The sequence below is a fragment of the Tamandua tetradactyla genome, chromosome 14, assembly GCF_023851605.1.
Source record: "Tamandua tetradactyla isolate mTamTet1 chromosome 14, mTamTet1.pri, whole genome shotgun sequence".
In the NCBI taxonomy this organism is placed as follows: domain Eukaryota; kingdom Metazoa; phylum Chordata; class Mammalia; order Pilosa; family Myrmecophagidae; genus Tamandua; species Tamandua tetradactyla.
Genome location: NC_135340.1, coordinates 32,192,760 through 32,336,938, shown reverse-complemented (window position 1 = coordinate 32,336,938; position 144,179 = coordinate 32,192,760). Strand labels below are relative to the sequence as shown.

The following is a 144,179-nucleotide window of genomic DNA, read 5'->3' as shown; positions in this document are numbered from 1 at the left end:
CACCACTCTCCTTTAAGAACACCCCAGAAAGGGGTTGGAGTGCTGTAGCTGTCCACTTTTGGGTGGTACCTGCATATCATGCTGAACCATCCATAAACCTTCTTCCTCAGTCAATTCACTGTAAGGATCTCCCCAAGAGGCCATAGCTCTGGTCTGGGAAAGAGAAGGTAATGTGGCAGGTGTGGAGACCATGGGTATTTGGGCCACTTCTTCATGTAACTTATTTGTGCCTTCAGGACCTGCTCTGGCCCTATCATATAGACCATTTCCATTTTACAATAGAGTGCAGCTGCCCACGCCCAACTTTATGGCTTGGTGGGTCAGACAACACCCAGCTCATGATAGGCAACTCAGGTCTCATGGTAACTTGGTGGCCCATGGTTAAGCATTCAGTCTCTACTAAGGCCCAGTGGCAGGCCAAAAGCTGTTTCTCAAAGGGAGAGTAGTTATCTGCAGCAGATGGTAAGGCTTTGCTTCAAAATCCTAAGGGTCTGCATTGTCATTCTTCTGTAGGGGCCTGTCAGAGGCTCCAGACACCATCTCTATTTGCCATTGGCACTTCCAGCACCATTGGATTTGCTGGATCATATGGCCCAAGTGGCAGAGCAGCTTGTACAGCAGCCTGGACCTGTCACAGAGCCTCCTTTTGTTCAGGTCCCCACTCAAAATTAGCAGCTTTGCTGGTCACTCAATAAATGGGCCAGAGTAGCACACCCAGATGAGGAATATGTTGTTGCCAAAATCCAAAGAGCCCAATTAGGTATTCTGCCTCTTCTTTGGTCATAGGAGGGGCCAGATGCAGCAACTTATCCATCACCTTAGAAAGGATATCTTGACATGCCCCACTAGACACCTAGAAATTTCACTGAGGTGGAAGCCCGTGTATTTTTGTTGGATTCATCTCCCATCCTCTGACACGCAAATGCCTTACCAATAAGTCTAGAGTAGTTGCTACTTATTGCTCATTAGGTCCAATCACATGATATCATCAACATAATGGACCAGTGTGATGTCTTATGGGAGAGAGAAACGATCAAGTTCCCTGCAAACAAGATTATGATATAGGGCTAGAGCACTGATACACCCCTGAGGTAGGAGTATATTGAAAGTGTATTGTTGATCTTGCCAGTTGAAAGCAAACTTTTTCTGGTGGTCCTTACTAACAGCTATTGAGATAAAAGCACTTGCCAGATCAATTGCTGCATACCAGGTACTAAGGGATGTATTGATTTGCTCAAGCAATGATACCACATGGAACAGCAGCTGCAATTGGAGTTACCACCTGGTTGAACTTACAATAATCCACTGTCATCCTCCAAGAGCCATCTGTTTTCTGCAGAGGCCAAACAGAAGAGTTGAATGGGGATGTGGTGGAAATTACCACCCCTGCATCCTTCAAGTCCTTAAGAGTGGCAGTAATCTCTGCAATCCCTTCAGCAATCCAGTATTGCTTCTGATTTACTATTTTGCTAGATAGGGACAGTTCTAGTGGCTTCCACTTGGTCTTTCCCACTATAATAGCCCTCACTGCATGAGTTAGAAAGCCAATGTGAGGATTCTGCTGGTTCCTCAATATGTCTATTCCAAGTATGCATTCTGAAACTGGGGAAATAACTACAGAATGGGTCCAGGGGCCCACTGGACCCATTGTGAGATGGACCTGAGCTAAAACTCCATTGATCACCTGGCCTCCATAAGCCTCCACTCTGACTGGTGGACCAGAGTAATGTTTTGGGTCCCCTGGAATTAATGTCACTTCTGAACAAGTGTCTAATAATTCCCAAAATATCTGATCATTTCCTTTTCCCCAATGCACAGCTACCCTGGTAAAATGCCATCAGTCTCCTTGGAGAAGGCTTGGAGGAAGATAACAGTATAAATTTGTGGCAGTGTAACAGGGTTCTCCCCCAAAGGGACCTTGCCTCCCCATCATGAAGGTCTCTGGGTCTGTAAACTGTCCCAAGTCTAGAAATTGATTAAGGGGGCATGACTCTGTGCTTTTGTAATTCAGATTAGATTTCTGTTCACTTGACCTAGAACTCTTTTGTTTATACAGCTCAAACAAGAATTTAGTAGACTGCCCATCTATTGTATTTCTAGGTACCCCATGATTTACTAGCCAATGCCACAAGTCTCTGTGAGTCATATAATTTTGACTCCAGCTTTGAGTTTGCTGTCTATTATAACAGCCACGTCTACCCTGTCTTTGGTGATTAACTGCTGCCACCTGGCTTCTATCAACTCAGGATCTGGTCATCCCCATTGTGTTTAAGGATTCCAGCTCAGTGACAGCAGTTCCTACAGTAATATCTGACTTACAGAGAAGTGCAACTACAGAGCTCTTCAGGAATGATGGTGCTAGTCTCACAAATTTATTTTTCACTGTTCTGGTAAAAGGTGTATCCTCCAAACGTCCTGGGATGTAAGAGCAGGCTTTGCATGATAAATCTACTCTAACATTCCAATCTCTCTAAGCCTCTGGATTCCCTCATCTACATTGTACCAGGGCAGTTCTGGCATTTCAACCTCAGGTAATGTTGGCCACCTTTTGATCCATGTTTCATTTTGGAGAAAGCCACCAGAAGTGACAGAGCCAGGAAAACCATGAAAGCCCACGTAGCCAAAGGCCTTTGGAGATGAGAAAGGAAAATGCCCCTGAGAGAGCTTCATGAAACAAGAAGCCTTGAGAGAAAGCTAGCAGATGCCACCAGACATTCAGAGAAACCCTGAACATCATTGGCCTTCTTGAACCAAATTGAATTTCCCTGGATGCTTTAGATTGGACATTTCTACAGCCTTCCTTTAATTTGGACAATTTCACAGTCTTAGAGCTGTAAACTGGCAACTTAATAAATTCCCTTTTTAAAAAGCCGTTCCATTTCTGGCATATCGCATTCTGGCAGCTAGCAAGCTAGAACATAAAATAATCCCTAGAAGATTCAGAATCAGAGTGAGATTTATGTACATAGGAAAAACACTGTAAGAGAGCATTCAGAGACTCAGCATCTAAGGCTCCTTCCAGATGTGGCAGGAAAAAGTAAGAATAATGAAGGAAAGAGATGTAACTCAGTCCTTGGGAATCCTTCTTCCTTGCAGCTTATCTTTGCTATCCTAAGAACCAAAAGAATTCTCCACCATGATAATAAAGTACAAAGCTTACTGTTCCAAATATATTTGATTTGGATTGGTTGGAAGAGTCCATTTGAGATCTGTTCTGGTTTGAAATTATTATGTAATCCAGAAAACTTATTGTTTAGAGTGGAAAACTTTGATTGGATTGTTCCCATGGAGATGTGACACATCCAGCTGTGTGTGTGACCTTTTGATTAGCCCACTTCCATGGAGATGTGACACACACAATTGTGAGGGCACCCTTTTGGTTAGATGGAGATGTGACTCTGCCCACTAGGAGTGGGCCTTGATTAGTTTACTAGAGTACTTTAAAAGGGAAAACATTTTGGAGAAGCCTCAGATGCAGACGGTTAGAGAAGAGATGCTTCAGAACCAACATGAGACCCAGATGTTTGGAGATGCAGAAAGAAAACACACCCCCAGGGAGACTTTGAAACCAGAAGCCAAAGGACTTGTAAACACCAGCCACATGCCTTCTCAGCTGATGGAGATGTTCTGAACCCATCAGCCTTTCCTGAGTAAAGGTATCTTTCTCTGGATGCCTCAGTTTGAACATTTTTATGGCCTTAGAAGTGTAAATTATAACTTAATAAATCCCCTTTATAAAAGGCAACCCATTTCAGGTATATTACATTCCAGCCACATTAACAAACGAAAACAAGGTCCTTCCTTGAAAGACCCCTGACCATGTCCGGCACAGCAGATCTACCTGCTATGAATTGCCCCAGAATATTTTCATTCTGTTTCGTTCCCATATAGGTACTGTGGCTTTTCCTACTAAGATTTGGGGAAATATATTGGTAAAATAGGGGATTTTAAAGATGCAGATTAGTCTATATAAATGCATTCCCTCAAATCACCAAATGTCATCAACAAACTATTGAAAATTAATGAAGGCCATATTTTTTAACATAGCTATGATTCTGTTCTAATCTGGTCTACACCAGCAAGGCAGTAGAGAGTATAGCCTCAACCCAGAAACACAAATACAGCCCAGCAGCACTTAGTCACTTCAAGTTAGTCATATACCCTACAGCCCAGCAATCTTACACCTACATACATATTCCAGAGAAATTCTTACAAGTCCATAAAGCTATTTATATACACGTTTGTTGCAACCTTGTTTGTGGTAGCAGGAAGTTGGTGGCGATCCAGATTACCATCACTGTGGGAATGTGAGTCAATAAAATGTGGTGATGCAACACCAGGGAATGCAATGCAGTAGTTAGAAGCCAAAAACTAGAAGCACACATAGTGATAGATCTTCAGATTACACAGCAGAGTAAAAGGAGTAAGAGAAAAAACAATAGACTTATGTGAAATACAATTGTATACCAAAAAATTATATATTTTTTATATTTTACATGGATACATGCAAATTCAACTGTAGTGACTATCCATTAGGCAGGGGAATGAGAGTTCAGAATGTGGATGAAAGGAATGAATAAGCACATGCAAACAAATATTTAGAGACATGGTGGTGTGCCATGCCATGACTTGAGGGGGGGCCAATCACGTGCCAAAGCCAGCTCCTGTCAGCTTTTGAGAGGCAATTGTGAATCTCTCTTCTCAACTCTGTGTTCAATGATCTCATATTGGTAGGTTAAAATTGGCACTAGGGGGAAAAATTACACTATGGAAATTGGCAAACACTACAAAACAGACCAACTTTTTTTTTCCTAAATGCCACTTGTTAAACATATACCAGCTAACCACTGCCCCAAAGCTGATATTTTTCCTTCCTTACCAGTGATTCTCAATCTCAGGAAGGAGGTGGTGGGATTAAAAGACATGGTTTTAAATTTTTGCCAGGTGATTCTTTTTTAAAAATATTTTTTTATTGAGATATCGTCACACACTATATGCTAGGTGATTCTGATCCAATGATCCCTCCCTAGCCCCAGATGTAAAGCACTATTCTATAGCAAGTGCCTTTCAAATAGTTCACATCAATTTCACAATGTATTGAAAGCCTCAAAAAATTTTAATTCCTCTGAGCTCGTAATTCCAGTTCTAGGAAGTTGTCTGAAAGAAATATTGCAGATATGGAAAATGTTTTCTATGCAAAGATGTTTATCCCAGTCCTATTTTAATAATGGGAACAAAAACAATAATAGGAATAATAAATGCAGCATATAAAATTATGTTTATGTGTAGTCTTTAATAAAATGGAAAACACTTTGTTCATTTAAATGAAGAAAGCAGAATAAAAATGTACGTGTGTGTGTGTATATATATATATTTTTAATGTGATACTGACCACCTGAGCATCTTGATAAAATACAAATTCTGATTCAATAGGACTAAAGTGATCCCAAAGACACTGCATTTCTAACAGAAATGATGTTAATACTGCTGAATCACTCTTTGACCACTCTTTGAGGGCCAAAAAAAGTATATAGAATACACCACATCTTTGTAAGAAATACATAGGAAAAACATCTGGGAAAAAGTATAACAAACTATTAATGGTATTGAGTTGAGACTATGGATGAAGGATTTTTAAAAACATTTTTTCTTGAATTTACAGTTTTTCTATAATATAAGGGTAAAAACATCTGTAATGAGAGAAAATGGTATTAAAATAATTTGCTTTAATTTTCTTATAAAAAATATTAAAAATTTAATAACCGGAATATACTTGAAGAGGCCAATTGCATATCCTTGTTGGAAACCAAGCCTTCTCTTCACCCTCTGCTTGCTTTTCTTGACTATGTCTTGAGCACAGGGCTCTGATTTTTCTTCTCAAATGTTTCTACATTAAAAAAAATTTTGTTAATATAGATATCACTTAAAATTTCCCATTTTAACTTTTATAAATTTATAACTCATTGGTACTATGCTATTACATTTTTGTGTGTATGCTGTATGGCTAGGTCACATTTCATTATTTTTCCACCTAAGTATCCCATTATTACAGCACCATTTGTTGAATTGTTTGTTTGTTTGCTTGTTTGTTTTTTGGGAAGTACATGGACCAGGAATCGAAGCTGGGTCTCCCACGTGGCAGGCAAGAATTCTACCACTGATCTACCCTTGCACCCTATGCCATTACATTTTTAAGCAAACAAACAAAAAATAATTCCAACTTTTTCATTACATTCCATTTGACCTTTCCACCAGCACCCAACTTGTACCATCTCCCAGCACTTGAGGGATAAAGGGTCATAGGATTGGGCAAGGCTCTTTAATACTTGTCATGGTTCCTTCATCCTGTAACAATATAGCTACCTAATATTAGATAGGGATCTCCAATTTCAGATGCATAATTGGATTCATTACTTTAACTAAAAAGGAACTGTTATTCTGGATCTGAACAAATGAGATATTTTTGTTTGCAAAGTTATAGTAACAACTAAGAGGGTTGAGAAGAGGCCAAGCGAGGCTCATTATACCCATTCTCTGGGGATCCCAAGGCCCATCAAACTAGGAAGAGTAGATCCCCTTAGATAAAAAGCTGCAACAAAAAGTTTTCAATGCTGATGTCACCTGCACCAAGAGACATTTATTCTAGGGGTAACTCACTCACTGTCTTCTAAGTCCCATATGTTCAGAGAAGAAACATCACTCCACTGAGCCTGACCATGTGAGGATAAATTAAAAGTCAGAATCACCCTGTTATTTTAGAATAGCATGAAGAGGGATTGTTCCAAATGATCACTGTACTTTTCAAAGGCATACCACCAGGATGAGACTGCTGAAAATGGAAGATGTTAAAGCATTCTAGACTCATCAGAAACTCTAGGCTGAATGATGACAAAGTGGAAGGCATTCTCCTATTCTGAGTGAACCACGTATAGTACCCGCCCATCTGGAAAAAGACAAGTGTTTAGAGAATGTCATCATGCTCATGAGAGCTGAAGATCTCACATCAACAGTATAGGACCTGCATTTCAGGTCCACCAATAATTTGGCAATCTCAAGAAATACCTATGAGAACTAGGAATCTTCTGCAATCCTGTGAGTAGCATATTTGGAATGGCCTGATTGGGGCTTTCCCAGCGGGTTGCTAGATACCTGTCCAAGGACCTGTGGGGTCATCTCCACTTTATACCCTTAGAGGCTGGCAAGGGACTCCCCCACACCTCCTCTTACTGTCACTTGCTCTTTATGTTTCTTTATAAAATTTGACACATCAAGGACAGGCATCAGGTCTCATTTGTAACTTAAGTATCACCATTCATATCTATCCTGGAACACAGCAGGGGCTAAATCAAGGTTCATTCAATCAGACCCTTTAAGTTACTGTTAGCATTGAAGAAATTTGCCTGGTCTGATTTACATGTCCCACCCTGTGCTTTGTGTAACTGTCCCCTCAGAAAACGCAAAGATCTGGACAACGTTGAGTGTGGGTGAAATTCTTAACGCTTTTCCTTAGAGGAGAGATATATCATCCTTCTTCTAAGTGAACTAGAACTGTACAGAAGAGCATGCAGTTCCAAGAGAGGCAGGACAAACCTCAGAGAGTTTCCCCTGGGCAGCATATTAAAACCACAAGTCATCTGAAGTGATGGGATGCAACTCTGTTCAGGTTCTCAGGTTCCAGGCAAGTCTTCCCCTTCACTCATCAAGCACACTGGAAACCAGGGAGAAAGTCTGGATTCAGAAGTGGCTCACCACCTCTTGTACCTGGAGGGGTCCTGAAATGGTAACTCCCCATTTGAAGAAGGAAAAAATAGAAGTGTATCAGCAGCACTAAGAGCTATATCCATGGGCAGCTCACAATATCTCTGCATGATTCACTGGTACACAGCTCATGATCTGGTATGAACCCTATGCCTTTTCCTCCCCACCCACTCACACCTAGCTATTTGTCAGCTCAGCCTCTAATTCCTATCTTTATCCAAATATGTCCCGCCCAGGGTTAAATAATCCTCACCCTTTCAGCCTCTGATGGTGTTTCTGAGTATAACATTCATGTTCGATTGTGCTTCTGTTCAGGAAAGAGCTGGATAATTTTCTCGGCTACCTAGATACTCCCTTGAAACAAACAAGCAACTTATAGATACCACTTTCATATTGTTGATAAATCAGACAGTATTGGGCCTCAAAATAACCCCTGAGGAATAGTGCTAGTTATATCAGAGGCTGAAAACTGTTTTGTGTTCTGTCATAGCTGTCAAAAAATGCTAGATGTAATGGTAGCCTGTGGAAGACATTGAGCAGTGTAGTTTGTGCTCTAAAAAGAAGGCAAATATATAGAAAAGACAAAGATTGTAAAATTGACTATTTCATCCTCCCCACTAATGCCAATTTCATCACACTAATGACCCATCCCCTCTACCCACTTCCTTCCTCCCAAGTATCTAAACTGGGACCCAAGCTTATTCTCCAGAGACTGACCAAAAAAATTCTTTCTTCAGCTCTACCTAATAAAGAATAGTTGAGAATGCTTAAGAAAGGACTTTTCCAGGGATGCTGATTTTGTAAGAGAGAACTATTTAAGTTTATTGTTGTTTTGCAGCCAGGAGCCCTCCAGCAAAGCTAATCAGACCTCTGCCTACTTAGTAGCTCAAATTCTAGATCACCTCAAGATGGAGGGCCTCCCTTCAGGGAATGATGGTGAAGGAAAACCTCCACTTCCTCATGAGGAAAAGGAAACTGTCTCTAGATGGACCAGCTTAAGACTACTTGGAATAGTGATTCTGCAAGTCTCATTTAGAAAATAAAATATAAATGAGATGTCATCTGGCTCTTCCTGTCAAACACTCACCCTTGCATGTCAAAACCCCAGTGCATCTCACAGATATTTGAATGTTTATTCATTTATTCAATGTTTATTAAAGCTAATTATTATCTAGAAACTTGTCACAGTTGCTGTAGAAAATACAAAGATTACTAAAGAAAAGATTGGCTCAATGAAAAACAACTATAAAAATACAATCAAAATAAAATGCAATAGAATTACAGAGGATACAAAGGAAGGAATCATTCCTTCATAAGAAAAGCTATAAGGAGGAGACAACGTTTATTAAGGATATACTTAAAGGGAAAATAGAACTTGAAAGGCCAGTGATTCCAAGCTGAAAGAATATTGTGGGCACACATTGCATGAAAATAGATCATGAATCAAAGAATTCTAAATAGTCTATTTCAGCTAGACTCTGGGTTTGTGGGGGCATATAAACTGAAAAGAACCTGGAAATAGTGTTTGGGATGAGATCATTAAATCCTTGAATAACAGACTCCCCAAAATGAATTTTGATTTATACATCTATTAGATTTTTCTTATCTTCTAATTTATGAGAGCTGTACTCTGCATTTATAATTTTGAGAGTTGTACTCTACCCTTATAGATTTGCTCTTTCCTTTTTTTTATTAATTGAAATACTGGTTTTAAAGGATCCGATTCAGGTAGCCTTGAAACTACATGTTGTCCATCCATTCTAAGTCAGCCTACTTCAAGATATGAAACTGTGACTGGCTATGTTATAAAGGGTAATACCCCTTGAATGTGTATTTTCATGAATGAAGACCTAAAATCGGAATAAAAAGTAAAGGTATTAAAAGCAGGCATTATAATTAAGGCAAAGAAATTATTTGAAGAATCAGAAATAAAAGTTGAGAAAGCTAGTAAGGAAAGTTTTTGGTTTTGAGCCTTAGTACACACACTCTGCACGTTACCCCTTCTTCCCCCAACACACAGACACGACAAAGACCAAACATGAAGTGGATCCCCCTGGGGCAAAACTAATCTGAATAGTTAGTGGTGGGAAGATAAACCCTTCACAGAAATTAAGGACTCCTTCAACTCAAACTGACACTGATCCCCCTTTCCTTTCAGTTCCAGGTTATCTTCAGATCACCAGAATATAATGAATCCTGATGCTGACCACGTCTAATAGGCTTTCCCCAGTAGAGGACTGAGGAGCCATGGGAAACGGCACCAGTGTCACTGAGTTTGTCCTGCTGGGGCTCACAGATGCCAGTGAGCTGCAGATGCTCATCTTCCTCAGGCTCCTCCTGACCTACCTCCTCACTCTCATGGGGAACCTCCTCATCGTGGTCATTACCCTCATGGACAGGTGCCTCCACACCCCCATGTACTACTTCCTCTGCAATTTTGCTGTCCTGGAGATCTGGTTCACCTCGGTCATCTTCCCCAAGATGCTCACCAACATCCTGACAGGAGACCAGATAATCTCCCTAGCAGGTTGTTTTCTCCAGTTTTTCTTCTACTTCTTCCTGGGTACCACAGAGTTTTGCCTCCCGGCAGTGATGTCCTTTGACAGGTATGTAGCCATCTGTCATCCCTTGCACTATGCCACCATCATGAACAAAAGGATTTGTGTCCAACTAGTCCTCTGCTCATGGCTGGCAGGATTCCTTCTCATCGTTGTTCCAAGTATCATCACCATTCAGCAGCCATTCTGTAGCCCCAATATCATTAATCACTTCTTCTGTGACAACTTTCCTCTCCTGGAACTCATATGTACAGACACAGTCTGATAGAACTTCTGGGTTTTGTTGTGGCCAACTTCAGTTTATTGGGCACTCTGTCCGTGACAGCCACCTGCTATGGCCACATCCTCCACACCATCCTGCGCATCCCTTCAGCCAAGGAGAGGCAGAAAGCCTTCTCAACCTGCTCCTCCCACATCATTGTCGTGTCTCTCTTCTATGGCAGCTGCATCTTCATGTATGTCAGGTCTGGCAAGGGTGGCCAAGGGGAGGACAGGAACAAGGTGGTGGCCCTGCTCAACACGGTGGTGATCCCAATGCTCAACCCCTTCATCTACACCCTGAGGAACAAGCAAGTGAAACAGGTGTTTAGGGAGAAGGTAAACAAGCTCATCTCATAAAAGGATGACACTAGGAGTCTAGAACTAATATTCCCAGAAAAGTTCAGAGAATATCCATCTCCTGTGAAGAATTTTGCCTTTCCCTTTCAGAAAAAGTTATGATGATATATTTCTGCTGTGGCAGAAAAGGTGACACCTACTATAAAACTCAGCATAACCTCAGAAGCTCTCTGAAACCTCAAGGAACTTTTTTCAGTTGTCATATTTGAACATTGCATCATTGCATCTCTGTCGCCTGGATTCCCAATAGAATTCAAGCTCTCTGAGGACAGGGATGGCTTTGTAGTTGTAGTTCAGGAAGGAAGCCCCAACCATCAATCCATTAACATAGACCACATGGATTGCTCAATAAAATGTGCAGATTGATGACTTCGCATCTGTTTCTCTAGTTCTCTAAGAGGAGAGAACGTTCATCTGTTATCTCCCATCCTCATTTCATGCTAATGGTCCTGTCACAGAAATGTATCAGCAACAACTCAAAAGCCACTAAGGTCAATTGCTTCTTAGTTTTCATATAAGTTACATATATTATTTAGCATTAAAATTCATAGAAAGTTCTCATTCTTGTTGACAAAGTCTCCTCCACACACTAGTTATATTGGATAAGCATCTGAGGCTCTCCCAGCACCAGATTTCATATCTGTATTATGGAAATGAGAATGCCCATCCTAAAGGATCATTCTGAAAGTAGAATTAGATATTCTATGCATTTGCCTTTAAAAGAGACTGACACATAATAGGTCTCAATAAATGTTAGTTCTTTGCTCAAACTGTCCTCCTATTTTCCCTCTCTTCTACCTGGATCTCACACCAGGTATCAACAAAAGCATTTTGAAGAGTTTATATGCAAAATACTTTTTATAAATTTTATATCAAGTAAAATACAGTATTTAACCTATTGCAACTTATTACAAAGATGGTGTCTAATGATGAAGACTAAGGTTAACAAAGGCATGTTAATAAATGAACAAATTTACTTATTTAAATAAGTATCTAACATACTAATTCATTTCAAAATCACTATTGTAAAAACATCATATTTAAGGAAATATACTAGATGGTATGTGGAATAATACATAATTATCCATGCTTAGTAGAAACTGGAATCTAATAAAGAAGATAGAAAATACACAAAGAACTACAATTCTGGATAGAAAATAATATTTTTAATAAAATATCATATATAACCTTTCAAGAACAAAATTTGAAGACTAGGAGGAAATGGATGATATCTCAGAAAAAGATTTCCAAAAGTTTAACTAACAAGAAATGCAAAAATTGATTAGACAAATTATCATAGAAGGATCTTAAAATGTGATTAGATACTACAAACCAAAAAAACTGTCATCTTTGATTTCCCTCTTTCTCAAAACACTACAACAAATACATCTGCCAATTTTGTGGATACTATCTTTGAAATATATGTAGACCTTAACCTTTCCCCACCTGCCACCTACATCACCCCCACAGCCCAGGAGGAGTTAGAAGCGGGGGGGGGGAGGAACAGTGCAAATTTAGGAAAGCTGAAGCTAAGAACACATGCTCTTTCTTTCCAAAAATTTTCTACCTGAAACAAACCTGAAGTGGATAAAGGGTATGTTTTAAATTTAAATAATGTTCAGAACTTTTAAAATCACATAGCTTGGACAATAAAATAACCCTATTTCGGGCTGACAGTAATGGGGAACATCATTTTTAATTCTATAAAAGTGACCAGAAAAGTCATGAACCTGTCTGAGAATCTAGCCAAGGGCAAAAGAAAAAATAACTTCACCAAAGATATTGAGTGGTGTATCCATCAGGATTTCCAAATACACAGAGCCAAAATAATATATGTATGACTTTATGTGTGTATATATAAAGATGTATATATTTAGGAATTACCTCATGCAATTGTGGAACTAGCAAGTCTAAAATCTTAGGGCAGACTAGCAAATTGGAAAATATCAAGAGTTGATATTGAAATCTTGAGACAGAATTCTTATCTCTCCAGGAAATCTCAGTGGTTTTTTTTTTTAACTTTTTTATTGTATGACATAGGTACAAAGCAAAGAAAGGAAAAAGCAATAGTTTTCAAAGCACTCTTCAACAAGTAGTTACAAGACAGATCCCAGAGTCTGTCATGGGCTACCGTATGATCCTCTCAGATTTTTCCTTCTAGCTGCTCCAGAATATAGGAAGCTAAAAGGAATAAATATTTTTTATCATTACAATCAACTTTGTGTGTGTGTGTGAAAAATGACATATATACAAAAAAGCAATAAATTTAAAAACATCACAACAATTAGTTGTAGAACATATTTCAGAGTTTAGCATGGGTTACAATTCCACAATTTTAGGTTTTTACTTCTAGCTGTTTCTAAGATATTGGAGACTAAAAGAGGTATCAATTTAATGATTGGCAATCATATTCATTTGTTAAATCCATCAACTTTGATCTTTCTATCCCTCTCTTTAGGGGTGCTTGGGCTATGGCCATTCTAAATTTTTTCATGTTGGAAGGTGTGTCACTAATATGGGGTAGGGAGATGGAACTATCTGACGTCCTGGAGAGGCTAAGCCCTCTAGATTTCAGGACTTATCTGGTCCAGGGACCCATCTGGAGGTTGCACGTTTCTGGAAAGTTGCTCTGGTGCCTGGAACCCTTGTGGAATCTTATATATTGCCCTAGGTGTTCTTTAGGATTGGCTGGAATGGTCTTGGTTGGGGGTTGGCAAGTTATGATAGGTAGCAATGTCTCACTGAAGCTTGTGTAAGAGCAACCTCCAGAGTAGCCTCTTGACTCTATCTGAACTCTCTCTGCCACTATGCTTTGTTAATTACACTTCTTTTCCCCCTTCTGGTCAGGATGGAATTGTTGATCCCATGGTGCCAGGGCCAGACTCATCCCTGGCAGGAAACCTCAGTGTTTTGCTCTTAAGATTCTCAACTCATTGGATAAGTTCTGCTCACATTATCAAGTATAATCTCCTTCACTTAAAGCCGAACTGATTATACATGTTAATCACACGTACAAAATTCCTTCACAGCAACACCTACATGAATGTTTTACCAAACAACTAGACTGATAGCCTAGACAACATAACACAAAAAATTTGCCATTCAGTCCACCTCTGCTCAACTTCACAGCCATAAACATCTCCTTACACAATACTTAATCTTCAAATAAAGCAATAACAATTGGGAACTTGTCATTTGGTGCATCTTACATCCAGTTTGACTACAAAGAACTTCATCTTTCAAGATAACCATGGAATTGAAGCACTTCGTGGTACATTACATGTGATTGAAACAAGGGAAAATGTGGCTTACATTGTGGAATGACTGTGGGATGATATTGATATTCTAACTGGGTCCTGCTCAATGTTACCACAGCACCAGAATTTCATCATTGAGAAGTATCTGTCCTTTAGAATCAGCTACAGATCAACAAAGCTGTGGCTTTTCAGAATTCACAGGTCCAAGTTTTTGGAAATTTACATGCTGCAGTTTATTAGAACACCTTGGCTAATTCCTTGTATTATCCTGATTATAGGATTAGAAAAATGACATCAGAGAAGTTACATTATTATGTTCAGAACCATTTTACAAGTGCAAAAATGACTTTGATTGAACTTGCTGTGAGTCATCCTATTCTAGAACAAGTTACTGAACATTTTCTCAACATGATGGATGGGATTCGGTTAGCTGGTGCAAAGGCCAAGTACCATGGACATGAAACTCAAGAACAGGATGAACACAGTCTCATCCACACTGCTCCTATAGCACAAAATGCTGCCACAGGAAATGCAAAAGCCAGTGCATTCCGTGTTCTCCAGCATGTCCTCAGGGCCAGACCACACATTGAGAGATACCAGCTCCACCACCTTTCTATGCCAGGCTCTTGCCAAGAGAATTCACCAATCGTTTCACAGGTTGAAGCGGCAGGAGAAGTTATCAAGACTTCCCATACCCTGGTAAAAACGAATACTTAGGGGAGACTTTCCAATATAGATTTCCAAGTTGACAAGGATCAGCTGAAAGTCAGATAGTTAATGGTGGAGTTCTGCAGGTTTCCTGGATGAATTTGGGTCCCAGGTTCTAGTTGTTGGTTTGTATGTGTCAGCAGTCCTGTAGCACATTGACTCGGTGCCTGTCGCTGATGTCATAAATGCAGGAAAGAAATTTGTTTCTGGTGAGAAGTCAGTGGCAAAAAGTGGAAATTTAGGGCATGAAACTTTTGTTGTTGAGTTGTAATACTGATGTACATATTACAGAAGAACTGAATATTTTCTCAATACAGAGCAGCAGACACTTCAAAGTCAAAAGTTTCTAATAAAACATCAATCTTTTTTTTCAAAAAGTGAACTATCTTACTGTACAAATGCAAGTAATTACACCCACCTGACCTAAAGTAAAAAAAAAACAACTAGGTTTAAAGGTTTAAGCTGGAAATTTCAAATCCTGAGCTCATCCTCTTCTTTCTCCACTTCTTCCAAAACAGTAAGAAGCAGCCAATCAGTCTCACTATACATTAATTTGACAAAAATGTTCTCAGAAATCATATGCATGGTCTTCCAGAACTTTGCATCTTATAAATATACAAATAGCAGTATCCATTGGTGACATTTTCACATCATGCCATGGGCTATCAGTGCCCTCTCCGCCACAGGAAATAGAGTCATTAGTGCCCTTAAATCTAAATGGATTAGGGAACAATACCAGCAACCCCAAAACCAATTCAGGAAATTCATCCTTAACATTCTATTGCTCAAGAACCACTCTGAAATTGTAAACCATACCAAGCTCTGAAATCTGTTCTACAACTAATTGTTGTGATGTCCTTTGAAATGTATTGCTTTTTTAATATATCTTATTTTTCACAAAAAAAAAAATAGAAAGAAGGGTGTAACAGAGAAGATAGAATTTAACAAATGAGTATGACTGCTGAATCATTATACTGATATTTCCTTTGGTCTCCAGTGTCTTGGAGAAGCTAGAAGAAAAAGTGAAAAATCATGGAACTGTTACCCCTACCAAACTTTAAAATATATTCTATAACTACTTGTTAAAATGTACTTGGGAATTTATTGCTTTTTTGTATATATGCTATATTTCACAACTAAAAGAACTTTGAAGTGCTTGCCCATGTAAAAAAAAAAAAAGAACATTGCAAAAAAAGGAACCACTGAAAAGTGGACTGTCATAAAGCTTACAAGAAAACTGTGATGCTATTATTTGTAAGCTTCTCTCTAACCATATGAACAACGAAGTTTCTATATACCAAATCCAGGTTATAGCAAATACAATTCTCTGTAGGTTTATATGAGAAAAATTAATGAAATAAATGAAGCTCAAGCTTCAGAGGATTAGAGAGTTCAAAGAAGCCTCCATCAGCAGAGAGAGCAAGATGAAAAGTTATAGGTTGTATGACACCTGAAGGCGGTCTCCTTTACTTAATGTTCACTGACTGTAGATGTTAACCACTACCACAAATTATCTTCAAAGCATCACCTAGACTAGTCTTTGACCCAAATCCCAGGACAACAGCCTATAACCAAATAGACACATAAAATTGACTATCACAAATGGACATGCAGGAAAGGGGTAGAGTGGAGAACACATATAACAAACAAAGGGTTACAATCTGTGAACTACATAAACAACCCAACAGATAAATGAGCTAAAGATACACATAGACTTTTAACTGAAGAGCAAGTCCAAAGGGCCAATGAACAAAAGATATTCAACCACATTAAAAGCCAGACCAATTCAAATTAAAATAACAAACAACCCTTTTAACAACCGATGAAGTATTTTTAATTTTTTAAATAATAATGAAATTATACTAACATTTAAAAAGTACTATTGCTCTGATCCTCCCTGAAACAAATATGGATGAAATATTATGATTTCTTGGATGACTCAAAATAATATGGGAGGAGACGGAGAAGTATGGTCAAGGTGAAACAAGAATGGGTTTGAATTGGTTACTGCCGAAAATAGGTGATAACTACATATAGGTTCATTACAAAATGTGTCTAGTTTTCCAGATATCTGAAATTTCTATTGTAAAATATTAAAATGAAATGCTTCAGACAAGAAGTAATGTGGATATGATCTTCAGTGATACCCATGACAACAGAACAAGAAAAAAAGATGTAAGGGGTGGTGCACAGGTAGAACCTGATAGAGTTTGGAAACTGAAGAGATAAAGTGATTGGAGGGGAAAAAAAAGTGAAAATGAAGAACACCCCCATGTATTAATATTGCCAGATATTAAATCTGGGTAAATAGAAAGACATTGATAACACAGAAATAGAGGAGTCAGTAGGAGAAGCTGGCTTGGGAGTTAATAGGATGATACTAGTTTAGAAATCTAAATGGGGGGCCCACCAAGCATGGGACATGCATATTGTCTGTAAAAGGAGCTCTTCACAACAGCTGACAATTGCATGTCATTCTCTATCTCCCCTTGCATTGTTTAAGTTGTGCCACTGAAGATTCTCTAAAAGTGTACTCTTATAATGATTAGAAGAAAATTGTGATCTTAATATTTGTAAGGTTCTATCTAACTACATAAACAATGAAGTCTCTATATTGCAAATCCAGGAAGTATCAACACTATTCTCCAAAATTTTATATAAGAAACATTAATGAAATAGATGGAGCTCAAACTACAGAGTATAAGAGAGTTCAATGAAGCCTTCATTAGCAGAGAGCTCACAATCAAAAGTCATAGGAGAGGGATTTGGGGAAGATGGTGGAGGAGGTAGCTCCAGGACTCAGTCCTTCTACCAGAACCATTTTAAGCAGGCAGGAACTGTCTGGAGCAACTATTTTGAACCTGGAGCCCAGAAGAACACTATGGAGCATCCAGGGAGGAGCAGCAGAGAAAGGCTGATACGTTATGGTAAGGATCAGAACATAATTCTCTGCATGAGACAGCTACTCACACTTACCCATCACTCTTTGTTTTGGTTTGCTAAAACTGCTGAAATGCAAAATACCAGAAATAGGTTAACTTTTACAATGGGGATTTATTAACTTACAACTTACAGTTCTGAGGCCATGAAAATGTCTCAACTCAAGGCATCAACAGGATGATACCTTGACTCTGAAAACAGACTTCTGCATTCAGGACACCTCTGTCACATGGGAAGGCACATGGCCAGCATCTGGTGGTCATTCTTTTCCAGGTTTCATCACTTTCAGCTTCTGTCTGCTCCATCTCTCAGCTTCTCTGGATGTGTCTCTGAATTTTCTGTCCTAGCTTCTGTGTCTCTTAATTTCCCTCTTATATCCTCTGATGAAGGACACCAGTAAGAGGATTAAAACCCACCTTGAGCCAACTCACCTGGGACAGAACAGTCTCTTCAATAAATGGTGCCTAGAGAACTGGATATCCACATGCAAAAGAATGAAAAAAGACCCATATCTCACACCCTACACAAAAGTTAACTCAAAATGGATCAAAGATCTAAACATTAGGTCTAAGACCATAAAACAGTTAGAGGAAAATGTTGGGAGATATCTTATGAAACTTACAATTGGAGGTGGTTTTATGGACCTTAAACCTAAAGCAAGAGCACTGAAGAAGGAAATAAATAAATGGGAGCTCCTCAAAATTAAATACTTTTGTGCATCAAAGAACTTCATCAAGAAAGTAGAAAGACAGCCTACACAATGGGAGACAATATTTGGAAATGACATATCAGATAAAGGTCTAGTATCCAGAATTTATAAAGGGATTGTTCAACTCAACAACAACAAAAAGACAGCCAACCCAATTACAAAATGGGAAAAAGACTTGAACAGACACTTATCAGAAGAGGAAATACAAATGGCCAAAAGGCACATGAAGAGATGCTCAATGTCCCTGGCCATTAGAGAAATGCAAATCAAAACCACAATGAGATATCATCTCACACCCACCAGAACGGCCATTATCAACAAAACAGAAAATGACAAGTGCTGGAGAGGATGCGGAGAAAGAGGCACACTTATCCACTGTTGGTGGGAATGTCAAAGGGTGCAACCACTGTGGAAGGCAGTTTGGCGGTTCCTCAAAAAGCTGAATATAGAATTGCCATATGACCCAGCAATACCATTGCTAGGTATCTACTCAAAGGACTTAAGGGCAAAGACACAAACGGACATTTACACACCAATGTTTATAGCAGCATTATTTACAATTGCAAAGAGATGGAAACAGCCAAAATCTCCATCAACAGAAGAGTGGCTAAACAAACTGTGGTATATACATACGATGGAATATTATGCAGCTTTAAGACAAGATAAACTTATGAACCATGTAATAACATGGATGGACCTAGAGAATATTATGCTGAGTGAATCCAGCCAAAAACTAAAGGACAAATACTGTATGGTCCCACTGATGTGAACGGACATTCGAGAATAAACTTGAAATATGTCATTGGTAACAGAGTTCAGCAGGAGTTAGAAACAGGGTAAGACAATGGGTAATTGAAGCTGAAGGGATACAGACTGTGCAACAGGACTAGATACAAAAACTCAAAAATGGACAGCACAATAATACCTAATTGTAAAGTAATCATGTTAAAACACTGAATGAAGCTGCATCTGAGCTATAGGTTTTTGTTTTGTTTTGTTTTGTTTTGTTTTGTTTTGATTCTACTATTATTACTTTTATTTTTTTCTCTATATTAACATTCTATATCTTTTTCGGTTGTGTTGCTAGTTCTTCTAAACCAATGCAAATGTACTAAGAAATGATGATCATGCATCTATGTGATGATGTTAAGAATTAATGATTGCATGTGTAGAATGGTATGATCTCTAAATATTGGGTTAATTTCTTTTTTTCCGTTAATTAAAAAAAAAAAAAAAGAGAAGGGATAATTGGAGATGAAGGGATACAGACTGTACAATGGGACTGGATATAAAAACTCAAAAATGGACAGCACAATACTACCCAATTGTAATGCAATTATGTTAAAACACTGAATGAAGCTGCATGTGAGGTATAGGCTTTTTGTTTTTGTTTTTTTTGTTTTTTTTTCTTTCTATTATTGTTTTAATTCTTATTCTGTTGTCTTTTTATTTCTTTTTCTAAATCGATGCAAATGTACTAAGAAATGATGAATATGCAACTATGTGATGTTATTAAGAATTACTGATTGTACATGTAGATTGGAATGATTTCTAATTGTTTTGTTAATTCTTTTTTTAATTAATAAAAAAAAAAAAAAGCTGAATATAGAATTGCCCTATGACCCAGCAATACCATTGCTGGGTATCTACTCAAAGGACTTAAGGGTAAAGTCACAAACGGACATTTGCACACCAATATTTATAGCAGCATTATTTACAATTGCAAAGAGATGGAAGCAGCCAAAATGTCCATCAACAGACGAGTGACTAAACAAACTGTGGTATATACATACGATGGAATATTATGCAGCTTTAAGACAGGATAAACTTATGAAGCATGTAATAACATGGATGGACCTAGAGAACATTATGCTGAGTGAGTCTAGCCAAAATCTAAAGGACAAATACTGTATGGTCCCACTGATGTGAACCAACATTCGAGAATAAACTTGGAATATGTCATTGGTAACAGAGTCCAGCAGGAGTTAGAAACAGGGTAAGATAATGGGTAATTGGAGCTGAAGGGATACAGACTGTGCAGCAGGACTAGATACAAAAACTCAAAAATGGACAGCACAATAATACCTAATTGTAAAGTAATCATGTTAAAACACTGAATGAAGCTGCATCTGAGCTATAGTTTTTTTTTACTATTATTATTACTTTTATTTTTTTTCTCTCTATATTAACATTCTATATCTTTTTCTGTTGTGTTGCTAGTTCTTCTAAACCAATGCAAATGTACTAAGAAATGATGATCATGCATCTATGTGATGATGTTAAGAATTAATGATTGCATGTGTAGAATGTTATGATCTCTAAATGTTGGGTTAATTTCTTTTTTTCCGTTAATTAAAAAAAAAAGAGAAGGGATAATTGGAGATGAAGGGATACAGACTGTACAACGGGACTGGATATAAAAACTCAGAAATGGACAGCACGATACTACCCAATTGTAATGCAATTATGTTAAAACACTGAATGAAGCTGCATGTGAGGTATAGGTTTTTTGTTTTTGTTTTTTTTGTTTTTTTTCTTTCTATTATTGTTTTAATTCTTATTCTGTTGTCTTTTTATTTCTTTTTCTAAATCGATGCAAATGTACTAAGAAATGATGAATATGCAACTATGTGATGTTATTAAGAATTACTGATTGTACATGTAGATTGGAATGATTTCTAATTGTTTTGTTAATTCTTTTTTTAATTAATAAAAAAAAAAAGAATTACTGATTGCATATGTAGAATGGTATGATTTCTAAATGTTGGGTTAATTTCTTTTTTTCCATTAATTAATAAAAAAAATTTCTTGTTTTTCAATGAATTTATTTGAAGGTATAAAATTTCCTCTGAGACCTTCTTTTCTGCATCATATCTTACTGATATGTGGCTTTTCTTTTTAGATTTTCTAAAATATTTTCTCATAGTTCTTTGTTCTCTTCTTTAATTGATTGTAAAGGGTCTTTGTTTAATTTCCACATATTTGTGAATTTTTCAGTTCTTATTTTCTTATTGGTTTCTAATTTCATTCCATTGGGTGGAAATATGTTTTGTATGATATCAGTTTGTTTAAATGCATTGTGCTTTGTTTTGTGGCCTAATGTATGGTCTATTTTGGGGATCATCCCACATGTAATTGAGCACAGGCCTTATTCTTCTCCTCTGGTGCAGAGTGCTCTTCATAGTTTGTGAGGACTATGTAGTTTATAACTTTGTTCAAGTACTCTCTTTTCTCATTAATCACTTTCTACTTGTTCTATATATAATGGAAATGGAATACCAGTGCCTTCATGTATAATCATAGAACTGTCTATTCCTACCTTTAATGTTACCAGTTTTTGATTTATGTATCCTGGTGCTCTGTTGTCATGTTCACCTAATTTTATAATTGTTACATCTTCTTGATGAATTCATGTTTTATTGTAATGTTGTCTTACTTATGCCATAACTTTTTTGTCTTAAATTCTAATTTGTAAGATATTGTAGACAATCCATGTCTTTTTCTGTTACCATTTGGATGTTATGATTTCTAAATCATGTAAGAATAAAAAAGAGTTACAACTACAAAGTAAAAAAAAAAAAACCCACCTTGAATGGGGAGGGTCACATCTCAATTGAAATAACTTAATCAAAAGGACCCAATAAGGACCCAATAATAGGTCTGCACCCACAGGAATGGATTAAAAGAATATGGCCTACGTGACCCAGTAATACCACTGCTAGGTATCTATTCAAAGGGCATGATGGCAAAGACACAAATGGACATTTGCACACCAATGTTTATAGCAGCATTATTAACACAATTGCCAAGAGTTGGAAGCAGCCCAAATGTCCATCAACAGATGAGTGACTAAACAAGCTGTGGTATATACATACAATGGAATATAATGCAGCTGTAAGACAGAATAAAGTTATGAAGTATGGAACAACATGGATTGACCTTAAGGACGTAATGCTGAGTGGGGTTAGCCAGAAACAAAATGACACATACTGTATGGTCTCACTGATATGAACTAATATTAATGATTGAACTTAGATAATTTCAGTTAAGAACAGAGGGCATCAGGAGATAAACATAGTATAGATATTGGGTAATTGGAACTGAAAGGATGCAGACTGTGTGACAGGAATGATTGTAAAAATTCAGAAATGGATAGCACAATACTACCTGACTGTAATACAATAATGTTAGAATGCTGACTGTGAGAATGATGGAGGGAGGAGGCCTGGGGGCACAAATTAAATCAGAAGGTAAGATATATGATAAAGACTGAGATGGTATAATCTAGGAATGCCTAGAGTGTATAATGATAGTGACTAAATGTACAAATTTAAAAATGTTTTGCATGAGGAAGAACAAAGGAATGTCAATAAAGCAGGGTGTTGAAAATAGATGGTAATCAATATTTTAAAACTTTAACTCATGTGTGAGACTAAAGCAAAAAATGTTTATTTGGTACAAAATTCATATTTTGACTAGTGAATTTCCTAAAAGAACTTATGTGCACAGCTTAATTGAACACCATAAGTACATGGAACCTTAAGTAGGGCATGAGATTTTGTAGGTTTCTCCGGAGTGATGCCTCAATAAATCCCAGAAGGATTTGAACAGGGAATAATAAAGTATTTGCAAAGTCCCCTTGGGGGAATGATAAGAAGGGGGGGAAATTCAACTTCCCCAAGTGGAGAATTCTTGATATTCTCACAAACAGTGGGGACAACCAAAGCAATAGGCTGAGCCCTCAATCTTGGGGTGTGTTCATATGAAACATAACCCTACAAAGGATAGGCTAAGCCTACTTAAAATTAGGCCTAAGGGTCACCCGCAAGAGAACCTCTTTTGTTGTTCAGATGTGGCCTTTCTCTCTCAGCAAACATGACAAGAAAACTCGCTGCCCTCCCCCTCTCTACATGGGACATGACTCCCAGAGGTGTGGACCTTCCTGGCAATGTGGGACAAAAATCCTAGAATGAGTTGGGACTCAGCACCAAGGGATGGAGAAAACCTTCTTGACTGAAAGGGGGAAGAGAAAAATGATTGAGAGATTCCAAACAGAGTCGAGAGGTTATCCTGGAGGTTATTCTTATCATTAAATAGATATCACCTTGTTAGTCAAGATGTAATGGAAAGTCTGGAGGGAACTGCCTGAAAATGTAGAGTTGTGTTCCAGTCGCCATGTTTCTTGAAGATGATTGTATAATGATATAGGTTTCACAATGTGACTGTGTGATTGTGAAAACCTTGTGTCTGATGCTTCTTTTATCTACCTTATGGACAGATGAGTAAAACATATGGATTAAAAATAAAAAAACAATAGGAGGAACAAATGCTAAAATAAATTTAGTAGATTGAAATGCTACTGATCAGTGAAAGGGAGGGGTAAGGGGTATGATATGTATGAATCTTTTTTGTTTCCTTTTTATTTCTTTTTTTGAATTGATGCAAATGTTCTAAGAAATGATCATGATGATGAATATACAACTATATGAGGAAAAAAGAATGTTCATATTGTATGTTGATTGGTTTTATTAATAAAAATTTTCAAAAAAAAAAAAGAAAGAATATGGCCTGGTCTTCCAGGAAGAGAGCAGAATAGGATAGGCGGAGTTCACCCCTACCCCAAGGAATAACTAGAGAAGTGACAGAAGAACTACTGGGATAGCAGTTGGTGTGTGAGTGACCTAAGATGGTCTTCTACACTATATGGGGAGGTTCTGGATGAAAAAGCTGAGGAACTGGGATACATAGAATGGGGTGAGTGGGCTGAGTCATGACTCCACTGGAGACAAGGGGCCATGCCCAGGAAAATGCCAGCCACTGCAACTAACTTGGGAGATCAGCCCCCTCAACTCTGCAGACTGGAGCTCCTTTAGGGAACCCAGAAGCCAGAAAACTTGCTTTTCCTGATCATAGAGATCTTCCAGCTAGTGCACAGAGCCTACTGCTTCCTTTTCCATATGGAGGCCCAGAGCCCTCAGGAGTGCATGGATGGGGAGGCAGGGATGAGGAACCAAGCCACGCCATGCCCCATATCCCCACGCTGCACCAAGCCATGCTACATCCCCATGCCCCACAACCTGCCCTGCACCCCGCTATAAGAGAAATGCAGATCATGACTACAATGAGACATCACCTCATACGTATAAGAATGGCTGCTATAAGCAAACAGGAAACTGAAAATGTTGACAAGGATGTGGAGAAATTGAAAGACTTATTCACTTTTGGTTGGAATGTATAATGGTACAGCCCCTATGGAAGACATTTTGGCAGTTCCTTAGAAAAATAAATATTGAGTTGCCCTATGACCTGGCAATACCACTACTCGGTATATACTCAGAAGAGCTGAAAGCAGTGACACAAACAGGCATGTTCATGCAACATTATTCACAATTGCCAAAAGATGAAGCAATCCAAGTGCCCATCAACAGATGAGTGGAGAAACAAAATGAGGTATATTCATATGATGGAATATTATGCATCCGAAAGATGAACTAGGGTCCTGGAGCATATGACAACATGGTTGTACCTCAGACACAATGCTGAATGAAATAAGCCAGACACAAAAGAATAGATTTTGTAGGATTTTGCTATTATGACCTTGGTAAAGGTAAACTCAGAAGCTTATAATTTAGAATATAGGGGACCTACAGATAGACAGAAGCTAGAGGTGGGTGAATGGTTAGCTAATGAGGTTGAACTAAATGTAAGGGAATGGATAGAAGTGAAGGCAGTTCATTAGTAGGTTTATAAGTAATATTGCCATATTGAAAGTGAACATGATTCAAAGAGTTGTGTCCAGCCATGTATCCTACCAATTAACACTACAAAAATGAAATAAGATTTTGCATGAGCTACTGCAAAGGTATGAAACTTGTACAAAGAGTAACTAATAGAGGTGTGTTTTAGTTTGTAAAAGCTGCTAGAATGAAATATATCAGAACTGGAAAAGGGGAAATTAATAAGCTACAAGTTTACAGTTCTAAGCCTATAAAAATGTCCAAACTAAGGTATCCATGAGAAGATACCTTAATTCAAGAAAGGCTGATGTATCTAGAACACCTCTGTCAGCTGGGAAGGCATGCTGGTCCCTTGCTGCTGGGTGCCATTGCTTTCAGTCTCTGTTCTGTGGGGGTCCTCATTTTGCTTCTCCAGGGCTGGCCTCCATCTCTTGGCTTCCCTTGGCTCTCTCCAGGTTCTGGCTTACTTAACATCTCATGTCAATGTCTGCTGGCCTCCAAACATCTCCAAACGTCTATGTTTCTGTTCTCCAAGTGTCAGCATCTGTGTCAGCTCTGCTCTGAAGTTTCTGTTGGCACCCTCTTTGGTGGCTCTGTGCCTTCTGCCATTTCTGGCTCTCTCCAAAATGTTTCCTCTTTTAAAGACTTTCAATAAACTAATAAAGATTCACCTGGAATGGGTAGAGTCATATCTCCATCTAATCAAGGGATCAAACCCACAATTGGACACGTCACATCTCTGTGGAGATAATCTAATCACACGTTTCTGCCCTACAGTGCTGAATTAGGTTTAAAAGAATCAGGTTGTTTCCACAAGATTGAATCAGGATTAAAACATGGCTTACAGGGGTACATAATATTTTCAAACTGGCACAAGTGGTATGGGGGAAAACTACTATTGCATGCTATAGTCTATATTTAACAGGAACACGTTAACAATACCACAGCAATACCAGGGGTAAATAATTGAGGGAGAAGGACAAGCATGAAGGGTATTTTTGGATTTTCTATTTCATGAGGGTGTGTTTATCAGTTATTCTTCTCTTTTGAGCAATGAAAATTGTATAGAATTGAGAATTTTGATGACTGTACACCTAAGTGAGGATAATGTGAGACATGGATTGTGTCATGGTCAGGTTCATGTGTCAACTTGGCCAGGTGGTGGTACCCATTAGTCTGGTTGGGCAAATGCTGGCCTGTCTGTTGCTATGAGGACATTTCATAGAATTAAATCATGATCATATCAGCAGCATCCATAACTGAATCCATTTGTAATCAGCCAGGGGAGTGTCTTCTGCAATGAGTGACATTTAATCTATCAATGGAAGGCTTTTAAGGAGGATTCAGAACAGATAGTCTCTCTTCCTGCTTTGGCCAGCAAGCCTCTCTTGTGGAGTTTATCCAGATCCTCAGTCGGAGTCATCAGCTTCACAGCCTCCCCTACAAATTTTGGACTCTAAGTTCCCATGGTTATGTGAGACACTTTTATAAATTTATATTTACAGATATTTCCTGTTGATTCTGTTTCTCTAGACAACCCTAACTGATACAGCTTGGTACCAGGAGTGGGTTTCTTAAGAAAGAAAATCTTAAAAATGGGTTTTTATGATTAGTTTTCTACTCTGACTGGACTCAAAGGCACTAAGGACTCTGATTCCCATAATACGGCCAATCCATGGGATGAGTTGGCAAAAGAGATATTCAAAATATCACCATTCAATTTTTCTAATGTTTCACTTGTACAAAGTCAGGCTCTGGGGGATAATGTTTTTGACACCTTTATGGAGTTTTTTGGAAATAGTAGGTATAGAGATGTTGGCTTGTTGTAGTTAGATACACTGTATATATTAATGAGTGCAAAGGATGGGCTTAAGGTTTCAAATGAGAAGCTTGAATGTCATCTGACAGATGTAAATGCTTCTATGAGTGTCTTGAAGGAAAATCTTATTTCCCATAGCTGTAGACTTGAGATCTCTGAAAATCAGACTCAGAATCTTATTGTTAGAGTAGCAACTTTACAGCATAAACTGAAATCTCAATCTTGCATGGTATCTGCCATTAAAGTGAGGGCATTGATTGGAAAGTAATGGGACCCTGAAAACTGGGATGGTGATGTCAATAGAGAGGTTGAGTCTTCTCTAGATAGCCCTGTAATAGTCTGCCCTGAGGACATAGCTGCCCCACCTCCAGCCTTCCCTGAGGAGTTGGCCACCAACCTCTACCTGAAGGGATTAGCCCTAGAGTAATTGATCTTGTTTCACCAGATGAAACTGCAAATAAATGCCCTTACACAAATGGCTTGGAAGATACTTCTAATTCTTTTCATGACCCAGCCCTACCATTCCTCATTTCTTCCAGACCTATAACTAGACTAAAGTCCCAACAGGCCCCTAAAGGTGAGGTACAAAGTATCACACATGAGGAAGTACATTACACTCAAAAAGAACTGTGTGAGTTTTCCAATTTATATAGACAGTAATCAGGGGAATATGTGTGGCAATGGATTTTAACTGTGTGGGATAATGGTGGGAGGAATGTAAGGCTGGATCAGGCTGAATTCATTGATATGAGACCACTAAGCAGAGATTCTGCGTTCAATGTTATAGCTTGAGGGATTAGAAAAGGCATTAACAGTTCATTTGGATGGCTGGCTTAAACATGGATCAAAAGGTGGCCAATATTACCTGAGGTTGAAATGCCAGAACTGCCCTGGTACAATGTAGATGAGCAGATCCAGAGGCTTAGAGAGATTGAAATGTTAGAGTAGATTTATCATGCAAAGTCTGCTCTTACACCCCATGAATGTTCAGAGGATGCACGTTTCACCAGAACTGTGAGAAATAAATTTATGAGACTTGCACCATCATCCCTGAAGAGATCTGTACTTGCACTTCTCTACAGAGGAGTCAGATATTACTATAGGAACTGCTGTCACTGAACTGGAATCCTTAAACAAAATGGGGATGACCAGATCCTGAGTCAGCAGAAGCCAGGTGGCAGCATTTAATCGCCAAAGACAAGGTTGACATGGCTATCATAATAGACAGCAGACTCAAAGCAGGAGTCAAAATAACCTGACTCACAGAGACATGTGGCATTGGCTAGTAAATCATGGGGTACCTAGAAGTACAATAGAGGGGTAGTCTACTAAATTCTTGTTTGAGCTGTATAAATGAAGAGTTCTAGGTCAAATGAACAGAAGATAACTTGAGGATGACAAAACACGGAGTCATGACCCCTTAATCAATTTCCAGACTTCAGACAGTTTACAGATCCAGAGCCCCTTGAATGAGGAGGAGGTGAGGTCCCTTTGGGGGAGGGCACACTGCCAAAAATTTATACTGTTAATTATCCTCCAAGCTTTCCCCAAGGAGACCAGTGGTCTTTTACCAGGGTAACTGTGCACTGGAGAAAAGGAAATGATCAGATATTTGGGAGATTATTAGACACTGATTCAGAAGTGATATTAATTCCAGGGGACCCAAAACGCCACTCTGGTCCACAGTCAGAGTAGGGGCTTATGGGGGTCACGTGATCAATGGAGTTTTAGCTCAGGTCCATCTCATAGTGGATCCAGCGGGCCCCCAGACCCATTCTATAGTTATTTCCCCATTTCCAGAATGCATAATTGGAATAGACATATTGAGCAACTGGCAGAATCCCCACACTGGCTCTCTAATTCATGGAGTGAGGACTATTATGGTGGGAAAAGCCAAGTGGAAGACACTAAAACTGCCCCTACCTAGCAAAATAGTAAATCAGAAGCAACACTGGATTCTTGGAGGGATTTCAGAGATTAACTTGAAGGATGCAGGAGTGGTGAGTCCACCACATCCCCATTCAACTCTCCTATTTGGCCTCTGCAGAAAACAGATTGGTCTTGGAGGATGACAATGGATTATTGTAAAATCAACCAGGAGATAACTCAAATTGCAGCTGCTGTTCCAGATGTGCTATCATTGCTTGAGCAAATCAATACATCTCCTCGTACCTGGTATGCAGTTATTGATCTGGCAAATGTTTTTTTTTTCTCAATAGCTGTGAGTAAGGACCACCAGAAACAGTTTGTTTCAACTGGTAAGGTCCACAATATACTTTCACTGTCCTACCTAATGGGAATATCAACTTTCCAGCCCTACATCATCATCTTGTCCACAGGGACCTTCATCATTTCTCCCTCCCACAAGACATCACACTGATCCATTATATTGATGATAGCGTGCTGATTGGACCTAGTGAGCAATAAGTAACAACTACTCTAGACTCACTGGTAAGGCATTTGCATGTTAGAGGATGGGAGATGAATCCAACAAAATACAGGGACCTTACACCTCAGTGAAATTTCTAGGTGTCCAGTGGTATGGGGCATGTCGAGATATCCCTTCTAAGATGAAGGATAAGTTCCTTCATCTGGCCCCTCCTACAACCAAAAGAGAGTCATAACACCTAGTTGGTCTCTTTGGATTTTGGCAACAATGTACTCCTCATTTGGGTGTGCTACTCTGGCCCATTTATCAAGTGACCAGAAAAGCTGCTAATTTTGAGTGGGGACCTGAACAAGAGAAGGTTCTGCAACAGGTCCAGGCAGCTGTACAAGCTGCTCTGCCACTTGGACCATATCATCCAGCAGATCTAATGGTGCTGGAAGTGTCAGTGGCAAATAGAGATGCTGTCTGGAGCCTTTGGCAGGCCCCTATAGGAGAATCACAATGTACACCCTGGGAATGTTGGAGCAAAGCCTTACATCTGCTGCAGATATCTACTCTCCTTTTGAGAAATAGCTTTTGGCCTGCTACTGGGCCTTAGTAGAGACTGAATGCTTAACAATGGGCCACCAAGTTACCATGAGACCTGAGTTGCCTATCATGAGCTGGGTGTTGTCTGACCCACCAAGCCATAAAGTTGGGCATGTGCAGCATCACTCCTTCATAAAATGGAAATGGTATATACGAGATAGGGTCAGAGCAGATCATGAAGACAGAAGTAAGTTACATGAAGAAGTTGCCCAAATGCTCATGGTCTCCACTCCTGCCATTACCTTGTCTTTCCCAGACCAGAGCTATGGCCTACTTGGGGAGTTCCTTACAGTGAATTGACTGAGGAAGAGAAAAGTTGGGCATGGTTTACAGACGGTTCAGCATGATATGCAGGTACCATCTGAAAATGAACAGCTGCAGCACTCCAACCCCTTTCTGGGGTGTCCTTGAAGGACAGCAGTGAGGGAAAATCCTCCCAGTGGGTAGAACTTTGAGCAGTACACCTGGTTGTTCATTTTTCTTGGAAGGAGAACTGGCCAGAGGTGTGTTTGTATACTGATTCATGGGCTGTTGCTAATGGTTTGGCTGGGATGGTCAGGGACTTGGAAAGACCATAATTGGAAAATTGGTGACAAAGAGGTCTGGAGAAGAGGTATATGGATAGAACTTTCTGAGGGTGCTAAAAATATGAACATATTTGTGTCCCATGTGAATGCACATCAGAGGGTGACTTCAACAGAGGAAGGACTTAATAATCAAGTGGATAAGATGACCTGTTCTGTGGATACCAGTCAGCCTCTTTCCCCAGCAACTCTTGTCATTGCCCAATGGGCTCATGAACAAAGTGGTCATGGTGGTAGGGATGGAGGTTATGCATTGGCTCAGCAACATGGACTTCCACTCACCAAGGCTGACCTGGTTACAGCCACTACTGAGTGCCCAAACTGTCAGCAGCAGAGACCCACACTCAGCCCCTCATATGGCACCATTCCTCAAGGTGAGCAGCCAGCTACATGGTGGCAGGTTGATTACATTGGACCACTTCCTTCATGGAAGGGGCAGCAATTTGTTCTAACTGGAACAGACACATACTCTGGATATGGGTTTGCTCTCCCTGCACACAATGCTTCTGCCAAAACTACCATCCTTGAATTTACAGAATACCTTATGCATCGTCATGGTATTCCACACAGAATTGCTTCTAATTAAGGAATTCTCTGGTCTTAGGCAGCTGGATTGATAGAATGGTGGAATGGGCTTTCTGAAAACTCAATTATCATGCCAACTAGGTGGAAATACCTTGAAGGGCTGGGGTAATGTTCTCCAGGAAGCTGTGTATGCTCTAAATCAGCATCCGCTATATGATGCTGTTTCTCCCATAGCCAGGATCCATGGGTCCAGGAACCAAAGGGTAGAAATGAGAGCGGCACCACACACTATTACCCCTAGTGATCCATTAGGAAAATTTTTGCTTCCTGTCCCTGCAACCTTGAGCTCTGCTGGTCTACAGGTTTTAGTTCCAAAAAGAGGACTGCTTCCACCAGGAGAAACAACAATGATTCCATTGAACTGGAATCTAAGACTGCCATCTGGTCACTGTGGGTTATTCATGCCCCTGGATCAACAAGCAAGAAGGGGATTTCATTACTGGCTGGGGTGATTGTATCAGGGGAAACAGGACTGCAACTACACAATGGAGATAAAGAAGAGTTTTCTTAGAATACAGGAGATCTCCTGGGAAGTCCTTTAGTACTACCATGCCCTGTGATTAAAATCAATGGAAAACTGCAACAACCCAATCCAGGCAGGACTCCAATGGCTCTGAAACTTCAGGAATGAAGTTTGGGTCACCACACTAGGCAAAGAACCATGCCAGCTGAAGTACTTGCTGAGGGTAAAGGGAACATGGAATGTGTAGTGGAAGAAGGTAATGATAAATATGAACTATGACTATGTGATCAGTTACAGAAATGAGGACTGTAATGCTGTTTTGTTCATGTTATACTATTTAAGTTGTAAGATATCAAGTTTAAGAATGAATATTGCCCAAGGACTCGCACCCTATTCTGGGGAGATTTCATGTGTTTCCGGTTGCATGCAGGACAGTTAAGTATTGTTAAAAGACAATGTGTCTTTTTTGTTTCTATTTAAAAATTAAGTATGATTATTAAGGTGATGTATATAGCTGCCAAGTTGACAAGGGGTGGACTGTCATGGTCAGGTTCATGTGTCGACTTGGCCAGGTGGTGGTACCTGTTTGTCTGGTTGAGCAAGTGCTGGCCTGTCTGTTGCTATGAGGACATCTCATAGGATTAAATCATGATCATGATTCCATTTGTAATCAGCCAAGGGGAGTGTCTTCTGCAATAAGTGATGTTTAATCTAATCAATGGAAGGCTTTTAAGGAGGATTCAGAAGAGATAGCCTTTCTTCCTGCTTCAGCCAGCAAGCCTCTCCTGTGGCATGCGTCCAGGTCCTCCATCAGGGCCGTCGGTTTCATAGCCTACCCTGTGGATTTTGGACTCTACATTCCCATGATTACATGAGACACGTTTATAAATGTTATATTTATGGATGTTTCCAGTTGATTCTGTTTCTCTAGAGAAACAGATACAGATTGTTTGGTATGGGTTACTAATACAGGTTGCTAATACAGAAACTAATACAGATTGCTTGCTTTGGATATTATTCATAATGTCCAATGGATAAAGATGGCTAAAGGATATAATGACTGAGAAGTAGAATGGTGAACCCTGGTGTATGTATATGGTGGAATATCGTATGGCTACAGAAAGGAATGAAGTTGTGAGGCATGCAACAAAGTGAGTGAAACTTGGGGACATTATGTGGTACAAGATAGGCTAGAAACAAAAGAACAAATATTGTATGGTCTCTTTTAGAAAATACTTATAAGTAAGCTCCCACAGCAGTTGTTTCAGAGCTGTAAATATTATTTCTAGATTTTGAGATGCTGTGCTATATATGTATAACCTGGTGTCTCGCTTGAACTTTGGCTGCCTGTGTGACACCTAAGACTCAAGAGTTAGAGTTCTGCGGCTCTGAAAGTCAGAAATGCTACATGCAACAACTGTTAAAGAAACTGAAAAAGAGATCAGACCTCAACTAGAGATAAGAAGAAAGCTGATCTGGTCAGGACTAAGGTAAATTAGAATAAAAGAGTAGCAATAACATTTTTAAATGTATTTTAAAACTTCACCTACTCTATAAGAGCAAATGAAGAGAGGTTTATTTTTGTCCAAAACCTAAATTTTTTGTAGCACATAATCTAACTCAACCTGTCTGGATAGCTCATTTAAACAACCCAAATACATGGGAACGAGTGCTTGTAATTCTGTATAGCTTAATGTAATACCCAGACACATCCCAGAGTATGTCGAATAAGTAATTAAAGAGTATTGACAAAGTCCCTTGAGGGCCTGGAGAAAAAAATATGGAACTATTAAACTTTATCACCAGGGAAACCCTGCATACTCTCTTAAACATGGGGGTTCCCAAGTCAATAAGCCAAGCCCTTGATCTTGAGGTTTGCTCTTATTAAGTTTATTTCTGTAGTGGAGAAGCTAAGCTTATCTATAATTATGCCTAAGGGTTAATTCCAGAAAAACCTCTTTTTGTTGCTCAGATGTGACCTCTCTATATATAAGCCCATCTCTGTAAGGAAAATCATTATTATACCCCCTGCATGGAACATGAAAGTCTCCCTGGCAACGTGGGATATGACTCCCAGGGATGAGCCCAGCCTTGGTACTATGGGATCAACAATGCTACCCTGACCAAAAGGGGGGAAAATGTAACAAAATAAGATATCAGTGGCTGAGAGAGTTCAAATAGAGTTGAGAGGCTGTTCTGGAGGTTACTCTTAAGCAAGCTTCAGTGAGATATTGCTAATTACCATGGTTTACCAAACCCCAACCAAAACCATTCCTGTAAACTCTAAAGAATACCCAAGGCTCTATCTGAGAGTCTACAAAGGTTTCACACTGGTAAGATTATTTTCCAGAAACCTACAACCTCCAGATGGTTCCTAGACCTGATAAGTCCTGAAATGCAGAGGAGCCAGCCTCTCCAAGAACATCAACTAGCTCCAGTCCTCTATCCCGTATTATCGACAGGCATTTCCAACATAAAAAAGTTAGATTGGGCATAGCCCAAATACCCCTAAAGATCTGGAGAAGGATCAAAGTAGAAGGAAGAGTTATAACAGAGAAGATAGAATTTAGCAAATGAGTATGACTGCTGAATCATTGTATTGATATTTCTTTTAGTATCCAGTGTCTTGGATACTTGGATACAGCTAGAAGGAAAAACCTAAAATTAAGGAGGTGTAACCCATACCAAACTTTGAAATCTTTTCCATAACCATATGTTACACTGTACTTCAAAATTCATTGCTTTTTTGCATGTATATTTTGCAATAAAAAATGTTTAAAAAAAAAAGAACATGGCCTTTTCTGGGGTATGTAAAACTTCAAGCTGCCACATTTCACCCTCTGGACCCCAAAAAGACACGTTCTTTCCTTTGCAAAATACGTTCATTCCATCACAATATCACAAAAGCCTTAAATCATTTCAGTAACCATATTAAGTACAAAGTCTCATCAAAGTCAGTTATAGGTATGGCCTGTCCTGGGGCAAAATACCCTTCTGGCTGTGGACCTGTGAAACTTAGAACAAGTTATCTGTCCAGCATACAAAGGCATGACAGTCACAGAGCGAATGTTCACATTTCCATAGAAAGGGAAACAGGGGTCACTAGCCCAAACAGCTTCAAAATCCTGCAGGGCATACTTAATTAAATTTCCAGGTCTGAAAGTTATCTACAGAATGACATTTTATCTTCGAGGTTTGACAGAGCAGTAGTTCCATGCTTTCCATGGGCTTACGCAGACACTATTCTTTCCTCAAACACTGGGGTGAGGACTTCAACATCACCAAGCATTGGGGAGGTGGCCATACTCTCAACTCTACCCTTTTCAAGAATTGGGGTAGCAGCTGAACTCTAGGCCCCACCTTCCTCAAGCAAGGGGTGGTGGTCAGGCTCTCTACCATCTCTGAACCTCCTCAGAACAGCGGAGTGGCAGCCAGATTTTCCCCAATCCCTGAGAAATGTGCTCCACCCTCTCTGAAGCCTAGGGCAACAGCCCTCTTCCTGAACAATGGGGTAAGCAAGTTCTCCTCAATTCCCCAGGCATCGGAAAGCCCTGGGGTGGTAAAACTCTTCCTGAATGACAGAGTGGAAGTTCCACCCTTTGCAAACTCCAGAACAAGTTTACACTTTCCCATGTGCATGGGTGGGTCTGCTCTACTGGCTGAGATGTCTTGGCTCCAGACCTTGGCTTCCATGGTTCTACTTTTGAAGTCATTTTTCCTTCAATATGTCCTTTTCTGTCCCTTTTAGTCCAGGCTGGCAGTGTTTCCATTCATTTAGATCTTGCAAAAAAAAAATTGTCAGTTTCCCATGCAGTTTGCAGGGGCCCCAACAATAAGATAATAGAACTTTCCACAAATCCTTTCTGGATAACTCCATCTCCAATCCTGATTTACACTGAAATAAATTACTGGTTCCATGTTAAGTTAAATCTACACATGGGGCACTATCCTCTGGGGACTCACCTTCCAGAAACTCAGAATTTTTCAAGCCATCAATTTCTGGTTTTTTGTACCCAAGAGTTTAGTTCTCAGCTTATTCCCTTCCTGTCATGTTTTACTATAAACTACAAGAAGAAGCCAGGCTGCATTCTTACCTTTTAGTTTGGAAATTTCCTCAGCTAAATATCCAAGCTCATCACTTTCAAATTCTTCCATAAAACACCAGGACTCAATTTTGCTAAATTCTCTGCCACTTTAAAACCTTTCCTACAGTTTTCAATGACACATTCCTCATTTCTGACTAAAGCCTCACTGAAAGTGACTTTAGCATCCATATTTCTACCAACCGTCTCTTTGAAGCAATCTAGGCCTTTTCTATCAAGTTCTTCAAAATTCTTCCAGAATCCCTCCTTTCTTCTATTCATAAAGCCATTCTAGAATTTTTGTTATTTGCAAATCACAGCACCCCACTTCTCAGTACCAAAATCTGTTCTGGTTTGCTAAAGCTACCAAAATGCAATCCACCAAAATGTCTTGGCTTTTACGATGAGGATTTATTAACCTACAATTTACTGTTCTTAGGCCATGAAAATGTCCCAACTCAAGGCATCAACAGGATGATACCTTGACTCTGAAGACAGCTGCCAGTATTTGGGGCATCTCTGTCACATAGGAAGGCACATGGCCAGCACCTGCTGGCCCTTCCTGATGGGTTTCGTTGCTTTCAACTTCTGGCTGCTCTATCTCTCAGCTTCTTTAGATGCTTCACTGAATTTTCTCTCTTAGCTTCTGTCGTGTATCCTCTTATGAAGGATTCCAGTAAGGGAATTAAAACTCACCTTGAATTGAGAGGGTCAGATCTTAATTGAAATACCTAATCAAAAGGATACAATAGGTCTGCATCCACTGGAATGGATTAAAAGAACATGGACAGGCTTCTAGGAAGATGGCAGAGCAGGGTGGATTGACTTCACTCCTATTCCATGGAACTAGGAGAGAATGACTGGAACTGCAATCCCAGGATGTGAGTAAACAAAAGGGTCTCCAGGGGTTTTGTGGGGAGAAGAGAGGCAGGAGGTCAGGAACAGAGAGCAGGATAAGATTGACCATGAGCCCCACCAGGAGTGGACTGCAACATAAAGGGAAATGTGGATTAGAGGGAACTGACCATCCCTCCACTCCAGACTGCCCCAGCTACTAGCTGGGGAAACCTCCCCACGTGGCCCTACAGCTGGAAGCACCCACAGGGAGCCAAGAGGTGGACCTGGCCATTCGCTATGAAAGCCGTGCCCCCGAGTGCTGGGAGCAGTCACATGGTCAGGTGCCAGGAATAGTCATCCCAGTGGGTGCAGTGTGTTGCAGATCCACCAGGCACTTTGGGCACTGCAGGCTAGCTGATCCCCTAGGAGCTGATTGGCTCCTTCATCTTGCATACAAGAACCAACTGTCCCACCACCATGGGCTGGGATCAGCCCCACTGCCATGCAAGCCACCTTCTGACCACTGAAGTCCAGGAGGGGCAGGGCCAGGAGAGAAAAGGTGCCTCAGGGGTGAGAAGGGGTAAATGCATGCAGGCTAACTCCTTATTTGCCTAGGTTTTTTTTTTCTCTATTATTACTCTTTTTTCTTTTTCTCTTTTTTAAATGTATTTGCTATATATACTTTATTAGTAGTATTATTATTTCTATTCATATATATTATATAATTTTATTGATTATTTTTTATATTTCATTTTATTTATTTTAAAATTTTCTCTCCCTTTTGTGGGCAAAGTCTAAGTTCATTCCCAATATATCTTAAGGTATTTCCTTCTAACTCTGGGGTCTACTACTGTTGAGGTGTGCTTTTTGTTGTCTCATATTTGTTGTTGTTGTCCTATATTTTTATTCTACTGTTGTTTTATTTTATTTATTTTTTCTTTTTTTAGGGAGTACATGGGCCAGGAAACAAGTGTAGGTCTCCTGCGTGGCGGGCAGACATTATACCACTGAAGTACCTGTGTACCCCAGCCTAGCTTTTAATAGAGCCTCAAATTGAACTATACCCCTTACATGAAATCCAAGCCTAGGTTTGACAGGGAGTAACTGACAAACCAAGTGTAAAAGGAAATCTTCACCACAAAACCAAGTAAATACAAAACTTTAGATGAGAGAAGGAAAACAACTTACAAAATAATCTTATTAAGATAATCAAATGCCCTGAATAAAACATGAAATCACAAAGCATGTGAAGAAACTAAACAACCAAATCAAAACCCTGGGAGGCACACAGAATATGGAACAACTACTCAAGGATATTTATAAATAAATAAAGGCTATCAGGAAGATATTAGAAGAGTATGAACAATAATTCAAAGGATTAAATAGAAAAATGGCATATCTCACAGAGATGAAAGATACAGTAGACAAAATTAGAAATATACTAGAAAATACAACAGCAGATTCAAAGAAGCAGAAGGAAGATTAGCAGATTCAAAGAAGCAGAAGGAAGAATAAGTGAGCCAGAAGAAAGGACAATTGAACTAGAGTGCACAAAAGAACAAGTGGCAAGAAAGATGGAAAAAATGGAACTGGATCTTAGAGAAATGATAGACAACCAAAGGTGTACAAATATAAGAATCACTGGTATCCAAGAAGGACAAGAGAAAAGAAAGTTCATTGAAGATATAATCAGGGAAAATATCCCAACCTTTATAAATGACATACACAAATCAAAGGGCCCAATGAACTCCAAATAGAATAAATCCCAGTAGGCCTACTCCAAGACACATTCTAATCAAACTGCCAAATGTTAAAGAGAAACAGAAAGCACAGGAAAAGTGATCTACTACATACAAGGGAAAATACATAAGACTGAATTCAGACTACTCAACAGGCACCATGGGAAAAGAAGGCAGTGGTATGATATATTTAAGATCCTTAATGAGAAAGGCTTCCAGCCAAGAATTCTTTATCCAGGCAAGTTGTCCTTCAAAATTGAGGGGAGCTATAAATCTTCAAAGATAAATAAAGACTGAGAGAGCTAGTCAACAAGAAACCTACAAGAAATACTAAAGGGAGTCCTGTCAGCTGAAAGAAAAAAAAAAAAAGACAAGAGAGGGAAGTCTGGAGGAGGGCACAGAATTGAAGAGTACCAGTAATGGTAATTTAAAGGATAAAAAGAGAGAGACAGAAAAGAATATAGAGAGTTGGCAAATAAAAACTAATGGATAAGATGGTAGATTCAAGAACTGCTTTTACAGTAACTACTTTGAATGTTAATGGACTAAACTCACCAATTAAATGATACAGATTGGCAGAATGGATTAAAAAATATAATCTGTCTATATGCTGTTTACTGGAAACATCTTAGACCCAAGGTCACAATTAGATTGAAAGTGAAAGGATGGAAAAAGATCTATGCAAGCTGTAACCCAAAGAAATCCAGAGAAACTATATTAATATCAGATAAAATAGACATTAAATATAAAGATGTTATAAGAGACAAAGAAGGACACTATGTATTTTAAAAAGGGATAATTCACCGAGAGGAAATAACAGTTATAAACGTTTACACACTCAACCAAGGAGCTCCAAAGTATGTGAAGCAAACATTGGCAAAGCTGAAGGGAGCTACAGACACTTCAGCAATAATAGTGGAAGACTTCAATACACCATTCTGTACTATATAGATAGAACAACTATCTATAGTACAGAATGTACTTTGTTGATCTCAGGATCAACAAAGAAATAGAGAACTTAAACAATGGGATAAACTAATTAGACCTAATACACATGTATAGATCATTACACCCCAAACACCAGGATATGCATTCTTCTGTAGCGTATATGGAATGTTCTCCAGGATAGAGCATATGCTGGGCTACAAACTAAGTCTTAATAAATTTAATGAGATTGAAGTTATCCAAAGCAATTTCTCTGACCACAACAGAACGAAGCTAGAAATTAATTATCACCAAGGAACCAGAGCTTTCACAAATACATGGAGATTAAACAATACACTCTTAAATAATCAGTGAGTCAAAGAAATTGCTAGAAAAATCGGTATTTGGAGATGAATGATAATGAGAATACAACATCAAAACTTTATGGAGGCAGTGCGATGGTGGCTCAGTGGCAGAATTGTCAGTCGCCATGCTGGAGATCCAGGTTTGATTTCCGGTGCCTGCTGATGCAAAAAAAACACAACTTTATGGGGTGTGGCAAATGCAGTATTGAGAGGGAAATTTTTTGCACTAAATGCTTATATTAAAAAAACAAGAATGAGAAAAACTTGAGGACTTAACTGCTCACCTGGAGAATTTAGAGAAAGAACAGCAAACTAACCTCAAAGCAAATAAAAGTAGAGAAAAACAGAAATTAAAGCAAAATGAAGATCAGTAAAACAATAAAAAGAATCAACAAAACCAAAAGTTGGTACTTTGAGAAAATCAATAAAGTTGATAGACCCCTAGCTAGACTAACAAAGGAAAAAAGAGAGAGGATGCAAATAAACAAAATCAGAAATGAGAAGAGGATCCTTTACCACGGATCATGAAGAAATTTTAAAAATATAAGAGAATACTATGAACAACTATATTCCAACAAACAAGACAACTTAGATGAAACAGTCAAATTCCTAGAAACTCAAAAACTGCCTATACTAACTTGAGAAGAAATAGAAGATCTCAACAAACCAATTATGAGTAAAGAGATTCAATCAGTCATCAAAAATCTCCCTATAAAGTAAAGCCCAGGACCAGATGGCTTCACAGAGTAATTTTATCAAACATTCCAAAAATAATTAACACCAATCCTGCTAAAACTTTTCCAAAAATTTGAGGAAAAGGAATGCTACCTAACTCATTTTATGAAGCTAACATCACTCTAATACGAAAACCAGGTAAAGAGGCTATGAGAAAGGAAAACTACGGACCAATCTCCCTAATAACCAAATGCAAAAATTCTTAACAAAATACTAGCAAATCAAATCCAATGACACATTAAAAGAATTATACATCATGACCAAGTGGGGTTTATACCAGGAATGCAAGGGTGGTTCATCACAAGAAAATCAACCAGTATAATACAGCACATTAGCAAACTGAATGGGAAAAATCACATGATCATAATGATTGATGCTGGAAAAGTATTCGACAAAATTCAGTATCCTTTTCTTATAAAAACACTTCAAAAGATAAGAATTGAAGGAAACTTTCTCAATATCATAAACGGCATATATGAAAAACCCATAGCCAGCATCATACTTAATGGTGAGAGACTGAAAGGGCCCTAAGATTGAGAAAAAGACAAGGATGCCCATTGTCACCACTATTTTTCAACATTGTACTGGAAGTCCTAGCTGGAGTGATTACACAGGAGAAAGAAATAAAAGGTATCCAAATAGGAAAGGAAGAAGCAAAACTTTCATTATTTGCAGATGATATGATCCTATAATTAAGGAACCCTGAGAAATCTGTGACAAAGCTACTTAAGCTAATGAACAAATTCTTCTCCTAGAGGAAATTATAGGGAAACATCTTCAAGATCTAGTAATAGGAGGTAGCTTCTTAAACTTTACATCTAAAGCATAAGCAGTGAAAGAAAAAATAGACAAATGAGAACTTCTTAAGATCAAGAGCTTCTGTGCCTCAAAGAACTTTGTCAAAAAGGTGAAGAGGCAGCCAACTCAATGGGAGTAAATATTTGGAAACCACATATAGAACAAAGGCTTGATATCCTGTGTACATAAAGAAATCAAACAGCTCAAATACTGCTGCAAAGGTTTGCCAAATTCAAGCACCTGGGCAAAGGAGTCTATTTTCAGAGAAACAGAAGAGACAACACATTCCTGTAAACAGGGAAACTCCAAAACAACTAACAAGCGAAAGCTCAAGACCCAGACACAGGCCTAAAAAGACAAGAAAACCCTGTAGAGTGCATTTGCTTTGTGCAGACCTTCTGAAAGGAGGGCTGAAGCTCAAGAAGATCTCTGCATTATCACCAACCTGTTAAAAAATAAAAGTAAGAAATAGACATCTCAGGGAATAAATCCCAGAGTTAAAATTTTTAACTATTAAAATGTACAGTGGGCAAGAAAAGAGTACAAGATAAACCAAGAGACAGGAGCTGTTGGTTCATCCAATGGAAGAGGATAAAAATCCAGAAATCACCAATAAAGAAGACCAGAATGCGGACATACCAAACAAAGTGTTTCAAAAAATTATCCTAAAAATGCTCAAGATGAAGGAAAATACAATGAAATAACTAAAGGATATTAGGAAAACAATGAATGAATGATATGAGTGTCTTAATAAAGAGACAGAACATTTTAAAAGGAATCTAACAGGACTACTGAAGTAGAAGACCACAATAAGTGAAATTTTAAAAATCCAGTAGGGTTTCAATGCAGCTAGCAGGAGAAAGAAATCAATGAATTCAAAGATTAGACACTTCAAATGAGTCAAGCTGAGGAGCAGAAAGAAAAAAGAATAATAAAAAGTGAAAATAGCCTAAGAAAGTCCTGAGAAACACTAACAGTACCATATACATATTGTGGCAGTCTAAGAAGGAGAATGAGAGAACAAGGCAGAAAGACTATTCAAAGAAACAATGACAGAGAATTTCCCTAACATAGCAGAAGATGTGAATATTTACATCCAAGAAGCCCAGAGAACACCAAACAGAATAAACATGGAAAACAATGCATCCCATCATATACTGATCACACTATTGAATGTGAAGGACAGGGAAAGAATTCTGAAAGTTGAAAGAGAAAAGCAATGTATGATATACAAGGAATTCCCAATTAGAATGTATTCTGTTTTTGCATCAGAAACTACAGGGAAAAGAAGGCAGTAGGTAGAAATACATAAGGTGCTGAAAGAAAATAACTGCCAACTAAGAATTTTATATCCAAAGAGATTTTCTTTCAAAAAATGAGGGATAAAAAAAAAGAGGGAAAGACTAAGAAATTCCCAGTTAAACAAAAGCTGAGGGGGTTTGTCAACACAAGACCTGCCCTACAAGCAAAGCTAAAGAGAGTTCTTCAGACTGAAAAGGAAGGGCAGTAGACAGTAGTTCAAAGTGGCATAAAGAAATAAAGCCTTGTGATAAAGGTACCCATTTGGATACTATTAAATGCCAGAATTGCCACAGTATACTATTTGGTATGTAACTCCACTTCTTATCTGTGTCAGGTGCTAAAATGCAAAGCAAGAAAAGTAATGATAAATCTATGATTTTGGACACACAAAGTACGAAGATATAATGGGTAACAAGTACAAAAAAAAAGGGTAGAGTAACAGAGGGCTATAGGAAAAGTATATGTGTGTGCTATTGAAGTTAAGTTGCTATCAAACCAAATCTGGTTGTTATATATTTAGGATGCTACATTTTAACCCCATGTATTTTAGCTTGTAAGCTGCTAGAATGCAATATACCAGAAACAGAATGGTTTCTAAAAAGGGAATTTAAGTTGCAAGTTTACAATTCTACAGCCATAAAAATGTCCAAATTAAGGCATCCAGAAAAAGATACCTTAACTCCAAAGATAGGGTCAATGAAGTTCAGGGATTTTCTCTCAACTGGGAGAGAACATGGTGACGCTTTCTCTCCTTATTTCATAAGGCTTCCCCAGGGGGTGTTTTTCTTCCACAACTCCAAAGGTCTCTAGCTGTGTGAGCTCTGTTGGTTCTGAAGCTTTTTCCAAAATGGTTTCCTCTTAAAAGGCTCCAGTAAATAACCCCACCTTGGAAGAGTGGAGACACATCACATGGAAACCATCTAATCAAAAATTATACACCACAATTGGGTGTGTTGCATCTCCATATAATCAGTAAAAAAGGTCCCACCCAGCAATATTGAATGAGGATTAAATAACTTGGCTTTTCTGGGGTACACAAGAGATTCAAACAGGTACACCAACCATGGTGTACAAATAAAACAGATGAAAAATACATCCAGGTAGAAAAGAGAAGGCACTCAATATGGTTCAACATAAAAATACCAAATAAATATAAAGGTAAGCATTAACAGAAGAATTAAGGGACATAAAAGGTATAAGACATAGAAAGACTAAATAGCAAAATGGTAGAAGAAAGTCCTGCATTATCAGTAGTGACTTTAAATTAAATAGATTAAACTCTCAAGTCAAAAGGCAGAGATTGGCAAAACGGATTTTAAAAAGCATGACCCAACTATATGCTGTCTTCAAGAGATACACCTTAAATTTGAAACAAATAGGGTGAAAGTGAAACGATAGAAAAATATATACCATGTGTTTTCATTTCCTAAGATGCTTAAAGGACAAAGCATGAAATGGGTTCACTTTTAAAAATGGGAATGTATTACTTACAAGCTTACAGTTTGTTCTAGTTTGCTAGCTGCCGGAATGCAATATACCAGAAACAGAATGGCTTTTAAAAGGGAGAATTTAATAAGTTGCTAGTTTACAGTTCTAAGACCGAGAAAATGTCCCAATTACAAGTCTATAGAAATGTCCAATCAAAGGTACCCAGGGAAAGATACCTTGGTTCAAGAAGGCCAACGACGTTCAATGTTTCTCTCTCAGCTGGAAAGGCACATGGCGAGCAAGGCATCATCTGCTAGCTCTCTCTCCTGGCTTCCTGTTTCATCAAGCTCCCCAGGAGACATTTACCTTCTTCATTTCCAAAGGTCACTGGCTTGTGGGCTCTCGTGGCTATGTCATTCTTCTCTGGCTCCCTCTGAATCTCTTATTCTCCAAAACATTTCCTCTTTTATAGGACTCCAATAAACCAATCAAGACCCACCCAAATGGGTGGAGACATGTTATCACCTAATCCAGTTTAACAACCGCTCTTGACTAAATCACATCATTCAGGGAGATGATCTGATTACAGTTTCAAACATACAGTATTGAATAGGGATTATTCTACCTCTATGAAATGGGATTTTGATTAAAACATGGCTTTTCTAGGGGGCATACTTTCTTTCAAACCAGCACACAGTTTTAAACCATAAAAATGTCCAAATCACATCATCATTAAAATGATGCTTTCTTCCTGAAGACTGGATGCCAATGATCCTGGAATCCTCGATCACATGGCAACACATGGCAGCATCTGCTAGTCTTTTCCTTCTCTTCCGGGTTTCATTGATTTTAGCATCTTACAACCCTTCCCTTTTTTTCCCTTCTTTCTGCATTTATCTCTTTTATAAAGGTCTCCAGTATCCTGAATAAGGTAGGTCACACCTTAGGTAAATTAGCCTCATCAAAAGATTCAACTTACAATGGATCTACACCCCAAGAATGGATAAACCTTAAGAGCATGGTTTTCTGGGGATACATACAGTTTCAAACCATGCGAGTAGCAAACAAACAGAGAAGGGGTCGCTATACTAAAGGCAGATAAAATAAACTTCAAAATAAAAACAGTTCTGAAGGACAAAATCAGTCATCACATACTGATGAAGAGGACAATTCCACAAGATGTAACAATTATAAATATATATATATGTATACACCTTACAGCAGAGTCTCAAAATATATGAATCAAATATTGATATATTTGAAGGGAGAAATTTATGGTTCTACATTAGTAGTAGGACACTTTAGTATACTACTTTCAATAATGGATAGACAACTAGTCAGATCAAAAAAGAAGACTTGAATGATACTCTAAACCAAATAAACTTAACAAACATGTATGGAATGTGTCACACAACAAAAACAAAATACACAGTCTTCTCAATTTAACATGGATCATTCTCCAGGGTAGACCATATGTTGGTTGACAAAACAAGTCTTGAAATCATACAATGCATATTCTTTGATCAAAATGGAATGAAGCTGGATATCAAAAACACAGAGAGAAATGGAAAATCCACAAATATGTGGAATTTAGAAAACATATTCCTAAATGAAAATGGTCTAACAGTGTGTATGATGATGATTGCACAAGTAAGAGATGATACTATGAGAAATTAATTGTGTTATTTGGATGGAATATATGATAAATGAATATACCTCAATAAAATTTTTTAAAAACATACTCTTAGAGTAGATACCTAGCAATGGTATTGCTGGGTCATATGGCAATTCTATATTCAGCTTTTTGAGGAACCGCCAAACTGCCTTCCACAGTGGTTGCACCATTTGACATTCCCACCAACAGTGGATAAGTGTGCCTCTTTCTCCGCATCCTCTCCAGCACTTGTCATTTTCTGTTTTGTTGATAATGGCCATTCTGGTGGGTGTGAGATGATATCTCATTGTGGTTTTGATTTGCATTTCTCTAATGGCCAGGGACATTGAGCATCTCTTCATGTGCCTCTTGGCCATCTGTATTTCCTCTTCTGTTAGGTGTCTGTTCAAGTCTTTTTCCCATTTTGTAATTGGGTTGGCTGTCTTTTTGTTGTTGAGTTGAACAATCTCTTTATAAATTCTGGATACTAGACCTTTATCTGATATGTCATTTCCAAATATTATCTCCCATTGTGTAGGCTGTCTTTCTACTTTCTTGATGAAGTTCTTTGATGCACAAAAGTGTTTAATTTTGAGGAGCTCCCATTTATGAAGCATGTAATAACATGGATGGACCTAGAGAATATTATGCTGAGTGAGTCCAGCCAAAAACTAAAGGAAAAATACTGTATGGTCCCACTGATGTGAACGGACATTCGAGAACAAACTTGAAATATGTCATTGGTAACAGAGTCCAGCAGGAGTTAGAAACAGGGTAAGACAATGGGTAATTGAAGCTGAAGGGATACAGACTGTGCAACAGGACTAGATACAAAAACTCAAAAATGGACAGCACAATAATACCTAATTGTAAAGTAATCATGTTAAAACACTGAATGAAGCTGCATCTGAGCTATAGGGTTTTTTTTGTTTTTTGTTTGTTTGTTTTTTTGTTTTACTATTATTACTACTTTTATTTCTTTTCTCTATATTAACATTTTATATCTTTTTCTGTTGTGTTGCTAGTTCCTCTAAACCGATGCAAATGTACTAAGAAACGATGATCATGCATCTATGTGATGATGTTAAGAATTACTGAGTGCATATGTAGAATGGTATGATTTCTAAATGTTGTGTTAATTTCTTTTTTTTCTTTCCGTTAATAAAAAAAACATACTCTTAAACAACCAGTGCGTTAAAAAGGATATCAGAAGTGAAATAAGGAAATTTCTTGAGGTGTATGAAAATGAAAATACAACATATGAAAACTTATAAAATGCAGTGAAGGCAGTGCTGAGAGGAAATATTCATAGCTCTAAGAGTCTGCACAAAAAAAAAAAAAGAAGAAGAAAGACTTCAAATCAGAGACCTAACCTCAAAACTGGAAGGACTTAGAAAAAGAGAAAACTAAACCTAAAATGAAGAGAAGGAAGGAAATGACAAAGATTAGGGTGGAGATAAATGAAATAGAGGAAAAGAAAGAAAGAAAATGAACAAAACCAAAAGTTGGTTATTGTAAATGATCAATAAAATTGACAAATTTTAGATAATCTGACAAAGGAAAAGAGAGGGTACAAATAACTAAACTCAGAAATGAATAGGGGCGTGTTATTACCAACCCCATTCAAATAGAAAGGTCTAAAAGAGGATACTATGAACAACTGTATGCTAATAAATTAGATGACCTAGATGAAACCGACAAATTCTTATAAACACACAAACTGCCTATGTTGACTCAGGAAGAAACAGATCTGAACAAACCAATTAGTAATAAAGAGTAATCAAAAACCTCCCACCAATTTATAATTTAGGCCCCAATTTTCTCATAAGTATTCTCTAAAAGAGACCATGCAGTGTTTGTTCTTTGTTTCTGGCCTATTTTGCATAACATGGTATCCTTGGGGTTCATGCCTCTCATTTCCTACCTTGCAACTTTGTTCTTTCTGTAGCTGCACAGTATTCCATCATGTGTGTATGCCACAATTTGCCTCTCTGCGTCTCGGTCATTGTACCCTACAGCCACCTCCATCTATGGGCATCATGGATAACATCCAAAATAAGTAATCCATGTCTCACAATATCTTCCCTTATTTGTACAATCCTCATCACTCTCAATTTTAGACACTTTTCATTGCTCCAAAGAGAAAATAACATGCAACTTGCTTTTTGCATTCAGCATTATGGGTAGATACTGGCTACCATAATGGGAAGAGAAACTCTAGATTAATACCCAGGAATAGAGGTGCTGGATTATAGGGTATGTATATCTTCAACTTTACAAGATATCAACAGATATTTTCCAAAGTGGTACCCCAATTTGTTCTCCCACAAGCAGTACATAAGCATTGCCAGTAGTACTTTTTTTTTTTGTTTGGCATGGGCAGGCACCGGGAATCAAACCCGGGTCTCTGGCATGGCAGGTGAGAACTCTGCCACTGAGCCATCATGGCCTATGCCAGAAGTGCTTTTTTTTTAATCCACTTTTATTGAGATATATCACCCCACATAGAACTCATCCAAAGGATACAGTCACTGGGTCACGATACCACATAGTTGGTCATACAACCCCAGCCAATAGTACTTTTTAATGTTTAAAAATTTTTGCCTGAGTATAAAATATCTTATTGTAATTTGAATTTCCATCATTACTGTTTATTTCCCATTTGTGCTTCCTTTTTTGGTGAAATGTCTGTTCCTATTGGGCTGTTTGTCCTTTTTCTATTGATACTTAGGCATTCTTTAGATGTTCTGGATATTATTTTTTCTAATTAAATGTGTGGCAAATATCTTCAGAGCTATCCTTAAAAAATAAAAAAAATAAAACTCCCAACAAAGAAAAGCTGCCTTCACAGAAGAATATCTAACATTCCAAGAGAACTTAACTCCAATTCTGCTCAAACTCTTCCAAAAAATTGAAATGGAGGGAACCCTCTTTAATTCATTCTACAAAGCGAACAGCACACTCAAACCAAAGCCAGATCAAGATACCAAAAGAATAGAAAACTACAGACCAATATCTCCTATGATTATAGATGCAAAAAATCCTCAACCACATACTAGCAAGTCAAATACAACAGCATAATGAAAGAATTATATTCGATGACCAAGTGGGACTTACCCTTGTGAGGCAAGATTGGTTCAATGTAAGAAAATCAATTAATGTAATATATCAATGATCATCATAACTGACGCAGAAAAGGCATTTGACAATATACAGTACGCTTCTTGTTAAAAACACTTAGAACATTAGAAATAGAAGGAAACATCCTCAACATGATAAAGGAGATACATGAAAAGCTCACAACTAACATCCCACTTAATGATGAAAGACTGAAACTTTCCCTGGAAGATCAAGAATAAGACAGGGATGTCCACCATCACCACTGTGATTCAACATTGCACTGGAGGTTCTGGCCAGAACAATGAGGCAAGAAAAAAATTGTAAATGAAGAAGTAAAACTTCCCCTATTTGTAGATGACATGACTCTATATACAAAAAAAAATCCTGAAAAAGCAACCACACAGCTCCTACAGCTAATAAATGAATTCATCAAAGTAATAGGTACAAGATCAACCTCCAAAAATCTGTGCTGTTCACATACACAAACAATGAACAATTGGAAGAACAAATCAAGAAAAAATTTCATTCATAAAAGCAATTAAAAGAATCAAATATCGAGAAATCAATCTAACCAAGAATGTAAAAGACTTTTACACAAAAAAAGTACAAAACATTGGTAAAGGAAATCAAAGAAGACCTAAATAAATGGAAGGATATTCTGTGTTCAGAAACTGGAAAATCAAATATCATTAACATGTTAAAACAATTTATAGATTCAATACAATCTCAATAAAATTCCAAACATCTTCTTTTCAGAAATAGGAAAGCCAATCAGGAAATTTGTATGAAAGCATAAGGGGTCCCAAATAACTAAAGTCATCTTGAAAAAGAAGAAAGAAATTGGAAGACTCACATTTCCTGATCTTAAAATTTATTACAAAGCCACAAGAATCAAAACAGCATGGTAATGGCACAAAGACAGATATATGGACCAATGGAATTGAACTGAGAGCTCAGAAATCAATCCTCACATTTATGGCAAACTGATTTTGACAGGGGACAAAGGACACTCAGTTGAGAAAAATGGTCTTTTAACAAAAAAAAACTGGATATCCGTTTGCAAAAAAAAAAAAAAAAGGAGGAGGGCCTTAACTCACACCTGTTATAAAGACAAACTCAAAATGTATCAAAAACCAAATATAAGAGCAAGAACTATTCAACTCCTAAAAGAAAATATAAGGAAACATCTTCAGGACCATGTGTTAGGCGATGATTTCTTACTTTACCACCAAAGTACAAGCAACAAAAGAAAAAACAGATAAATTTGACCTCATCAAAATTAAAAAAAAAAAATGTGCCTCAAAGCACTTTACCATGAAAATAAAATGACAATGACTCAGTAGGGAAGAAAAGAAAAAAACCTTTATTCACATAGGGAAGTTGAAATTTCCATTATCACATTCCTGGGAGGTTCCCAATGATGGGCTGGGTGATGACTGCCTAAGAGCCACAGGGCTCTGTCCTCTCTGGTCTGGCCAGGTGAGAAATAAAATTTCTGCAAGGCAATCCCAGCTGGTACTGCAGGCATGCATGCTCTTTTTCTCAGCTATCCAGCCATCAGAGCCTCCTTCTTGTAAATCACTGGTCTAGTCACGCCTCAATAGGTGTGGTTATTTAGAGTATGTACCCCAGAGAAACAAATATTTAAACATAATCTATTCCTGTGAATATGAATCGACTGTAAGTAGGATATGTTTATGAGGATACATCAGTTAAGGTATGGCCCAACTCAGTATGGATGGGTCATAAGCCTTTTGCTGGAGTCTTTTACAAGCAGAATGAAATTCAGACAGATAGCGAGAAAGCTAAGGAAAACAAGAATTCAAAAAACAGTGGAATCCAGAAGAGAAAGGAGAGGCCAGTTGAGGCTACAAAATACCTTGCCATGTGACAGAGGAGCAAAGGCTCAAGGATCACTGGTAGGCTGCCCCAGAATGCCAGTCTTCAAGAAGAAAAGCATCATCTTATGACACCTTGATTTTGGAATTCTCCTAGATTCAAAACCATGAGCCAATAAATTCTCATTGATTAAACCAACCCCCAGCATAGTATTTCCTCTAGCAACAAAGAAACTAAAACAACAGGTGTGGCAAAAGAGTAGTTCCAGAGGTGAGAGATGGGCTGCCAACCTTAGTCATTCTGCCACATGAAGAGCAACCAGAGATCACAGGGTGTGGGGTGAGAGGTACTTGGTCAAATTAACTCACTAATCCTTATAAAACAAAGAGCTCAAAGCCAGTCACTCCTTTGTCTTTTCAAATAGAGCACATACATTGTCGCCTAATATACTGCTAAATGCATACACAGATCAGCCCCTTTTAATCTAAAGTCTGCAGATTGGATGCAGTCTGGGAAAAGGTTTGGTGACCAAAAAAAGGAAGTAGGATTACAAAGTAGTTTTAATTTATGGACCAAGAGTCAAAATGGGTACTTTCCCAAGGTCCCGTACAAAGATTCCCTTAATGAAAATTAAGTGCACTGAGGACAGGGGACCAGGTCTGCATCATGCACTCGTAATCATAGAATTAGTGCCTATCACAGTGTTCAATAAACATAGGTGCTTGATAAACATATTTTCAGTGATTATTTTTTTATTTATTTGAATGGTTTTTCACCCCCACACTCCATCTCCGACCCTTCAGGTATCTTCTTTATATAGCTTCATCAGGATTGTCTTACCTCATACTTCTGCCTGGCTCAGAATATTCTTCTATGTTTGTTCTGTCATTCTTCTACTCACACTGTTGAGGAAGGAGGGATCCCATGCACTACACAATACAAGGTGGCTGAACAGATGATACTGACACTGGATGATGAGATTGACAGCAATTTATTATTCACATATAGTCACCGCTTAGAGAAGACTTTCATCACTGGATATCATGTCCCACATAGTGAGGAGTGCGATGATTTCACTTGCAGAGTTGGGCTTAGAAAGAGAGAGGCCACATCTGAGCAATAAAAGAGATCTTCTGGAAGTAACTCTTAGGCATCACTATAGACAGGTTTAGTGTCACCGCTACATAAATAAGCTTCACACAAGCAAGCCTTCACACAAGAGCCAGGGTTTGGCCTATTGATTTGGGAATCCCTAATGTTTGAGACCATATCAAGGGTTTCCCCAGTGGTTAAGTTTAATAGTTCCATGTTTTTTCTCCCATCCCTCAAGGGATTTTGCCAATACTTTTTTTATTACCTTCTCACCATACTCTGGGGTGTATCTGGACATTACATTAAGCTGTACAGAATTACAAGCCCTCATTCCCATTCCGGGCTCCCTGTGTTTGGGTGGGCCCATGATTGTATAAGCTTTTGTGGTTTAGGGAGGTTTCCATGGTTTAGGGGAAATTTTTGTCCCACGAGGTTTGTAGCTAAAGTTTGCAATTTGCATTAATCTTTTTGGAGTTAGATAACAGACTACAGACTTGCAATTGTTTATTAATTGTTTCAGAGCTGGAAAGGAAACCAGGAACCTGCAGTTATCCTAATCTATCCTGTTTTACTGTGAAGTTCCAAAAAGTCAAAGGAGTCTATGGAAATGCAGCCTCCAAATGCAGAGATCTCCTTCAGAACACTGCTCACACTGGTAATTATTTGTCTGATGTTTGTTTAATGTTGGACTTTCCCACAAGACTCTGTCTCTGTATCTCTGCCATCTACATCAGTACAGTCAACAATAAGCACTCAACAAATATTTTGCTGATGCTTCAATAATTGGGCTTCTTTGCTACAAATAAAATTCATTAGAAGTTCTGTGTTTTTTGGTCAGAACAAAGTAAACTTTCAGTCAAAAAGTTAAAGAAAGTATGAAGGAAAGGACTAGAAGAGTCTGGGCACCTATTACCACTGATGGTAATAGATCTCAGGGAAGGCACAGCTACATCAATCCAACAAGAAAGGAGTGAAAATCCCTGCATAGGTTCACAGTCTGTGCATCTCTGAGTCTCCATGGAGACCAAATAGAAATCCTAACAGTCCAGGCCTCATGCCAACTCTACAGTGACAAGGAGTCTGAAAGGAATAATTTGCCCAGAATCCTCTGTGGGCATCATACCCCTGGATGGGTATGTACCATCAGCCAAGAATTCTCTTGAGTGCAACAGAAGATGAACCATCTGAGTCTGCCTCAACTGATGTCTGTTTGTCCAGGAGGAATGGAGGAATAATTAATTAGATTTGCACATCCATTTCCCCAGGAAAGTGGTCGATAGTAATACTGAGATGGGGCAGAAACAATAGCAGCTTCCTGAGAAACTGGTTACTAAAAACTATCCAGGATAGTTTTCTAGGGATGTGTTGATGACAGCCATGTCAATGAACAATGAAAAGGGATTGGTTCTTAGAAAACATGGATGTTTGGTGACCAGGGCAGTACAAAGAGGATAGGACCCGGCTGTGTACAGGACCTGAAGACCATGTCTAGCTCTGGAGCGTCCTTCACTTTGAAACTCTGGTGAGTACCCAAGAAGTGGGATCCTTAGGCAACATTGCAGCTACAGAAGCTTCCCATGAAAGACAGGAGTCTCTCACCAGAAACGTGTCTGAAGGCAGTCAAGGACCTGGCCTAGTAGCTAGGAAAGGTAAATTATATTGCAACAATTTGTTAGAATAGGAGTAGAGGAATCTGATCCCTCTGGATGCTCTGTGTAGAAGCCTACGATTTGCTTTCAAGTGTCCACTGACAAAGTATGACACCACTGACTTCCTTGACTTATTTCATCACTTTCAGTATTTTGGCCCATTTCAGCTGTTAAGTCAGGAGACATCCTAAGGATTTTTCCAACCCTTTTCATGGAAAGCCATTTATCTCCCCTTTGTCTCTCCTAAAATGTTGCACCCAAATTTAACCCTAAGGAGCTTACAGTATTGGTTATGACTTTGAATTTAATTTATTATAGAAACAATAATAAAAATAATAAATAATGGAATGAAAATTCACCTACAAATCTCCCATCCTTAAGGATTCATTTTTCCATGTTTGTATCTGGTTCTTCATCATATAAATACAAATTTCACACAGTTATAATGCAATGTGTTAATTCTTCTTTGATTTAGCCTTATCACATTAGTTCCTGCACCTGTCCTCGATAGAGTGTGTTCTTCCCTCCAGAAATCTGGCCTTTACCTGTCATTTCTGTAAAGAGCTATAACAAGATTGCCTAGATGTTTATACAGATCTCTGAGGACAATATTAATCAATAATAAGGTCTATGAATAATAATCATTTAAAGCAAAAATATATTCCTGCAATAGAAATTGAACCTTCATAAAACTCTCAATATCAGCAATTTCATTATTTCTTATTACCGAGATAATCCAAAATTATTAAATGTAATACCTAATCTACAAATGCATGCTCTCCTCCCTCTACATATTCATTTCATAGCACATGTATCTCTCAAAATATATCAGAAATACAGTATATTAAAAAAACATATAATAACATAAGAAAAATTTATCATAGTAATTTGCCATTAAGGAGTGCAGAACTCATCTATGAGATAGCTACAGCTATGTAAACTAATAAATAAAAAGCAAACAAGAATAGGAAAAATACAATAGAAATAAATCAAAATATTCATAACAGTTATCTCTGTAGGACAAAGGGTGATTCCTTCTATTCTATTCTATTCCTCTGTATTGCCTACATTTTCCATAATGAGCTGATAATTTTATTTACATACTGTCTCAGTGACCCATCTGCTAAAACAAACACCATAGGATGGAAGGGCTTAAACAAAGGGAATTTATTGTCTCACAGTGTTGAAACTAGGAGAAGTCCAAAATCCAACAGAAGGCTATGCTTTCTCCCTAAAAACTATGGAATTCTGGGGCTGGCTGCCACCCAATGATACTTGGGCCTTGGCTTTTCTACCACTTGGCAAAACACAAGGAAATGTCCACTCCTTTTTCTTTGGATGCCTTTGACTTCCAACTTCTGGCTTCCTTTCTTCCAGGAGGCTTTTACTTTATAAAGCACCAGTAGTAGGATCAAAGCCCAACGTCCTTCAGTTCGACCACACCTTAACTAAAAACAAGTTTTCAACAGGTGTTATTGAAGATGGACTCACAGTTTCACAGAAATGGATTAAGTTTTAAAACATGTTTTTTCTGGGGTACACCTAATATAAATCTATTGCCCAAAACCTATATTCTTTTCTCCAGTTTTACTCTTATTCTGATTGCCCCACTAGAGTTAAAATCACACAGAAAGAAATTAAAAATAGCTAATATTAAGTGACTGCTCACGTTGTGACCTGCCCTGGGCTAGCTCGCACATGCATTATTCATTTAAGTCCATTTACTTAGAGACCATTATTATTCCCACCAAGGAAATGGAGGCTCCCTAAGTTAGCTAACCAAGCCCAGACAAGAGAATATGATGGTGCATGGGTGCAATCACATTCTCCCTGGTTAACATGCCTTTAGTGGGCAGGCCATGGTGGCTCAGCAGGCAAGGATGCTTGCCTGCCATGCCAGAGGACCTGGGTTCGATTCCCAGTGCCTGCCCATGTTAAAAAAAAAAATGCCTTTAGTAATAAGCTCCAAAGTAAGTTTCTTTCAATGCTTTCAGTAAAAGTTAGGGACCCATTGGATGGGGGATTTGGGGAGGAAAATATTTTAACAGACTTGGGAGCCTCCATCCATCATTTGGAGGAATATGGGAAAAGATACAATCTGACCTAAAAGGGAAGTGGATTTAATACAGAGTTTCCTCAGAAACAAAAGATACTGGAAGAGAATTGGTGAATGAAAAATTTCTTTACAAAGCCCCAAGCATCTCTGACTCTTGGAATGCGGACACTGTGAGCAGTGTGGACAACCAGCCCATGAAGGAAGGAGTGAGAGAGAGGAACTCGAAGTTCAAACACATAAATCATTCTTACAAGTTAAACTGGCACTCATCCCTCTTTCCTTTCTGTTCCAGGTTGTCCTTGGATCCCCAGAATGTAATGAATCCTTATGCTGATACCTCTGATTGTCCTTGCCCAGCAGAGGACTGAGAAGCCATAGGAAACAACACCAGTGTCACTGAGTTTGTACTGTTGGGGCTCACAGATGTCTGTGAGCTGCTGATGCTCCTCTTTCTGTGGTTCCTCCTGACCCACCACCTCATTCTCATGGGGAATCTCCTCATCGTGGTCATCACCCCATGGACAGGCACCTCCACAATTTCATTGTCCTAATATCTGGTTCACTTTGATCATCTTCCCCAAGATGCTCACCAACACCCTGACAGGAGACAAAACAATATCCCTAGCAGGTTGTTTTCTCCAGTTTTTCCTCTATTTCTTCCTGGACATCAGAGTTCCTCTTCTTCGCAATCACGTCCCTTGAAATATATGTGGCCATCTGTCATCCCTTACGCTATACCACCGTCATGAGCAAAAGGATCTGTGTTCAGCAAGCCCTTAGTTCATGCATGGTAGGATTATTTCTCATCACTGTTCCAGGTTTATTCATATTTCAGCAGCCATTCTACGGTCCCAATATCATTAATCATTTCTTCTGTGACAACTTTCCTCTCCTGGAACTCATATGCACAGACACAAGTCTGATAGAACTTCTCACTTTGAGGTGGCCAACTTCAGCTGATTGAGCACTCTGTCCATGACAGCCACCTACTATGGGCACATCCTATATCCATCCCCCCAGCTAAGGACAGGCAGACTTTCTCAACCTGCTCCTCCCACATCAAAGTTAATTCTCTCTCTTCTATGGCAGCTGCATCATCATGGACATTCGTTAGGACAGGGTGGCCAGGGGAGGACAGGAATAAGGTGGTGTTCCTGCTTAACACTATAGTGACCCCCATGCTCAACCTGCTCATCTACACCCTGCGGAATAAGCTGGTGAAGTGAGTACTTAGGAAGCAAGTGAGCAAACACCTCTCATACAGCTGTGGAATTAAGGGGCAAGAGCTAATATTACCTTTCAGGGGCAGAGAATTTTGAGCCCCAACAAGAAATTGAGACTTTTCCTTTAAGAAGAAACTCTGATGATATTTTTCAGCTGTGCTAACAAAGGTAACAGCCGCTATGCAAGTCTGCATAAATGCAGAAGTTCTCTAACCACTCAAGGCGTTTTTATTATTTATCATATTTGAACTTTTCAGTTCATTGCACTTCTGTTGCCTGGCTTTGCAACAGAATTCAAGGTTTTAAAGCATAGGGACAGGCGGGCCATGGTGGCTCAGCAGGTAAGAATGCTTGCCTGCCAAGCCCAAGGACCTGGGTTCAATTCCCGGTGCCTGCCCATATAAAAAAATAAAATAAAGCATAGGGACTAGCTTTGTAATTTATCAAAACCCACAACAATCAATCCATTGATGCTCAATGAATACTTGCAGATTGAGGGCTTTGCAAATAGCTTCTCCAACATCTAATTGCAGAAGAGAACAGTCTGTTGCCACCATTCTCATTTCACACCTCTAGTCCTGACACAGAAATGTATTATCAACAAAAACTCAAAAATATCTAAGGCTAATTGCTTCCTATTCTGCATGTAAGCTACATGAACTTTTTTTAGTTTCAAAATTTGTTCAAACAAACTTTATATTTTGACGAGTGCATTTCCTAATATAACTTATGTGAACAGCTTAATTGAACCCCATAGTACATGGAACCTTGAGTAGGGCATAAGATTTTGTAGGTTGTCCAGAGTGATGTCCTGATAAATCCCAGAGTGATTTGAACAGTGAATTAAAAAGTAGTCCCCTTGGGGGAATGGTGAGAAAGGGAGAAAATTCAACTTACCCAAGTGGAGAATTCTTGATATTCTCACAAACAGTGGGGACAACCAAAGCAATAGGCTGAGCCCCCAATGTTGGGGTTTGTTCATATGAAACTTAACCCCACAAAGGATAGGCTAAGCCTACTTAAAATTAGGCCTAAGAGTCTTCCCCAAGAGAACCTCTTTCGTTGCTCAGATGTGGCCTCCCTCTCTCAGTCAACACGACAAGCAAACTCATTGCCCTCCCCCTCTCTACATGAGAGATGACTCCCAGGGGTGTAAACCCTCCTGGCAATGTGGGACAGAAATTCTAGAATGAGCTGGGACTCAGCATCAAGGGATTGAGAAAAACTTCTCAACCAAAAGGGGGAAAAGTGAAATGAGACAAAATTGTCAATGGCTCAGAGATTCCAAACAGAGTTGAGAGGTTATCCTGGAGGTTATTCTTATGCATTAAATAGATATCACCTTTTTAATTAAGGTGCAATGGAGAGGTTGGAGGGAACTGCCTGAAAATGTAGAGCTGTGTTCCAATAGCCATGTTTCTTGAAGAGGATTGTATAATGATATAGCTTTCGCAATGTGACTGTGTGATTGTGAAAACCTTGTGTCTGATGCTCCTTTTATCTATGGTATGGACAGATGAGTAAAACATATGGATTAGAAAAAATAAATAATAGGGGGAATAAATGTTAAAATAAATTTAGTAGATTGAAATGCTAGTGATCAGTGAAAGGGAGGAGTAAGGGGCATAGTATGTATGAATTTTTTTCGGTTTTCTTTTTATTTCTTTTTTTGAAATGATGCAAATGTTCTAGGAAATTATCATGATGATGAATATACAACTATATAATGAAAAAAAAGAGCAAAAAAAAATTTGTACAAATTCCCCAATCCTGTTAACAAAGTCTCTTTCACATACTAATTACATTAGATAAGGCACAGAATCTCTCCCAGCACCAGACTTCTTATCTTTAAAATTGGGGTAGCAATGTCCATCCATCCCAAAGGATTATTATGAAAGTCAAATAGGATATTCTATGCTGGTGCCTTAGAAAAGAGGCTGGCACATAATAGTTTCTTAAAAATGTTAGCTCCTTTCCTTAAACCCTCCTCCTATTTTGCCTCTTTTCCACCTGAATCTTGCAGCAGTTATCAACTAAAGCAATTTTGAAGTTTATATTTGAAATATTAATTTTACATAAAGTTAAATACAGTATTTAACCTATTGCCATTTATTATGAAGATGTTCTCTAATGATGAATATGAAGATAAAGGCATATCAATAAATGAACAAATGTTACCTAAGTTTCTAAATTAATTAACATATTAAATATTCCAAAATCATTATATAAAATGTCATATTCAAGGAAATGTACTAGGTGGTATGGGGAATAATACAAAATTATCCATGCCTGTGAAGAAATTACATACTTTGGGCAGGAGTACAATCCTAAATTGAACTAACAGTGAATGGGGACTTTTTAAATTATGAGTGGACAAAATAACATGGACCTGTCCATGATTCTGCTCAAGAGTCTAAAAATGAATAACTCCACAAACAGGATTGAGTCATGTGGCAGGCAGTGTACTCTAAAGAAACAACCACTTAATGCACGTGTGTGTGTGCATGTGCATATACACACATAAAAAGATTTTAAGCAATTAGCTCACATGATTGTGGAGACTGGCAAGTCTGAAATTCATGGGGCAGCTCTAACAAGAGTGGAGGCTGCAGTGTTGAGTCTAAATTGTGCAAGGCAGGATGCAGGCTGGAATCTCAGAAGTTCATGTTATAATCTTAAGGCAGAATTTCTTCAACTCTGGGAAACCTGTTGTGTGTTCTTAAGGCCTTCAAATGATTGGAGCATGTGAAGTTACTTTAACAAGGGTAATCTCATTTACTTAAAGTCAACAGATTATAAATGGTAATCACATCTACAAAATACCTTCACAGCAACACCTAGCCAAGTGTGTGACCAAACAACTGAGCAGATAGACTAACCACATTGACACAAAAAATTAACCATAAATCCACCCCTTGTCAGCTTGGAACTCATAAACCTCTCCTCAAACCATACTGAATCTCTAAATAATTATACTAAGAAAGTCACACCCTGACTTCCTTCTGCATATACCCACAAGCACACTAACCATTCCCAGAAGAGAATGCAAAGTCCTTGAGTGATGTTCACATTTCTCCCTGATATCATATAACTTAAATACTATGATGAAAAATTAATAAATCTTATATTAAATGACAAGAGGTAAGAGATGGAAGAAAACAAAGATATTTGCTTGATATAGATACAGATATTGTGATATAGACACACAAATATATTCACAACAAAATAAAGAAGAAATAAAAATAATTACAGTCTTGTTTCACCAACTGGTATGTAGATGTAGCTTGTATTTATAATGACATTGCTACACTATTCATTCCATATTTTCTTTGTCCAGAGTGATTACCTCAACTGGCTGTGGTTCTTTGCCTGGTAGGGTGATCCAAAACTTCATTCCTGAAAGGTCTGGGTCATTAATAGTTCTGCCTGGATTGGGTTGTTGTAGTTTTCCAATGATTTAATCACAGTGCATAATAGTATTAAGAGATGCCCTATGGGAATGGAAGAAATTAAGCTGTCATTTCACAGACGACATGATTCTGTAAGTATAAAATTCTAAGGGATTAAAATATAAAACCCTACTAGAACTAATAAACAAACATAGCACAATTGTCAGATACAAAAAATATAAATCAGTGCAAAAAATCAATTGTATTTAAACACAGTAGTAACAATGTGAAAATAAAATGAAGAAAATAATGCTATTCACAAGAGCATCAAAAAGAATAAAACATTTTGTAATAAATTTAACTTAATAAGGACAAGTCTTATACAATGAAAACTAAAAGGCATTGTCAAGACAAATTAAAGAAAATCTAAATAAATGGAGACATATATTGGAAAATTAATATTTTTATACAGCAACTTTCCCCAAACTCATTTATACATTCACAACATTCTTAACCAAAGTACCAGCAGGTTTTTATGGAAAAATTCATGAGATGATTCTAAAATTAATATGGAGATGCAAAGACCCAAAAGATTTTGAAAAAGAAGAATATAAAGAATTATAAGATTTAAAACTATACTATAATGCAATAGTAATCATGACAATATAATACTGATATAAGAAGAGACTTATAGTTCAATGGAACAAAATTGGTGGTCCAGAAAAAACCTTTACATTTATGGTCAATTGATTTTCAACAAAACTGCCAAGACAAGTCATAGGAGAACAGATAGGCTTTCCAATAAATGCCACTGAGGCAAGTGGACATCCATATGTTTTTTAAAATGTACTTAACAAATTTCTTAACTATAAAAGATAAAAAAAAAAAAAACTGATAAATTAGATTCAGATACCCAGATGATTTCTTCCCAGCAGGCACCTCTCCCTTAGACAAAACCCAACTTGGGAAAAAGTGTGCCAAAGATTTGTTATCTACAATAAATGACGCTTCACACTGTATACAAAAATTAACTCAAAAGGGAACAGGTTAAATGTAAGCTCTAAAATGATAGAATTACTAAAGAAAATATCAGAGAAAATCAAAGACTTCTTAGGTATGGCACGAAAATCATGAATAATTAAAGGAAAATTGATTAGTTTAAAACAAAATTTAAAACTTTTCCACCTCAAAAAATACCATTTCAAAAATAACAAGATAAGCCACAGACTAGGAGAAAGTATTTTCAAATCATATATCTGAAAAAGTATTGGTATCCAGATAATAAATATATTTTAAAAACACATGCAACACAATAATTAAACAAACTATCTATTTAAAAATAGGCAAAAGATTTTAATAGGTACTCCACCAAATGAGCCATATGAAGGGCTAAAAAGCACATTAAAAGATGCTAAATGTCACTAGTCATTAGGAAAGTACAAATTAAAACACAAATGAGATACATTATATATCTACTAAGATGACTAGTGTCAAAAAGACTGACAATAATAAGTATTGGCCAGAGTACTTTAAGAGTATAAAAAAAAACATTTTAAAAACTATTAAAGAGAGGAAAAAAGGGATAGAAACCATACAGAAACCTGGCAGTAAAAGGAAGAATAGACAGCTTTGGAAAACAGTCAAAGCGTACATATTACAATAATAATATAGTAAATAAAATTAAATTCAACAAATGAAATAGAATAGACATAGCTGAAGAGAGAATTAGAGAGCAGGACTATAAAACAGAGGAATTTACCCAGACTGTGACTGTCATGGTTAGGGACAGGTGTCAACTTGGCCAAGTTGTGGTACCTGTTCATCTGATTGGGCAAGCGCTGGCCTGTCTGTTGCAATGAGGACATTTCATAGGATTAGGTCATGATCACGTCAGCTACATCCACAGCTGATTCCATTTGTAATCAGCCAAAGGGGAGTGTCTTCTGCAATTAGTGATGCTAAATCCAATCATGGGAAGCCTTTTAAGGAGGACTCAGAGGAGACAGGTTGCATTCCTGCTTTGGCTGGTGAGCCTCTCCTGTGGAGTTCGTCCAGGCCATCCATTGGAGTCATCGGCTTCGCAGTCTGCCCTGTGGATTTTGGACTCTGCGTTCCTACGGTCACGTGAGACACTTTCATAAATTTTATATTTGCAAGTGTTCCCTGTTGGTTCTGTTTCTCTAGAGAACCCTAACTAATAAATCTTGGTACCGGGAGTGGTTCTTAAGGAACAGAATCTTAAAAATGGGTTTTTATGAATGGTTTTCTACTCTGACTGGGCTCAGAGACACTAAGGACTCTGATTCCCGTAATCAGAATGACACTCCCAATCCATGGACTGAGTTGGCAAAGGAGATAGTCAAAATATCATCATTCGATTCTCCTAATGCTTCGCTTGTACGAAGCCAGACTCTGGGGGATAATGTTTTTGACACCTTTACAGAGTTTTGTAGAAATAAGAGTTATAGAGATGTTGGGTGGTTGTTGTTAGATACACTGTCTACATTAAAGGGTGAAAGGGATGGGCTTAAGGCTTCAAACAAGCAGCTTAAGTGCCGTCTGAAAGATGTAGAGGTTTCTATGAGTATCCTGAAGGAAAATTTTATTTCCTGTAGCCATAGACTTGAGATCTCTGAAAATCAGACTCAGAATCTTATTGTTAGAGTAGCAACTTTACAACATAAACTGAAATCTCAGTCTTGCATGGTGTCTGCTGTTAAAGTGAGGGCATTGATTGGAAAGGAGTGGGACCCTGAAAAATGGGATGGTGACATATGGATTGATAATGATGTTGGGGGTGAGGTTGAAACCCTAGACCATGCTGAGCCTTCTTTAGATAACCCTGTAATAGTCTGCCCTGAGGACATAGCCGCCCCACCTCCAGCCTGCCTCGAGGAATTGGCCACCCAACCTCCTCCTGAAGGGATTAGCCCTAGAGTTATTAATCCTGTTTCACCAGATGAAACTGCAAATGAAAGCCCTGAAGCAAATGGCTTGGAAGATATTTCTAATTCTTTTCATGACCCACCCCCACCACCCCTCATTTCTTCTAGACCTATAACTAGACTAAAGTCCCAACAGGCCCCTAAAGGTGAGGTACAAAGTATCACACATGAGGAGGTACGTTATACTCCAAAAGAACTGTGTGAGTTTTCCAATTTATATAGACAGAAATCAGGGGAATATGTGTGGCAATGGATTTTAAGAGTGTGGGATAATGGTGGGAGGAATATAAGCCTGGATCAGGCTGAATTTATTGATATGGGCCCACTAAGCAGAGATTCTGCATTCAATGTTATAGCTCGAGCAGTTAGAAAAGGTGTTAACAGCTTGTTTGGGTGGTTGGTTGAAACATGGATCAAAAGGTGGCCAACATTACCTGAGGTTGAAATGCCAGAACTGCCCTGGTACAATGTAGATGAGGGGATCCAGAGGCTTAGAGAGATTGGGATGTTAGAGTGGATTTATCATGCAAAGCCTGCTCTTACACCCCAGGAATGTCCAGAGGATGCACCTTTTACCAGAACAGTGAGAAATAAATTTGTGAGACTAGCACCATCATCCCTCAAGAGCTCTGTGGTTGTACTTCTCTGTAGGTCAGATATTACTGTAGGAACTGCTGTCACTGAGCTGGAATCCTTAAACACAATGGGGATGACAGGATCCCGAGTTGGCAGAAGCCAGGTGGCAGCACTTAATCACCAAAGACAGGGTAGACGTGGGTATTATAATAGACAACAAACTCAAAGGAGGCATCAAAATTATATGACACGCAGAGATTTGTGGCATTGGCTAGTAAATCATGGGGTGCCTAGAAATACAATAGAAGGGCAGCCTACTAAATTCTTGTTGGAGCTGTATAAACAAAAGAGTTCTAGGTCAAGGGAACAGAAGTCTAACCTGAATTACAAAAACACAGAGTCACGGCCCCTTAACCAATTTCCAGACTTGAAACAGTTTACAGACCCTGAGCCCCTTGAATGAAGGGGAGGCCAGGTCCCTATGGGGAAGAAACCTGTTACACTGCCACAAATTTATACTGTTAACCTTCCTCTAAGTCTTCCCCAAGGAGACCGACGGCCTTTTACCAGGGTAACTGTGCACTGGGGAAAAGGAAATGATCAGATATTTCGGGGATTATTAGACACTGGTTCAGAAGTGACATTAATTCCAGGGGACCCAAAACGTCACTCTGGACCACCAGTCAGAGTGGGGGCTTATGGAGGCCAGGTGATCAATGGAGTTTTAGCTCAGGTCCGTCTCACAGTGGGTCCAGTGGGCCCCCGGACCCATCCTGTAGTTATTTCCCCAGTTCCAGAATGTATAATTGGCATAGACATACTGAGCAATTGGCAGAATCCCCACGTTGGTTCTCTAACTCGTGCAGTGAGGGCTATTATGGTGGTAAAGGCCAAGTGGAAGCCACTAGAACTGCCCCTACCAAGCAAAATAGTAAATCAAAAGCAATACTGTATTCCTGGAGGGATTGCAGAGATTACTGCCACTCTTAAGGACTTGAAAGATGCAGGGGTGGTGATTCCCACCACATCCCCATTCAACTCTCCTATTTGGCCTGTGCAGAAAACAGATGGGTCTTGGAGAATGACAGTGGATTATCGTAAACTCAACCAGGTGGTAACTCCAATTGCAGCTGCTGTTCCAGATGTAGTATCATTGCTTGAGCAAATCAATACACCCCCTGGTACCTGGTATGCAGCTATTGATCTGGCAAATGCTTTTTTCTCAATAGCTATTAGTAAGGACCACCAGAAACAGTTTGCTTTCAGCTGGCAAGGTCAGCAATATACTTTCACTGTCCTACCTCAGGGGTATATCAACTCTCCAGCCCTATGTCATAATCTTGTTTGCAGAGACCTTGATCATTTCTCCCTCCCACAAGACATCACACTGGTCCATTATATTGATGATATCATGTTGATTGGACCTAGTGAGCAAGAAGTAGCAAGTACTCTAGATTTACTGGTAAGGCATTTGCGTGTCAGAGGATGGGAGATAAATCCAACAAAAATACAGGGGCCTTCCACCTCAGTAAAATTTCTAGGTGTCCAGTGGTGTGGGGCATGTCGAGATATCCCTTCTAAGGTGAAGGATAAATTGCTGCATCTGGCCCCTCCCACAACCAAAAAAGAGGCACAACGCCTAGTGGGTCTTTTTGGATTTTGGCGACAACATATTCCTCATTGGGTGTGCTACTCCAGCCCATTTATCGAGTGACCAGAAAAGCTGCTAATTTTGAGTGGGGACCTGAACAAGAGGAGGCTCTGCGACAGGTCCAGGCTGCTGTGCAAGCTGCTCTGCCACTTGGGCCATATGATCCAGCAGATCCAATGGTGCTGGAAGTGTCAGTGGCAAATAGAGATGCTGTCTGGAGCCTTTGGCAGGCCCCTATAGGAGAATCACAACGCAGACCCTTAGGATTTTGGAGCAAAGCCTTACCATCTGCTGCAGATAACTACTCTCCTTTTGAGAAACAGCTTTTGGCCTGCTACTGGGCCTTAGTAGAGACTGAACGCTTAACCATGGGCCACCAAGTTACCATGAGACCTGAGTTGCCTATCATGAGTTGGGTGTTGTCTGACCCACCAAGCCATAAAGTTGGGCGTGCACAGCAGCACTCTATTGTAAAGTGGAAATGGTATATACGAGATAGAGCCAGAGCAGGTCCTGAAGGCACAAGTAAGTTACATGAAGAAGTGGCACAAATGCCCATGGTTTCCACTCCTGCTGCCACATTACCTTCTCTTTCCCAGACCAGAGCTATGGCCTCTTGGGGAGTTCCTTACAGTGAATTGACTGAGGAAGAGAAAACTCGGGCCTGGTTTACAGATGGTTCAGCACGATATGCAGGTACCACCCGAAAGTGGACAGCTGCAGCATTACAACCCCTTTCTGGGGTGTCCTTGAAGGACAGTGGTGAGGGGAAATCCTCTCAGTGGGCAGAACTTCAAGCAGTGCACCTGGTTGTTCATTTTGCTTGGAAGGAAAACTGGCCAGAGGTGCATTTGTATACTGACTCATGGGCTGTTGCTAATGGTTTGGCTGAATGGTCAGGGACTTGGAAAGACCATAATTGGAAAATTGGTGACAAAGAGGTCTGGGGAAGAAGTATGTGGATAGACCTTTCTGAGTGGGCTAAAAACATGAAGATATTTGTGTCCCATGTGAATGCACACCAGAGGGTGACTTCAGCAGAGGAAAATTTTAATAATCAAGTGGATAAGATGACCCGTTCTATGGATACCAGTCAGTCTCTTTCCCCAGCAACTCCTGTTATTGCCCAATGGGCTCATGAACAAAGTGGTCATGGTGGTAGGGATGGAGGTTATGCATGGGCTCAGCAACATGGACTTCCACTCACCAAGGCTGACCTGGCTACAGCCACTGCTGAGTGCCCAATCTGCCAGCAGCAGAGACCCACACTCAGCCCCCGATATGGCACCATTCCCCGAGGTGACCAGCCAGCTACATGGTGGCAGGTTGATTACATTGGACCACTCCCTTCATGGAAGGGGCAGCGATTTGTTCTAACTGGAATAGACACATACTCTGGATATGGGTTTGCTTTCCCTGCACGCAATGCTTCTGCCAAAACTACTATCCGTGGGCTTACAGAATGCCTTATCCATCGTCATGGTATTCCACATAGCATTGCTTCGGATCAAGGAACACACTTCACAGCAAATGAAGTGCGAGAATGGGCACATGCTCATGGAATTCTCTGGTCTTACCATGTTCCCCATCATCCAGAAGCTGCTGAATTGATAGAACGGTGGAATGGCCTTTTGAAAACTCAATTACGGTGCCAACCTGGTGGCAAAAACTTGCAAGGCTGGGGTAATGTTCTCCAGGAAGCTGTGTATGCTCTGAATCAGCGTCCACTGTATGGTGCTGTTTCTCCCATAGCCAGGATCCATGGGTCCAGGAACCAAGGGGTGGAAATGGGTGTGGTGCCACTCACTATTACTCCTAGTGATCCACTAGGAAAATTTTTGCTTCCTGTCCCTGCTACCCTGAGTTCTGCTGGTCTACAGGTTTTAGTTCCAAAACGGGGTGTGCTTTCTCCAGGAGAAACAACAGTGATACCACTGAACTGGAAGTTAAGATTGCCACCTGGCCACTTTGGGCTACTTATGCCTCTGGATCAACACACCAAGAAGGGGATTACATTATTGTCTGGGGTAATTGACCCTGACTATCAGAAGGAAGTAGGACTGCAACTACATAATGGAGGTAAAGAAGAGTTTTCTTGGAATATAGGAGATCCCCTGGGGCGTCTATTAGTACTACCATGCCCTGTGATTAAAATCAATGGAAAACTGCAACAACACAATCCAGGCAGGACCACTAATGGCTCTGAGACTTCAGGAATGAAGGTTTGGGTCACCCCACCAGGCAAAGAACCACAGCCAACTGAAGTGCTTGCTGAGGGGAAAGGGAACATGGAATGGGTACTGGAAGAAGGTAGTGATAAATATGAACTTCGACCACGTGATCAGTTACAGAAACGAGGACTGTAATGCTGTTTTGTTTGTGTTATACTATTTAAGTTGTAAGATATCAAGTTTAAGAATGAATGTTGCCCAAGGATTTGCACGCTATTCTGGAGAGATTTAATGTGTTTCCAGTTATATGCAGGACAGTTGAGTATTGTCAGGAAAAAAAAAAATGTGCGCTTATTTGTTTTCATTTGGAAATTAAGTATGGTCTAAGGTGATATATATATATATATATATATATATATATATATATATGTGCCAAGTTGACAAGGGGTGGACTGTCATGGTTAGGGACAGGTGTCAACTTGGCCAAGTTGTGGTACCTGTTCATCTGATTGGGCAAGCGCTGGCCTGTCTGTTGCAATGAGGACATTTCATAGGATTAGGTCATGATCACGTCAGCTACATCCACAGCTGATTCCATTTGTAATCAGCCAAAGGGGAGTGTCTTCTGCAATTAGTGATGCTAAATCCAATCATGGGAAGCCTTTTAAGGAGGACTCAGAGGAGACAGGTTGCATTCCTGCTTTGGCTGGTGAGCCTCTCCTGTGGAGTTCGTCCAGGCCATCCATTGGAGTCATCGGCTTCGCAGCCTGCCCTGTGGATTTTGGACTCTGCATTCCTACGGTCACGTGAGATACTTTCATAAATTTTATATTTGCAAGTGTTCCCTGTTGGTTCTGTTTCTCTAGAGAACCCTAACTAATACTGTGACTTAAAGACATAAAGAGATGGAAAATTAGATATATAAGGTTAAATTAAAGGACATAAGGATGAGAATGACAAAGTCTAAGTAATACCTAATACAATTTCAGAAGGAGAAAATAGAACATAGTTTAAAGATCAATATATAAGAAATAATTGATGAGTTTGAAATTGAGCGTATATCAAATATATGCATTTACTTTTACTTCCCTTGAACACAGCTCAGAAATGACAATAAGGGGATTTTTTAAAATAAAGCTTATTTCAAACGATATGGAAAATGAAAGGACATAACAAAAAGAAAATTTAGTAAGGCAGAAAACATATGACTGGACAGTAAATAACTTAGCAAACCCCAGAAAAAAAATTTTAAGTACTGGAAAAAAAACAAACAACAGTGTGATTTATACTACAGATTCCCTCAAAGGCTCAGGAATTGTTAGCATTGCACAATTGGAACTAGGTTAAAGGGGGTGCTGAAATTGCTGAAGAAGTTTGGTTGAAAGCATGAGAAATTAGATTCAGATCCCCAGATGATTTTTACACAACTGGTAAAAGTCCCTTAGACAAAATCCACCTTGAACAAAAATGTGGGAGAGACATATTCTCTAGAAAGAAGAAAACATAGAGTCTATCAAAGGGTCTACTAGCCACAGGTAGCTGATGGTGTGAGTCCCATAGTGGACATAAGGAGATTAAGTGCATGTGGGCATCATGGATCATGAGACATCCCAAGCACCCAGGACTCCAGGTACAAAAGCATTAGACTAGTCTCTGAGGAATATTATCTATTTAAGAGAAAAGAAAAGCAAATATTCCTCAAACAAAGTACAGCTAGACTACCTACAGAAAAGCTCAGAGTTGACAGGCCAACATATGTTCAGAATGTCCCAATGGTTTAGTTCCATAACAGAGCCTCACCTCCTGGTGTTCATGCCCATGTGTCATCCTCCCTCCCACTGAACAGGGTTGACCTGTATAACCAATAGGATATTGAAGAAATTATGTGTATCTTTCAAGCATAGGTCATAAAAGACATTGCAGGAGAGACTTCCAGGAAGAAGGCAAAATAAGGTCAGGTAAACTCACTCCTTCACACACACACAAAAAAGAAAGGAACTAGAAAACAGGCCAAAACCATCCAAAGCAGTGGTTCCAGGGCTTGGGTACCCAGAGTAGTTCCACTGCAACATATAAGGAAGAGCTGGATGAAAAGGCAGAGAAACTATGACTGAGAAATAGGGGTGAGTTAACTTAAATGCAACCACCTCTGAGGTTGGTGGCTGTGCGTTGGACTGGGTCTTCCTGGATGGTGAAAAGCAGGGCACTCCTACTTTGGCTTCTGGTCAGTAAATTTAACCCTCTCAGACCCACAGCCTAGAATCTTTCCATATGGGAGCCCAGGAGCCATCAGATTCATTAAATCCACATACGGAGACCCTGCTGTGATTCTTGGTGGCCATCCCCCACCCCCTAGGCTGGCCATCTCATGTGCCCAGTTATCGGGGAGATGTGAGGCCCTACCAGCAAGAAGAGAAGGGAATGCAGAGAAGTGCTGACCTGATGGTTAGCCAGTAAGAGAGACTTTCTAGGTCCTGCAGTCTTGATCCTTTCTACACAGGGGACGAGGGCACTCACAGATCAGCTGCTTTCACAACTGGAGATGGGGGGGGTGATGGGGGGCTCCCTTGTGACACCAGACCCTTCCCCTACCCCTGAGGGTAGCCACTGTGCATAGTCCTGGGTCTTGACAGCCAGCAAAATGCAGCACACTCTAGGGCCAGCTGCTAGCCAGTGAAGTTGACCCTCTCATTGCTGCAGCCTGGTGTCTTTCCACACAGGAGTCTGAGAACTACCAGCTCCATTGTACCCACAAGTGAAGCCTTTGTTGCGATGGACAGCACCCACCTCCCTCCCTTAGGGATGGCAGCTTCCAGTGGGTTCAGAACAGAGAGAGACAGGGAGGTCCTTCCCTCAGGAAAAGAGGGAAGAGAACAACCAACCCTCTGGCCCAGCAGTTTTGAGCTGAACCTTGACCCAATCTGGTCCTGCTGTAGTCTGGGAGAGGCAGGTCTGTGGGTAATAGGTGGCCCAAGAATGCCATCTGTTAGGAAGACTGGAAAGTGTAGTCTGGCAAGCTGCTTTTCTGTTCATCTTCCAAAAGCCTTCTGAAAGGGGTTGCCCCCACTGTGTGAGACTCTGGCCCTGGTTTTGCTGGGAAATACTGACAAATCAAGTACCAAAGGAGACCTTCAATGCAAACCCAAGCAACAAAAAAATCTTAGACAAGACAGGGAAACTAACTTTCAAAATAATCTTATTAAGATAATAAAATGCCCAGAAATCAACAAAAAACATCACAAAGTACATGAAGAAAGAAGAAGATATGGCCAAGCCAAACAAATTAAAAAGTCAGAGGAATCACAAAATTTGGAACAACTAATCAAAAATCCTCAAACAAATCTCCTAAAAAACTTCAACAAGATGGCTAAAGAGATAAAGGATATCAAGAAGACACTGGAAAAGCTTAAAAAAGAATTTGAAAGAATAAGCGAACAGAACATCTTATGGAAATGAAAGATACTGTGATTGAAATTAAGAATATGCTAGAAACACACAACAGTAGATTTGAAGAAGCAGAAGAAAGAATAAGTGAACTAGAGGGCAGAGCAATCAAATTTGAAAGCACAAAACTGGAGAATAAATGGAAAATTTGAACTGGATCGCAGGTAAATGATTGACAACATGAAGCACATAAATATTACAATGATAGGTGTCTCAGAAGGAGAAGAGAAAAGTAAATGGTCAGGAAAAATATTAGAGGAGATAACTGTACAAAATTTCTTTTATGCCTTATAAAAGATATAAATATGCAAGTAAAAGAAATACAACCTACTCCAAAAAGACACATGCTAGTCAGACTGTCAAATGCTGAAGAGAAGGAGAGAATCTTGAAAGCATCAAGAGAAAAGCAATTCACCACATACAAGAGAAACCACAAAAGACTAAATGCTGACTCCTCATCAGGTGCCATGGAGGTGAGAAGGCAGTGGTACAATATATTTAAGATTCTGAAAGAGAAAAATTGCCAGCCAACAACCTACTTTGCAGAATTGGAAAAGCAATCATCAAATTTATTTGGAAGGAAAATGGGGCCTTGAATGGGCAAAAGCATCTTCTAAAAGATGAATGAAGTGGGAGGACTCATATACTCTTGACCTTAAAGCTTAATATAAAGCCACAGTGATCAAAACAGCATCGTACTGGCATAAAGGTAGACATACTGATCAGTGGACTCAAACTGAGAGTTAAGAAATAGACCCTGAGATCTATGATCAATTAACTTTTGACAAGACCCCCAAATCCACTAACCTGGGGGAGAATAATCGCTTCAATAAATGGTGTTGGAAGAACTGGATATCCATATGCAAAGGAATGAAAGAAGATTCCTACCTCACTCCCTAAACAAAAATTAACTCAAAGTTGATCAAAGAAATAAATATAACAGTCAGTACAATAAAACTCCTATAAGAAAATATAGGGAAACATCTTCAAAACCTAGTGATAGGAGGTAGCTTCTTAGACCTTACACCCAAACCACAAGCAATAAAAGAAAAAATAGATAAAGGGACCTCTGCAAGATCGAATACTTCTGTGTTTCAAAAGGACTTCGTCAAAAGGGTGAAAAGCCAATTCAGCGGGGAGGAAAGATTTGGTAAGCACATACCTGATAAGGGTTTGACATCCAGAATATATAAAGGAATCCTACAGCTCAACAATAAAAAGTCAACCCACTTATAAAATGGGCAAAAGACATTAATAGACATTTCTCCAAAGAGGAATACAGATAGCTAAAAGGTACATGAAAAGATGCTCATCTTCACTAACTGTTAGGGAAATGCAAATCAAAACTATAACGAGCAGGGATAAGGAAGATATTGTCTGTATTTTAGAATTTCACCTACTCCATGAGACCAAAGAAAGAGAGGTTTATTTCATCCAGAACCTAAATTTTTGGTAGTACATAATCTAACTCAACCTGTCTGGATAGATCATTTAAACAATCCAAACACGTGGAGCCCAGAATGGGAGTAAGGGATTGTAATTCTGTATAGCTTAATGCCCAGATACATCCCAAAGTATGTTGAGCAGATAATTAAAAAGCATTGGCAAATCCCCTTAAGGGATGGGAGAAAAAATATGGAACTAACAAACTACCAACAAGGAAACCCCTGATACTGTCTCAAACTTAGGGACTCCCAAATCAATGGGCCAAGCCCTTGCTCTTGAGCATTGCTCTTGTGAGCTTATATAATGGAGAAGTTTAGCCTACCTATAGTTAAGCCTAAGAGTTACTTCCAGAAAACCTCTGTTGTTGCTCAGATGTGGCCTCTCTCTCTTTCTAAGCACAACTCTGCAAGTGAAATCATTGCACTCCCCCCTACATGGACATGACATGCAGTGATGAAAGTCTCCCTGGTAATATGGGCTATGACTCCCAGGGATGAGCCTGACCCTGGCACCATGGGATCAATAATACCTCCCTGATCAAAAGGGGGGAAAGAGTTGCAGCAAAATGAGGTATCAGTGGCTGAGAGAGTTCAAATAGAGCCGAGATGTTACTGAATGCTACTTTTATGCAAGCTTCAGCTAGATATTCCTACTTATCATGGTTTACCAAACCCCAACCAAAACTATTCCTGCCAATCCTAAAGAACACCTAGGGCTTCATCTCAGATTCTACAAAGGTTCAATGGACTATGAATACTTTCCAGAAACTACAACCTCCAGATGGGTACCTAGGCCAGATAAGTCCTGAAATCCAGAGAGGCCAGCCTCTCCAAGAACATCAACTAGTTCCATCCCCCTATCCCATATTATCAACAGCTCTTTCCAATATAAAAAAGTTAGAAAGGGCATAGCCCAAATATCCCTAAAGATTGACAGAAAGATCAAAGGAGAAGGTGGAGATATAACAGAGAAGATAGTATTTAACAAATGAGTATGACTGTTGAATCATTATACTGATATTTCTTTTAGTCTCCAGGATCTTGGAGCAGCTAGAAGGAAAAAGCTAAAATTATGGAATTGTAACCCATACCAAACTCTGAAACCTGTTCTACAACTAATTGTTGCAATTGGCTTTGAAATTTATTGCTTTTTGGAATATATGTTATTTTTCACAATTAAAAATAAATGCAATGAGATATCACTTCACACCTATTAGAAAGGCCATTATTAAACAAACAGTGTTGGAGAAGATGTGGAGAAATAGGAATCCTTATTTACTGTTGATGGGAATGTAAAATGGTATCACTGCTATGAAAGATGGCATTGTGGTTCCTCAGAAAACTAAATATTGAGTAGCCCTATGACCTGGCAATTCTGCTACTGAGTATATACTCAGAAGATCAGAAAACAGGGATGTGAATGGACACTTGCACACCAAGTTCCTAGAGACATTAATCACAATTGACAAAAGATGGAAACAATCCAATTGTCCATCAACCAATGAATGGATGAACAAAATTTATTATATGCACTATATATATATACCTTATGATGGAATATTACTCAGCAGTAAGAACGAATGAAGTCCTGAGGCACACAACATGGATGAATCTTGAGGACATAATGCTAAGTGAAATAAGTCACACAAAAGGACAAATATTGTGTGATTTCACTAATATTAACAACATTAGTTAATCGTCATAGTCATAAAACTTAGACTAAAGGTTACTGAGAGATAGAACGAGGCTAGAGAATGGGAAGCAGTTGCTTAATACATTAAAAATTTTTACTGAGGTTGAACTTAAATATTTGGAAATAGATAGAGGTGACAATAACTTGAAATTGGGATTATAAGCAACAGTGCTGAATTGTAGGTGAATATGGTTGAAAGGGATTGTTTAGAGTCGTATATGTCACCAGAAGGAAAGCTAGAGGTTAAAATATGAGGTTGTTTAACGTAGTGAACCTTGTCATAGACAATGTTGATGATTAAAATTACAAATGCAAATAACTTCTTTCATGAACTAGTACAAATGTATGACATTTGTACAAAGAGCTGAAAATAGAGTGGTATATGGAGAAAAATTCCAATTGCAAACTATGGACTATACATAACAGTAATATCTTAATATTCTTTCTTCAACAGTAACAAATGTACCAGACAAATATTAAGGGTCAATAATAGGGGGAAGATAAGGGATATGAGGTATTTGGGGTTTTCTTTTTATGTCTATTTGTTATGTTTCTTTTCAGAGTAATGAAAATATTCTAAAACTGACTGTGATGATTGCACAACTAGGTGATGATATTGTGAAAGTGTTTGTATATTTTGGATAAATTACGTGCTGTGTGACTACATCTCAATAGAATTTGCAGTTTTAAAAAAAGATACTACAGCCTCCAACCTGCTCTGAAGGATGCCAGCTGTCATGACATGAGGACATTCAAGCAGCCCTATAAAAAGGCCCAGCATGAATTCAGGTGGCTGAAGGATGCACTGACAGAGAAGTAGATTGGTGAATGATGGTGTACACTTATGAATGAAGGTTGTGCTGCTACAAAAAGGAACAAAGTTATGAGGGATGCAACTATGTGAATGAACATGTGGGACATTTGGTGAGACAAAATAAGCCAGAAACAAAAAGCAACAATGGTATATTCACCTTTAGAAAATGCTTATAAGAAAACAGGGGCCTAGATTGTAAGCTTTTAGAGCAGACACATTAAGTTCAGAGTGGTGATAATTATTTCTGGATTTTGAGAGGCTATTTTACATATATAACCTGATATTTAGAGATAAGAATGAAGCTGAACAGGTTGGGGTTAAAGTAATTCAGAACATAGGGTAAGGAACACAGTGTCTATATTTTAGAACCACACATACTCTTTAAGACCAATGGAAGAACATAGGGTAAGGAACACAGTGTCTATATTTTAGAACCACACATACTCTTTAAGACCAATGGAAGAAAGGTTTATTTGATCTGGAACTGAAATTTTCTTTAGTGCATAATCTAATTTAATCTATGTGTATAGCTCATTTGAACAACTGAAACACAGGAAACACAGAATAAGAAAGAGGTCCTTTAGTCCTGTATAGATTATTGTAATGCCTGGAAACATCCTAGAGTATATTAAGCAGATAATCAAAAAGTATTGGCAAAATCCCCTGAGGGAGGTGAAAAAGAATATGAAACTATTAAAACTTACCATCAGAAAATCCCCTGATACTGTGTCAAACTTTAGGGACACCCAAATCAATAGGCCATGCCCTTGACCATGAGGCTTACTCTTGTGAGGCTTATGTAGGTAGCGGAGAAGCTTAGACTACCTATACGCATGCCTAAGAGTTACTTCTGGAGAACCTCTTCTGTTGCTCAGATGCGGCCTCACTCTCTCTAAGCCCAACTTTGCAAGTGAAATTATTGCCCTCCCCACTATGTGGGACATGGCACCCAGGGGTGAAATTCTCCCTGGCAACACAGGAGATGACTCCCAGGGATGAATCCAAACCTGGCACCATGGGATCAACAATTATGTCCTGATGAAAAGGGGGAAAATAAGTGTAATTAATAAAGTATCAGTGGCAGAGAAAGTTCAAATAGAGTCAAGAGGCTACTCTGGAGGTTGCTCTTACACAAGTTTCAGTTAGACATTACTACCTATCATAACTCGCCAAACCCCAACCAGGACCATTCCAGCCAATCCTAAAGAACACCTAGGACAATATATGATTCCAAAGGATTCCAGGCACTAGAGAAACTTTCCAGAAACCTACAACCTCCAGATGGGTCCTGGGTCCAGATACATCCTGAAACCTAGCCCAGCTTCTCCAGAATATCAAATAGCTCCATCTAGCCTACCCCATATTAGTGACAGACCCTTCCAATATCAAAAATTTAGAATTGCCATAGCCCAAACAACCACAAAGAGAGGTATGGAAAGATCAAAGATGATGGTGGAATTATACATAGAAGATAAGACTTAACAAATGAATATGAATGCTGAATCATTAAGCTGATATCTCATTATCTTATATAATATATATTATCTTATATATATCTTATCTTATATATCTTATATAAGATATCTTATTATCTTATATATATCTTATCTTATATATTTTAGTCTCCAGTATTTTAGAGCAGTTAGAAGTTAAAACCTAAAATTGTGAATTGTAACCCATGTCAAAGTCTGAAATATGTTCTACAACTAATTGTGGTGCTGTGCTTTGAAATTTATAGCTTTTTTGTATATATGTTATTGCTCATAAAAAAAGCAGGAAAAATCTATTGTGATGATTTAAAAAGTCTATTATGATGATTTAAGCCCTCTAGCCTCCTATATTCTGGAGGAGCTAGAAGGAAAAATATGAGATGATCACATGGTAGCCCATGACAAACTCTGGGATCTGCCCTGTTACCACTTTTTGAAGAGTGCTTTGAAAACAATTGTTTTTTATTTCTTTGCTTTGCATATATGTTATACTATAAAATAAAAAAAGTTTTAAAAAATTTAAATTTTGTGCAACAGGACTGGATACAAAAACTCAGAAATGGACAGCACAATACTTACCTAATTGTAATGTAATTATGTTAAAACATTGAATGAAGCTGCATGTGAGGTATAGTGTTTTTTGTTTGTTTTTTTCTCTCTATTATCATTTTTTTCTTTTTCTGTTGTCTTTTTATTTCTTTTTATAAATCGATGCAAATGTACTAAGAAATGATGAATACGCAACTATGTGATGATGTTAAGAATTACTGATTGTGTATGTAGAATGGAATGATTTCTAAATGTTTTGTTAGTTAATCTTTTTTAATTAATAAAAAAAATTTAAATTTAAATTTAAAACAAAAAAGGCCCAACAGCCAATATGAATTTGAGAGTTGAGAAGGAAGGGGTGAAAGAGCCACTGTCCACAACTAGTCTCTGTTAGTTTTTCACAGCTCCTCACAAACCCTGGGCTTCTGCACAGCCCTGAATTTACTCCTGAGGCCAACTGGGCAAGAGCACAGAGTTCAAACAAGTGTTTGTCCCAGAGTAATTGTGCAAGAGAAGAAAGAGCACAATTCAAGTATTTCTATTCCCATTTTATCCTCCCACAACAGCCAAACCTGGCTGCTTCCTGCTCCAACCAACAATATTTAGGTTCTGCTTAAGCTCTGAGGAGGATGGATGAGGCAGAGAGGCATCCAGTCCTTTGTCCGTCTAATCCCTGGCATTCTCCCATCTGACCCAGGTCATCAGCCCATACAAATAGCTGGTGCATAATTCTTCACTCTCACTGATATTGCCAAAAGATGGAAGCAAGACAAGGGTCTATCGATGGATGAATAGATACACAAAATAGAGTATATACATACAATATAATATTAGTCAGCTGTAAAAAGGAACGAAGTCCTCATGCACGTGACAACATGAATAAATCTTGAAGACATTATGCTGAGTGAAATAAGCCAGGCACAAAAGGACAAATGTTCTATGATCTCACTGATAGGAAATAATTATAATAGCTAAACACATAGAGTTAGAATTTTGAAAAAGGTTATAAGGGGATAGGTTGGGGGTGCAGAATGAGGAGCTGATGATAAATTTTACAGAATTTCTATTTAAGTAGATTGTAAAGGTTTGGAAAAGAATCATGGTAACATTAGTATGGGTAGTTAACAGTGCTGAATTATGTATGTGAATATGGTTTAAAGTGTAAATTTGGGATTATGTATGTTACTAGAAGGAAAGTTAGAGGACAAAACTTGGGAATGTACAACACAGTGAACTCTGGTGTAGACAATGGACTTGAGATAATAGTAAAAATATAAGAATGTTCTTTCATGTATTATAACAAATGTACAATATTAATACAAGGTGTTAATAATAAGATGGTATATGGGGAAAATATCCATAATGTAAATTATGGGCTATGTTCATTGCATTACTTTAATATTCTTTCATCAATTTTAACAAAGAGACAACACTAAAGCAAAGTGTCAACACTAGGGAAGTATATAGTATCACTGTAGTCTTAACATAACTTTTCTGTCAACCTACAACTTCTTTAACTAAAAAATAATATTTTAAAAAACATTATATTTTCTAAGAAATGATCATGATGATGAATATACAACTATGTGATTATATTGTGAGTTATTGATTATATATCAAGAATGGAATGATCATATGGTAAAAATGTTCATTTTTGCATGTTGTTTTGTTGAATTAAAAAAAAGCAAAAAAATTCATTTAAAAAACATGCTAAGTGAAAGAAAGAAAGGTACTACATATTGTATGATTCCATTTATATAAAATGTAAATAAAAATAAATCTATAGAAACAGCAATAGATTAGTGATTATGTAGGGATGGGAAAGATAGAGGAATTGACTGGCGACTGTTGAAGGGTATGAGGGTTTTCTACTTAGAATAATGAAAATGTTCTACAATAAATTGTGGTCATGAATGCACAACCCTGAGACTATATTTAAAACTATTGACCGTACACTTTGGAACATAAATAAATAAGGCCTTCTCAGGTGGGCAGCTATCCCTGTTATTTCACTATCCCCATTTGGCGTTCCAGATTCAAAACTCTGTTTCTACACCTCCCTGGAATTTGGGACAGATAGTGTGGTGCTCCTGAAAATCCCATCATTGAAACACTGTGCAACCACTTTTCTTCTATGATGTAAACACTACTCCAAGGCCCTTCCTAGAAAGTAAATCACAAGCATCCTGTTCTTAGATCCATGATCCACTAAAGGGCTCTGTCATGTCCCCTCCCAGATTCATTCCAGGACTGAGAAATGGCAGAGTGCAAGGTCCTTTCCCAAGGACAGACCAGCTCTGAGCTCTCCATTATTCCCCAACAAGTTATCCCCTTACCTAATCATACATAATCTCAGGAACTAGAAAGACTTGCACTGACTCATCATTTTTCTCCATATCCTAAATCCTAAACCTCAAAAGGCTTTTCTCTGCCCTCAAAAATAATATTTATTTTCCAGTCTACTTATGCAAATAGGAAGAATGGAAATTAATGGTTAACATTCAAAGATAAGATAACTCCACAGTGACACTATGCCAGATTGTGCCAGTTTGAAAGGATTTATGTACCCTAGAAAAGATATGTTTTAATCCTGATTCCATCTCATGGAGGCAGCCATTTCTTTTAATCCCTATTCAGCACTGTATGTTGGGAACTTGATTAGATTATCTCCACAGGGATTTGACTCCCCCAATTGTAAGTATTAACTTTTGATTAGAGAAAGATGTGGCTCCACACATTCCAGGTGGGTCTTAATCAGTTTACTGGACTCCTTTAAAAGTCATTTTTGGAAAGAGAGAGAGAGAGAGCAATGAGAGCCATGACAGAGCCACAAGAACCACGAGAGCCCACACAATCAGAGACCTTTGGAGATGAAGAAGGAAAAAGTCCCAAAGGACTTTCTTTATCATTAAACAAGAACCTGGAGAGGAAGCTAGCAGACATCACCATGTTTGCCATGTGCCCTTTCAGCTGAGAGAGAAACCCTGAACTTCATCAGCCTTTCTTTTTTTTTTTTGATCTACTCAATTTATTTTGACATTTGTTCCTCCTATTATTTATTTATTTTTAATCCATATGTTTTACTCATCCATCCATAAGGTAGATGAAAGAAGCGTCAGACACAAGGTTTTCACAATCGCGCAGTCACGTTGTGAAAGCTGTATCATTATACAGTCATGTTCAAGCAACATGGCTACTGGAACACAGCTCTACATTTTTAGGCAGTTCCCTCCAACCTCTCTGTTCAAAGTGATAGCTGTTTAATGGGTAAGAATAACCTCCAGGATAACCTTTCGAGTCTGTTTGGAATCTCTCAGCCGTTGATACTTTGTCTCATTTCTCTCTTCCCCCTCTTGGTTGAGAAGTTTTTCAATCCCTTGGTGCCAAGTCCCAGCTCATTCTAGGATTTCTGTCCCACATTGCCAGAAAGGTTCATACCCCTGGGAGTCATGTCCCACGTAGAGAGGGGGAGGGCAGTGAGTTTGCTTGTCGTGTTGATTGAGGGAGAGATGGCCCGACGCATCTTGCCTACGGATCCTCAGCCTCCATGGCTTTGTCTCTGAAGTTATTTTTCCTCCAGTGTGTCCCTTCTCTTAGTTTGTGTCCAAACTGGCAGGGGCTCTGTCTATACAGGTCCCACAGCACTGTCGTTGGCTTTCGATGCAGTAGCCTTGGATCATGCCCATCAGACATAAGGAATTTCCACAAATCCTTCCTGGATAACTCCGTGTCCGGTCTTGGCTTTCTCTGAGATGATGGCTGACTGGTTCCATGTTTGGTTAAAACCTCATGTGGGGCACTATTCTCTGGGTTCTCCCCTCCTGGAAGCCCAGAATTTTCCAGAGCCTCAGTTTCTGGTTTCTTTGTACCCAAGAGTTCAGTTCTCATCTGATCTCTTTCCTGTCACATTCCGTGTAAGCTGCGAGGAGAAACCAGACTGCACTTTCCACATTGAATTTGCAGACCTCTTCTGCTAAATTTCCAAGTTCATGCCTTTGAAAATCTGCCTTTCAGCCAAAGCCACTGGTCAATTTTACCAGATTATCTGCTGTTTTAAAACAAGGATTGCCTTCTTTGCAGTTTGCGGTAACACACATGCCTCCTTTCTGTCTAAGGCCTCATCAACGGTTTCTTCGGAGTCCACATTTCTACCAACAGTCTCTTCAAACATTCTAGGCCTTCTCTGTCAAGCACTTCTGTTCTAGTTTGCTAGCTGCTGGAATGCAATATACCAGAAACAGAATGGCTTTTCAAAGGGGAATTGAATAAGTTGCTCGTTCACAGTTTTAAGGCCAAGAAAATGTTCCATTTAAAACCAGTCAGTACACATGTCCAATCTAAGGCATCCAGGGAAAGATACCTTGGTTCAAGGAGGCTGATATAGTTCAGGATTTCTCTGTCAAGTAGGAAGGCACGCGGTGAACAGAGACAAGGTTTCTCTCTCATCTGGAGAGGCACGTGGCAAACACAGCGTTAACTGTGAGCTTTGTCTCCTGGCCTCCTATTTGATGAAGCTCCCTGGGAGGCGTTTTCCTTCTTCATCTCCAAAGGTCGCTGGCTGGTGGACTCTCTGATTCTCCTAGCTATGTCATTCTCTGCTCTCTCAGAATCGCATGGCTTTCTCTCTTGTCATCACCAGCCTTTCTTGAGTGAAGGTAACCTCTTGTTGGTGACTTAATTTAGACATTATTATAGATTTGCTTTAATTGGAATATTATCATGGCCTTAGAACTGCAAACTTGCAACTTAATAAATTTCCCTTTTTAAAAGTTATTCATTTCTGGCATATCATATTCCCACAGTTGCAAACTAGAACATAGAGGCTGAAAATACAAAGAAAAATGTGATTCAGTTCCTCATTTCATGATTTGTAGGGGGTCATTCAACTGGTAAGGGGAACCAGAGAAAACTCCATTGGTGATAACAGAAAATTTAGTGCAATAGCAGAACTATTTGTAAATGAGAAGAATGTGTCTGAAAGGGGGAGGATTGCTCCCTTTTCACATGCAAGTGACAAAATAACAAATTTTTTAAATACAAGTAGCAGAAGCCAAGTTCCCAAGGTTGGAAAAGCATTTCAAGCAAGTAGAAAAGCATTTGCATAGGCGTGGAGGTTTAGGAGAACATGACACTTTCAAGAAAAGCAGATGTTTGGTTTGGACTAGGGTGTATTAAGAAGAATAATGGGAGAGAAACTGGAAAGTTGATGATGCTTACCTTTCACTCTGAAGATTATTTGGAGGCATGAAATAATTTTATGATAGAAAAGATTATAATCTGTTATGCATTTTTCAAAGATCACTCTACCAGAATGTAGAGAACTAAAGTTAGAATGATATTAAAATCCAGGCAAGACACTAAAAAAAAAAACTAAGACAACGGCAGTGGGGATGGAAAAAAGGAAGAAATTGATTCACAAGATGTTTTTGAGACAAAATTACAGGATTTGGAGTAAGAGAGTGAAGGAGAGAAAGAAGTCTAGGACAATTCCCAAACTTCTGGCATGGCTGATTAAGGAAATGTTGATGAGATTCACATAGACAAAAATTCATGAAGAAGGGCAAGTTTGGCCAAAAGTGATCCATTTTGTGGCAGATGTTGAGGGGATGGGTCAGAGAGGAATGATACATTCACATTTTTCATTCATCAATCATTTTATCTAAAATTTATTCAAATACCAACAAACACCACTTTATTGGTCTGGTGTACTCTACACTCACTTTAAACATAATAGCTTTAAAGTATCCAGATAAAGATCTTCAGGAAATGATTGCTGTACTCATTTGAAGCTGATATGTACCCAAACAAAGGCTATGTACTTTTAATCCATACCGGTAGGGGAAGACCTACTGTGGGTGGGCTTTTGATTGGATTATTTCAGTTGAGATGCGACCCAGGTCATTTTGTTCTTAATTCTCTACTGGAGTCCTTTAAAAGGATAAAAGGCAGAGAAATTTGGAGAGAGCTTTAAGAGATGTCTCTGGAGACCCAAAAGAAACTGAAAGAAGCACTGAAGTTAGAACCAAAAAGCAATGAAACCTTGGAAAGAAGGGTCAACAAATGCCAGCCATGTTCCTTCCTATGTGACAGAGGAACCCTAGATGCCAACAGCCATATTTCAGAGACGGTATCATCCTGATGACTTAATTGGGACATTTGCATGGCCTTAGAACTATAAATTTGTAAACCAATAAACCCCCATTGTTAAAAGCTGGTTCATTTCCAGTATATTGCATTTTGGCAGCTTTAGCAAACTGAAACAGTTGGATAAATGGTTTTGGGGCTCAAGAGGGATACATGGCAACATCACCCTCATACCAAAGTCAGACAAAGATACTACAAGAAAAGAAAACTACGGACCAATCTCTCTAATGAATATAGATGCAAAAATCCTCAACAAAATTCTTGCAAATTGAATCCAGCAGCACATTAAAAGAATTATGCACCATGACCAAGTGGGATTTATTCCAGGGATGCAAGGATGGTTCAACATAAGAAAATCAATTAATGTAATACACAATATCAACACATCAAAGCAGAAAAACCACATGATCATCTCGATTAATGCAGAAAAGGCATTTGGCAAAATTCAGTATCCTTTCTTCATGAAAACACTTCAAAAGATAGGAATAGAAAGGAACTTCCCCAACATGATAAAAGGAATATATGAAAAACCCATAGCTAGTATCATCCTCAATGGGGAAAGACTGAAATCTTTCCCCATAAGATCAGAACAAGACAAGGATGTCCACTGTCATCACTGTTATTCGACATTATATTGGAAGTTCTAACCAGAGCAACTGACAAAAAAAAGAACTACAAGCCATCAAAATTGGAAAGGAAGAAGTAAAACTCTCACTGTTGGCAGATAATATGATGTTGAAAATCCCAAAAAAAATCCACCACAAAGCTACTAGAGCTAACAAATGAGTACAGCAAAGTGGCAGGGTACAAGAGCAATACTAAAAAATCAGTAGTGTTTCTATACACTAGTCATGAGCAATGTGAGGAGGAGCTCAAGAAAAAAATCCCATTTATAATTGCAACTAAAAGAATAAAATATTCAGAAATCAGTTTAACTAAGAATACAAAAAAACTTTACACAGAAAACTATAAGAAACTGCTAAAAGAAATCACAGAAGACCTAAATAAATGGAAGGGCATGCCATGTTCATGGATTGAAGACTAAATACAGTTAAGATGTCAATTCTACCTAAACTGATTTATAAATTCAATGCAATACCAAATAAAATCCCAAAAACTTACTTTGCAGAAATAGAAAAACTAATAACAAAATTTATTTCGAAAGGCAGGGTGCCCTGAACAGCTAAAAATATCTTGAGAAAGAAAAATGAAGTGGGAGGTCTCACATTACCTGACTTTAAGGCATATTATAAAGCACAGTGGTCAAAACAGCATTGTACTGGCATAAAGATAGATATACTGACCAATGGAATCCATGGAGTGTTCAGATATTGACCCTCTCATCTATGGACAATTGACCTTTGATAAGGCAGTCAAGTCAACTCACTGTAGGACAGAGCAGCCTCTTCAATAAATGGTGGTTAGAGAACTGGATATTCAAATGCAAAAGAATGAAAAAGGTTCATATCTCACACCTTATATAAAGATTAACTCAAATGGATCAAAGACCTAAACATTAGAGCTTAGACCATAAAACTTTCAGAAGAAAATGTAGGGAAATATCTTATAAAACTTGTAATAGGAGGTGGTTTCCTAGATTTTGCACCCAAAGCACAAGCACTGAACAAAAAAAATAGATAAATGGGAACTTCTCAAAACTAAACACTTTTGTGCATCAAAGAACTTTGTCAAGAAAGTAAAAAGGTAACCTTTGCAATGGGAGACAATATCTGGAAACCACATATAAGATAAGGTTTTAGTATCCAGAAAATATAAAGAAATTCTTCAACTCAACAACAAAAAGACAAACAACCCAATTTAAAAATGTGCAAAAGACATGAACAGACACTTCTCAGAAAAGGAAATACAAATGGCTAAAAGGCACATGAAAAGATGCTCGATTCCACTGGCTATTAGGGAAATGCAAATCAAAATCACAATGAGATATTCATCTCACACCCACCAGAATGGCCATTATCAAAAAAACAGAAAATTCTGTGCTGGAGAGGATGTGGAGAAAGAGGTGCACTTATCCACTGTTGGTGGGAATATAAAATGGTACAACCACTATGGAAAGCAGTTTGGTGGTTCCTCAGGAAGCTAAGTATAGAATTGCCATATGATCCAGCAATCCAATTGCCTGGTATCTATTCAGAGGATATGAGGGCAAGGGCACAAGGGGGCCTTTCAACACCCATGTTTATAATGCATTATTTACAATTGCCAAGAGATGGAAGCAGTACAAATGTCCATCAAAGAATAAATGACTGAACAAGTTGTGGTATATACATTCGATGGAATATTACACAGCTGCAAGACATAATAAAGTTATGAAGCATGTAACAACATGGATGGATCTTGAAGACATTATGCTGAGTGAAATTAGCCTGAAACAAAACAACAAATATTGTATGGTGTCACTGATATGAACTAACATTAATGAGTGAACTTGGAGAATTCCAGTTAAGAACACAGGTTATCAAAGCAATAGGCTGAGCCCCCAATCTTGGGGTTTGTTCATATGAAACTTAACCCAGCAAAGGATAGGCTAAGCCTACTTAAAATTAGGCCTAAGAGTCACCCGCAAGAGAACCTCTTTTATTGCTCAGATGTGGCCTCTCTCTCTCAGCCAACAAGCAAACTCACAGCCCTCTCCCTCTCTATGTGGGACATGACTCCCAGGGGTGCGGGCCTCCCTGGCAATGTGGGACAGAAATCCTAGAATGAGTTGGGACTCAGCACGAAGGGATTGAGAAAGCCTTCTCAACTGAAAGGGGGAAGAGAAAAATGAAATGAAATAAAGTGTCAATGGCTGAGAGATTCCAGAGTCGAGAGGTTATCCTGGAGATTATTCTTACACATTAAATAGATGTCAGCTTTTTAGTTAAGGTGTAATGGAAAGGCTGGAGGGAACTGCCTGAAAATGTAGAGCTGTGTTCCAGTAGCCATGTTTCTTGAAGATGATTGTATAATGATATAGCTTTCACAATGTGACTGTGTTGTTGTGAAAACCTTGTGTCTCATGCTCCTTTTATCTACGGTTTGGATGGATGAGTAAAACATATGGATTAAAAATAAATAAACAGGGACTTCCTGGAAGATGGCGGCTTAGTAAGACGCGCGGATCTTAGTTTCTTCTCCAGGACACCTACTAGGGGAGTAGAAACGATACAGAAAGCGCCCAAAGCCACAACAGAGATAAAAAAGACAGCATACCCCATCCTGGAACGGCTGGCTGGCTGAGAGAAGCAGCTCGGGTGAGATCGCCGAGGCGCGCGGGCCTTACCGGGCGGGGTGGCAAGCGGCCGGAGTTACTCCCTTCCCCCTTCCCGGGGCCGGCTGGGAGAATTGGAGAGGCGGTCCCCTGAAACCAAGGCGGCTGGCGCCCACACCACGCGCAGCCCCCGGACCAACTGAGAGAATTGGATCGGAAACCCCCAGGCCGCGGAGAACGGTGACGGGTGGGGGAGGCCCCTTCCAAACCCGTGACTCCCGGGGAACGTGCACTCTCTCGGGCGGGCCGCTGCCGCTGGCGCCCTCCCGCCACGCTTGTTGCCCAGGGCCGACTAGGAAATTCGGACGGGCTCTTTCCCTGGCTGCGGCGACCAGCAACCCTCCCTGCGTTCGGACCGCGGGCCGGCTCAAGCCGCTTCGGCTAGCGAACCCCCAGGACGGCGAGAGTTTTCCAAAGTTTAAGGTCCCACAGCACCTTTTACTGGTGGGACCCGCAGACAAACGTGTGCCACGAGCGCCACCTACTGGGCAGGATAAGAAAAAACAGAACCCAGAGATTTCACAGAAAAATCTTCCAAACTTTTGGATCCAATACCCAGGGAAATCTGTCTAAATGCGCAGACGCCAACAGAAGATAACGGATCACACTCAAATAATTGAAAATATGGCCCAGTCAAAGGAACAAACCAATAGTTCAAATGAGATACAGGAGCTGAGACAACTAATGCTAAATATACGAACAGAAATGGAAAACCTCTTCAAAAACGAAATCGATAAATTGAGGGAGGACATGAAGAAGACATGGGCTGAACATAAAGAAGAAATAGAAAAACTGAAAAAGCAAATCACAGAACTTATGGAAGTGAAGGACAAAGTAGAAAAGATAGAAAAAACAATGGATACCTACAATGATAGATTCAAAGAGACAGAAGATAGAATTAGTGATTTGGAGGATGGAACATCTGAATTCCAAAAAGAAACAGAAACTATCAGGAAAAGAATGGAAAAATTTGAACAGGGTATCAGGGAACTCAAGGACAATATGAAGTGCACAAATATACGTGTTGTGGGTGTCCCAGAAGGAGAAGAGAAGGGAAAAGGAGGAGAAAAACTAATGGAAGAAATTTTCACTGAAAATTTCCCAACTCTTATGAAAGACCTAAAATTACAGATCCAAGAAGTGCAGCGCACCCCAAAGAGATTAGACCCAAATAGGCGTTCTCCAAGACACTTACTAGTTAGAATGTCAGAGGTCAAAGAGAAAGAGAGGATCTTGAAAGCAGCAAGAGAAAAACAATCCATCACATACAAGGGAAACCCAATAAGACTATGTGTAGATTTCTCAGCAGAAACCATGGAGGTTAGAAGACAGTGGGATGATATATTTAAATTACTAAAAGAGAAAAACTGCCAACCAAGACTCCTATATCCAGCAAAATTGTCCTTCAAAAATGAGGGAGAAATTAAAACATTCTCAGACAAAAAGTCACTGAGAGAATTTGTGACCAAGAGACCAGCTCTGCAAGAAATACTAAAGGGAGCACTAGAGTCAGAACCAAAAAGACAGAAGAGAGAGGTATGGAGAAGAGTGTAGAAAGAAGGAAAGTCAGATATGATATATATATAATACAAAAGGCAAAATGGCAGAGGAAAATATTATCCAAACAGTAATAACACTAAATGTTAATGGACTGAATTCCCCAATCAAAAGACATAGATTAGCAGAATGGATTAAAAAACAGGATCCTTCTATATGCTGTCTACAGGAAACACATCTTAGACCCAAAGATAAACATAGGTTGAAAGTGAAAGGTTGGGAAAAGATATTTCATGCAAATAACAACCAGAAAATAGCAGGAGTGGCTATACTAATATCCAACAAGTTAGACTTCAAAGGTAAAACAGTTAAAAGAGATAAAGAAGGACACTATATACTAATAAAAGGAACAATTAAACAAGAAGACATAACAATCATAAATATTTATGCACAGAACCAGAATGCCCCAAAATACGTGAGGAATACACTGCAAACACTGAAAAGGGAAATAGACACAAATACCATAATAGTTGGAGACTTCAATTCCCCACTCTCATCAATGGACAGAACATCTAGACAGAGGATCAATAAAGAAATAGAGAATCTGAATATTACTATAAATGAGCTAGACTTAACAGACATTTATAGGACATTACATCCCACAACAGCAGGATACACCTTTTTCTCAAGTGCTCATGGATCATTCTCAAAGATAGACCATATGCTGGGTCACAAAGCAAGTCTTAACAAATTTAAAAAGATTGAAATCATACACAACACTTTCTCGGATCATAAAGGAATGAAGTTGGAAATCAATAATAGGCAGAATGCCAGAAAATTCACAAATACCTGGAGGCTCAACAACACACTCTTAAACAACGAGTGGGTCAAGGAAGAAATTGCAAGAGAAATTAGTAAATACCTCGAGGCAAATGAAAATGAAAACACAACATATCAAAACTTATGGGATGCAGCAAAGGCAGTGCTAAGAGGGAAATTTATTGCCCTAAATGCCTTTATCAGAAAAGAAGAAAAGGCAAAAATGCAGGAATTAACTGTTCAATTGGAAGAACTGGAGAAAGAACAGCAAACTAATCCCAAAGCAAGCAAAAGGAAAGAAATAACAAAGATCAGAGCAGAAATAAATGAAATTGAAAATATGAAAACAGTAGAGAAAATCAATAAGACCAGAAGTTGGTTCTATGAGAAAATCAATAAGATTGATGGGCCCTTAGCAAGATTGACAAAAAGAAGAAGAGAGAGGATGCAAATAAATAAGATCAGAAATGGAAGAGGAGACATAACTACTGACCTCACAGAAATAAAGGAGGTAATAACAGGATACTATGAACAACTTTACGCTAATAAATACAACAATTTAGAGGAAATGGACGGGTTCCTGGAAAGACATGAACAACCAACTTTGACTCAAGAAGACATAGATGACCTCAACAAACCAATCACAAGTAAAGAAATTGAATTAGTCATTCAAAAGCTTCCTAAAAAGAAAAGTCCAGGACCAGATGGCTTCACATGTGAATTCTACCAAACGTTCCAGAAAGAATTAGTACCAATTCTCTTCAAACTCTTCAAAAAAATCGAAGTGGAGGGAAAACTACCTAATTCATTCTATGAAGCCAACATCACCCTCATACCAAAACCAGGCAAAGATATTACAAAAAAAGAAAACTACAGACCAATCTCCCTAATGAATACAGATGCAAAAATCCTCAATAAAATTCTAGCAAATCGTATCCAACAACACATTAAAAGAATTATACATCATGACCAAGTAGGATTCATCCCAGGTATGCAAGGATGGTTCAACATAAGAAAATCAATTAATGTAATACACCATATCAACAAATCAAAGCAGAAGAATCACATGATCATCTCAATTGATGCAGAGAAGGCATTCAACAAGATTCAACATCCTTTCCTGTTGAAAACACTTCAAAAGATAGGAATACAAGGGAACTTCCTTAAAATGATAGAGGGAATATATGAAAAACCCACAGCTAATATCATCCTCAATGGGGAAAAATTGAAAACTTTCCCCCTAAGATCAGGAACAAGACAAGGATGTCCACTATCACCACTATTATTCAACATTGTGTTGGAGGTTCTAGCCAGAGCAATTAGACAAGAAAAAGAAATACAAGGCATCAAAATTGGAAAGGAAGAAGTAAAACTATCACTGTTTGCAGACGATATGATACTATACGTCGAAAACCTGGAAAAATCCACAACAAAACTACTAGAGCTAATAAATGAGTACAGCAAAGTAGCAGGTTACAAGATCAACATTCAAAAATCTGTAGCATTTCTATACACTAGTAATGAACAAGCTGAGGGGGAAATCAAGAAACAAATCCCATTTACAATTGCAACTAAAAGAATAAAATACCTAGGAATAAATTTAACTAAAGAGACAAAAAACCTATATAAAGAAAACTACAAAAAACTGCTAAAAGAAATCACAGAAGACCTAAATAGATGGAAGGGCATACCGTGTTCATGGATCGGAAGACTAAATATAGTTAAGATGTCAATCCTACCTAAATTGATTTACAGATTCAATGCAATACCAATCAAAATCCCAACAACTTATTTTTCAGAAATAGAAAAACCAATAAGCAAATTTATCTGGAAGGGCAGGGTGCCCCGAATTGCTAAAAACATCTTGAGGAAAAAAAACGAAGCTGGAGGTCTCGCGCTGCCTGACTTTAAGGCATATTATGAAGCCACAGTGGTCAAAACAGCATGGTATTGGCATAAAGATAGATATATCGACCAATGGAATCGAATAGAGTGCTCAGATATAGACCCTCTCATCTATGGACATTTGATCTTTGATAAGGCAGTCAAGCCAACTCACCTGGGACAGAGCAGTCTCTTCAATAAATGGTGCCTAGAGAACTGGATATCCATATGCAAAAGAATGAAAGAAGACCCATCTCTCACACCCTATACAAAAGTTAACTCAAAATGGATCAAAGATCTAAACATTAGGTCTAAGACCATAAAACAGTTAGAGGAAAATGTTGGGAGATATCTTATGGATCTTACAACTGGAGGCGGTTTTATGGACCTTAAACCTAAAGCAAGAGCACTGAAGAAGGAAATAAATAAATGGGAACTCCTCAAAATTAAACACTTTTGTGCATCAAAGAACTTCATCAAGAAAGTAGAAAGACAGCCTTCACAATGGGAGACAATATTTGGAAATGATATATCAGATAAAGGTCTAGTATCCAGAATTTATAAAGAGATTGTTCATCTCAACAACAAAAAGACAGCCAACCCAATTACAAAATGGGAAAAAGACTTGAACAGACACCTCTCAGAAGAGGAAATACGGATGGCCAAGAGGCACATGAAGAGATGCTCAATGTCCCTGGCCATTAGAGAAATGCAAATCAAAACCACAATGAGATATCATCTCACACCCACCAGAATGGCCATTATCAACAAAACAGATAATGACAAGTGCTGGAGAGGATGCGGAGAAAGAGGCACACTTATCCACTGTTGGTGGGAATGTCAAATGGTGCAACCACTGTGGAAGGCAGTTTGGCGGTTCCTCAAAAAGCTGAATATAGAATTGCCATACGACCCAGCAATACCATTGCTAGGTATCTACTCAAAGGACTTAAGGGCAAAGACACAAACGGACATTTGCACACCAATGTTTATAGCAGCATTATTTACAATTGCAAAGAGATGGAAACAGCCAAAATCTCCATCAACAGAAGAGTAGCTAAACAAACTGTGGTATATTCATACGATGGAATATTATGCAGCTTTAAGACAAGATAAACTTATGAAGCATGTAATAACATGGATGGACCTAGAGAATATTATGCTGAGTGAATCCAGCCAAAAACTAAAGGACAAATACTGTATGGTCCCACTGATGTGAACGGACATTCGAGAATAAACTTGGAATATGTCATTGGTAACAGAGTTCAGCAGGAGTTAGAAACAGGGTAAGACAATGGGTAATTGAAGCTGAAGGGATACAGACTGTGCAACAGGACTAGATACAAAAATTCAAAAATGGACAGCACAATAATACCTAATTGTAAAGTAATCATGTTAAAACACTGAATGAAGCTGCATCTGAGCTATAGGTTTTTGTTTTGTTTTGTTTTGTTTTGATTTTACTATTATTGCTTTTATTTTTTTCTCTATATTAACATTCTATATCTTTTTCGATTATGTTGCTAGTTCTTCTAAACCAATGCAAATGTACTAAGAAATGATGATCATGCATCTATGTGATGATGTTAAGAATTAATGATTGCATATGTAGAATGGTATGATCTCTAAATGTTGGGTTAATTTCTTTTTTTCCGTTAATTAAAAAAAAAAAAAAAGAGAGAAGGGATAATTGGAGCTGAAGGGATACAGACTGTACAACGGGACTGGATATAAAAACTCAGAAATGGACAGCACAATACTACCCATTTGTAATGCAATTATGTTAAAACACTGAATGAAGCTGCATGTGAGGTATAGGTTTTTTGTTTTTGTTTTTTTTGTTTTTTTTTCTTTCTATTATTGTTTTAATTCTTATTCTGTTGTCTTTTTATTTCTTTTTCTAAATCGATGCAAATGTACTAAGAAATGATGAATATGCAACTATGTGATGTTATTAAGAATTACTGATTGTACATGTAGATTGGAATGATTTCTAATTGTTTTGTTAATTCTTTTTTTAATTAATAAAAAAAAGAAAAAATAAATAAATAAATAAATAAATAAACAATAGGGGGAACAAATGTTAAAATAAATTTAGGAGATTGAAATGCTAGTGATCAATAAATTGGAGGGGTAAGGGGTATGGTATGTATGAAATTTTTTCTGTTTTATTTTTATTTCTTTTTTTTGAATTGATGTAAATGTTCTAAGAAATGATCATGACGATGAATATACAACTATGTGATGATATTGTGAGTTATTGATTATAAACCAAGAATAGAATGATCATATGGTAAGAATATTTGTGCTTTTATGGGGTTATGTTTAATAAATAAATAAATGAATACACAAACACAGGTTATCAGGTGATAGAAATAGGGTAGAGATTAGGTAATTGGTACTGGAGGGATACAGATTGTGCAACAGGACTGCTTGTAAAAATTCAGAAATGGATAACACAATACTACCTGATTACAGCATCATAATGTAAGCACACTGAATGAAGCTGAATGTAAGAATGATAGAGGGAGAAGGATTGGGGGCACGTATGAAACCGGAAGGAAATATAGATGATAAAGACTGAGATGGTATAATTTAGGAATGCTTAGCATATACAATGATAGTGATTAAATGTACAAATTTAAAAAATGTTTTTGCATGAGGAAATACAAAGGAATGTCAGTATTGCAGGGTGCTGAAAATAGATGGTCATTCACATTTTAAAACTTCAACTTCTGTTTGAGACTAAAGTGAGAAATGTTTATTTGGTGCAATATTTACACCTGGACTAGTGCATTTCTTCATTTAACTTGTATGTTCATTTTAATTGAACACCACAGCACATGGAACCTTGAATAGGGCATGAGATTTTGTTGGTTTGTTATTAGTGTGATGCCCCGATAAATCCTTGAGTGATTTGAACAGTGAATAAAGAAGTATTTGCAAAGTCCCCTTGGGGGAATGGGGAGAAAGGGCAAAAATTTCAACTTCCCCATTTGGAGAATTTCTGATATTGTCGCAAGCAGGCAGGACAACCAAATCATTACGCCAAGCCCTTGATCTTGGTGTTGACCCTTATGAAATTTATCCCTGCAAAGGATCAGCTAAGCCTACTTGAAATTAGGCTTAAGAGTCACCCCCAGAAAACCTCTTTTGTTGTTCAGATGTGGCCTCTCTCTCTCTAAGCTGACACAGCAAGCGAACTCACTGCCCTCCTCCCCCTCTACATGGGACATGACTCCCAGGGATGTAAACCTCCCCGGCAACATAGGACAGAAATCCTTGGATGAGGTGAGATTCAACATTAAGGGATTGAGAAAACCTTCTTGACCAAAAAGCAGAAGAGAGAAATGAGACAAAATAAAGTGTCGGTCTGAGAGATTTCAAACAGAGTCAAGAGGTTATCCTGGAGGTTATTCTTATGCATTATATAGATATCCCTTTTTAAGTTTATGGTGCATTTGGTGGCTAGAGGGAAGTACCTGAAACTGTGGAGCTCTGTTCCAGTAGCCATGTTTCTTGAAGATAATTGCATAATGATACAGCTTTTACAATGTGACTGTGTGATTGTGAAAATCTGTGTCTGGTGCTTCTTTTATCCATGGTATGGACAGATAAGTAAAAAATATGGATAAAATATGGATAAATAATAGGGGGAACAAAGGTTAAATTAAATTGAGTAGATTGGAATACTAGTGGTCAATGAAAGGGAGGGTAAGGGGTACGGTATGTATGAGTTTTTTCTTTTTTCATTTTTATTTCTTTAGCTGGGGAGATGCAAATGTTCAAAAACTGATCATAGTGATGAATACACAACAATGTGATGATATTGTGAGCCATTGATTGTACACCATGTATAGAATGTATGTATGTCAAGAACATTTGTATGTTTGTTTGTTAAGGTTTATGACAAAAATACATATTTAAAGAAAAGAGGATGCATGGGCTCATAATATACATTGAACGATCAAGACAGTGGTAAGAGTTCATGGTGTAAGCATGGACAAGGACCCAAGGGGGAATGAAAAAAGAAAGAACAAAACTCTGTGGAGGACCAGGAATCAGGAGTGAATAAAAGGTGAAGAAGTGAGGACAGTGAGTTTAAAAGACTTTTTCGTGAGTGGCCGAGCCGCCGTCGCCGCTGCCGCCCCTCGACAACAGTCGCAGTTTGCTCTCCGGCTCGCAGTGGAGCAGGACGCTGCGGTCGCCGTCCCGGCGGTCGTGTTTGCTAAACAGAAGCCTCAGGGAGACCCGAGCGTGCAGCCTCTGGCACGGCCCGGCGAGCCTGAACCGAGCTGAGGGAGGATGGCAGCCTCCGGGGTGGAGAAAAGCAGCAAGAAAAAGACTGAGAAGAAACTTGCTGCTCGAGAAGAAGCTCAATTGTTGGCGGGCTTCATGGGAGTGATGAATAGCATGAGGAAACAGAAAACTTGGTGTGATGTGATCCTCATGGTCCAGGACAGAAAGATACCTGCTCATCGTGTTGTCCTTGCTGCAGCCAGTCATTCTTTTAACTTAATGTTCACAGCTAACATGGTTGAATCAAAGTCCTTTGAAGTAGAACTCAAAGATGCTGAACCTGACATTATTGAACAACTTGTGGAGTTTGCTTATACTGCAAGAATTTCTGTGAATAGCAACAATGTACAGTCTTTGTTAGATGCAGCAAACCAGTACCAGATTGAACCTGTGAAGAAAATGTGTGTTGATTTTTTTGAAAGAACAAGTTGATGCCTCAAATTGTCTTGGTATAAGTGTTCTAGCAGAGTGTCTGGACTGTCCTGAATCGAAAGCAACTGCAGATGACTTTATTCATCAGCATTTTACTGAAGTTTACAAAACTGATGAGCTTCTCCAACTTGATGTTAAGCGGGTAACACATCTCCTCAACCAGGACACTCTGACTGTAAGAGCAGAAGATCAGGTTTGTGATGCTGCAGTCAGGTGGTTGAAATGCGATGAACCTAATCGCCAGCCATTTATGGTTGATATCCTTGCTAAAGTCAGGTTTCCTCATATATCAAAGAATTTCTTAAGTTAAACGGTACAAGCTGAACCACTTATTCAAGACAATCCTGAATGCCTTAAGATGGTGGTAAGTGGAATGAGGCATCATCTACTGTCTCCAGAGGACAGAGAAGAATTGGTAGAAGGCACAAGACCTAGAAGAAAGAAACGTGACTACCCTATGGCCCTTTTTGGAGGCTCTCAACCACAGTCCTGTAGATATTTTAACCCAAAGGTAAGGAAGTCAAGTTCCTGAGAATCTAATGACTTAAGATCCACAACTCCTCCATACAGAATCTAGCTTGGTGCCCAAGTTTTCCTGGCTCCTTTGGGCGAGCATTCTTTGTGATCTTCCGAAATGAATGAAGCCTAAAATATTTCTATGTGTTTATCATGAAAGTACTTCTAGAAATGTTCTGGCATCTGCATAAACCTGCTTTCTATGAGGATCATCACCATAGTTCTGTGATTTAAAAAAAAAAAAAGTCCTTAGAAACAAATGTAAATCAGATAATGGCTACGACAAAGGACTTTTAATTTGATCATCTTAAGTTCAGATTCGATTGCCTCCCCATGGTTCTGCAAGAAGTCTTAAAATTTTTCATTTTGTTAATTTTACTTTCCTTTTTTTCTAAGATGCTGTCTTCCCTAATTTGGCTTGGTTTTTTATAATTCAAAATAAAGTTCTCAAGTCTTAAAAATAAAATAAATAAATAAATAAATAAAAAGACTTTTTCATAAATTAAGACACTATGATGAAAGACTGATGGTTCACTGTATTTCACCACCATTAGTTTCAGTGTCTACCACAGTGTCCGAAACATAGTAAGTACAAAACAACTAACTGCTGGTCAAAGAACTCTTAAGAGAGACTAAATAACCTTTAGAAGATACAGGATCAGAGTAAGACATAGGTGCATATGAAAAACATTAAAAACAGAAAGCATTTGAAGACTCAGCATCTAAGGCTCCTCCCAGACTTGGGAGGAAAAAAAAAAGAATGAGAGGAAGTAAAGGAACTCAGTCCTTGGGAAACCTCCTTCCTTGCAGCTTCTCTTGGCTACCCTTTTTCTTTCTTTATAAGCAGCTGAACTGCTTTTGCATGGTTTAGATATTTTTTTTTTTTGAATGCTGTATGGCGGGGCCACATTTCATTCTTTTTCCATGTTAGTATTCCATTAATGCAGCACCATTTGTTGAATTTTTGTTTGTTTGTTTTTGTTGGTTTCTTTCTTCGTTTTGGGAAGTGCATGGGCCAGGAATCAAACCTGGGTCTCCCTCATGGCAGGCGAGAATTCTACCAATAAACTACCCTTACACCCCCTTTTGCTAGCCTTTGAGCCAAAAGAATTTCATAATAAGGCAGCCCAATGTCACAAAACTCATTGCTCCAAATATACCCAATTTTGACTGAGTGGAAGAGTCCATTTAATGTCCTACCTTGGAAAACCCCTGACACCATCAGACATGGCAGCAGTACCTGCTAGGAATTGCTCAAGAATATTTTCATTCTGTTTCTTTCCCATATAGATACTGCTAGCATTTCTGCTAAAATTTGGGGAAATATCCTGGAAAAATGCAAGACATAGGTTTTAAAAGCTGCATATTTTGTATTGGCAAAGTCCTTGAGGGATAGGAGAAAAAATACGGAACTATTAAACTTTACCATTAGGGAATCCCCTGATACTGTATCAAACATTAGGGGCACCCAAATCAATGGGCCAAGCCCTTGATCTTGAGGCTTACACTTGTGAAGTTTATGTATGTAACAGAGAAGCTTAGCTACCTATAGGTATGCTAAGAGTTACTTCCAGATGACCTCTTTTGTTACTCAGATGTGGCCTCTCTCTCTAAGCCTAATTCTGCAAGTGAAATTATTACCCTCCCCACTACATTGACATGACATTCAGGGGTGAAAGTTTCCCTGGCAGTGTGGGAGATGACTCTCAGGGATGAGCCTGGCCCTGGCACAGTGGGTTCAACAATGCCATCCTGACCAAAAGGGGGGAAAGAAGTATTATAAATAAGATATCAGTGGCTGACAGAGCTCAAATACAGTCAAGAGGCTACTCTGGAGGTCACATTTACGCAAGCTTCAGTTAGACATTGCTGCCTACCAGAACTTGCCAAACTCCAACCAAAACCATTCCAGCCAATCCTAAAGGACACCTAGGGGATATATAAAATTCTACAAAGATCCCATGCACTAGAATAACTTTCTAGAAACCTACACCTCCAGACGGGTCCCTAGACCAGATAAGTCCTGAAACCTAGAGGGGCCAGCCTCTCCAGAACATCAACTAGTCCATTCCTCATCCTAGATTATCGACAGCCCCTTTCTACATGAAAAACTTAGAATGGCCATAGCCCAAATACCCCTAAAAGTGGGGAAAAGATCAAAGGACATGGTGGAGTTATACAGAGAAGGTACAGTTTAACAAATGAGTATGATTACTGAAACATTATATTGATATTTCTTTTAGTCTCCAGTATCTTAGAGCAGCTAGAAATAAAAACCTAAAATTGTGGATTTATAACCCATATCAAACTCTGAAATCTGCTCTACAACTAATTGCTGAATGTGCTTTGAAATTTATTGGTTTTTTCTATATATGTTATATTTAACAAAAAGGGGGGGAAAAGTCGACTGTGATGATAAGAAAGCTGCATATGCATTTATATAAATTCATTATCTCATACCACCAATGTCATCAACAGCCTAATGAAAATTAATGAAGATAATAAGTTTGAATACAGCTATGATTCTGTTCTAATCTAGTCTACACCAGCAAGGCAATAAAGAGAATAGCCTCACCCTAGAGACAGAAATATAGCCTCGTAGTACTTAGACACTTTAGGTATATGTATACCCTTCAGCCCAGCAATCCTACACCTATGTACATATTCCAGGGAAATTTTCACACATCCATAAAGCTCCTTATATAAACATGTTTGTGACAACATTGTGGCAGCAGGAAGTTGTGGTACAGGAAGTTATTGATGGCAATACAGTTGACCATCATTGGGGGAAATGGATCAATAAAATGTGGTGATGCACATCTTAGAATACTATGCAGCAGTTAGAAGCAAAAAACTAGAAGTACACATAGAGATAGATCTTTAGAGTATACTGCAGGGTAAAAAGAGTAAGAGAAAGAACTATAACACTTACATAAAATATAATTATATACCCAAAACTATATATAGTTTATATTTTACATGGACACATGTAACTTCAATTGGAGTGACTTCCCATGGGGCAGAGGAAGGAGAGTTCAGAATGGGGATGAAAGGAATAAATAAATACTTGCAAACAAATACATAAGAGACGTGGTGGTGTGCCATGCCATGCCTTGAAGATGGGCCAGTCATGGGCAAAAGCCAGCTCCTGCCAGATTTCATGAGTCAGTGTGCATATCTCTTCCCAACTCTGTGTTCAATGATATCATACCAGTTCCTTAAAATTGGCCTTAGTGGGAGTATTTACACAATGGAAATTGGCAAACAGTACAAAACAGGCTGCCTTTTTTCCCCCTAAATGCCTGTTGTAAAACATTTACCAGCATACCACTGCTCCAAAGCCCATATTTTTCTTCCTTACCACTGATTCTCCACCTCAAGAAATAGGTGGTCAGGAGTTACATGGTGGCTTGAAAATTTTTACCACACAATTCCATCCAATGATCTCTACCTAGCCCCAGATGTAAAGCACTATTCTATAACAAGTGCCTTTCGAACAGTTTATGTCAATTTCAAATGTATCAAACACCTTAACAACTTTAAATCCCTCTGAGCTAGTAATCTCAGTTCTAGGAATACGTCCCAAAGAAAATATCTCAAACATGGAAAATGCTGTTTATACAAAGGTGTTTATCCCAGTCCTATTTTTTTTTATATTTTATTGACAAATCTTCACACACATAGAGTCCATACATGGTGTACAATCCATGGCTCATGATATCATGCAAAATTGTATATTCATCACAATGATCATTTTTAGAACATCTGCATCACTCCAGAAAAAGAAATAAAAGGAAAAAATAAACAACTCATACATCCCTTACTCCTTACTCTCCCCTTTCACTGACCACTAGTATTTCAACCTACGCAATTTATTTTACCCCATCCCCCGTATTATTTATTTTTTTATCCATATATATTTTTTACTCATCTGTCCATACTGTGGATAAAAGGAGCAACAGACACATGGTTTTTTACAATCACACAGTCATATTGTAAAAGCTATATCATTATATAATTGTCTTCAAGAATCAAGGCTCGATAGTTTCAGGTATTTCACTCCAGCCACTCTAATATACCATAAACTAAAAAGGGGTATCTATATAATGTATAAGAATAACCTCCAGGATAATCTCTCAGCTCTGTTTGGATCTCTCAGCCACTGAAACTTTATTTTGTCTCATTTCTCTCCTCCCCCTTTTGGTCAAGAAGGCTTTCTCAATCCCATTATGCCAGGTCCCAGTGAATCCTGGGAGTTCTGTCAAGTGTTGCCAGGGAGATTTACACCCCAGGGGAGTCATGTCCCATGCAGAGGGAAGGGCAGTGAGTTCAGCTGCCAAGTTGGCTTAAAGAGAAAGGGCACATCTGAGCAACAAAAGAGGTTCTCTGGGGGTGACACTTACAAATAATTTTTAGTAGGCTTAGCCTATCCTTGCAGGAATGTTTCATATTCATTTGACTACATTTCAAACCCCAAGATCGAGGGCTCACCCTATTGATTTGGTTGTGCCCACTGCTTATGAGAATATCACAAATTCTCCAAATGGGGAAATTGAATATTTCCTCCTTTCTCCTCATTCCCCCAAGGGGACTTTGCAAATGCTTCTTTATTCACAGTCCAAATTACTCTGGGCTATATCAGACATCACACTAACCTGGACAAACCAACAAGATTTCACACCCTATATCCCAGTCCTATCTTAACAATGAAAAAAAAACCAAATAATAGGAAATTATACATACAGCATTTAATATTATGTTTATGTGGAGTTTTTAGTAAAATGGAAAACACTTCTGTTGTTACTTTAAATGAAAAAGCAGAATAAAAATGTGTGAATATATGTAATTTTAATGTGACACTAACCACCTGAGCATCTTCATAAAATACAGATTCTAACTCAATAGGACTAAAGTGATGGAAAAGACATAGCATTTCTAGCAAAAGTTATGCTGGTCCTGCTGATCTACAGACCATGCCTTGAGAAGCAAAGGTGTATAGGATATATCACCGTTTGTAAGAAATACATAGGAAAAAAGAATTACAAACTATTAAGGAAATTGAGTTGGGACCATGGATGAGGGATTTTTAAGACTATTTTTGTAGAGTTTACAGATTTTCTATATTATAAGAGTATATACTTCTATAATAGGGGAAATGGCATTAAAATAATATGCTTTGATTTTCTTATGAACAAGGTTAAAAGCTGAAATACCAAAAACTATTTGGTGAGACTAATTGCATATCCTTGTTTAGAACTATGCCTATTCTTCGGTCTTTGTTCTGCCTCTCTTGACCATACCTTGAGGGATCTGATCTTTTTCCAAATGTTTTTACATTTTTTTTAAATTTTACGTTAACATAGCTATCACTCAAAATTTACCACTTTAACCCGTTTTCAGTGTAAGATTTGTTGGTGTTATACTATTACGTTTTTAAGCAAAGAAAAAACTTTTAATCCCAACTTTTACATTACATTACATTTGACCTTTCCACCAGTACACAACTCATACCATATCCCAGCCTCTGTGAGTTAGGGGTTGAGATAGGATTGGCCAAGGCTCTTTAATACTTGTGATGTTCCCTTGTATCCTATAACAATACAACAGTCTAACAGCCTAACCTAATAAAAACATTAGATATAACTCCCAAATTTCAGAGGAATAATTGGATTCATTACTTTACCTGAAAGGGAACTATTATTTTGGATCTGAACAAACAGGAGAAACTTTTGTTTTCAAAGTTGTAGTAAATAACAATCAAGAGAGTTGGGAAGAGGCCAAGTGAGGCTCATTATACTCATTCTCTGGGGATCCCAAACCCCATCAAACTAGGAAGAAGAGTAGATCCCTTTAGAAAACAAACCTGCAACCCAAAGCTTTCAACCCTGATATCACCCGCACAAAGAGACATGTCCATTCCAGGATAACACACCCACTGTCACCTAGATCCCATATGCCCACAGAAGAAACATTACCCCACTAAGCCTGGCCATGTGATGATAAAATAAAAGTCAGAATCGTCCTGTTATTTCAGAAGGAAGATGAAGAAGTATTGCTCCAAATGATAACTGTACTTTTTAAAGGCATTCACCAAAATGAGCTGGCTGAAAAGGGGAGCTGTCAAAACATCTCTAGACTTATCAGAAACTCTAAGTTCAACACAGACACCATGCAAGGAAACCATTCGCCTACTCTGAATCAATCAGGTACACTGGCTGCGCATTCAGAAAAAGAAAATGTTTAGAGGATGCCATCAAACTCATGGGAGCTGAAAAACTCACATCAATAGCATTGCATTTCAGGCTGATAGATAATATTGCAACCCCAAGAAAGACCTGTGAGAACCAAGTATCTTCTGCAATCCTGTGAGTAGCATATTTGGTCTTTTTAAAATTATTTATTTTTATTGATATATTTTATATATTTGCATAATATGTAATCATCCAAATGGTTTAAAATATAATACAGCTGTGCATTTATCACAATTGAGGTTTTTTGCATGTGAAAAATAACATATATTCGGGGTTTGAGGGTGGTTTTGTGGTAGAATTCTCCCCTGCAATGTGGGAGACTCGGGTTCAATTCTTGGCCCATGCCCTTCTCCAAAAAGCAAACAAATAAACAAAAATGCAACAAATGGTTCTGCAACAATAGGATACTCACATGGAAAAAGAATGAAATGTGACCCCCACCATACAACATACGAAAAATAATAACATATATACAAAAAAGCAATAAATTTCAAAGCATATTGCAAAAAATTGTTGTAGAACAGAGTTCAGAGTTTGGTATGAGTTACAGTTCCACAATTTTAAGTTTTTACTTCTAGCTGCTCTAAGATACTGGAGAGCAAAAAATATCAATATAATGATTCACAATCTTACTATAAGTAGCATATTTGGAATGGCCTGAATGGGACTTCCCCAGAGGATTGCTAAACACCTGTCCCAGGTTCTGTGAGGTCATCTCCACTTTACACCTTCAGAGGCTGGCAAGGGGCTCCCTCTAAATCTTCTTACAAGCACTTGTTCTTTAAGTTTCTTTATAAGATCTGGCACATCAAGGACAAATATCAGGTCTCATTTGTAGCTTAAGAACCATCATCCATATCTATCCTGAAACACAGCAGGGGCTAAGTCAATGTTCATTCCATCAGAGCCTATAAGTTACTATTAGCATAGAGGAAATTTGCCTGGTTTGATTTACAACATGTCCCACCCTGTGCTTTGTGTAACTGTCCCCTTGGAAAATTGAAGGTATAAAATTTTTAACACTTTTCCTTAGAAGGGAGAGATCTCATTCTCCTTCTAAGTGAACGAAAACTGTCTAAAAGAGCATACACTTCCAGCAGTGGCTGGACAGACCTCCAGGGCATTGTCAGAGAGTTTCCCAGTGGGCAGAACATTAAAACTGTGAATCATCTGAAGTGGATGGATGCAACCATGTCCAGGTATTCAGATTGTTGGCAAGTCTTCCCCTTCCCCTTCATCAAGTATGCTAGATACAAAGGAGAAAGCCTGGGATACATGAAATGACCCACTACCCTATATATCTGGAAGGGCCCTGAGCTGGTGACTTCCCAATTGAAATTGAAAAAAATAGGAATGTATCAGCAGCACAGTCTAAGTACTGTATCCTTGGACTGCTCACAGTGTCTCTTCATGGTTCACTGGTACCCAGCTCATAATCTGGTGTGAACCCTAAGCCTTTTTCACCCCTTCCACTCATGTCTAGCTATTTCCCATCTCAGTCTCTATTCCTATCTTTATCCAAATTTATCCCATCCAAGGTAAAATAATTGACTGTTTTATTTTTTGCAGATGTTTCTGGATATCACATTCATGTTGGATTCTGCTTCTGTTCTAGAAAGAGCTGGATAATTTTTCTTGGGCCATCTAGCATCCCCCTGAAACAAAACAGTTAGACTGCAGATATCACTTTTTCATAACTGCACATGAATCAGAAAGTGCTCAGGCTCAAAATGACCCCTGAGGATACCCTATGGTTCTATCAGAGGCTGGCCTACTGTTTGTGTGTTCTTTCATACCTATCAACAAATGCTGTATGTAATGGTAGTCTGTGGAATAGTTTTGAGTAATATAGCAAAACTATAAAAAAGGGAAAGTCTGTAAAATTTACCATTTCATCCTCCCCTTTAATGCCATTTTCATCACCCTGGTGCCCCCATCTTCGCAAGGCATCTCCTTCCTCTTAGGTACCTATTTTGGGACCTAAATTTATTCCCGAGTATGACAAAAAATTATTTCTTGAGCTCTGTCTAATAAACAAAGAGTAGCTGATAATGCTTAAGAAAAGACTTTTCCAAGGATGCTGACTCTGAAGAGAGAACTATTTAAGTTTACTATTGTTGTTATTTTGCAGCCAGGAGCCCTCCAGCAAACCCAACCAGACCGCTGTCTGCTAAGTGATCAAATTCTAGAGGACCTAAAGTTGGAGAGCCTCCCTTCAGGGAATGATGGTGAGGTGACACCTCTGTCTCCTCATGAAGAAAAGCAAACTTGGACCAACTACAGACTACTTAGCATCCTGACACTCCATGGCTTCTATGCCCTTGGAAATAATACATAAATGACATGTACTTAGACACTTGCGTGTCAAACACCCAGCAATTCCATCTAAAAGATATTTGAGGGGTTGTTCATTCATTCAATGAACGATAATTAAAGCTACTTATTATCTAGAAACTTGCCCTTGATGCTGTAGAAAATACAAACATTACTAAAGAAGCGTGTGACTCAATGAGCAACATATGAAAACAACTATAAAAACACAATCACAGCGTGCAGATATAGTTCAGTAGTAGCATGCTCGCCTTCCATGCAGGAGACCCAGGTTTGATTCATGGACAGTACACCCCCCCCAAAAAAAATCACAATAATATGAGATATAACAGAATTATGGAGGATACAAAGGAAAGAATAATTGAGTCAAAGGAGAAGCCTTCATGAAGGAGACAGCATTTGTTAACAAAAGTCTCAAAGGATAAATAAAATTTGAAAGGCTAATGCTTCCAGGCTGAAGAAATAACACCTGCAAAACACAGTACATGAAAACAGATCAAGAATCAAAGAATTGCAAAGAGTATATTTTACCTAGAACTCTGGGTTTGTGGGAACATAAAAAGAGGGAGGAATTTGGAAATAGTATTTAGGAAGAGATCATTAAAAAGTTGAATACTAAACTTCTAAAAAGGAACTCTGATTACGCATATATTCGATTTTTCTTTTTTTCTAATTTCTGAGAGGTGTGCTTTTCCATTATAGACGTCCTCCTTCCTTTTTATTAATCCAAATACTAGTTTAAACGATCTTGATTCAAGTAATCTTAAAACTGCAATAACGTGTCCATCCATTCCAAGTCAATCTACCTTACGATAGGAAGCTGTGAAAGGCTATGTTCAGTATAAAGGGTACTATGCTCAAATGTGAATTATTTCTGAATGAAGACTCAATATGGAAATAAAGAATAAATGGTATTGAAAGAAGATTTTATGACTAAGGAAAAGAAATTAAGTGAGGAATGAGAAACAAAAGTTGAGAAAAACAAGCAAGGATAATTCTTGGTGTTGAGCCTATCTTCGCCCACATCACACATTATCACTTCTTTCTCCAACAGGCAGATCCAAAAGCCAAAATTGAAATGAGTCCCCAGGAACTCTGCAAAACCAGCCTGTGTAGTTAGCAGTGGGAAGGAATGTGCTTCACAGAAATAGAGGACTCCTTAAGTTCAAACTGACACTCATCCCTCTTTCTTTTCAATTCTAGGTTGTCCTCAGTTCCCCAGAACATCACAACTCCTGATGCTGACCACCTCTGACTGACCTTCCACAGAGGACTGAGGAGCCATGGGAAATGGCACCAGTGTCACTGAGTTTGTCCTGCTGGGGCTCACAGATGCCTGTGAGTTGCAGATGCTCATCTTCCTGGGGTTTCTCCTGACCTACCTCCTCACACTGATGGGGAACTTCCTCATCGTGGTCATCACTCTCATGGACAGGCGCCTCCACACTCCTATGTACTACTTCCTCCGCAATTTCGCTGTCCTGGAGATCTGGTTCACCTCGGTCATCTTCCCCAAGATGCTCACCAACACCCTGACTGGAAAGAAGACCATCTCCCTTCCAGGCTGCTTCCTACAGAGTTTCCTCTATTTCTCCCTGGGTACAACAGAGTTTTATCTCCTGGCAGTGATGTCCTTTGACAGGTATGTGGCCATATGTAATCCCTTGCGCTATGCCACCATCATGAGCAAAAGGGTCTGTGCCCAACTAGTCCTTTGTTCATGGATGGCAGGATTCTTTCTCATCATTGTTCCAGGTTTTCTCACATTTCAACAGCCATTCTGTGGCCCCAATATTATTAATCACTTCTTCTGTGACAACTTTCCTCTCCTGGAACTCATATGCACAGACACAAGTCTGATAGAACTTCTGGGTTTTGTTGTGGCCAACTTCAGTTTACTGGGCACTCTGTCCGTGACAGCCACCTGCTATGGCCACATCCTTCACACCATCCTGCGAATTCCCTCAGCCAAGGAGAGGCAGAAAGCCTTCTCAAACTGCTCCTCCCACATCATTGTCGTGTCTCTCTTCTATGGCAGCTGCATCTTCATGTATGTCAGGTCTGGCAAGGGTGGCCAAGGGGAGGACAGGAACAAGGTGGTGGCCCTGCTCAACACGGTGGTGACCCCAATGCTCAACCCCTTCATCTACACCCTGAGGAACAAGCAAGTGAAACAGGTGTTTAAGGAGCAGGTGAGCAAGCTCCTCTCATGAAGCTGTGGAAATAAGGGGCTAGAGCTTATATTCCTAGCCAGGGTCAGGGAATATCCTGACCTTGTGTCCCCTGTGTAGAATTTTGCCCTTCCCTTTCAGAAAAAGCTGTGATGATCTGTCTTCACTGCAGCAGAAAAGATGACAGCCGGCATGCAATCAGCATAAACTTAGAAGCTCTCTTATCCCTCAAGGCATTTCTTATTTATCCTATTTGAATTTTTCTGTTCTTTGCACCTATGTTGCCTGGCTTCTCAACAAAATTCAAGCTCTGAGTACAGAGACTAGCTTTGTAATTTATCAGTAGCTCCAACCATCAATCCATTGCCAGAGATCACCTGTATGCTCCATATTTACAGATTGAGGGCTATGCACCCTAAGAGGAAAGAACAGTCCTCTTTACCAGGACCCTCTTCTCATACCCATAGTCCTGTCAGAAATATATCAGCAAGAATACAAAAGCCACTAAGGCTAATTGCTTCTTATTTTGCATATAAGCTACTTATATTTTTTAACATTAAAATTTACAGAAATTCCCCATTCCTGTGGACAAAGGCTCTTACACCAACTAGTCGTATTGGATAAGTCGCTGAATCTCTCCCAGCAGAGAGATTTTCTTATCTATAAAATGGAGATTTCATCCATTTCCCCCTGGTTTTCAAATTTGTCATTGAAGGGTTGTGTGTGATATTTTCTTACAAATTATAGTCCTTTGTATATTTTCTATTTCCTTTATTAGATTTCAACTTCTCCAATGGCATACATGATTATATATTATCCCCCATACCATCTAGTACATTCCTAGGATATGGCATTTTTATAATAATAACAACTTTGGAATGAATTAATATGTCAGTTAAGTTGGTTACTTATTTAACATTTATTCAGTTACTAAAATACCATTGTTTATGTTAGTCTGCATCAGTAATGACCATTTTAGTAATAAATCACATTTGGTTAAATATTGTAATTAGTGCTATATGAAAGCAGTAACAGCATTTTGAATATAAACTCTTCAAGAATGCTTTTGTTGATAACTGATGTGAGATACAGATTGAGGAGGAGGAAAGGAACTAACATTTATTGAGGACCTATTGTGTATGAGTCTCTTTTTAAGGCACCTGCATAAAATATCTGATTTGACTTTCATAATAATCCTCTGGGATGGAAAATGTCATCATTTTACAGATTATTCTGGTGCTAGGAGACGTTCAGTCACTTATCCAACCCAACTGTAGGTGAAAGACCCTTTGTCAACAGGAATGAGAAATTTCTATGAATTTTAACATTAAAATAGTATGTATCTTATACATCACCCCCAAATCCCAGGAGAACTTAGAAGCCACGGTAAGGTGAGCAGGACATTGCAAATTCAGGAAAAGTGAAGCTAACAACATATACTCTTTCTTTCTGAATATTTCCCACCTGAAACAGACCCGAGATGGATAAATTGTGTAGTAGTTAGGTTCAGGTGTCAACTTGACTAGATGATGGTGCCCAGCTCTTCTGTTGCCATGGGCTTAAATCATCAGTGTGTGAAATTTATCTGTGGCTGATAACATCTGTGATCAGCTAAGGGGAGTGCCTTCCACAATGAGTGAATTTAATTTAATTAGCTGGAGGCTTAAAAGAGAGAGATCAGACCATGGTCCAGCAGAGCTCAGCAGCCCAGCACACCTCAGAAACGACACAGAGTCAGACATCTGGACATGGAGAGAGGAAACACCCCAGGGAAAGCCGTTTGAACCCAGAAGCTGGGAGAGGGCCACCAGGCATAGCCATGCCTTCCTGTGTGACAGAGAAATCCAGATGAAAGCAAGCTGTCTTTCCTTTGAGGAACTACAAATTTGTAGCTAAATAAATAACTTTTTAAAAAGCCAATCCATCTCAAGTGTATTGCATCCCAGCAGCATTAGCAAACTCAAATATGGGGTAAGTTTTAATTTTAAGTTATGTTCAGGATTTTTTTTAATTATATAATTTAAACAACAAAATAAACTTATTTTGGCACTGACAGTGAATGGGGAACATCATTTTTAACTAGATGAGTCACCATATGGATAGAATATATGATAAATGAATATATCTCATTATCTGCCAAAAAAAAGTCATCAGAAAAGTCATGAACCTGCCTGAGATTCCATCCAAGGGTAAGGGAAGAAATAACTTCACAAAGGGAGTTGAGTGGTGTATCCATCAAGGTTTCCTAGAGATACAAAGCCAGTACAACATATATGTATGTGTGTGTGTATAAAGATATAATATATAAGGAATTGCCTCAGGCAATTGTGGGACTAGCAAATCAGAAATATTAGTTCAGGCCAGTAGGTGTGAAACTCAGACAAGAATTGATGTTGTAGTCTTCGGCAGAATTCCTTGCTCTCTGGGAAACCCCAGTTTTTTGCTCTTAAGGTTTTCAACCCATTGGATGAGGTCCACTCACTTTATCAAGAGTAATGTCCTTTACTTAAAATCAATTGACTATACATGTTAATCACATCTACAAAATGCCTTCACAGCAACACCTAGACCAATGTTTGACCAAACTATTAAGCTGTAGCTTAGACAAGGTAACATAAAATTCACTATTTCAGTCCACCCCTGGTCAACTGAATACCCATAAACATCTCCTTGAACTGTATTTACTTTCCAAACAAGACCATAACAATTGGAATCTTGTCATTTCATGCATCTTGCATGCAGTTTGACAACAAATGGGGGTTCATCTTTCAAGATAACCCATGAAATTGAAGCAGTTGGTGGTAAATTAAGTATTTAAGTATGCAATAAGGGGGAAAAATAGTTTATACTGTGGAATGCCTGCAGGGTGATGTTGCCATTCTAATGACATCCTGCTCAATACTACTAAAGTACCAGAATATCATCTTGGAAAATATCTGTTCTTCAGTCACAGCTAAAGATGGACAAAGTTGTAGCTTTTCAGAATCCACAGGTTCAAGACATTGATAATTGACATGCTGCAGCTTATTGTAATGTCTTGGCTAATTCTCTGTATTGTCCTGATTTTAGCATTGGAACAGGGACATCAGAGGAGTAATTCACTATGTTCAGAACCATTTTACAAGTGCAAGAATGACTTTGATTGACATGCTGTGAATCATGTCAATCATGACTGTCCTACTTGCTGAACAGTTTCTCAACATGGTAAGTGGAACTGGGTTAGATAGTGCAAAGGCCAAGTACCATGGGGGCGAAATTCGAGAAGAGGATGAAGACAGTCTCATCCATGCTGCTCTTGTGGCTGAATGTGCATTCCATGCTCTCCAGCATGTCCTCAGGGCCGGACCACACATCCAAAAGGGCACCAGCTCCACCAGCTCCCTATGCCAGGCTGTGGACAAGGGAATTCACCAGCAATTTCACATTTCCATTTTCAATGCCAGTTATTCCATCCCGGACTCTCAAGATTTTTATACGATCTATCAGGCTGCAAAATGTTATCAAGGGTTCCTATAACCTAGCAAAAGCAATCACTCAGGGAAACATTTCCAATCCAGATGTCCCAGTTGACGAGAATGCACTGAAAACTGGATATGTCAGTGGACTGTTGAGGGTTTCCTGGATATAGTCGGGCCCCAGGCAGCATTTGCTGGTTCACAAATGCCAGTAGTCCTTCAGCAGATTGACTCAATAGCTGTTGCTGATGTAGTAAATGCAGGAAAATAAGTGTTTGTGGCAAAAAGTGGAAATTTGGGAAGAGAAGAAGAAGAGAGATGAATATTTTCTCAATTCAGAGCAGCAGACACTGGAAAGTCAAATCTCTAATAAAACATTGATCGTTTTATCAATAAGGTGAAATATCTTATTGTATGAATGCAGGTTGTTACTCCCAGCTGACTTAAAGACACTAAAATATCCTGTTTAAAGACTTGACCTGGGGGTGGTGCAAGGGTAGTTCAGCGGTAGAATTTTCACCTGCCCTGTGGGAGAAATTCTTGGCCCATACACTCCCCAAACAGGCAAACTAGCAAACAGATGAAAAACCAAACAAACAAAAATTCAACAAATTGTGCTGCAGTAAGGGGATACTCACATGGAAAAAAGAATGAAATGTGACCCCCGCCACACAGCATACAAAAATAAATAAATAAATAAAAAATAATGACTTGAGCTGGGAATTTCAAATCCTGAGCTCATCCTCTTCTTTCTCCCCTTCTTCCACAGAAGTCAGCAAAGCGGTCAGCCAATTTCACTGCACTCATTAGTCTGACACTAAAGTATCACATACATGGTCCTCCAGAATCTTGCCTCTTATAAAAACATAAATAACGTATCCAATGGTCATATTTTGCATTTTTCTATTTTCACCTCATGCCGTGGACTATCAGTGCCCTTTTCACCACTGAAAATAGAGTCATTTATGCCCTTAAATCTAAACAGATTAGAGAAAAGTTCCAGAAACCCCAGAACCAATTCAAGAATTTCATCCTGAAAATTCTGCTCCTCAAAAATCATTCTTGTTACTCTGGGATCTGTCCTATAACTACTTGTTGAAAAGTGTTTTGAAAACTATAGCTTTTTTCTTTCTTTGCTTGGTAATATGTTATATTATACAATTAAAAAACAAAAAAAAATCACTGTTGTCATCAAGCTAAGAAGAAAACTGTGATGTTATTATTTACAAGCTTCTCTCTAATAACATCGATAATGAAGACTTGATATTCCAAATCCAGGAAGTAGTAAATTCTATTTTCTGTAGGATTATATGAGAAACATTAATGAAATAAATGGAGGTCAGGTTCAGAGTATAAGAGAGTTCAAAGAAGCCTTCATCAGCAGACAGCTCTAGATCAAAAGTTATAGGTTGTCAATTTAGAAGTTTGATTAATTATATTATCTATATAAAGATTCAAATAAAAGAGGTAGTGAGTGGGCCATGGTGGCTCAGCAGGCAGAGTTCTCGCCTGCCATGCCAAAGACTTGGGTTTGATTCCCAGTGCCTGCCCATGCAAACAAACAAACAAAAAATAGTGGTATAGGAGTCTGTTATTTTTAAAAAAGGTATTAAATCTCAAAAAATCTGTTTTGTCTGCTTTTAGCTTCATTTTCCCACATTTTGAAGGGTGTATAACTTCAGCTCTGCAGGATAAAATTTATTGCCCACACATGTGAATCATTGCTACGTTGTAGGTTGTGATCATTTTGCCCCACTGAAGCCCGTGTATCTGACTTTACCTGTCTTTTGAATTGGGGGAATCAGGCTAATTCATTAATGATGATAATGATAAAGTATCTGTACAGCAGTTTTTACATTTGCAAAGTGCTTTCCAATCCATGTTAGTTACTAGTTATTACAGCTGTAAGGATAAAACACATCGTGCAGATTCACTTTTAATTCGTGCTATTGGTATTTCCTGTTATTGCTAATAAATGGAAAATGGTGGTATAAAAAAAGTTATAGGTTGTATGATATCCAAGGGCGGTCTCCTTTACTGAATGTCCACTGACTGCTGATGTTAACCAGCTCTACAAAATCTTCACAGCAGCATCTAGACTGGTCTTCGACTAAACTCCTAGGCAATAGCCTATAGCCAAATGGACACATAAAACTGACCATCACAAATGGGCATGCAGAAAAGGGGTGGAGTGGAGAACACATATAACAAGTAAAAGGTTATAATCCATGAACTACATAAACCAACCAACAGATAAATGAGCTAAGATATGCATAGACTCTTCACTGAAAACCGAATCCAAAGGGTCAATAAATAAAAGATATTTAACCATATTAAAAAGATGAAATATTTGACGTCTGGGATTGATTCAAAGTGATATGGGAGAGGAGATAAAAGTGTGGTGTAGGTGAAACAAGAATGATTTAGTTGGTTATTGTTGAAAATAGGTGATAAGTACATGTAGATTCATTATGGAATGGGTCTAGTTTCCTAGATGTTTGAAATTTCTATAATAAAATATTAAAGTGAAATGATAATGAAAATACTTCAGACAAGAGGTAATGTAAATACAATCTTCAGTGGTACCCATGGCAATGGAACAAGAAAAAAATATATAAGGTGCTGCACAGGTAAAACCTGACAGAATTTGGATACTGAAGAGATTAAAGTGATTGGAAGAAAAAAATTGAAAAAGAACACCCCCAGGTTTTAATGCTGCCAGGTATTATGTCTGGGTAAGTAGAAAGATGTTGATAACACAGAAATAGAGGAGTCAGGAGGAAAAGCTGGCTTGGGAGGTAACAGGATGGCGCTCATTTAGAACTCTATGTGGTGGGCACACCAAGCATGGGACATGCATATTGTCTGGAAAGGAACTCTTCACAACTATCTGCAATGGCAAGTCCTTCTCCATCTCCCCTCCTAGGTTATGCCAAAGCAGATTCTCTAAAAAGTGGACTGTCAAAAGGATCAGAAGAACATTGTGATGCTGATGTTTGTAGGCCTCTCTCTAACCTCAGGAACAATGAAGTCTCTATATTGCAAATCCAGGAAGTAGCAAATACTATTCTCTGTAGGTTTACATGAGAAACATTAATGAAATAAATGGAACTGAAAGTACAGAGTATAAGAGAGCTCAATAAGCCTTCATCAGCAGAAACAGCAATATCAAAAATTAGATGAGGATGTAGGATATCTGCAACCAGTCCAACGTGCATTGCCCTACAGTGACCCTCAAGAGTAAAGGCTACAATCATGAAGAGAACTAGATAAGTTATGTAGTGTTGTGCAACACATTACCCCTAAACTTAGCATGTTAAAACAGTGAGTATGACCTCATGGTTTCTTTAAGAACTTGGACTTGGCTTGCCTGAATGCGTCTGGCCCAGGATCATTCACAAGATTTCAGCAAAGGTGTGGGCTGGAGCAACAGATATCTCAAGGCTCACCTGGGGGAGGATCTGATCCAAGCTCATGCATGTGCCTGTAGATAGGCTTGAGGGACTCACTGGCGGTTGCCCAGAAACATCAGTTCCTTGCCAAGGGCAGCACACAACATGCCAGTTGGCTTCATTTAGGCGAGCAAGACAGCAAAAGCAAGATAGAAGCCACAGTTTCTTTATAGCATTCTCAAATGCGACATCCCATCACTTTTACGGTATTCTTTTCATTAGAAGCTAGTCACTAGGTCCAACCACATGCATGGAAAAGGGATTACACAAAGGAGTGAATAATAACAGGCAGCGATCACTGGGGCCATCCCCGAGGTTGACTATCACAAAAACTATGCCAGGTCAATCTCTAACACCAAGTACATATGTTGTTTGTTGTCCCATGGATTGTTACAAAAGTTCTCTAATAGCATAGATATTGCACTACAGCTATCCTCAATTCTGACACAAGAAGCAAACATACCCTCCCAAAGGTTCCACAGACTATAGTACGGTCCGGTTATGGGATAGTTACTAGAGAAAATATTACATTTTGAACTCTGCAGGGGCAAGGCCCATTACTTCCTCATTGCTGGCTTCCTGGAGGCACTTAAGCAAGTTGAGCATTTAATGGATACTGATTTAACTAAGAAAATTAAATTTAAGTAGCATAGTAACAGCTAAGAGAAGACAGGGCAGGCAAAGAGTGGAAAAAAAAGAGTTGCAGAATGACAGCTGTGCATGGACTCAGAGACAGTTCCCTCATGGAAATAGCTGTCCTTTCCTCATTTGACCCTGCCCACCAAGTTGATACTGTCCTGACTTCAAGCAAGGAGATTTTCAAAGTTCCAGCACAGCCGTGAGAGATTCAGCCTTAGTCCCACCTGCTAGCAGTCCACATTCAAGCTTGTACTCCACGTACAGTGACTAAACTTTCACCCCGTTTCTGCTAAAAAAATCTCTCATGTCAGCTGGGAACCGGATATTATATTCAAAACCTCATACCCGATCCTGAGACCTGCCTATTCTTCTATCCATTAAGGTTATGTTTCTATACAGATTTGCCAGGCTGTCTCCCAACCTCCCCAGAGACTCCAGTCATATCCTGAACTCCAAACTAGCTACGTACTTTGCCCACTCTAGACAGACATCCCAGATATCAACTGCCTGCAGCATACCAGTCAACAGATATTTCCTCCTTAACGATGCCCTTTCTGTGCTTTGCCTGCCTGACCTGGCCTTGCAACTCTCACAGCCTTATCCTCCGTGAGAGTTACCTTGGTCATGCCCGCAACCTGTCTTAGGTTAACACGTCATCAACAGTAATGACAGTTTTTTCTCTCTGGCACCATCATCTCCTCACCAGTCCCTGCAATGACCCCCTGATCTCTTTTCCTAATCTTTTTACCCGCTTAACTTTCTTCTCCATATGTCCCCAGAAAAACCTCTTTTAAAAACATAAACAAAATCATGACATTTCTCTACTGAAAACATTCCAACAGCCTCCAATTTCAGTTGGAATAATATCCATCCTTCTTGCCGAGAATGGTCTCCAAGTCCCTGCAAGTTTAAACCCATCTATCCTCTCCAGCCACATTTCAAAACACCACCATTCTCTTCCTAACTCCCTGACCTTCTTGCTGTTACTCAAAAAAATAAATAAATAACAGCTCTTTACCCATGTCTTGGCCTTTACAACCCTCCTTGCTTTGCCTGGAACTCCGTGGGGATAACTCTGCCTTCAAACCTCAGCTGAAAGCTAATTCCCACAGGGAAACCCTTCCTGACTTTTGTCTAAGGCAGATCTTGCCTAGTATTCTTTCCTCAATCATCCAGTTCTTTTTCTTCATAACCCTCATTGTGTCTTGCTATTACATATTTATTCACGTTTCTCTTCAATTTTCGTATGACAAAGACTAATTTTTCAACTATGGGGGTGGGGGGGTAAACCAGGTCCTTTTCTGTTTAGATGATGGGTTCTTTACCTACAACCAAAAACCAAATAGTAAAGACGAAACCATAAACGAGCTTTAATACTCTCCAGGCCCTCTCAATACCCAGTGGGGAAGAAAAGAAAGACCCAGTACTCACATAAGGGAGTTGAAGTTTCCATTATCGCCATTCCTGACAGGTTCCCACTGATGGGGTGGGGGATCACTGCCAGATGGCTGCAGGGCTCTGGCTTTCTGAACCAGGTCCTCTCTGCTCTGACAGAAGAACAACAAAACTGCTACAAGGTAAGCCCAGCAAATATAACAGGCATATGTCATGTATGCTCTTTATCCTCAGCTATGCAACCATCTTATAAGTCACTGGTATAGTCATGACCCTTACCAGATGTGGTGGTTTGGAGAGATGTACCCCAAAAATCCAGGCCTTAAACATAATCCGTTCCTGTGAATGTGAATATATTGTTAAGTAGAACATGTCTATGAGGATGTATCAGCTAAGGTATGGCCCATCTCAATCAGGATGGGTCTTAATCCCATTGCTGGAGTCCTTTACAAGCACAGAGAGAAGGTCACAGAAAGCAAAAAGTCAAAGACAACGGAACCCGGAAGAGAAAGGAGAAGCCTGTAGAGGCCACAATGTACATTGCCATGTGACAGAAGAGACAAAGGGTCAAGGATCACTGGCAGCCAGCCCCAAAGTGTCAATCTTCAGAAACAAAAGCATTGTCTTGATGACACCTTGATTTTTTACTTCTCCTAGCCTCAAAAACATGAGTCAATAAATTCCCAAATTGGCTAAACCTACTTACTGCATAGTATTTGCTTTAGCAACAAAGAAATTAAAACAGCAGGTATGACCACATAAGAAGTTCACAGGAGGTGACCAGCTATATAGGGGGTGAGCTGCCAGCCTAATCATCCTGCCACATGATGGACAGCCAGTTCTGGAGTTTCCTCCACTTTGGAACTCTGTGAGTCCAAAAGAAAGTGTAATCCTTAGGCACCTCTGCAGCTACAGGAGCTCCCCATGAAAACCGGAGTCTCTTTCACTAGAAACACCTCTGAAGGGAACCGAGGACTTTGCCTAGTAGCTAGAGAGGTAAATTCTATTGGTGCAGGTTTTAGAATAGGGAAAGACCCCTCTGGATGCTCTGCCAAGAAGCTTGCTATCTGCTTTCAAGTGTCCACTGATAGGGTATGACAAAGCCGTGTTCCATGACTTTTCCATCTCTTTCAATACTCTGACACCTGTTCAGCTGTTGAGTCAGCAGACTCCCTAAGGCTCTTTCCAACCCTCATCATGTAGAGCCATTTATTTCCCCTGGCTCCTGAAATGGTCCATCTAACTTTTAATTCAAATGAGTTTACTGTACTGGTTTATTTTATGACTGAATTTAATTTCTTATACAAACAATAATAAAAATAATAAAAAGGAGAATGAAAACTCCCCCACAATTCTCCTATTCTTAGATGTTCATTTTTTTCATGTTCATATCCAGTCCTTCCTCAAATAAATAGATGCTTCACATAGCTACAATGTTATGATTCAACCTTATCACATTAGCTCTTGCACCTGACCTGGATAAAGTCAGTTCTTCCCTCCTGAAACCTAGCTTTAATCTATCACTTCCATTATGAACTATGACAAGGTTGCCTAGTTCTTTGTAAGATCTGAAGACATCTCAGCACTCACAGCTCAACCCAGGCCTTAGGAGATGCAGAAAGGAATCACCACAGGGAAAGTGGTTAGAACCCACTTATCAAGATAAGGCCTAGAAATAATAATCATTTAAAACAAAAATATATCTCCGTAAATGAAACTGAATCAATTCAATAATAATAACATTTTATTATTATTTATTATATGAATTATCCAAAAAAATTAAGCTTGATAACTAATCTACAAATACATGCTCTCCCCTCCCTCTTTATATTCATATCATAGCACATGTATCTCTCAAAACAAATCAGAAAAATAATAAATTAGCAAAAAGTTTCTAATAACATGAGAAAAACCATTATAGTAATATGTGGGGGAAAAGAAGTGTAGAACCTAATCTCTGAACATAGCAATAACTATGTAATTGAATAAACAGAAAATAAGAATAGAAAAAACATAATAATTATAAATCAAATGTTAATAGCAGTTGTCACTGTGAAACAAAGGGTGATTTTATTCTATTCCTCTGTATTTCTCAAATTTTCTACAATGAGCTGATAATATTTTAATAATTTAAAACTTTTTATTTAAATACATATTGCCCACAAATCCCACTATCTTCCCCAGTTTCACTGTTATTTATTCTCATTATGCTACTAGGATTCAGTCAAATGGGGGAAAATTAAAATACTTAATATTATGTGACTGTTTGCTCTGTAACAAGTCCTGAGCTAAAGATGCTGGCATGCATCATTCATTTCATACTAGGAGAACCCATTGATCAGGGGCTATTACTAATTTCAGCAATGAACTAGAGGCTCCATGAAGTTAGGTCAGCAACCCCAGATAAGATAGTGTGATGGTTCTCAGATACATTCACAATCTCTCTGTTCAAAATGCTTTCAGTAACTAGTTTTAGAGGTAAGTCCCATCAATGCTTTCAATAAAGGTTGTGAAGCATTGGATGTGGGAATTGGAAAAGGCAATATTTTAATGGACTTGGGAGACTCCTGCATTTGGAAGAATTTTGGAAAAGACACACTATGATCTAAAAGAAAAGAAGGAAAGGGATTTAAAACAGAGTTTCTTAACAGAACAAGGGCTGTGGAAAAAGAATTGGTGAATGTAAAACTTTTACAACAAAATCCCCAAAATCTCTTGAATCCTAAGTTGGGCAAAAGCATAAGATTTGATGCTCCTCACCCAGCCTGAGGAGAGAGACAAAGAGAGGAGATTGCAGCTCAAAGGGAAAAGGGGCTCTTTCAGCTCAGAATGACACTCATCCCTCCTTCCTTTCAGTACCAGATTGTCCTCAGATTCTCAGGGCATCATGACTCCTGATGCTGATGACCTCTAATAGGCCTTCCCCAACAGAGGACTAAGGAGCCATGGGAAACAACCCTGATGTCTCTGAGTTTGTCCTGCTGGGGCTCACAGATGCCTATGAGCTGCAGATGCCCATCTTCCTCGGGTTCGTCCTGACCTGCCTCCTCACTCTCATGAAGAACCTTCTCATCATGGTCATCACCTTCACGGGCAGGTGCTTCCACACTCCCATGTACTACGGGACAATTTTGCTGTCTTGGAGATCTGGTTTACCTCTGTTATCTTCCCCAAGATACTGACCAACATCCTGACAGGAGTTAATGCAATATCCCTAGCCAGCTGTTTTCTCCATTTTTTCCTCTGTTTCTTCCTGGGCACCAGAGTTCCTCTTATTGGAAGTGATGTCCTTTGACAGGTACGTGGCCATCTGTCAACTTAAGCCACCATCATGAGCAAGAGAATCTGTGTCCAACTAGTCCTTTGTTCGTGGATGGCAGGATTCTTTCTCATCATCATTCCAGGTTTGCTCATATTTCAACAGCCACAATGTGACCCCAATATCATTAATCACTTCTTCTGTGACAACTTTCCTCTCCTGGAACTCATATGCACAGCACAAATATGATAGAACATCTGGGTTTTATTGGGGCCAACATTAGCTTATTGGGCACCGTCCATGATAGCCACCTTAGTTATGATCACAGCCTCTACACCATCCTGCACATCCATCCCTTCAGCCAAGGACACACAGAAAACTCTCAATCTTCACCTCCCCTATCGTTGTTGTAGCTCTCTTCTATGGCACTGCATCTTCATGTATATCCAGAAGGGCAAGGATGGCCAGGGAGAGGACAGGAACAAGGTGGTGGCCCTCCTCAACCCCATGGTGACCCCAATGCTCAATCCTTTCATTTACACCCCGAGAAACATGTGAAGTCAGTGTTTAAGGAGTAGGTAAGCAAGCTGCTCTCATAAGGATATAATGAACCTGAGAAAGGATAAAGTTGCTTCTTGTCTGAACCTCTTGCAAATGAAGATCCTAAACTGATTTTTATTAACTATCCCATCCATTTGTGGTAGTTAGGTTCAGGTGTCAACCTAGCCAGGTGAAGAGGCCTCGTTCTGTTGCTGTGGACATGAGCCAATGGTACATGAAGCTCATCTGTTGTTGATTACATCTGCAGCTGGCTAGGAGGCGTGCCTGCTGCAATGAGTGATGTTTGATTTAATTGGCTGGATGCTTAAATGAGAGAGCTCAATGTAGCACAGCCTAAGCAGCTCAGCATACCTCATCTCAGCACCCGCAGCTCAGCCCACAGCCCAGAGCCCGCAGCTCTGCATTCTGGAGATGCAGAAAGGAATCATCCTGGGGAAAGTGGTTAGAACCCAGAAGCCTGGAAAAAAAGGCCAGCAGAGATCACCCTGTGCCTTCCTGCATGAGAAAAAACCTCAGTTGAAAGTGAGCTGCCTTTCCTCTGAAGAACTACATGTTTTTAATGAACTAAAACCCCTTTTATTAAAAGCCAATCCATCTGTGGTGTGTTTCATTCTGGCAGCTAGCAAACTAAAGCACCATCATTGTCAGGGTTTTTTTGGAATTTTTTCTAATGCACAGTGGTTCTTACATATCTCATTATTGGCATACTCAATCTTATTCAGCAAGTACAGAAAATTAAGCATACCATTACCATGTCTGGTATGTCTAAATGTTTCTGACCCCTAGCCTGCAACTTAGTTTCTAATCTTGTCCCATTTCCACATTATAATAATAAGCTTACATTCCTCCATTACTTTACCCTTTCAAAATTTATTTTAAAATATCCTCAAGAGCAATATGTTTATGGTAGATATCAGTAACATTATCTAGGTGTGGAAAAAATGAATGAACAAAAAAGTATCATATATTAAACCCTAGGTCTAGAATAATAATGGAAGAGTGAACATAATCAGTCTGAAAATGTTTTAAGCATGTAGCAGGTAAAAGTAGACTTTCTGAATATGCAACAATATGATGATATTGTGAATTCCTGAGTGTATGTGTAGAGCGGAATGAGCATGTGTTGGGAATGTTCGTGTTTCTTTCTTGTAATTTTTTTTAATTAATAAAAAAATTTTTTTAAAAATTTTAAAAAGTAGACTTTCTAATTAGTAAAGAAAGGAAGGTCAATTCAAAAAATGAAGATAAGACTATTGGGTAACCACAATAGAAGCCTTCTTCCCAAAGACTCTGGGATTGGTACTTCATTGGTTATTTAAGGGAGGAGGTAAATGGATAAAGTTGAAGAATAATTTTTAAAAAGATGCATGCCTTAAACATTCATCTTAACCAAAATATATAGATAAACATGTATTCATTCAGTAATCTATAAATATCCTTTTCTGCGAGTGAATCTAATAATTTCTGTAGTCCTTATTTAAACCACACTCATAATGTAGCCTCCATAATTTTCAGGATTTGTGTCAGTAGTGCAAAAGATGCTTGAGAAACTATCTGTGATCAGAATTCTAGAATTTTTACTTTTGTGTGTTTGCCAGTCTTTACAGTTTTCACTCACACCTAACTCAACCACAATTTTTTTTCACTACTTGTCTTTATGGCATCTATTGAAAGGAATCAATTTAGCTTTGGTAGAAATGACTTTATTTTTACACTTTTATTTATATGCTTTTCTTTACTTAGTTAAAATATGTAAATATATTAACAAAATAGTATTTTCAATAAATGGGTGTGGGAGAACTGGATATCAATATCGGAAGAATGAAAAAGGACCCTGACCTTTCACCCTTTACAAAAATTAACTCAAATTAGATCAAATACCTAAACATAAAAACAGTACCATAACGCACCTAGAAGGAAATGTAGGGAAACATCTTCAAGACCTAGTAATAGGAGGTAGCTTCCTAAACTTTACACCCAAAACACAAGTAACAAAAGAAAAAATAAATAAATGGGAACTCCTCAAAATCAAATGCTTTTGTGCCTCAAAAGACTTTGTCAAAAAGGTGAAGAGGCAGACAACTCAATGGGAGAAAATATGTGGAAATCACACACTGGACAAAGGTTTGATATCCTGTATACATAAAGATATCATACAACTCAACAACAAAAGAACAAGCAGCCCAATTTTAAAGTGGGCTAAAGATATGTATAGACATTTTTCTGAAGAGCAAATACAGATGGCTAAAAAGCACATGAAGAAAAAGTCACCCCCAGAGAACCTCTTTTGTTGCTCAGATGTGGCCTATCTCTCTCTCAGCCAATACGGCAAGCAAACTCACTGCCCTCCCCCTCTCTACATAGGACATTTCTCCCAGGTGTGTAAACTCCCTGGCAACATGAGAGAGATGAGTAAAATATATGGATTTAAAATAAATAAAAAATAATAGGGAGAACAAATGTTAAAATTAAAAATATATATATATTGGGTAGATGGAAATACTAGTATCAATGAGAGGGAGGGGTAAGGGGTATGGTATGTGGGAGATTTTTTCTTTTTATTTCTTTTTCTGGAGTGATGCAAATGTTCCAAAAAATGATCATGGTGATGAATATACAGCTATGTGATGATACTGTGAGTCATTGATTGTATTCCATGTATGGAATGTTTGTATGTTAAGAATGTATGTGCGGCCGCCATCTAGCCCTCCTCTTCCTCTTTTTCCGCCGGTGGCGCGCCTGGAGCCATCTTATCCTTCCCTTTCTCCTCCTGCTCCAGCGGCTCTCCAACCACCACCATGTCCTCTTCCACCTTCACCGGCTCCTCCGCCACCGTCCTCGACAGCCTTGCCATCCTCACCTTTCCTCCTCCAGAACAGCTACTAGGGGAGTAGAAACAATACAGAACAGCTCCCAGAGCCACGACAGAGATCAAAAAGACAGCGTACCCCATCCTGGAACGGCTGACTGGCTGGGAGAACCCGCTCCGGTGAGATCGCCGAGGGGCGCAGGCTTCCCGGGGCGGGGCGGCAAGCGGCCGGAGTCCCTCCCCTCCGCCTTCCCGGGCCAGCTGGCAGAATTGGGCAGGCGGTCCCCTCAAGCCGTGGCGGCTGGCGCACCCACCACGCGCGGCCCCCCAGACTAACTGAGAGAATTGGATTGGAAATCCCCAGGCCGCGGAGAACGGTGACCGGGGGGGTACCTTCCAAACACGTGACTCCCCGGTCCGGTTGGGAACAGTGAACTCTCCCGGGTGGCAGCGGCTGGCGCCCTCCCGCCATGCTTGGCTCCCCGGGCCGACTAGGAAATTCGGACGGACGCTCTCCCGGGTTGCGGCGGCTGGCAACCCTCCCCACGTTCGGACCCCTGGGCTGGCTGGCACTCTTCCAAGCCACTTCGGCTGGCGTACCTCCCGCACGGGGAAAGTTTTCCAAAGTTAAAGGACGCACAGCAACTTTTACTGGTGGGACCCGCAGACAAACGTGTGCCACGAGCGCCACCTACTGGGCAGGATAAGAAAAACAGAACCCAGACATTTCACAGAAAAATCTTTCAACCTGTTGGGTCCAATACCCAGGGAAATCTGACTAAATGCCCAGACGCCAGCAGAAGATAATGGATAATGCTCAGAAAATTGAAAATATGGCCCAGTCAAAGGAACAAACCAATAATTCAAATGAGATACAGGAGCGGAGACAACTATTGCTGAATATACAAACAGAAATGGAAAACCTCTTCAAAAACGAAATTGATAAATTGAGGGAGGACATGAAGAAGACATGGGCTGAACAAAAAGAAGAAATAGAAAAACTGAAAAAACAAATCACAGAACTTACAGAAGTGAAGGATAAAGTAGCAAACATAGAAAAAATAATGGATAGCTACAATGATAGATTTAAAGAGACAGAAGATAGAACTAGTGATTTGGAGGATGGAACATCTGAATTCCAAAAACAAACAGAAACTATCCAGAAAAGAATGGAAAAATTTGAACAGGGTATCAGGGAACTCAAGGACAATATGAACCGCACAAATATACGTGTTGTGGGTGTCCCAGAAGGAGAAGAGAAGGGAAAAGGAGGAGAAAAACTAATGGAAGAAATTATCACTGAAAATTTCCCAACTCTTATGAAAGACCTAAAATTACAGATCCAAGAAGTGCAGCGCACCCCAAAGAGATTAGACCCAAATAGGCGTTCTCCAAGACACTTACTAGTTAGAATGTCAGAGGTCAAAGAGAAAGAGAGGATCTTGAAAGCAGCAAGAGAAAAACAATCCATCACATACAAGGGAAACCCAATAAGACTATGTGTAGATTTCTCAGCAGAAACCATGGAAGCTAGAAGACAGTGGGATGATATATTTAAATTACTAAAAGAGAAAAACTGCCAACTAAGACTCCTATATCCAGCAAAATTGTCCTTCAAAAATAAGGGAGAAATTAAAACATTCTCAGACAAAAAGTCACTGAGAGAATTTGTGACCAAGAGACCAGCTCTGCAAGAAATACTAAAGGGAGCACTAGAGTCAGATACGAAAAGACAGAAGAGAGAGGTATGGAGAGGAGTATAGAAAGAAGGAAAGTCAGATATGATATATATAATACAAAAGGCAAAATGATAGAGGAAAATATTATCCAAACAGTAATAACACTAAATGTTAATGGACTGAATTCCCCAATCAAAAGGCATAGACTGGCAGAATGGATTAAATAACAGGATCCTTCTATATGCTGTCTACAGGAAACACATCTTAGACCCAAAGATAAACATAGGTTGAAAGTGAAAGGTTGGGAAAAGATATTTCATGCAAATAACAACCAGAAAAGAGCAGGAGTGGCTATACTAATATCCAACAAATTAGACTTCAAATGTAAAACAGTTAAAAGAGACAAAGAAGGACACTATATACTAATAAAAGGAACAATTAAACAAGAAGACATAACAATCATAAATATTTACGCACCAAACCAGAATGCCCCAAAATACGTGAGGAATACACTGCAAACACTGAAAAGGGAAATAGACACAGATACCATAATAGTTGGAGACTTCAATTCACCACTATCATCAATGGACAGAATATCTAGACAGAGGATCAATAAAGAAATACAGAATCTGAATATTACTATAAATGAGCTAGACTTAACAGACATTTATAGGACATTACATCCCACAACAGCAGGATACACCTTTTTCTCAAGTGCTCATGGATCATTCTCAAAGATAGACCATATACTGGGTCACAAAGCAAGTCTTAACAAATTTAAAAAGATTGAAATCATACACAACACTTTCTTGGATCATAAAGGAATGAACTTGGAAATCAATAATAGGCGGAGTGCCAGAAAATTCACAAATACGTGGAGGCTCAACAATACACTCCTAAACAACGAGTGGGTCAAAGAAGAAATTGCAAGAGAAATTAGCAAATACCTCGAGGCAAATGAAAATGAAAACACAACATATCAAAACTTATGGGACGCAGCAAAGGCAGTGCAGAGGGAAATTTATTGCCCTAAATGCCTATATCAGAAAAGAAGAAAAGGCAAAAATGCAGGAATTAGCTGTCCACTTGGAAAAACTGGAGAAAGAACAGCAAACTAATCCCAAAGGAAGAAAAAGGAAAGAAATAACAAAGATTAGAGCACAAATAAATGAAATTGAAAACAATAGAGAAAATCAATAAGACCAGAAGTTGGTTCTATGAGAAAATCAATAAGATTGATGGGGCCTTAGCAAGATTGACAAAAAGAAGAAGAGAGAGGATGCAAATAAATAAGATCAGAAATGGAAGAGGAGACATAACTACTGACCTCACAGAAATAAAGGAGGTAATAACAGGATACTATGAACAACTTTATGCTAATAAATACAACAATTTAGATGAAATGGATGGGTTCCTGGAAAGACATGAACAACCAACTTTGACTCAAGAAGAAATAGATGACCTCAACAAACCAATCACAAGTAAAGAAATTGAATTAGTCATTCAAAAGCTTCCTAAAAAGAAAATTCCAGGACCAGACGGCTTCACATGTGAATTCTATCAAACATTCCAGAAATAATTAGTACCAACTCTCCTCAAACTCTTCAAAAAAATCGAAGTGTAGGGAAAACTACCTAATTCATTCTATGAAGCCAACATCACCCTCATACCAAAACCAGGCAAAGATATTACAAAAAAAGAAAACTACAGACCAATCTCTCTAATGAATATAGATGCAAAAATCCTCAATAAAATTCTAGCAAATCGTACCCAACAACACATTAAAAGAATTATACATCATGACCAAGTAGGATTCATCCCAGGTATGCAAGGATGGTTCAACATAAGAAAATCAATTAATGTAATACACCACATCAACAAATCAAAGCAGAAAAATCACATGAGCATCTCAATTGATGCAGAGAAGGCATTTGACAAGATTCAACATCCTTTCCTGTTGAAAACACTTCAAAAGATAGGAATACAAGGGAACTTCCTTAAAATGATAGAGGGAATATATGAAAAACCCACAGCTAATATCATCCTCAATGGGGAAAAATTGAAAACTTTCCCCCTAAGATCAGGAAAAAGACAAGGATGTCCACTATCACCACTATTATTCAACATTGTGTTGGAGGTTCTAGCCAGAGCAATTAGACAAGAAAAAGAAATATAAGGCATCAAAATTGGAAAGGAAGAAGTAAAGCTATCACTGTTTGTAGACAATATGATACTATATGTAGAAAACCCGGAAAAATCCACAACAAAACTACTAGAGCTAATAAATGAGTACAGCAAAGTAGCAGGTTACAAGATCAACATTCAAAAATCTGTAGCATTTCTATACACTAGTAATGAACAAGCTGAGGGGAAAATCAAGAAACGAATCCCATTTACAATTGCAACTAAAAGAATAAAATACCTAGGAATAAATTTAACTAAAGAGACAAAAAACCTATATAAAGAAAACTACAAAAAACTGTTAAAAGAAATCACAGAAGACCTAAATAGATGGAAGGGCATACCGTGTTCATGGATTGGAAGACTAAATATAGTTAAGATGTCAATCCTACCTAAATTGATTTACAGATTCAATGCAATGCCAATCAAAATCCCAACAACTTATTTTTCAGAAATAGAAAAACCAATAAGCAAATTTATCTGGAAGGGCAGGGTGCCCCGAATTGCTAAAAACATCTTGAGGAAAAAAAACAAAGCTGGAGGTCTCATGCTGCCTGACTTTGAGGCATATTATGAAGCCACAGTGGTCAAAACAGCATGATATTGGCATAAAGATAGATATATCGACCAATGGAATCGAATAGAGTGCTCAGATATAGACCCTCTCATCTATGGACATTTGATCTTTGATAAGGCAGTCAAGCCAACTCACCTTTGACAGAACAGTCTCTTCAATAAATGGTGCCTAGAGAACTGGATATCCATATCCAAAAGAATGAAAGAAGACCCATATCTCACACCCTATACAAAAGTTAACTCAAAATGGATCAAAGATCTAAACATTAGGTCTAAGACCATAAAACAGTTAGAGGAAAATGTAGGGAGATATCTTATGAAACTTACAATTGGAGGTGGTTTTATGGACCTTAAACCTAAAGCAAGAGCACTGAAGAAAGAAATAAATAAATGGGAGCTCCTCAAAATTAAACACTTTTGTGCATCAAAGAACTTCATCAAGAAAGTAGAAAGACAGCCTACACAATGAGAGATAATATTTGGAAATGACATATCAGATAAAGGTCTAGTATCCAGAATTTATAATGAGATTGTTCAACTCAACAACAAAAAGACAGCCAACCCAATTACAAAATGGGAAAAAGACTTGAACAGACACCTCTCAGAAGAGGAAATACGGATGGCCAAGAGGCACATGAAGAGATGCTCAATGTCCCTGGCCATTAGAGAAATGCAAATCAAAACCACAATGAGATATCATCTCACACCCACCAGAATGGCCATTATCAACAAAACAGAAAATGACAAGTGCTGGAGAGGATGCGGAGAAAGAGGCACACTTATCCACTGTTGGTGGGAATGTCAAAGGGTGCAACCACTGTGGAAGGCAGTTTGGCGGTTCCTCAAAAAGCTGAATATAGAATTGCCATACGACCCAGCAATACCATTGCTAGGTATCTACTCAAAGGACTTAAGGGCAAAGACACAAACGGACATTTGCACACCAATGTTTATAGCAGCATTATTTACAATTGCAAAGAGATGGAAACAGCCAAAATCTCCATCAACAGAAGAGTGGCTAAACAAACTGTGGTATATACATACGATGGAATATTATGCAGCTTTAAGACAAGATAAACTTATGAACCATGTAATAACATGGATGGACCTAGAGAATATTATGCTGAGTGAATCCAGCCAAAAACTAAAGGACAAATACTGTATGGTCCCACTGATGTGAACGGACATTCGAGAATAAACTTGAAATAAGTCATTGGTAACAGAGTTCAGCAGGAGTTAGAAACAGGGTAAGACAATGGGTAATTGAAGCTGAAGGGATACAGACTGTGCAACAGGACTAGATACAAAAACTCAAAAATGGACAGCACAATAATACCTAATTGTAAAGTAATCATGTTAAAACACTGAATGAAGCTGCATCTGACCTATAGGTTTTTGTTTTGTTTTGTTTTGTTTTGTTTTGATTTTACTATTATTACTTTTATTTTTTTCTCTATATTAACATTCTATATCTTTTTCGGTTATGTTGCTAGTTCTTCTAAACCAATGCAAATGTACTAAGAAATGATGATCATGCATCTATGTGATGATGTTAAGAATTAATGATTGCATGTGTAGAATGGTATGATCTCTAAATGTTGGGTTAATTTCTTTTTTTCCGTTAATTAAAAAAAAAAAAAAAGAGAAGGGATAATTGGAGATGAAGGGATACAGACTGTACAACGGGACTGGATATAAAAACTCAGAAATGGACAGCACAATACTACCCAATTGTAATGCAATTATGTTAAAACACTGAATGAAGCTGCATGTGAGGTATAGGTTTTTTGTTTTTGTTTTTTTTTCTTTCTATTATTGTTTTAATTCTTATTCTGTTGTCTTTTTATTTCTTTTTCTAAATCGATGCAAATGTACTAAGAAATGATGAATATGCAACTATGTGATGTTATTAAGAATTACTGATTGTACATGTAGATTGGAATGATTTCTAATTGTTTTGTTAATTCTTTTTTTAATTAATAAAAAATATATATATAATAAAAAAAAAAAACCCACAATGAGATATCATCTCACACCCACCAGAATGGCCATTATCAACAAAACAGAAAATGACACGTGCTGGAGAGGATGCGGAGAAAGAGGCACACTTATCCACTGTTGGTGGGAATGCCAAATGGTGCAACCACTGTGGAAGGCAGCTTGGCGGTTCCTCAAAAAGCTGAATATAGAATTGCCATACGACCCAGCAATACCATTCCTAGGTATCTACTCAATGGACTTAAGGGCAAAGACACAAATGGACATTTGCACACCAATGTTTATAGCAGCGTTATTTACAATTGCAAAGAGATGGAAACAGCCAAAATGTCCATCAACAGAAGAATGGCTAAACAAACTGTGGTATATACATACGATGGAATATTATGCAGCTTTAAGACAAGATAAACTTATGAAGCATGTAATAACGTGGATGGACCTAGAGAATATTATGCTGAGTGAGTCTAGCCAAAAACTAAAGGACAAATACTGTATGGTCCCACTGATGTGAACGGACATTCAAGAATAAACGTGAAATATGTCATTGGTAACAGAGTCCAGCAGGAGTTAGAAACAGGGTAAGACAATGGGTAATTGAAACTGAAGGGATACAGACTGTGCAACTGGACTAGATACAAAAACTCAAAAATGGACAGCACAATAATACCTAATTGTAAAGTAATCATGTTAAAACACTGAATGAAGCTGCATCTGAGCTATAGGGGTTTTTTTGGGGTTTTTTTGTTTTTTGTTTTTTGTGTTTTTTTTACTATTATTACTACTTTTATTTCTTTTCTCTATATTAACATTTTATATCTTTTTCTGTTGTGTTGCTAGTTCCTCTAAACCGATGCAAATGTACTAAGAAACGATGATCATGCATCTATGTGATGATGTTAAGAATTACTGAGTTCATATGTAGAATGGTATGATTTCTAAATGTTGTGCTAATTTTTTTTTCTTTCCGTTAATAAAAAATATATATATATATACCCAGAAGAGCTGAAAGCAGTGACACAAACACAGACATTTGCAAACTGATGTTCAGAGCAGCATTATTCACAATCACCAAAAGATGGAAACAATGCAAGTGCTCATCTACAGATGAGTGGATTAACAAAATGTGGCACATACGTACAATAGAATATTAGGCAGCAATAAGACAAAATGACATCCTGAACCACATGACATAATGGTGAGTGAAATAAGCCAGACCCAACAGATACTGTATGATTCCACTTTTATGACCATGGTAAAGTAAAATCAGCATCTTATAACACACAACATGGGGGATGTAGAGATACACGGAAGCTTGAGATGGGTGAACAGTTACCTAATAATGTAAGGGAATAGACAGAAATGAAGGAGGTTCACTAGTGGTTCTGTAAATAATATGACCATATTGAATGTGAACATGATTGAAATGGCTAATACAGACCCAAGTGTCCCACTGATTAAAACTGCAAATATATATATAAGTTCTTGCATGAACTACCTCAAAGGTATGAATCTTGTACAAAGAATGTATAAGTTTGGGGTATAGGGAAAAAACTGCTATTGCATGCTATGGGCTATGTTTAACAGGGAAACATCAATGGTACCACAGCCACACCGGGGGTATATAATGGGAGGGACAAAAATTAAGGGGAGGTTTTGATTTTCTATTTGGTGAGGGTATGTTTAGTGGTTATTTTCTCCTGGGAACAATGAAATTATCTAAAATTGAGAGTATTGATGGACTGTTGACTTTGGACATTATACATGATGCCCTATGAATGGAGGTGGCTGAGAAATAGATTGGTGAATGGTGATATATACATATGATTGAATATTGTGCTGCTACAAAAACGAATGAAGTTGTAAGGCATGCAACATTTTGAATGAACCTATGGGATAGTTGGTGAGGCAAAATAAGCCAGAAACAAAAGAGCAAATATTGTACGGTCTCACTTAGAAAATGATTATAAGAAAACAGGGGCCTAGATTGTAAGCTCTTATGGCAGTCACATTTAGTCCAGAGTGGTAATTGTTATTTCTGGATTTTGAAGGGCTGTTTTATATATGCATAACCTGGTATTTAGAGATAAAAATGAAGCCAATCAGGTCAGGTTTAAGGTAATTCAGAATACAGGGGTAAGGAAGACGTTTTCCAAATTTAGAACCTCATCTACTCTCTGAGAATAAAGGAAGAAAGGTTTATTTTGTTCCAAACCTTAATTTTATAGCACAAAATCTATCTCAACCTGTCTGGATAGATCATTTAGACAATCCAAACACAGGGAGCCCAGAATAAGAATGAGGGCCTTTAATCTTGAATAGCTTAATGTAATGCCTGGATAAATCCCAGAGTATATTAAGCAGATAATCAAATCATATTGGCAAAGTCCCTTGAGGGATGGGAGAAAAATTATGGAACTATTAAACTTTACCACCGGGGAGACCACAGATACTGTGTCAAATATTAAGGATACTCAAATCAATAAGCCAAGTCCTTGATCTGGAGGCTCCTGTGAAGCTTGTACATGTAGCAGAGAAGCTTAGCCTGAGGTATGCCTAAGAGTCACTTCTGGGGGACTGCTCTGGTCATTCAGATATGGACTCTCTCTCCAAGCCCAACTCTGCAAGTGAAATCATCGCCCTTCATCCTACATGGGACATGACACCCAGGGGTGAAAGTCTCCCTGGTGGCCTGGGAGATGACTCCCAGGGATGAGCCCAGCCCTGGTACTGTGGGTTCAACAATGTCATCCTGACCAGAGGGGGGAAAAAATGTAACATATAAAGTATCAGTGTCTAAGAGAGTTCAAATAAGAGTTGAGAGACTACTCTGGAGGTCACTCTTACACAAGCTTCAGTTGGACATTGCTACCTATCATAGCTTGCCAAACCCCAACCAAAACCATTCATGCTAATCCTAAAGAACACCCTACCTAGGGTGTTATATAAGATTCTACAAAGGGTCCATGCACTAGAGGAACTTTCCAGAAATCTGCAGTCACCAGATGCTCTCTGGACTAAATGCAGGGGGCCAGCCTCTCCAGAACATCAACTCATTGCATCCCCCTATCCCATATTATCAACAGACCCTTCCAACATGAAAAACTTAGATTGGGCATAGCCCAAATACCCCTGAACAGTGGGGGGAAAAAATCAAAGGTGATGGTGGAGTTATACAGAGAAAGTAGGGTATGAGTATGATTGCTGAATTATTACTAGGCACCTAGTAGGAGAGCAGATGGCCTAACAGCCCAAAATACGTCTCCCTGTACTACAGTAATTCTGATAGTTTTATTAGAGAAAAAGATGGGCAGAGTTTAGGATAATGAGCACAGTGGCCCCAGATGATGTAATTAGAGGCAATCTAATTATTGTGCACGTGCAGATTGATTACATGCTTAGTCATAGAAGGTGGGCAAGGAAATGGCTGAATGAGGTATAGGTAACTAGTAGGTTAGTCTCAGCTACTGCATATATCAGGTAGGCCCATTTTAATTAGATCCAGTCTTGGTTATCAAGATTACTTTGAACTTGGGGTGGGTTAGTTCTGGGTCGACCCAAGACCATTCATTAATAAATATTAGGGGCTTTCTTCAGTGATTACAAGACTCTAAAATTGAAAAACTTGCTATCCGGGTACAAATATAGCTTAGTCACAAGGTTTTCACAATCGCAGAGGCAGAAGATAAGGGCTATACAATCATTATCAGAGATCAAGGCAGCTGGATTACAATTTAGAGATTTCAGAAATTTCTCTTTGTCTACTCCAATATACCAGAAAGCAAAAAGGAATATCTCTATAATGATTCAGGAATCAAAATTATCCCTTAAGTCCTGATTTCTTGGTTACAATTTCTCCCTTTCATTTGATAATTATCTCTCAATCTTGAGGGTGATCTGGGTGATGACTCTCTAACGGCTTCAAAGCTAAAAAGGGGTGTTGTTATTAAAGGGCAAGGAGAATATGATGAAATTGGTTGCTGTTCTTGGAAGGTCTGGTATCTCTGGATTTCAGAGGTTCTCTGACATTGGAACAATCTGGAAGTTTCAAGTCTCTTGACTTTGAAGAAAGGTCGCGGGCAATTAGAACACCTTTGTCAGTTTGTAAGGCACATGATTGGCATCTACTGGTTCTTGCTCCTGGTTCATTGCTTTCAGTTTGTTTCCTGTGGCTTTCTCTTTAGGCATCTGTGGGTCCTCATTTAACTTCTCTGGGGCAAACTCTGAGTTTCATCTCCTAGCTAAGCATTTCCAAACGTCTGTGTCTCTTGGTTTCATCTCTTTGAAGTCTGTGTCAGCTCTTGGCCAATTTTTGACAAAGTACCAAGGCACTTCGATTGTAATAGGATAATCCTTTCAAAATTTGGCACTGGAACAATTGGATTTCCAAATGCAAAGAAAATTAACCTCAACCCTTATGGCTCATGCTCCTTTTTAGCTCAGAATGTCACCTCTGTGCTTACAGTGTGGGCTGCTACTGCCTGAGGTAAAAATACGCGGTCATAGCAGTTCAACTCCTCCAGTTTCCTGTCTGAGGGGCTGGGAGCAGGCAAGGGATCATTGCAACATCACTGGGAAATAGTACTCCATCTCTCCTACTAAGAAGTACAGTTGAAGTAGAGGTATGACCTGGGCTCCACCCATAGGGTGCTTCTGTACAGTTCTTTGCATCTGAAGAGTGATGCAAACGAACAGGGAAGAAATTAGAATTCACTCAGACACCAGTGGGAGATAATGGAGTATCTTGAGTTCAGCAGCTGCAGTGGCAGCAGTGGCCTCCGAACAGACTGGTCCTGGTGCAATACTTCGGATGTGGTTCTAGCCACCCAGCCTTTTTTGAATCCTGCTCTTTTCTGAGCTTCATTCTGGAACCTCCAGTAAATTATGTGGACTGGTGTGTTCAGGGGTCCCCAACACAACTTTTAGGTTCAATGATTTGCTAGAAAAACTCACATAACTGAGTAAAGCTGTTATATTTATGGTTATGGTTAAATTATGGCCAAAGGATACAGATTAAAAGGCATCTAGGGCAGGATCCAGGAAGGACCAGGCACAAGCTTCCAGTTGTCCTCTCCCAGTAGAATCACATCATTCTTTCAGAAATTATGTGTGACAAATTGCAGAGTATTGCCAACCACGGAAGCTCATCTGAGCCTTGATGTCCATGATTTTTATAGGAGGTTGGCACACAGGCATGGCTGACTGCCTACATGGCTAACCTTAGTTACTATCAGTCTCCAGTCCCTCCAGAAGTCAAGCTGATACCATGTGGGCCAAGGCCCTCACCATAAATCATATTGTTGATGTAAACTCTCTGTTGTGGCCCAAAGTCTCAGGTAAACAAAGATAATCTTAACAAGCAGACTATTTCAAGGTGTGATGGTTAAGTTCAGGTGTGATCTTGGCCAGGTGATGGTACCCAGTTGACTGGTTGGCAAGCACTTGCCTAACCATTATGGCAAGGATATTTTGTGGCTGGTTAATAAACCAGAAGACTGGTTTATTACCTCACCAGTCAGTTGACTGCATCTGTGTCTTCCAGAATGAGAGACTCCAATCAGTTGGATTAGATCCATTTATTGGAGACTTAGAAGGCAGAAGAAAGAATTTTCACTTCTTCAGCCAGCCAGCTTCTCCTGTAGAGTTTGTCGAGGAACTTCATCATCAGAGTTGCCAGCCTCATGGCCTATCCTATGGATTTTAGACAATTGCACCTCCACACCTGTGTGAGACACTTTTATAAATCTCATATTTACAGATATCCCCTGTTGGCTCTTTTTCTCTAGAGAACCCTGACTAATACACAAGGGCTTAAAGGTTATCTCCCAGGAGATGAACAAGGGCCAAACCCTTCTTTGGAATGTACAAGGTTAGGACAACCCAGACCTGCTGAGTTAATACTTTACTGTACAGCCAAGATACTTCCAACAGTCCCTTCATCCTTACCCTTCTTTGGAACGTACAAGGCTTGGACAGCCCAGACCTGCTAATTTAATACTTTACGGTACAGCCAAGATACTTCCAACAGTCCCTTCATCCTTACATTAACCAGAGTCAGTAAGTGTGCTTGCAACCAAGAACCCTAACTAGTTCAGCTTCTGCATGCCTCTGGCCAAACAGTGTAAACCAGCTATAATGCTGTCCATTAAGTACTTTCTAGGTTCCTCCTGACTTTAAGTCAGAAACCCAGACTCTTAAGAGGGGAGCAGAAGAGTGACGTAATAGGCAGGATCTTAAAAGGAAGACTCCGTAAGTCTTAAAGTTTGCTATCTTGGTGAAAATTCAAGTATTTATTTTTTTAGTAGGAACCAAGATGAAACCACTAGGTGCAGCTCAACACTTCTCTTCACTCCCCAAAAGAAAACCTAGCCCAGGAAGTATTGATAAGAAATGAGTTTAGACTGGGGGTTCCCAAGAGAGGAAGAGCAAGGTTACATCACACAGAGTACAGAACAGAAATAACAGAACAGGAATCCCTTTTGGCTGTCTCAGTTATTATCCTCAATCTCTACAATGCCTTCTATGCATTCCCCATGCCCCCACCCCAGACCTACTGGTTCCATTATTTTCTGACTCCTGTATTCCTCCCTACCTGCCCCACTACTACCAGCATCTTAAAAAGAAAATTCAAGGTGGGCCATGGTGTATCGGCAGGCAGAGTTCTTGCCTGCCATGCCAGAGACCCGGGTTCAATTCCTGGTGCCTGCCCATGCAAAAAAAAAAAAAAAAAAAAAAAAAAAAATTCAAAGCTCTCCCAGCTTCTCCAATATTAAATTCCTACACCCAACAAAGGACATTCTTAGGTTATTCCTTCCTTACAGAGGAATAAAGGGCTAGAAATAATAAATCATTTTCCTACTACAGATTTCTAGTCTTCGTGTCCTATCCACTTTCTTAAGGGTCCTTTCTTTACCTGTCCCCCATCTTTGCATTGGATACTTAAGAATTACACCATTTTAGGGTGCACAGATGGTTCAGTGGTAGAATGTTCGCCTTCCATGTAGGAGACCCTGGTTCAATTCCTGGACCATGCACCATTTTAGGGATCTCAAGAATCTCATATTGAAGTGGCTGAGAAGGAGCCAGGGACCAGAGGCCAAGACCAGGAGAAAGGACTCAGTTGGGGGCCACACAGTGGCTGCTTGGGCCCGCTGCACCTGCAGCCAGAGCCAGCAACTGGGCTCCCTCCTCCTGCACCTGCCGCAGCTGTGACTGGGTGGAAGATGGCTGTGGGTGGGTAGAAATCCTAATGACAGACTCCAAATTTGCTTCCAACTGTACCATGGGCACAAGTACCTTGGCATTAGAGAAAGAGATTGGCCCAGAATGGTTTCCAGTCAATGAGCTTTCTTTTGGATTAGTCGATTTGGGGAATACCTGCTACTGCAAAGAACCCGGGTCTCTGGCATGGCAGGTGAGATCTCTGCCACTGAGCCACCATTGCCCTCAAGCACTTTATTTTTGTCATCCATTTCCAAAAAGTTCTAGCATACAAGAGTCAACCTACAAAGAAAGAAAACCTCCTTACGTGGCAGAGTTTAGCAGATCGCTTCCATAGCATAGCCACTCAGAAGAAAAAGGTTGGAAGTAGTACCTCCTCAGAAGTTCATAACAAAATTACAGAAAGAAAATGAGCTTTTTGACAACTATATGCAGCAAGAGGCCCATGAATTTTTAAATTACCTACTAAATCCAATTGCTGGTATTTTACAAGAAGAGAGAAAGCAGGAAAAACAAAATGGCTATTTACCAAATGGTAATATTGACAGTGAAAACAATAACAGCTCACCAGACCCAAACTGGGTTTATGAGATTTTTCAGGGAACATTAATGAATAAAACCAGATGTCTTACTTGTGAAACAATAAGCAGCAAAGCTGAAGATTTTTCAGAACTTTCTGTTGACATGGAACAAAATACATCAATTACTCACTGCTTAAGGGGTTTTAGCAACACAGAGGCCCTGTGCAGTGAGTACAAACATTACTGTGAATAATGTCACAGCAAACAGGAAGCACACAAATCGATAAAAGTTAAAACACAACTGCCCATGATTCTAGCTCTATAGCTGAAGAGATTTAAATATATGGATCAACTTCATCAATAAATGAAACTTTCCTACTGGGAAAGTTCCCTCTAGAACTCCTCTGTTTAACACTTCAGAAGATGCAACCAATCCTGGCAGAATGTATGAGCTTGCTGCTGTTGGGGTTCACGGGGGAAGTGGTACCAATCAAGGCCAATATATTGCGATAGTTAAGAGTTATGATTTTTGTTTGTTGTTTGATGACAACATTGTAGAAAAAAATAGATGCACAAGCTATTGAAGAATTCTACGGGTTGACATCAGATATCTCAAAGAACTCTGAGTCTGGTTACATCCTTTTCTATCAGTCTGAGGGCTGAATGGGAAACTGTGGTTAAGAGATACTTTCTGCCTCATTTCTTCTCTGTTTATTTGGGGAAGGATCAAGCAATGATTTTTCAAGAAAAGAGAAATGCAGGAAGCTCAGGGGGCAGTAGCACATTTTACACACAATAAAGCAAAAACTGTGGATTCAGAAGCCCTTCTATCATGATAGTTGATTTATTTGCTCAGGTGTAGTGCTGTCTGCACAGTTCCATTCAACATATACGTGAAATCAGGGATACCCAGCTCCTCTTGCAAAAACAGCCTTCCAGTAATTGACACGCATTTTCTCTTTATGAATTGCACCAGTAATTATCTGAAGTTCTTGGGTGCAACAAGAAGAATAGGAATCTATACTGGATTGTACTGATTATTTAAGAAGATAATATTGAATAGACTGCATAAATAAATAAATACATAAATAAATCTGCTTATGTTCAATACATACAGAAACCATATTCAAGGTTTTATCCCAAAATATATATTTATACCAGATATACTTTGGGGCCCAATACTCAGCTGCCTTCCTGATGTAATAAACTAACTGATACTAGAATTCAATGCCAGGAAGACAAATATGTTTTGCTTCTCTGAAGAAGCTTATAATAACATGCAGTATACATATGAAACAATTGGTCAAAAGTGGCTTTTTGTTTCCCCAAGGGGAAAGATTGGCTTTGTAATTATAATCTTTTTCTAATTTATTTTACTTAAAACTGGTAGAATCTAAGTATTGTATGAAGTGCCCCTGATTCTGTCAGTAAATTGGAGCATATTTTTATTAATTTTTGTCAGTTTAATCAGTCCTTTTGTTTGTTTCTATTTTTAAGGTGAATTTAAAATTCTATATGAAATCAGTAAGATACCTTGAGAAAACTTTTCAGAAGGAACTGATATCTCCAGTTAAATATCTGTTCTTTTGTTATAGGTACTGAGTCAGTTATTGTATTCAGCTTTAATTTTAACAAACTAAAAATGTAAAAAAATTCCCTGTAGTTGCTGAAATGATAAGAGAAATTCTGCAGTGGTGGTATACCAGTTAGTAGAGTTCTTAAATATTCAAAAATTTCAAGTTCAGGTCATGTTTGGAAAATTCATGTCATTATAGTTATTCTCAAATGTCATCATTCTTTACCCTGGAAAGAAGTCATCAATTTCATCGTGGGCCCAGCAGCACAGGTAGCCAGCTAAAAATCTTTTGAAGATTAAACTTAGTGAAGTAGATCAGGAGTGCAAGAAATGAGTCCTGTTTTTTTGTTTGTTTGTTTTTTCCCTTCCCCACATTTACAGATCTTACTGGAAGAATGTTCCAAAATTAAAATCTGTATTTGTTAAGACTTCATTCTGTTGAAGACTTCAAAAGGAGCAGATATGGCATTTGACACTTTTCCATGCATCAGTAATTTGTCTGACAGTGGCCAAATGTAACTTCATGAAAGTAATTGAGTAGTTAATCAAAATAATAGCAATCAGGCCTTGGGTGTTCTTTATCAAAACCTTTTCAGATAGTATCTCTCCTTTTTTTTAGTTGACATAATTTTTTTCAGTTATTTTGCTAAAACTGTTGAATATGAAAAACAAATTTAAAAAGAATGGTTTTTGTCTGCTGCTATTATTAACATTTATTATCAGACAAGGACTTCACCTGTTTCTTCAGTGAACAGATCTTTAACAGGGTCATTTGGCTAATTGGGCTGTTTAAATATGTGCTGGGAAAAAATTAACAAACTTCTTTTTAAGATACAGTTAAGAAGAGAAGATGGCGGCTTAGTAAGACGCGCGGGTCTTAGTTCCTCCTCCAGAAAAGCAACTAAAGAAACAGAAACAATACGAAACAGCTCCCGGAGTCACGACAGAGACCAAAAAGACAGCGTACCCCATTCTGGAACAGCTGAACGGGCAGGGAGAATCTGCTGCGGTGAGCTACCCGAGGGGCGCGCGTTTTCCCGGCCGGGGCGGCTGGCGACTGGGGTCCCCTCCACGCACGTGGCTCACCGGCCTGACTGGGAACGTTGGATAGCCGGGCCCTCCAGTCACGCTTGGCGTTTCGGGCCAGCTGGGCAATTAGGACCGGCACTCTCCCAAGCCGCGGCGGCCAGCGACCCCCACCTCCATGCGCGGTTTCCCGGGCCGACTGCGGTGCAGACAGACGAGCGCCACGAGCGCCACCTACTGGGCAGGAAAAGAAAAACAGAGCCCAGAGATTTCACAGAAAAAGCTTTCAACCAGCTGTGTAACACACCCAGGGAAATCTGATCAAATGCCCAGACACCAGCAGAAAATAATGGATGATGCTCGGAAAATTGAAGATATGGCCCAGTCAAAGGAACAAACCAATAGTTCAAATGAGATACAGGAGCTGAGACAACTAATGCTGAATATACGAACAGAAATGGAAATATTCTTCAAAAACCAAATCAATAAATTGAGGGAGGACATGAAGAAGACATGGGCTGAACAAAAAGAAGAAATAGAAAATCTGAAAAAACAAATCACAGAACTTATGGGAGTGAAGGACAAAGAAGAAAAAATGGAAAAAACAATGGATACCTACAATGGTAGATCTAAAGAGGCAGAAGCTACAATTAGTGAACTGGAGGATGGAACATCTGAATTCCAAAAAGAAACAGAAACTATAGGGAAAAGAATGGAAAAACTTGAGCAGGGGATCAGGGAACTGAATGACAATATGAAGCGCACAAATATACGTGTTGTGGGTGTCCCAGAAGGAGAAGAGAAGGGAAAAGGAGGAGAAAAACTAATGGAAGAAATTATCACTGAAAATTTCCCAACTCTTATGAAAGACCTAAATTTACAGATCCAAGAAGTGCAGCGCACCCCAAAGAAAATAGACCCAAATAGGCGTTCTCCAAGACACTTACTAGTTAGAATGTCAGAGGTCAAAGAGAAAGAGAGGATCTTGAAAGCAGCAAGAGAAAAACAATCTGTCACATACAAGGGAAACCCAATAAGACTATGTGTAGATTTCTCAGCAGAAACCATGGAAGCTAGAAGACAGTGGGATGATATATTTAAATTACTAAAAGAGAAAAACCGCCAACCAAGACTCCTATATCCAGCAAAATTGTCCTTCAAAAATGAAGGAGAAATTAAAACATTTATAGACAAAAAGTCACTGAGAGAATTTGTGACCAAGAGACCAGCTCTGCAAGAAATACTAAAGGGAGCACTAGAGTCAGATACGAAAAGACAGAAGAGAGAGGTATGGAGTAAAGTGTAGAAAGAAGGAAAATCAGATATGATATATATAATACAAAAGCCAAAATGGTAGAGGAAAATATTATCCTAACAGTAATAATACTAAAAGTTAATGAACTGAATTTCCCAATCAAAAGACATAGAATGGCAGAATGGATTACGACCCAGCAATACCACTGCTAAGTATCTACTCAAGGGACTTAAGGGCAAAGACACAGATGGACATTTGCACACCAGTGTTTATAGCAGCATTATCTACAATTGCAAAGAGATGGAAACAGCCAAAATGTTCATCAACAGACGAGTGGCTAAACAAACTGTGGCGTATACCTACGATGGAATATTATGCAGCTTTAAGACAGACTAAACTTATGAAGCATGTAATAACATGGATGGACCTAGAGAACATTATGCTGAGTGAGTCTAGCCAAAAACTAAAGGACAAATACTGTAAGGTCCAACTGATGTGAACCGACATTTGAGAATCAGCTTGGAATATATCATTGGTAACAGAGACCAGCAGGAGTTAGAAACAGGGTAAGATAATGGGTAATTGGAGCTGAAGGGATACAGACTGTGCAACAGGACTAGATACAAAAACTCAAAAATGGACAGCACAATAATACCTAAGTGTAATGTAACTATGTTGGAACACTGAATGAAGCTGCACCTGAAATATGGTTTTTTGTTTGTTTGTTTGTGTGTTTGTATCTTTTGTTTTTGTTTTTTTTCTTTTTCCTTTATATATATATATATATATATATTATTAGTATTATTATTTTAATTCTCTTCTCTATATTAACATTCTATATTTTTTTCTGCTGTTTTGCTAGTTCTTTTCCTAAATCGATGCAAATGTACTAAGAAATGATGATCATACATCTATGTGATGATACTAAGAATTACTGAGTGCATTTGTAGAATGGAATGATTTCTAAATGTTGTGTTAATTTCTTTTCTTTTTTTTGATTAATAAAAAAATTAAAAAAAAAATAAGTAAGAATCTAGAGTATAGGTTACCAAGGTTCTAGGAAATAGAAAGTTAAGGTTTAAAATGTAGCGTTCCTATTTGCAACAATGGAAACATTTTGGTAATGGATTGAGGTGATGGTAGTACAACATTGCAAATGTAATTAACAGCACTGCAATATATATCTGAATGGTTAAACAGGGAAATGTTAGGTTATATAAATGTTAATAGAATAATGATTTTTTTTAAAAAAATCCATGGAACTATGCTACACAGTCAACCCTAAGAAAACCATGGACTATAGTTAATAGTACAATTATAAAAATGTGCTTTCATCAATTTTAACAAATATAGCACACCAATGCAAGGTGTTAAAAATACGATGGGAGGGCGGGCCACAGTGGCTCGGCAGGCAAGAACGCTTGCCTGGAATTCCAGAGGACCCGGGTTCGCTTCCCGGTGCCTGCCCATGTATTAAAAAAAAAAAGAATTCAAAATACAATGGGCCCTAAATTTCTATAATGATCATGATGACGAATATACAACTGTGTGATGATATTGTGAGTTATTGATTATATATCAAAAATGGAATGATCACATGGTAAGAATGTGTTTTGTTATGTTTAATTAATAAATAAATAAATAAATAAAAATGAAGAATGGAATGATCATATGGTTAAAAAAAGATGGTATATGGGAATCCTATATTTTGCGTATGATTATTCCGTAAACCCACAGCTTCTCAAATAAAAAAATATGTATGCCTGGCAAAAAAAAAAAAAAAAAAAGATACAGTTAAGATACCCTGGCTGGAAGTTTTTTCTGCAGATTATACATAAACTGCCTAATCTACCGGCATTGCAAAGAGAATCACAACCAGTAATCGGAAAGTCAGAGCAATGGAAGTGGTTTGATTTTTTTTTTTTAATTTCAAGGGCTTAAACCAAATTTGCTTGGAATTTAAAGCTGTATTTTTGCAGCTTTCAGCACAGAGAAAATGAATAAAGTGAAGAACCAGTTTTTATATCAGTTAAGCTACATCACATATAAAACAGAAAGATAAAGTAAGTCACTTATGGGGATAGCATTGAATTGCTATAATGTGTTTGCTTTTATATTTTTCATTTTTTTAGGAAAACCTACAGCACAAGTCAAGGTTCACTTTCACAGTAAAGCAAGTTCCAGCATTTTGATTGTGTTCCAAGCTGGTCACACCCTTTGCTCACATTCACACCATGTTTAATAGGATGATTTGTCAGGAAAGGACTCTGGGGTGATAGTTCTAAATTTACTTTTTACTCTCTATGCAGCTGAATCTAAGCAAAAAGTCTTGATGTTGGTCAGAAACACAATATATTTTTTTAAAAACCTAGAGAGTTAGAATTGAGGGGCTGGGGGGAATGCAGATATAGTAAATAAGAAAATGACCTGAATAGAAAGCATCATGTGAGTTTGTCTTTTGGTTGATTGTGATTAAAATGAGGGGCAGGTTGAAGCTGTAAATGGTGGCAGATTGCTGTATAACTAATGACATGTTTGTTGGAATGGCTGGCCCAACAAAATTGTATATTGGAATAAATTGTATATTGGAATAAAATCTCTATAAATTATCTTAAAGTAAATATTCTGTATTTAGTCCCACTTCTAGGTCATGTGGCTCTGTCTTGGAAACTTTGCCTTTAGATGATTACTTAAGATAGGAGCCATGGGGCTTTAAGAAAGGGAAAGGAGATGGTCTGTAAGATCTGGGTCTTGTTGCCTCTAAGCATCAGTGTAGGGTTTTTTTCCTTGATGTCAGTAGGAAGACTTCACCTTTATATACATATTATTCTTGCTATTTTCTTTAAAGACACTTCAGTAAAGATTCTCTTATGAGGTATTTACCTGGGAGCTGGGAAGCTAAGGCACTCAGGTTCTAGCTCTTCAATGGATTTTAACTGTGTGACCTTTGGCAAGTCACTTAACATCTCTGTGCTTCACAGTCTCCCTCTCTTGTAAAATGGGAGTAATACCTACCTCACAGGGTTGTTGCAGGGATTAATTATAATGTCTGTAAAGCATTTAAAATTCTTGAAGAAGGCATTATATAAATACAAAATAATATCTATTAAAGTTGGTTAATTTGTGGGGGTAAAAAAAAAGAACCTCACATTGGATGAGCCTAGGTTCTAATGCCTTCTGTACTAGAAGAAACAGTTATATGGTTGTATTGGTTTGCCAAGCTATCAGGATACAATATACTAGAAATGGAGCAGCTTTTAAAAAGGGAATACATTAAGTTGCAAGTTTACAGTCTGAGGCCATGAAAATGTCCAAATTAAGGCACAAACAAGAGGTTACCTTCACTCAAGAAAAGCTGATGCTGTCCTGAACACCTCTGTCAGCTGGGAAGGTGCCCGGCAGCATCTGCTGGTCCTTTGCTCCTGGACTCTGTTGCTTTCAACCTCTCTCTCCTGTGGGGGTTCTTCATTTGGCTTCTCCAGGGCTGGGTTTCATCTCTTGACTTCCCTTGGCTCTGTCCAGGTTCTGGCTTGCTTAGCATCTCATGGGAAGGTACATGGCAACGTCTGCTGGGCTCTGCACCTTCAAACATCTAGGTCTAGTGTTGGCTCTGTCAGCTCTGCCATTTCTGCTCTCCAAGTATCTGCATCTGGAGTTTCTCCAAAACACTTCCCCTTTTAAAGGACTCTAGTAAACTAATTAAGACCCACCTAAATGGGTGGAGTCACATCTCCATCTAATCAAAAGGTCATACCCAGAGACAGAGTTTGGATCGGTAGGCCATTTGCTCTCCTACTACGTGCCTAGTAATAAACTCTCTGTCTTTGAAACCTCTATGTCTCAGGAATTGGTTATTGAGTATGTGGAGCAAAAGAATCCATGGCCTTCATCCAATAACAATTTGGTGACCCTCTAGGACAAATACCTGAATTTCTGGAGTCCCAGCAGAACAGATAAGCCAGGTAACTGAGACTTTTGTGGCCACTGCACTGAATTTAGTCTAGAAACTTGGCAACCAGGGTTTCTGTGTTCTGCCAGCACTCCAAAGACTTGTGGCACCTTGAAAATCTTCAAGGAGAAAAACCATTTCCAGTTCCATGTCCAGACATATGTCTGGGTAAGTGAGTCATCAGGTTCAAGTCCCCTTGACCTAGGCCAGGGTCATGTGTCCAGAATCATCCCCTTTGCTCTGACGTCTACACCTTTTGATTTTGGGTACCATACTGTTTGAAGCCCTG

General features: G+C 38.8%; 1 protein-coding gene and 7 pseudogenes across 1 annotated transcript; all 8 read left to right on the top strand.

Moving 5' to 3' along the window:
* The first annotated feature begins 10,005 nt into the window (after positions 1–10,005).
* LOC143654884 (olfactory receptor 6E1-like) lies at positions 10,006–10,934 on the top strand (annotated as a pseudogene).
* A 3,180-nt stretch (positions 10,935–14,114) lies between these two features.
* On the top strand, positions 14,115–15,170 carry LOC143655287 (cytochrome b-c1 complex subunit 2, mitochondrial pseudogene; annotated as a pseudogene).
* A 37,879-nt stretch (positions 15,171–53,049) lies between these two features.
* On the top strand, positions 53,050–94,640 carry LOC143655286 (olfactory receptor 6E1-like; annotated as a pseudogene).
* Positions 94,641–94,646: 6 nt separating this feature from the next.
* On the top strand, positions 94,647–105,409 carry LOC143655285 (kelch-like protein 7; annotated as a pseudogene).
* A 44-nt stretch (positions 105,410–105,453) lies between these two features.
* LOC143655284 (olfactory receptor 6E1-like) lies at positions 105,454–106,383 on the top strand. The gene has a single exon (XM_077126682.1). The coding sequence runs from the start codon at positions 105,454–105,456 to the stop codon at positions 106,381–106,383; it is 930 nt and encodes a 309-aa protein (XP_076982797.1).
* Positions 106,384–109,066: 2,683 nt separating this feature from the next.
* LOC143655283 (cytochrome b-c1 complex subunit 2, mitochondrial pseudogene) lies at positions 109,067–110,067 on the top strand (annotated as a pseudogene).
* An 8,160-nt stretch (positions 110,068–118,227) lies between these two features.
* LOC143655282 (olfactory receptor 6E1-like) lies at positions 118,228–119,099 on the top strand (annotated as a pseudogene).
* Positions 119,100–135,624: 16,525 nt separating this feature from the next.
* On the top strand, positions 135,625–136,747 carry LOC143655280 (ubiquitin carboxyl-terminal hydrolase 12-A pseudogene; annotated as a pseudogene).
* The last annotated feature ends 7,432 nt before the right edge of the window (positions 136,748–144,179 follow it).

Bases quoted from the DNA above. Each gene is read 5' to 3' on its own strand.
- LOC143655284 (XM_077126682.1), top strand. From the start codon at position 105,454: ATGGGAAATGGCACCAGTGTCACTGAGTTTGTCCTGCTGGGGCTCACA.